At 41.4% G+C, this 124,864-nt stretch overlaps 7 protein-coding genes across 18 annotated transcripts; 1 reads left to right on the forward strand and 6 right to left on the reverse strand.

The window, feature by feature from the left end:
- The first annotated feature begins 17,684 nt into the window (after positions 1 to 17,684).
- On the forward strand, positions 17,685 to 65,927 carry fndc5a (fibronectin type III domain containing 5a). Of its 2 annotated transcripts, XM_082516165.1 has the most exons (8): positions 17,685 to 17,708; positions 19,931 to 20,220; positions 21,006 to 21,280; positions 44,607 to 44,722; positions 47,671 to 47,869; positions 60,798 to 60,887; positions 61,054 to 61,187; positions 61,639 to 65,927. In XM_082516165.1, exons 3-8 carry the CDS (start codon positions 21,223 to 21,225, stop codon positions 61,696 to 61,698), a joined length of 657 nt encoding a protein of 218 aa, XP_082372291.1. In that variant the 5' UTR covers positions 17,685 to 17,708; positions 19,931 to 20,220; positions 21,006 to 21,222; the 3' UTR covers positions 61,699 to 65,927. The 2 variants fall into 2 exon arrangements, with proteins under 2 accessions (XP_082372291.1, XP_082372292.1); XM_082516166.1 differs by lacking the exon at positions 17,685 to 17,708 and having other exon boundaries at positions 19,892 to 20,220.
- Positions 65,928 to 69,011: 3,084 nt separating this feature from the next.
- On the reverse strand, positions 69,012 to 77,392 carry LOC309695835 (uncharacterized protein). Of its 7 annotated transcripts, none has more exons than XM_082516746.1 (8): positions 77,258 to 77,392; positions 76,132 to 76,231; positions 75,958 to 76,012; positions 74,447 to 75,591; positions 72,919 to 73,010; positions 72,690 to 72,790; positions 70,666 to 70,765; positions 69,012 to 70,359 (listed from the first exon to the last, which is right to left on the reverse strand). In XM_082516746.1, the coding sequence occupies exons 3-8, from the start codon at positions 75,974 to 75,976 to the stop codon at positions 70,227 to 70,229; spliced, it is 1,590 nt and encodes a 529-aa protein (XP_082372872.1). In that variant the 5' UTR covers positions 75,977 to 76,012; positions 76,132 to 76,231; positions 77,258 to 77,392; the 3' UTR covers positions 69,012 to 70,226. The 7 variants fall into 7 exon arrangements, with proteins under 7 accessions (XP_082372872.1, XP_082372867.1, XP_082372871.1 ...); XM_082516741.1 differs by lacking the exon at positions 77,258 to 77,392 and adding an exon at positions 77,101 to 77,251; XM_082516745.1 differs by lacking the exon at positions 77,258 to 77,392 and adding an exon at positions 77,101 to 77,251 and having other exon boundaries at positions 76,120 to 76,231.
- Positions 77,393 to 82,295: 4,903 nt separating this feature from the next.
- On the reverse strand, positions 82,296 to 91,568 carry kop (askopos; the record flags this gene model as incomplete). The annotated part of the gene is made up of 8 exons (XM_082515085.1): positions 82,296 to 83,362; positions 84,627 to 84,717; positions 85,046 to 85,146; positions 85,390 to 85,511; positions 85,644 to 85,791; positions 87,000 to 87,062; positions 88,937 to 89,036; positions 91,478 to 91,568. 8 exons carry the CDS (start codon positions 91,566 to 91,568, stop codon positions 83,233 to 83,235), a joined length of 846 nt encoding a protein of 281 aa, XP_082371211.1. The 3' UTR covers positions 82,296 to 83,232.
- A 4,812-nt stretch (positions 91,569 to 96,380) lies between these two features.
- LOC309695557 (uncharacterized protein) lies at positions 96,381 to 98,989 on the reverse strand. Of its 2 annotated transcripts, XM_082516279.1 has the most exons (7): positions 98,947 to 98,989; positions 98,249 to 98,388; positions 97,951 to 98,070; positions 97,713 to 97,746; positions 97,541 to 97,582; positions 97,110 to 97,209; positions 96,381 to 97,031 (listed from the first exon to the last, which is right to left on the reverse strand). In XM_082516279.1, the coding sequence occupies exons 1-7, from the start codon at positions 98,975 to 98,977 to the stop codon at positions 96,938 to 96,940; spliced, it is 561 nt and encodes a 186-aa protein (XP_082372405.1). In that variant the 5' UTR covers positions 98,978 to 98,989; the 3' UTR covers positions 96,381 to 96,937. The 2 variants fall into 2 exon arrangements, with proteins under 2 accessions (XP_082372405.1, XP_082372406.1); XM_082516280.1 differs by lacking the exon at positions 97,951 to 98,070.
- A 5,518-nt stretch (positions 98,990 to 104,507) lies between these two features.
- LOC309695556 (uncharacterized protein) lies at positions 104,508 to 109,875 on the reverse strand. The gene is made up of 8 exons (XM_082516278.1): positions 109,691 to 109,875; positions 108,069 to 108,196; positions 107,017 to 107,162; positions 106,708 to 106,830; positions 106,335 to 106,368; positions 106,180 to 106,215; positions 105,760 to 105,859; positions 104,508 to 105,681 (listed from the first exon to the last, which is right to left on the reverse strand). The coding sequence occupies exons 1-8, from the start codon at positions 109,720 to 109,722 to the stop codon at positions 105,588 to 105,590; spliced, it is 693 nt and encodes a 230-aa protein (XP_082372404.1). The 5' UTR covers positions 109,723 to 109,875; the 3' UTR covers positions 104,508 to 105,587.
- A 483-nt stretch (positions 109,876 to 110,358) lies between these two features.
- LOC309695017 (uncharacterized protein) lies at positions 110,359 to 113,788 on the reverse strand. Of its 3 annotated transcripts, none has more exons than XM_082515381.1 (7): positions 113,617 to 113,788; positions 112,521 to 112,663; positions 112,241 to 112,360; positions 111,963 to 111,996; positions 111,846 to 111,863; positions 111,466 to 111,571; positions 110,359 to 111,384 (listed from the first exon to the last, which is right to left on the reverse strand). In XM_082515381.1, exons 1-7 carry the CDS (start codon positions 113,624 to 113,626, stop codon positions 111,288 to 111,290), a joined length of 528 nt encoding a protein of 175 aa, XP_082371507.1. In that variant the 5' UTR covers positions 113,627 to 113,788; the 3' UTR covers positions 110,359 to 111,287. The 3 variants fall into 3 exon arrangements, with proteins under 3 accessions (XP_082371507.1, XP_082371506.1, XP_082371508.1); XM_082515380.1 differs by having other exon boundaries at positions 111,828 to 111,863; XM_082515382.1 differs by lacking the exon at positions 111,466 to 111,571 and having other exon boundaries at positions 111,298 to 111,384; positions 111,828 to 111,863.
- Positions 113,789 to 115,334: 1,546 nt separating this feature from the next.
- Positions 115,335 to 118,814, reverse strand: LOC309695503 (uncharacterized protein). 2 transcript variants are annotated; one of them, XM_082516197.1, is made up of 7 exons: positions 118,708 to 118,814; positions 117,705 to 117,844; positions 117,450 to 117,569; positions 117,201 to 117,234; positions 117,074 to 117,109; positions 116,573 to 116,672; positions 115,335 to 116,483 (listed from the first exon to the last, which is right to left on the reverse strand). In XM_082516197.1, exons 1-7 carry the CDS (start codon positions 118,745 to 118,747, stop codon positions 116,408 to 116,410), a joined length of 546 nt encoding a protein of 181 aa, XP_082372323.1. In that variant the 5' UTR covers positions 118,748 to 118,814; the 3' UTR covers positions 115,335 to 116,407. The 2 variants fall into 2 exon arrangements, with proteins under 2 accessions (XP_082372323.1, XP_082372322.1); XM_082516196.1 differs by having other exon boundaries at positions 117,062 to 117,109.
- Positions 118,815 to 124,864: the final 6,050 nt, after the last annotated feature.

The raw sequence follows: 124,864 nt of genomic DNA on the forward strand, positions 1-124,864 counted from the left end.
CTAATGTGTTCTCCACACAGTTGTGAAATTTATTTTCTTTCTTTGAGTTTTTTTGTTTGTTTGTTTTTTAAATTAGTTGAGCTAATCTTTCCATGTATCCCCTGTCTGTTCCAAAGGTACCGCCTGAGGTGCCTTTACCCCTTGTTGGGAATCGCTGATGAGTACTGCAACATTGCACTGGTAAACTCTGTGCAACCCCAACAGGCCTGGCTGCAGCAAATCAAGTCAAACAAAGCAGAACTAATGTTACTGGTCCCAGAGTTGGAGTCACAGCAATGAAACAAGTAAATAAACTGACAACATCAGTGAAGACACAAAGCAACCCCACCACACATTTTTTTTCATTATTCATGAGCTGTAAAAGAATAATAATAACAATAATTCTGTTTTAATTTCAGTTTCTTCTACAAAAAGCAGTCATCCAGTCTGCTTCATTTCATATTTTCCCTCCACACCCAACCTGCTGTGACTCTTTATCCCACAGTTTTAGTACTAGTGTAGGAGCAACTACGACTGTGCTGCTTGCTAATTTGTCCTCATAATTAATTTTTTTAAAAAACCACCATTACCATCATCTATTTAAGGAGGATAGCACTGATTTTAACTTTTCTATGTGTTTGGCCGAATTTAATTCAATTAACACACAATTTAAGCTTCTACCACACTAACATAATTTGAACGCACACCACATGGTTTCCTATCTTAGCATAGACTGCACTGATAAATTGCTCTTTTAATTAATTGTTTCTGTGTATGAAGTGCTTACAAGCTTCAACAGTTTCCTTTTAGAGCTGTTGGTTTATCTGTGCGCCAGTTTAGCCTGCTGATTTTATCTCATTTAGAATTCCAGTTAAGCTAACAAACATGTCTTTGGACTCTGGGAGGAAGACTTGAAGAGAACCCTCACAAGTACAAGGCTGCACATGCAGACACACAGAAAGGCCACAGCCAGACAGCAGATGTAAAGCCAGTACCTTCACATCTCCCTACTTGTGCACAATCTTTTCTTTTTCTCAGAAAGAAGGAGTAAATTAAAGATTTTTAATAAAATACAGTAAAACGACTTTCTTTGTGTCTTCGTGCTGGTGGGTGTGCGTGAGCATGTCAGGCGAGAGTCTGTGACGTCAGGAGATGTGACAGCATCAGTGCCGTGGAGGACGCGGTGACCTCCCTCCTGTCACAAACCACCGAGACACTTTCATCACGTCTTCCTCTTTTTTGTATACACTCACAGTCTCGCTCACACACGCACACATCTTTTGATAAAAGACAGCCATGTCCGCCCAATTCTTCGTGACATGTCTGCACTGTCTAACAACCACTACCTTCATCACTCCTCCTGCTTTATTAATATTCATTAAACGGAGGAAGATGATGTCAGCCTTTTCCCCCCCCCCCCCCCCCCCCCTGTTATTCTGCAGCCACAGTCGTTTTCCTGAGTGCTTTCTTGGAGCGGTGGAACTTCAATGACATTGCACATCAAGAGTCAGAGTGGCACAAACCAGATGCAGAAGCAGCTTAGTGGATTTCTCTCAATCAATCTCGCCCGTTTCATCTCAGATGATCTGCTCTCTCTCTCTGAGCTTTTAGAAGTGGTGGATTTTGATGCAGCTTTGATGAAGACTTTTGGGGTGATTGAATTTGCAAATGCCAATTTGTGTTTGAATGTTGGACCACAAGCAGGAGTGCTGGGTGTAAGCAGAACATGGTCTGGCTGACCAAGAAGCCCAGAAAATTAAAGGTTTTTTTCACTGAGGTAGGAACCAGCTTCCCACAGAGAATTATCTAAGCTGCCCTAATTTTCTCTGCTCAACTGATCATTAAGGCCAGCATCTATAACTTTAATTTGTGTACACGACAAAGTTTTACTTCTAAGAGTTATAAAAATCAAAATGTGCATTAAAAAAGGGGGACTCAAGCCACCTGACTGTGTTTAAGACAGTACTTTAACTCATCTGGACTTATGGTGCAGTTAAAATCAATACAAAGTTGAGCACACACCACCGCACAAAGAGAAATGGCTTACTATTCTTGTTTTTCATTCTAATGCACAACAGGCAAGTCATTTCCTTGACTTCACAAAGTAAACATTAACTCGTCCTCATTAAAGATTGCAGTCTTGATGAATAGGTACAGCACTGGAGTCGGAAAGCTTTATTCCAATGAGGCCTGTAACAGCTTCTCATAAAAAATAAAAATAAAAAAAAAACAGCTCGGCAGTTGTGCTCCATGATGCAAAACGTGGCCAATTAAATTGACTTTTCCACCAAGGAAAGAAATGCTCTCTCTGCACTGTAACTATCCCACCAAATCAAATCACTCAGCCCGGGCTAAACTAAGAGCAGGCATCTGTGACACTCATTTCAACACAAACAGCTTCCACTACACTTTTAACGTCCACTCACAGGGTTAGTTAAAGGCAGAAGTGCTGACCGCAGTGCTGAATGCAATGGCTCCCTCGTTCGCCGGTTGATTCATTGCAGTCGTTATTTGAGGGGAGCACATGATCGCCACCATGAACATCCCTGACCCACAGACCTGCTCTAAATCTCACTGTCTCGTATAGGCAAACACTTAAAGGCCGGGAGATGGTATCAGACAGCCGTTTAAAAAAGATTACAAAACAAAAAATGTAGATTGACTGGAGGGGAAAAGCAGAAGCAGTGCAGAAAACCATTAAACATGACGAAAGGGAATAAAGGAGAGAGCTGAGCTGCAGCAAAAGCCAGGGAGATAAGACATCGTTGTGGTCATGTGGAGAGACTGAATGTCTTTAACGAGCCTGTAATTCCTCAGTCAAACACACAGAAAGTAGAGGTAGAGACAGGAAGGAGACAGACAGGAAGGGAGGTTGTAATTGGATCCCTTACTCGACTTCTTTTATCAGCTCCACAGAGAGCTGGATATGCTCTCTGCTCTCCTTAAGAGATGACTGAGGTCTGCCTCCTATCAGTCATTTTCAGGCTTTCACCTTGTTCAGCCGGCATCTCCCAGAGGAGCGAATCACACAGCAAGTGCATTTACACTTTCTGTATGAAATCTATGCGATAGGGAGTCTTCTTTCAACTATAGAATATTGCAAAAAAAAGGTGATGCATGAGCCAATGCTTTTCTTTGATTTGGTATTTTCACTGTCAGCCTCGCAGAAAGCATCTTCTGGTTTCAGACCTGCTGCTCAGCTGGGGCTTTTCTCTGTGCACTTTGCATTTCCTCCCTGTACCAGTTTGGGTTTCTATTCCCCAGTTCGTTAACCCACCGAGGGGTAGTCAGTAGTCAGTAGTCTTAATTCAAATGTAAAAGACCTCAAATGCCCAAATTTGACATCTAAAAGATCTAAAGACAGTTCAGTCTGTAAAACACCTTTACACACACTTCTGAATGCATCGGCACATGGTTGTTGTTGTTTTTTCTATCATCTTTAGTATGATGTTCTCCCCTCTCATGACTACCCAGCACTGAGTGACTAAACAGACTCAACTGTACCCTGTCCTCTGGTATCGTTCCTCTGATACTTTTTTCCAATTTATTAATAATTAGTTGAGTTTGGAGCTACTCCCAGTCATTTCTGCACGACTGCATGCTGCTTTACAACCCATTTCCCCTTTGAGCTCTGGGGGCCTTGTCTGCTAAACACAGTCATTTGTACTACAATCTTCTTTTGACTCTGTGGTCCTCACTGAACCATCTGTAAAACTGATTAACACTGTGGTTCCTAAAGCAGTGATTACCAATTATAACAGCAGTTTAAAAATCAGATGAAGGGGTGCTGGGGCTCATCTCAATGTGTTAAAGGATAAATACGGTTTGTTTGAATTTTCCATTCTTGGAATTATCCTTTATTATAGCCTCATGCACACATGTGGCACAAACCACAGCTGGACAGACCTGTTTCACTAGAATATGCTATGATGAGCTACACAATTGCAGATCAGTTAAAACAGATGCTAAAATGAATAGCGTGCACACAGTGGGAATGCCACAGGTCATTATACGCGCATATAATAAATTCAGCCACAGGACTTAATGACACAACCGGAAACAGAAGACAGACTGCACTGCTTCTACTTTTCTGTAAATCCGAAGCCAACGTGCATTCCCACAGCTCAACAAAGCATGTTGACTGATAAATTGGCTTTCAGTTAATAGACTCACTAAGCCAACAAACAAGTAATTTGCTTCAGGAGACACTTTATTTCTTTGCCCGTCAGATGTGGCTTTTCTTTCCTCGACCGTTGAAATTAATTTAGTTAAATTTTCGGTCACTTTAAAAGCTTCATCGGCTGCGTTCTACCATAAGAAGCTTTGAGTTGACAGTCAGCCGCTGTCAGTTCAGATTTACCTCGTTTTCAGACGGGAGCATGTCTTCACACAAAGCTACTGATGAACTGTGAATCTGCAGCAGCGTAATGGGATTATGAGCAGGAAGTCAATCAGCTACAGCTGCAGCCGCTCCACGTGGCAGCAGAACCGATGCATTCGTCTCCCCAGACAGCGCGTGCCAATCACCACTTTTCAAACTAAGACAAAAGAGGGGTCAGGAAAGGTAGAAGCTTTTTTTTAAGCCTATTCCATGTTGGAATTATTTCCCTCTTGGAGTTAAATCGTACCTTCCCCTGCTGTCACAGCTCAGTGTTTGTATCTCCTCTCCTTGGGCTAAAGTCCCAATCCTATCAGGCTGAAACAGGAACAAAGACTGCAGTCCCTCACTTCCTGCCCCCTCTTTCCCTGCTCCCACCCCACACCAATCTCTAAAAAATCCCCTCCTGGTCCTGGTCTGCACCTCTGAGCGACCTGCCAGAGCTCATAATCCAAAATCATATTGAAAGACAGGAAAGTCACGGTAAGCTCCAGTGTCGTGTCAGAAAATATTGGTGCGTGTAAAATATTCATGGCGCGGTGTCCTGCAGTTGATGTTTTATTCTGTGTTTAAGAAAAGAAATGCTAAATCAGGGTGTGGATTTTAGCAACTGTTTTGCCTTTTTTTAATAATCCTCCACGGCCGTAATGCCGGGTCAGATGGAGTTCTTACTTCATGACTTCCAGTGATAATCACTGAGTTTCATGCCTCAGCAATTTCAAATGTATGAATTGTCTCAAACATCCGTTGACTAATGCTCCTGGTGTGCAGAATACTCAGGATTGCACATTTAATATTAACTCAAAACTTAATGAATGGACAATTATAGAAGTAATGGATTAAAATAACTTGCTGACACCAAGACATCCAAGATTTTGTCAATCTCAGCCATTCGCTCCAGCTCCTCTTTCACGGTCTTGTTGGCATTCCAGGGTCGGATATCTGAAGCTGTAAAATTTCCTTCCAATCAAAAGTGTCTCAGGCGGAGACGTAAAACTAAAATCATTCAAATAGTTACATCATTGCATTTATTTTTATCTCTTTGTGTTGAAACTTTATCATTTTCTGTAAATAACATTTTAAATTGATAAATAATGATATTCTTTCTATATGTGTTAAATTGTAAGAACCCTGGGAGACGTTACATTGATGTTTACTGAGGAGTGGAAAGATTTTAAAGCTAATGATGATGCTAAATTGTAGCAGAAATGATTATGCTTATCATTCATGAAATAATGGTATTTTTTTATTCTGGTTATTTATAGTTTTTTAAAACAACAACAACCAAAAAAAACCCAAAAAATTTAATAAATATCAGCTGAAGATGACAATGGCAGCTTTCAGTTTTATATTTTTCACCAACAGTCTTGTCTCCATATGTTTTCTTCAGTCACCGTGTGAAGTTCATGTGTATCAGTCTGGGTCTCACTGCGTATTAGTTACTTCCTGTTTTATTTTGATAGTCCCTTGTCTTAATTAGATTCTTTTCAGCTATGATCCCAAGTGTGTGCACTCTGCTCTAATATGGCAGATAAGGGAACCCTTGGTTAACCCACACTCTTCAAGTTTGGCAGAAGGTAATCAACATTTGTGGGATATACAAAATGTTAAGAGTTGCTTTTGACTCAGGTTTTTTTTTTTTTTTTTGAAAATATTTTTATTGAAAAAAGAAAACAGTACTTGCAGTTACCGAAATACAATCAACCTTTCTTAATTTTCCTAAGTAAATTAACATATATATATATATATGAAAAAAACAACAAAAAAAACAAAAAAACAAAACACAACGCCCCCCCCCCCCCGTCCCCCCCCCCCCCGTCCCACACAGATCAACACAACCATCAAACATATTAGAGGAATATAACAGTAACAAAAGTAGATTTAAACAGGCAATACCTCTAGACTAGCAAAATAAGAGATAAAGGGTTGCCACTTGTGAAAAAATTTGGCTGTGCAACCTCTCAACGTATATTTAATTTTTTCAAGTTTTAAAAAAAACATGACATCTTTAAGCCACCGGGAAATAATAGGATACTTAGCAGACTTCCAATGCAACAATATTAGACGTCTCGCTAATAGGGATGTGAAGGCTATAATATCCCTTTGTGTGGAATCAAGTGTAAGTGAGCGAGCAGGAATCCCAAACACAGCAATCAGAGGACAAGGATGAAGAGTTACCCCAAGAACAGTTGACATAATAGCAAAATACCTTGTCCAGAAACCTTGTAGCTCAGGGCACAGAAAAAACATGTGGCTAAGGTGACAAGGAGAACCATGGCATTTATCACATTTATTTTCCACTTCTGGATACAATTCAGAAAGTCTAGACTTAGAGAAATGCACCCTGTGTATGACCTTAAATTGAATAAGTCCAAGACGAGCACAGGAGGTGGAAGATCGTATCCTCGTTATAGCCCGTTCCCAAGACTCCTCATGTATTCGAAATCCCAGTTCTTCTTCCCATGTACGCTTAAGCTTAACATTAGAGTGGTTACTAAAAGACAGAATAGCATCATAGAGTTTCGAAATGGTTCCTCTGTGATGAGGAACAAATGATAACGTAGTTTCCCACTGCTGTTCTGGAGGTAAAGAGGGGAAATTTGGGAAACACTTAGCAACAAAATTTCGAATTTGAAAATAGCGAAACAAATGGGTAACAGGGAGATTGTAACGAGAAGACAAGTTGGGAAAACTATCGAAAACACCATCCACATATAAATGTTTGAACTGTTTTATACCCTTGTCACACCACACTGAAAATGTCGAGTCCAAAAGTGAAGGGGGAAACAAATGGTTTTCGCTTAGAGGACCCGAGGAAGACGGCATTACAAAATTAAAGTGACGTCTAAACTGAAACCAGATTTTGAGTGTGTTAAGAACCACCTGATTATCAGTGTACAGAGAGGGTCTCACGGGTAAAGAGGAATAGAGCAAAGCCGGTAAAGAAGAGCCCTTACATGATGATAGCTCCAATTTACACCACGAGGAACCAGAAGATTTTAGCCAGTAGCAAAGTTTATGGATGTGAGCGGCCCAGTAATAGACTAAAAAATTAGGTAATGCAAGTCCTCCACTAAATCTGCATCGCTGCAGCAAAGTTTTAGAGACCCTAGGTGGCTTCCCTCCCCAAATGAAAGAACCAATAATCTTGTCCAGTGAAACAAAAAAATGTTTCGGCAAAAATAAGGGAATTGACTGAAATAAAAATAAAAATTTTGGTAAGATGTTCATTTTAACAACGTTAATCTTACCGATTAAAGAAAGGGGGAGATTACCCCATCTTTGAATATCAGATGTGACCCTAGATATAAGAGGAGACAAATTTGCTGATTTAAGGCCAGCTAGAGAGCGAGTCACGTTAATCCCTAAGTACTTAAACCCAGACGGACTGAGACGAAAGGGTAGATCGGACTGTTGAAGTTGACGTGCTGCCGTATTAACAGGAAAACACTCACTTTTCCCCAAATTCAATTTATAACCTGAAAACGAACTGAAGTTCTCCAGAATACTTAAAACAGCAGGGATGGAGCATGCGGGGTCAGTCATATATAATAACAAGTCATCCGCATACAATGATACTTTATGTGTAATTCCATTACGGATGATTCCCCTGAATACAGAAGAAGATCGCAATGTAATAGACAGAGGCTCGATGGCAATGGCAAAGAGTAAGGGAGACAAAGGGCAACCTTGACGACAACCACGACCCAGCGCAAAATAATCAGAGTAAACATCATTAGTATGAACACTGGCTTTAGGGGACGAATAAAGAAGCCGAATCCAGGAAATAAATTTATCACCAAAACCAAATTTCTCTAAAACTGCAAACAAGTACTCCCACTCCACCCTATCGAAAGCCTTTTCAGCATCTAAAGAAATCACAAGTTCAGGAAGTTCAGATAGACGCTTTGAGTAAATAACATTAAAGAGTGTACGGGTATTAAAAAACAATTGCCGTCCCTTTATAAAGCCATTCTGCTCTTCAGATATAATTCGAGGAAGCACATCCTCAAGGCGAGATGAAATTACTTTAGCCAATACCTTTGCATCGGCATTAAGCAGAGATAATGGCCTGTAGGAACCACAGGAGGTTGGGTCCTTGTCATTTTTGAGAAGGAGCGCTATGGTTGCTTGTGTGAAAGTAGGTGGTAATGAACCGGTTTCCAAGGATTCGTTAAACACAGACAAAAGCAATGGTGCCAATTTACCAATAAATGTTTTATAGAATTCAATTGGAAACCCATCCGGGCCCGGGGCTTTATTAGACTGCATAGCTGTAATAGCTTTTAATACTTCTTCAACAGATAATGGGGAGTCCAATTGCCCCGCATCATTAGCACCAATAACAGGGTTTGAAAGATTATGAAGAAATGCATTCATTTTAGCTTTATCCGTGGGAAATTCGGACCTGTACAACAAAGAGTAAAATGTTTTAAAGGTAGAATTAATTTCCAAGGGATCTGTAGTAATATTGTCATCAGAGTGTTTAATAATGGGGATCACACGCGAGGAGGCCTGACGTCGTAACTGATGTGCCAACAAGCGACTAGCCTTGTCACCATATTCGTAATATGAGCCACGACTGCATAGTAATAAGTGCTCAGCCTCTTTGGTTGACATAAGATCAAATTCTGCTTGCAAATCAAGGCGCTGCTTCAGTAATTCTGGAGAAGGGTTCAGTGTATAACTTTGATCAAGGTTACTAATTGCAGCTATAAGTTCTTTAAGCCTGGCATTAATCTTTTTATTAGCACGGACAGAGTAAGAAATAACTTGACCTCTCAGGTAGCATTTAAGAGTCTCCCATAGCAGAGAATATGAGACAGAATCATCCTGATTGAAGGACAAGAACTCCTCAATAGAGCCTGAAATAAATTCACAAAATTCTTTATCCGCCAGAAGGAGAGAGTTAAATCTCCAAAGTGGAGGGCTACGTTTATGGGTAGAAAGATGAACATCCAATAGCAGAGGAGAATGATCAGATATTACAATACCAGAATAGTCGGAAGAATTAACACATGAATTAAGAGTTCTGTCGATGAAAAAATAATCAATCCTGGAATAAGACTGGTGGACCTGAGAGAAGAATGAAAATTTTTTGATTGAAGGGTTGCGAAATCTCCATGGATCAACAAGATCATTCTGTTTCATAAAATCTGAGAATGTTTTAGACATAGATGATTGAGTCAAATTACGAGGACTAGATCGATCCAAAATTGGATCAAAAACACAATTCAGATCACCACCAAGGATAAGCAAATGTGTATTCAGAAAGGGGATGTTACTCAGCAATCTATTAGCGAATTCAGCATCATCAAAATTCGGGGCATATACATTTACCAACAAAACCTTTTTCTGCATTAGGGTACCAGCAACAATGATGTATCTACCGTTCCTATCAGCGACAACATTGGCCAAAGTGAATTGAACTTTCTTATTAATGAGAATGGCCACTCCTCTAGCCTTCGAATTAAAATTTGAGTGAAAGACCTGACCTACCCAAGGGCAATATAACCTATAATGATCCTTAATGCGAAGATGAGTCTCCTGTAAAAATGCTATGTCAGAATTTAGACGTTTCAAGTGAGTAAAAACCTTAGATCTCTTAACAGGGTTACCCATACCTCTGATATTCCAACTAATGAATCTAAGAGGCATACCTGACCCAGCAATGCTGGGGTCTATATTTCCATTAACCATTTACAAAAAGGAAGAGGAAAAAGACCAAACCAAAATGCCAGTGGCCATGAAGAGCCGAAATGGGACAGCCCCCCCCTAACCCAACCCTGAACACAAATACACCCCCAAGTCTCCACAGAACAGAACAAAGGAGACAGCAGTGTACCCCCAAAGTAGCAAAAATGATTCACCGAAGTGACTGGACTAATTGTTGTCTAAATAAAAATAAAAGCGAGAGAGGGAAAAATAACCTCTCACCAACTTCTCTACAGCATAACAGTGTGCGCGTAACAGTAAACATGTTTTTTTTAAAAAGGGAAAAAATAAAAAGGAAACCAACCAACCAAAAAAAGATCTCACAGTACAAAATATGACTTCCTCAGAAGGAGAACTTTCCAACAAATCACCGAAAGTGCATAAAATTTAAAAAAAAACAAAAAGCAAAAACAACATACATAAATAGATAAACAATTAAAACAAAAACAACCAAACAAAAAAATAAATAAATAAAAATTTAACAGAAACGAAAAACAACTCAGTCCTATGCAAATCAATGCAGCAAGCTTGGAGAAGATTGTGCCGGACTGGTCCGAAGTTCAAGAGTATATTATATGATCCAGTTTCAATAAATAACAATGAAAATAAAAGGAACCAGCACACCAACAGTACAATAACCAGCACAATGGCCTAAGAAAACAATGCACAGGTGGCGTTAAACCTAAGGAGACCGTGAACCCTTAGCAGCATTACAGTATCAAACTGAGGAGCTAACGAGGCTCACCCAGAAATCAAAGTTTTGACATAATCACTGGCCTCCTCTGCCGAAACAAAGTCCTTCTCGACACCCTTATATGTGATGCGGAGTCGCGCTGGATGAAGCAGGCCATACCAAACACCGTCAATGCCACGGAGTTGCTGCCTGACCGTGTTGAATGCAGCACGAGCCCGTGCCACCCTGGCGGTGTAGTCGGGGAAGACTGAGATGGTCCGATCTCCAACTTTAATCTGTCGGCGTTCTCTAGCACGTCGTAAAATGTCGACACAGTCAGTGTGGTAATGAAACCTGCATACAATGGCTCGTGGACGGTCGCCAGGCTTAGGTGCGGGTTGGAGGGTCCTGTGCGAACGATCCAAAAGCGGCTCCTTCCCCAGATCAAATGCTTCTTTTAGCAAGGAAGCTACGGCGGCAGTGGTGCACGTGTCAGGGCCCTCCGGTACTCCCACTATCCTAACATTGTTGCGCCGCGATCTGGACTCCAAATCTTCACACTTACTTTCCAGCTTGGCTACATGAGCTGTGAGACCCTTGATAGTGTTTTTCATCTCAGCTATATCATCAGAGCAGACAGTAAGTGCGTGCTCCATCTCCTTCACCGTACCTTTTAGCTCAGACATGGTAGCGTCATTTGCAGCTTTATCGATCGCCAGCTGCGTCTTCACCGCCTGCAGGTCGAACTTAATGGTAGACAAAGCATCACCCAGAGTATCCTGAAGTTCCTTTTTAAAGATGTCGGCGATATCTTTCCTCAGCGAAGCCAGCAACTCGACCTTGAGAGCCTCAATATCAGGATTAGCTTGACATGTGGGGGGCTTTGCAGGAGACGACGGCTCACTCGAGGGTGTGGTCGCGGTTTGCAAACTAGGCCTCAGTTGTGTCTGAATAGTACTGCGGGTTTTAAAATTTTTTGCTGCCATTTTACGCCGGCCCGAGTAAAACTTCTCAACAAGACAATCCACAAACCAAAACAGGACTGAAAATACGGCCAAAACGCGCGAATAAATAACAATTTAATCGAAATCGGCGGGAGCTCCCAGACTCGCGTCCTACTCCATCAAAGCTCAACCGGAAGTCCTTTGACTCAGGTTTGATTCCAAACAGGCATGACTCTAACTTTAAATCATGGATAACTTATGGCCTTAAAACATTCCTCTCTCTTACTCATAGAAACATTGTGCTCAGCTTTGAGACCTTGCGAGACAAACACAACCTGATACAATACAACTTTCACAGATACCTACAGCTGAGATCATATATTGATCATGAGTGCAAATTGACTGACTACAGATGCTAAATCACATTTTTCCCACATCCTGAAAAATGCTCCAACCATGACCCCTGCTAAATCCATTTCCAAACTATACAAAGCTCTCTCTAGTGCCAGTGAGGATAACACTTTATATGTTAAAGATAAATGGGAAAGGGAATCTGGGATTGGTATTTCTGTGGGGGAGTGGGGAAATATTTGGTCCACATCCAGCTCTATGAGCTGGAGAGAACATGGCTGGAAAAATATTATTAGATACTTCAAGACGCCATATCAGGAGAGATAAAAGGTGCTCATATGTCATGCTGGAGACAATGCGGCTCGACTCTTGTTAATCATTTCCATGTCTTTTGGGATCGTCCCAGGTTAAAAGATTTCTGGTCCAGGCCTTCTTAAGCGCAGTTTTTAACGCTCAAATACCTCCAGGTTTTAAGGTTCTATACATGGGTCTGGTCCCTTTTCTGGAACGTAGGAGTGAGATTAAGTTGGTTGTTACGGCCCTGGGCCAGCTGTGTACTTTTGTTGTGCTCTGTCTTTAAGACTCCACAGGTCCTTCCCGATTGGAGAGCTGGCGGCGGCTGATTGGTCCCTGATCATGTGGCTCTTTTCAAAATCCCTCACCAGCAGTTGTGCCGGGGCAGCCACTGACAGCAGCAGCAGACCTGACCCTGGTCTGCTGCTGTGACATTCGTGCTTGTGATTCTCGTGCCTTACCGAGCTTGTATATAGTGTGTAAATTAGTCTTCACTTGTAAATAGCAAATTGTAAATAGACACTGAGACAAAGGGGGTTATTTACTTTTTTTTCCTCCATGACAGCAGCACAGGCAACCCTGAGTTCATGTTTATAGTTCCATATAATGTGTTCTACCTTTATGTAATGTGAGTCCCCTTCTGGAGAACATGTGAAGTTTGTAGAACTTTATTTATCAGGCAGTTCTCCATTAGAGGATAATATGCCGATCACTGTGTTTGTCATTTGCTCTCCTGGACTCTAAAAGCCTGGAAAGACTCTGTTTTCATGTCATTCATATGTTGATGGATTTTTCCTGTCCATTCCAAATAAAGATACAATTTTCTTTTAAAACGTTTACCCTGTCACAGGTATATGTCTTTATGGAAATAACCTTTTCCCCTGACATGCACAAGTATAATTTCAAAGAATATCTGAATAGAGTAGATTTTATACTTTATATATTGTCACCACAGCGACACTATCAACTAAACAAAATGTTGTGCTGTTTAGTGTTATCATTTTTTTGTTGGTTCATACTAATCCAACTTTTTTCTCACTCTCATAACTTTCTTCTGTACCACATGAAGTACTCTGTCCTTTTTGTTGATGTATTACATTGCTGCATTTTCTCAGATCTTTTCCGTTTTCTTGCTCACCTGCACAGATCATCTGTTTTTACAACTGTTTATTTTTTGCACATATTTCTTTATTGTCGCTGTTTTAGTTTCTGTACGTCTTCCTGTTATGACTTTTCTCTCTCAGAGTTATTCTCTCGTGGATCATTGTTGCCATACTCGTATGTTTTGTTTCAAGTTTACCCGGCCTCACTGGGTTAAACTATAGGCTCAAAATATACAACAACTCAACTCAGCATTTTAAGCAACATGGACACCTGTCCATGGATGGTTAACTGAAATAAAATTTGGAAGCCCTGGTGCTTTATTGTCTGGTGTCACCCTACCACACACCAGATATCCTCCTCTGTCACACCCACTGTCTGCATAGCCTCCATCCCTACATCCATGAAACTTGTTCTCCACCCATTACAGATCCCAGTGTCATCTGCAGACATCATCATCCACAGAGACTCCAGCCTGACCTCATCTCTCAACCTGTCCATCAGGTGCTCAGAAATATCCCTGAAATAATCCCACCCTCACCCTGCCTCCCTTGCTGCTTTTGGAAAATCTCACAAGTAAGCCTGCAGTCTGAGGGCAAAGTCCATTACTGGGATATTATGGCACTGAACAGAGTCTCTAGTTACAAAAACTGCCACCTAACAGGTCCTCAGCTGACACCTTCATTAAATTGTCCCCATAAAACACCAGCCTGAAGAGTAAAGAGGCCCCTGCAGGGTAGTGGCCTTCAGGGCGGAGTTAGGGTGATGAACCTGCATGCTTGTTGGGTCACTGGTACTGATTTTGAAGTAAATAATGTTCCTCGAGCTTTGAGTGGTCGATAAAACAGGGAAAGTGCCATGTTGCAGTCCTTCGGCCCAATCATTACCCGCTGCATAATTAATGTGTCCATTGGGACGAATCACTAAACCTCTTCACACGCTTTGCAGTTACCTTTGCAGTCACATAGTTCTCACTAACTTCAGGAAAAAACACTGCTTTTAGTCCCAAGACCCCAACCGCCAGGAACCTTTGATAACTCTTGGTGAGTTTTATTCATGATTACAAACCATTTACTTCACCTGTGCCTGCTTTAAAGAGCCTCTTGCATCTGGATCTTCTATTCTATTCTTAATTATATATGTAGGTACAAAGTTTTGCTCTAATCTCTTTATCGCTTGAATCTTTGGGTCATTTGAAATACTTTACATCACTGTCAGTAAAGTCTAGCTAACTTGTTTGAGACCATTATTTTTATTCTTATATAAGCAGGAGACTCGCGTTAGGCACTGACCATCGTAAAATCAGCGTTGGGGGATGGGACACATCAAAGAGCTGGATAAGCTGTGCATAACCTCTATAACTTCATACCAGCGTTCCACTTCATGCCCCCTGCTCTCCATTTTGAAAAATGATTACAGAGACCAAGCAAATCCTTTCCCCCTGACCAAACACAAACACGCACACACAGATAAACAACGTCTCCCTCCACTGGGCTGAAGCTCACGGTAGCAAAGATGAACTACAATGTCCATAAAGACGTCAGATTTATTGCTGATTTTCTGCTTGATCTGCGTTTAATGTCGAGGCCAATTTCCAGGAGCAAATTACCCGCCTGGGCTGAGTCCTTTGTGTGTTTGCTGAGTGCTGAATATAAAGACTATTAATGGTTTGTTGGGCCAAGACTTTCAGAGATCCCTGGGAGTTCCCGGGGTTGTGGAAACTGTTGACAGTACAGTCAACGTGCTGCCTGGCCTTCAGATTCATTAAGTCAGTTTGCCTTAGCTGTGTGTGGGTTATGTGTGCTCCATTAAGCAGCACATTTTCTGTCATCAGCCAGAAAGTCATGTTTGTGTGCATTTCACATGCTTGCAGGCTTATATAACCATCCAGTATTATTACACAACGAAGTGCATCAAAGACATGACTCTGGACACCTGAGGCCTGGGGCCCGTTCTTCGTACCTCGCTAAGTAGGTTAGCTGGATTTGATTGTTGACGATTTCGCGTGATCTTGGATCGTTCGGTTCCCCGAAGCTCATCCGGGACTTGCTGTCATAGCAACAGGTTTACTTTATGTTTACTTTACATTTATGTAAACAGGATTAGATCGGGGCCACGCAGGTATGTCCGCTTCATTTATACGAAAGCAACAGCGATATTCCACCACTGTTTCACCATAAATAAATAACATCAATGTAACTAAAGACAATGCAGCACCTGATCCATTTATTGATTTCACACAGATACATACAGGTCATTTCCTAAAAAAGGGAAATGTACTATTAACATTCTATCACATGTATGTGATTATTACAGATGTAAGTCATATTTCAGAGTAGCAATTGTAAATTACTTCGTGTAATCAAGATGAGAGACCACGGCTATAAAAGCGAAGGTGGATTTGGGAAGCCTGTCGCAGCCATGTCCTGTCCGTATACGCGAGCAACCCATTGCGGAAGGTGCAAGATTGATAAGGAGAGTCCTCAGAACTCAGCGTATATTGCGGGACAGACAGGATCCTTTAGCTCAGCGCGACAGTGTGCTCATAGAGAGATATCGATTTTCCCGTGAGGGTATTATTCACTTAACCAACTTGTTGACGAGGGGGTGCAGGACCACCACCTGTCTTTTTTTGCTCTGCCCTTTTCTTGGTTGCTGTTATAAACAAACACATTATTTCAGGGTCTCTTTCCAAGAGACTAAAAGCAATATAAGTGATAAATATTACCATTGTGTAGAATATTCTTATATTTCACTTTTACCTATTCCCATGTTCTAGTGGGTCCTGTTGTGGCTCTAATGTGAAAGGGGATATAATATAACATATTATAATATAATGTAATATAATATTGGATAATATAGTGTAATATGATAAATCTACCCTACCGCCTACTGGTGTTGGCCAGAGGGGCCGATGGCGCGATATGGCAGCCTGGCTTCTGTCAGTCTGCCCCAGGGCAGCTGTGGCTACAACTGTAGCTGCCTCCACCAGTGTGTGAATGTGAGAGTGACTGAATAGTGGCATTGTAAAGCGCTTTGGGTGCCTTGAAAAGCACTATATCAATCCACTCCATTATTATTGTTATTATTAAATTACTTACTAGTTTAATTTGTCAGCAACTTCCTGCCAGCCCTCGCTCCTTGCTTTTGCAGCCTTTGCAGTGTTCCCTTGCGTTCTGATTAAACTCTGAAACTCCTGAAATCCCTCACTCAAGAGTTCTTGCTCTGCTGCCGAAAAATACCGAGCCGAGCGCACTCCTTCGACATTTTCGCCGACCAATCAAAGGGTTGCTGATCAATGTTTCTACTATCGATGCGTAGCCCCTTTTAGGACACCCAGTGATGTCACATTACTGCGTCCAGCTGTACTAATCGTCAACAGCAGGTGTGTTCGGGGAACCGGATTAGCGAGCTCACGGTTAGCGCGATGGTTTGATCTTGGATGTAGTGAGCGACGTACAAAGAACGGGCCCCTGTGCTACTACTGAGGTGTCCTATCATTATGGTATAAACAGGTGACCGGTTTTACAGTCTTAACCCTTAAAGTCTGAACCACCAAATAATTAGCAGAAAATTTACATTATTTGAAAATTTAGTTCTTATTGAACCTTCTGACGCCTTCTGGATCATTTTTGCTACAGTTGACTTTTTTTTCATTTTATTGTATTTATTTTGCAATTTATTGCTTTAAATTATATTGTGCAATTAATTGGGGTTTTCAGGGAGAAAAAGCAACAGTGATCATGTAGAAAAACATGCATCAAAGATGATGTTAAGGGATATATTAATGCTTACTGAACAATAAAACTGTTTTGGAAAAAAAAATGGTTTGCAGCCAATGTGAGGGGGAAAACTCAGGGAATAGAGTTGTGGCTCATTTGGGAAAAAAACAAAGACTTCACATGCTTCCAACAATGACTGGCTGATCCATCAACAGGTGGTGGTTTTAAACCTGTTGACCTCCAACCTGGAACATTTGCGGTCATCTACCCCAGCAAGAAGTGATCCACCTCTGTAGTACTGAAAACCCGGGATTAAACCTGGAGTTACCTGGATAAGATAAAATCCTGTTTCACAGGACAGGCCTCAAGTGAAAGCCGGCAAACTTTACTCAAACTTCAGGTAAAGCAGAGTTCAGGCCAATTTTGCAAGTAGTGGCAAAAACCAAGATTCTCAACAGAGAGAGGCTCCACCCAGCAATTGGACACAGGTGGAGCAGATTAGGACAGAGCAGGTAATCAGACGGTGGGCTGGACCTGAAAAAGGACATGGGGTGAGTAAACACAAAGAACAAACAACTACACGCAAAAAAACAACTTAAATTGGGTTAGAAATCACTTTAACACAGAAACATCCCAGAAAACATTTCAGCACCAAGTAGCAGTCAGCTGAACCTTTGTTTGTTTGAAAAATTGTTTCAAAATAAAAGTCTGTCTTTGGCATCACCTGGATGACCTTGTTAGACTTGATGGACATGTACATCCATCCATAAGTGGTTCAGTTTTTGCCTTCGTAAAGCAGGAGGTAACGTTGTTGCTTTAGCTATGTTTGCTGGGCTATAATACTTTATAAATAGTACTGTGTCCAGGTGGAAAAATTCACCTGTCATCCAATTTGTGCTTCTGGGTCATAGTGTGTCTTCCTTTCTCCGAGTCCTCTTTCAGTCAGGACATGTCTGTGCCCTGAGGGATCCTTTCACGCTTCAGTTTGACCCCAATTCAGTGGCCTGAGCATGTCTCTGTAAACCCCAAACTTACAGCCAGTGGCCTTTTTGAATCTTACCAACTTTTTCACAATTAAAACAACTGAACACATGTAACTTTGGTGATATTTTATCTTCTAGAAATGAGAAGAACAAGCACAAAACCACCTGACCTGCTTTGTTTCCCCTCTGCTGCTGCTTGCCAAATAAACCATTTCAGGTCATGTGACATATTTGCCACAACAGTGTCTTAATCTGAGTGAGTCTGATGAAAAACTGTTAGAGCAAAATGTTGCTCTGTTAATTTTGATCGATCAGAAGCTGTCAGTGCAGAGTGGTTAATTTTCTGACCTCCAAATGGGAGGACTGGAGCATGTCCAAAACTGGTTCCGGAGGTTGTGAAAAGCTGAAGCCCATTTCTGTTTGCTGCCACCTTATATCTCTGCATTAGAGGAGAAATGACAGCTTTCATTACTGCTTACTTTAGCAGAATGATTGGTATGGGAGCATCCAGATATTGATGGCAACCATAATATATGAAAAAATAAAGTGTAATTAATTCGCAAGCAAAGAGAAAAAGTTCAAGATTATTTTTCTATGCATGCATAATGGGTAGGTTACTATTTTTAGCCCTGATAATAAATGGAAATGTGATATTGTGAGAGTCATGAAACAATTAGTTCCCAGTGATGTACCTTTGCCAGAAGATGGCAACATTCATTATGACCCACAGAAGTGCTTCAGGCTCATCCAGTTGGAGGAGGTCCCAGGTCAGACGCGGTTTAGGGATGTCACAGTGTCTCCCCAGAAGAGCTGAAGGAGGTGCTGAGGAGGAGGTGGTCAGAAATAAGTGACTAAGACCATAAACTCATTAGGAAAGTGTTTACAGAGGTCAGGGCTGAGGGTCATTTTCACTAAGATTTTTAGAGGACCAGAAGTCTTTTTGCTGTCACAGGTGTCCTTTAAAAAGAATGCGGCTTTAAAACGCCGGCTTCACTTTTAGGCCCAGAAGCTACATCGGTCTTTTACACCATCTATAGTTCTGCATAATTAATATTTTTACTCTGAATATTGTCACCAGCAACAATACTGAGGGAAAGTCTCCACCAGCTTCTGAGGGGAAAAAAATCTGACTTCTAAACCGCTAAATGAGAACATGCTGTGTTCACAAGCTGTTAGCTGCATCTGTCTGCAGTTAAAGTAGATTTATACCTTTTTTTTTTCCTTAAAACGCCACTTTTGCATGAAAGCAATGCAAATGCAACACATTCAGACTGAAAAGGAAAAACATCAGGGTGTCAGGGGTGGTGCTCTGCATGGACCCACTACCAAGCTCTACATGGCACAATTAATACCACTTCTAAAACTTATGCTGTTAGCAGAGTGTCATTGTTTTCTTCAGTTCCAAACATGACGGATGCATCTGTCGTAAGGCTGTCTTTCTTTTCTGTTTTTTTGTCTTGACCTGAGGATAATTTCTTGATGTGCATGGTCAAATCTGAAAGCTTGAAGGTGATGAGAGTTAACCAAAACCAAAAGCAGAGTCGCTGCTGACAGCCAAACAGGAGGAATGATTTGATTGATACTTGTGAGCTTTCATATATTAAAGAGCAGTTTTAGTAGCACGTTTAACGCAGTACTTCTACCTGCTCTGGAGTGTTTTCGGTGTATTTGAGAAATGTGAATACCTCTTCCACCACATGCTGTGCAGATACATTATGCTGGTGAGGATGGAGCCTATATTTCCCCTGTCTCCTTACAAACTCTCTTCCTCTCCCTCACTCACATATTAGATGGAGGGGGAGAGCAGTAGCCTACAGGAGTGAAGCATGCATAAAAAGCAGCACAATAACCCCTCCACCTCCACCACCACCAGCAGCAGTGTTGCTGTGAAGCACGTCAGAGGAAGCGGGCTATGAATCGAGGTGCACAGCGGGGTAAAGAAAACATTTCTTGGGGACACAGCTAGGGGACAGTGCCGGTCTCCTGACTCGGGACTGACACTCCCCTCCCCTCCACGCACGCAAACTAACATCCCGGAAAGCTTCAAGTCCACATCGCGCTGCAGGGGAAAACATCTGAGGTAATTATGCAGACTTTTTTCCACTTCTCTGCTCGCTTTGAAACAACGTGAGCCGAATACGGGAGGGAGTGGAGGCGGTGGCGGAGGTAATGGTGGTGAGGATGTCAACTCAGTGGTAAAGTCGAGAGGCACGTGTTTGTTTTTGAAGTGGTGGGGAAAGGATTCAAAGCGGCTCCGCTGAGACTTTGTCTTTGCAACTGTTTGCGTGGGCCAGTGGATGCATATTTAATCGATGAGTGGGCAGCAGTAATTCACAGTACAGGAGTGGGCAACTGAAGCTGTGGATGAGAGAGAGGAGAGGCTTTTGGTGACAAGTCGATCAGCTGTGCTCGCTCTCGGAGGCCTGGGAGAAGTCGGTCTTTAAAGCGTGGTGTTGCTGCTGGGCTCTGAGGCGTGGAGGGTGGGTTACTAGGGGTGGAAGAAGGCGGGTGTTTATTATTTTTAATGTCATAAGGAGGAGAAGCGGTGAGTGAGTGTTACAGAAAAACATCAAAGCTGAACTGTAGTTTTTGGACATTTCTTGACTTTTTCGCTGTTATTGTCGCAGCCGGGGGGGTCCTTGGGGGGGTTTGCAGCCTCGCTCTCTCTCGCTGGAGTCAGTGTGGCGGGCAGGGACAGTCCAGGCGCTCATATACAAAGCCAGCACGTTTCACTGTGTCTGCAGCAGCTGAGCGGTGCTGAGCACCACCACCAGCAGCAGCAGCAGAAGCAGATCTGAGAGGATTTGGGAGCACAGTTGGAGGATCGACGACGCATCGATGATGAAGCTCACCTGCTGTTTGCAGGTTGCTGGTCTGAGGTTGGAGGGTGCCGAGTGAGCGGAGGTGTTGCCGAAGCGCTGTCCGAGGTGCTGAAAAGCCCGCGGACAGAGCGCCTTTGTCGCCTTTCCAGTCGAGATGACACGCACGAACTGACGTGAATGCCAAGCAGCACAACGCGGCGGTTAACACGGCTCCCCTGGCCAGAGTGCATGGGACCGCGCGTCCTCTTGGCGTTAGAAACATGGAGAGAATTTTCCTGCTCGTCCTGAGCTGTCTCGGCGTCTCTCTGGTCACAGCGGGTAAGTTTACGATTGTGTGCAATTACAAAGATGTTCCGCGAATTTGAGCGCAGCAGCACCTTCCAGAGTGGCTTTTATCTCTATTTTCTTCCAACTAAACGAACCATGGAATAATTCCTCTATCGGCATCTGTGTGAGAGAAATGCTGCTGGTGCTGGGCTTCAGATTTAATTCAGTGTTGTTGGTGGTGGTGTTGCTATTGTGAGACGCTGCGTAGTCTGGTGTGTTTGTGGGGAAACGCTGTGTTTGTAAGACAATACATGCATTTCTGTGCGGTCGTCTAATTAAACATGCTACAGTTAGTGGTGGTGAGGGATCCACATCACCAGACACAGTGGGGCTAAACTGTGTGTGTGTGTGTGTGTGTGTGTGTGTGTGGGTGTGTGTGTGTGTGTGTGTGATTGATGTGATCCAAGCTGACCTTTGAATCTCATTTCAGGTCAGTACTATAAACTGCTGCATGTCCACACACAGGCAAACTATCCCAGTGTGAAAATTAGACATATGTAGGGACGTTTGTTGACTCCACTGCTCATTACAGACACTTCCCTCTAAGTCTGGCTGTAGTCGACAGCCACTGGCCACTATAAATACATGATTGGACTGCCAGGGCTGTGGAAGTATCCAGCTCACCCTGTGTGTGTGCACATCTCTAAAACAGGCTTTTTAGATCTCAAACTACACACACTTGACCGCTCTCTGTGATGAAGTGCCACACTACACTCCTGCCATCAAAGTGCACCTTTAGTTCACTCAGCACACTCCCACTCCATAGCCTTTCCACTCACGATACATCACTATCCTGCTCCTGTCTCTGCACACACACACACACACACACACACACACACACACCCTCAGTCGTGTGTGTTTTTGTCTCCTAAACTTCCAGAAATAGATGTACAGTAAAAGTCAGTTTAGGTCCCTGCAGGCACAGACTACACAAATGTGCCTCTTAGACCTCTGTATTGTCAACAATGTGCACATTTGTAGAGTTTCTTCTTTATTTCTTGGCAACTAAAACAAACCATTTCATGCTTGCAAACCCTCCCAAGTCTTTGGTGTCCGTGTGCCTGGTGGGCTTTTACAAGTGGGTTTCCTCCTGCAGTCCAAAGACAAGTATGTCAGGTTAGTTTGCTTGCTTAAACTGACCACAGGGGGGAATGCATGATGGTTAAAGCTGTGTGAGACAAGCAGGGATCAAAGATCGTGGCTCAAGAGTTGGCAGTTCGTCTTGTAACCGGAAGGTTGCCGATTCGAGCCCCGGCTCGGACAGTCTCGGTTGTTGTGTCCTTGGGCAAGACACTTCACCTACCGCCTACTGGTGTTGGCCAGAGGGGCCGATGGCGCGATATGGCAGCCTCGCTTCTGTCAGTCTGCCCCAGGGTGGCTGTGGCTACAACTGTAGCTGCCTCCACCAGTGTATGAATGTGAGAGTGAATGAATAGTGGAATTGTAAAGCACTTTGAGGGCCCCGAAAAGCGCTATATAAATGCAATCCATTATTATTATTATTATTATTATTATAAAACCACTATCTTAATGCCTGTTTCAAAATGCATGAATAAATAAATGGATACCTTGTAAACAATATTATGCTTGAAAAACAAAAAGTGAATTTTTCTATAGTTGCATTAAAGTAGAAAATGCCACCATTGGTTTAAAACTGGTGTAGAAGGATGGAGAATAACAGCAGCACTTAAGATGGAAGCAGCAGCACCTTTAAAGGTGCAATAAGGAACTTTTTTTCCCATCAGTGTGCAGAAATGATGCTGATTGCAGCTTTAACTGCTTTGTTTTATGAGTTTGTTTCTTTGCATTTATATTGGATGAACGTCTGCATTGGCTGATATCAGTCAGTCTGGACTGATGTCAGCAGCCGGTGTTGATCTGTTGGGTTGCATCAGTTTTGTGCTAGATGCTGAACGATGATGCGACAAAGAGCCTAAACCCTTCAAACGGTTCAGTGATTATTATTAATATTATTATTATTTTAATGTAGACTTTTATTGTTTCTTTGGCAGAAATAGTGGATGAAAGGAAAATAAAATCTAAATATCAGCCAGAATCGCTCCATCCCTGTTTGTTGTTTCTCTTGTGAAACAGCTATGACTGTTGGATACAATTATTAGTCGAACATGTGCTGGACAGACATTTGATCATAGGTGTGTTTCTCTCTGTGTTAGTCCTCGAATAGACTGAGGCTCTGTAGTCTCTCATCCTGTGACATGTGAAATAGGCTCCAGTCCCTCTGTCACAACTTCACAATGGATGAGCAGTAAAGAAAATGGATGGAAGGACTTCAGCAGAACCTTACTCTGTTAAAAAGCCTTTATTAACCCTATAAATACCTCATTCAAAGAGAGACAATTATGCAATTCCAAATGTTATCAAGTGTTTGTTTATGCTTACACCTGTTGTGGGTGCTTCATCACAGCAGTTCAGAGCAGATCTGAGATTTTCATCAGCAATTTTAAACGCACCATTTATCCAACCGGGCATGCAGTGAGGTGGAGGATAGCTGACGCTGGGATGAGGCATCCACCACCGAGCTAACAGAGCTGAAATCACCTTCAGAATTCAGCCAGTAAGATTCTGCTGGATGTTCTTGACGTGCTCTAGAGACACATCGCCTTGTTCCTCTCATTAACTGCCACATACCTGAAACTAGAGATGTCAAGCTCATTTAACATGGCGGGCCACACACAGCTCACTGTGATCTCTGTCAGTGTAACAAAGTTTAACTACACTTCTAACTGAGTCGCCTTAAAATAAGAATAAAATCATTTTAACAGTGTTTTCAATTTTTCTACATGAGAAAGAAATGCTGCTGTCAAAAATAAGAGAAATGTGTCAGCATGATTTAAACATGAAACAAATAAATGTGTCAAATTAGAGAAAAACGTAATTGTTTATCTCTTACTTGATTACTGTGGTGTAGTATGAGGACTTCTTTATCACCAGGGAAAGCTGTAAAACTGAAATACAAGCAAATAAGACCAAAATTCATGCCTTCCTCATAATTTTCCAAAGCGGTCCAGTGGGCTGGACTGGAGTCTTTGCCGAGCCGATTCTGGCCCACGGGTCTTATGTTTGACACCCGTGCCTCAGATCTTTCACGCACAGTTTTTATAGTGAGTGACAAAGAGATGAAAAATACATAAACTGTCCCGTTTCAGCGGTGGTTAAAAATGGCCAGCTGAGGCAGGGTGTGATTGGCCGTATGCAGGTTCTTCCTCTTTGGATTTAATCTAATGGTTTATGCAAGATCAACATCGCCCACCGGTTTTAGACGCCACATTTTGAAGCTACTAATAAAAGAGCAGACTTTGACTCACCAAAAGTACAAATTACCTGAATGGGCCGCTCCACACAGCAAGCCATGATATTAGTCAGATAATCCATTAAAATGATTTCAAACGCAGCACCGCAGTTGAGAGCAGACAGTGATTGGCTCTAGCTCCCCGTCACCTGTCAGGGACACCTGTCTATCAATGTGGCCATGCCCCTGACTCCAGCATGCAGATGGACGTAAACAAATTCAACCAGCTCAAAGTTACCATGAAGGGGGAAACTATCCATCGAGCCCAACACTGAGTTTAATTTCAGGCTGTAAATAAAGATTTGAACACTTTGATGTTGGGTAGTTTAACACAGGGAGACTGACTCCGTTTTGCAGCCGGCCTCAAGTGGCCACTGGAGGAACTTGAGTTTTTGCCACCTCCCGCAGATTTCTGCTAGTTTTTAACATCTGTCAGCGCCCTCTCCCCTGATCTTATAAAATTGAGTTCATTTAAAATCCTTTTTCCTTTTCAACACTTCTCTGACAACAAAAATAGTTCTTTTCATTTCTGTGTCTCAAAATGTGAGGCACAAAAGCCGATTTTCTATGCAAATGCTAAAAAAATGAGGATTTTTGCATCCTTTCATGAATGAAGACAGAGGTACAAATCCAGCTTGTGCACATGCGAGAGATGGCATGTAAAACTTACATTCTTTTTATGGCCAGCAGGGGGCAACATAACGACTGTCAGTCAATTCGAGGTCAACCGTCAGCTCCCTCACTCTGTGATCTCTCTCAACACTTGTATATTAAAAGTAATGATTAAGCCCAACAAATAAATAAAGTCTTATTAAAAAGAACATGAAGTTAAATTTGTAAATTCTTGTAATTACAAGAGGAGAATAAATCAGGCCATGCTCGCTGGCTCATGAAGATTCACCTCAGATGATGCTGTTGTTGAAAATGTTTGGCTCAAATCTTCACAATGGCAGCTCTTTCCATCTTTTATATACAGTTAATGGATTGTGATTATTAAAGAGGACCTACAGCTTTATGATTGTGACTCACTGTTTTACTGCAGAGGTTTATGCCTCTGGTCCCTGGACTCAGGCCAGAGGACCACTGTTGAATCTTTCCGCGTCCTTTAAATCCTTTCATCTCCTAAATGTATCTAAAAATAAATAAATAAATAAAAATCCAACAGATCAGGATCATTCAAAATTATGACATCATCACACTCTATTTTTACTTTTTCATATTTGTTTGGCTTACTATTATAAACCTCAGTGAGTCAAAATGCTTGGTGACACTTTTGGATTCCCTCTCCAGCATGAGTCAAGCTTTTGTCTCCCACTTAGTTTAGACATAGTTAGACGCCTGCAGCAGGAAAAGCAGGCCAAACCAGTGCCGAAGCAGAGAGGTGGGTCGGCAGGAGTAAAACTGACACCGTGGTGACGTCTTTAAGGTTGTCTGTGTTTACAGGGACTCATAAACAGTCGGTTGGTCCTGTGAAAGGAAAGGTAATGTTTCCATTTAAAATGTAAATTGACTCTCTTAACACATTCATCTAAATGAGGCCATAAATCCTTGCAGGCAATTTTGCTCACTCCCTAACGGTTCTGTGTTTGAGGAACAAAAAGAAAAGTCAATGAATCAATCAAGAAAGTGAACAGAGATGGAAAAGCTGCAGGCGCTTTTCTGTCTTTGAGGGATGTTTATAATAATGAAAAAGGGAAATCTTTCAAGAGATAACAAGATTTAGATTTTTTTTTTTTTGAGCTGTAAACCAAAAAGATCCAAGAAAATTATGGCACCCACCTGCCAGGTGATGCATTCTCTGTTAGTACAGTAGATTATGTGTCAGGTGCTAAGCCATTTAGCATCCACAGAGAGGCCAAAGTTTGTAAAAGCCACCCATCTCCCGCGCTCTCTCACACTGTCAAACTCACGCTCTGAATATTTATGAGACTTCCGATCCATCACAGAAATGCATAAATACTGCAAAATCAAAACAGATGTGACTTTGGAAGAGCCTCTCTGTGCCATTTATCACACGTAGCAGTTTCTCAAATTACAAATGCTTGTTTATGCTTTAAGGGCTGCTCAGCAGACACCGGGCTGCATTATTCATTTAAAAAAGAAAAAACAACCTGCAGCGCTCCGATGTTATTGTTTCAAGACGGCACTTTTTGTCACATGCATGAAATTAGGTGAGTGATTGTACGTGAACAGAGAGGTGGTGTCAGGCTCTCGCGTTCAACAACACGTTTGTAGAAATTAAAATCAGAAGCTGTTTTCTGTAGCTTCAGTCCTGTGGATTCAACCCCTGTGCCCCAATTTTACTCAAATCTGTGTCCCATAGACGTGCTGGGTATCTGGGGCAGCAGGAACCTGATTGGAGGGTTGAATCATCACTGTTCCTTCTGAATAGGCTCATTACGGGGCTTCGGGAAGGATGGCAGGTGTGTGTTTGTGTGTGAGATTCACAGGGGATGTGGATTTTGTCTGTGATTATCTGTTTGTTCGTTAGTCCATTTTACAAGCATGATTAGCTGTTGGCAATTATTCGCTGTTTGCAGCCTTGTTTACAGTTGGAACATTTTCTCTTAAAGCTGCGTTCTTGTTTTGTTTTGTTTTTTCCATACAGTCGCTGCACTTTCTTCTTACAAACATCTTGCATCAGATTTGGGGGCTTGACAGGGATATCTCTTATTATGCTGCAAGTGCATGTAACAGTGGCGTGAATACACAGTGCCAAGCCACCCCTGTTCACCATAAACCTGCATGTGTAGGGAGGAGGCACACCCTGCATCTCACAAAGTGGCAGCTAAATTAAATCCACATTGTATTTCAATGGGGAAACCCAGTGATCACAGCCTCTTTGGAATAAATGAGTTTTTTCTCAACATTACCCGTGAGAAATGCCAGCTCAGTCTGACTGAACATGAACCCAACTTGACAGAAGTTCACGAGTTCAGCGATCGCATCATGTAACCAGATATATTTCCTGTCGTGCAAACACGACTAAAGAGGAATACTTGGGCGACTGATTTTCCCAAACATGTCTTAGGTTTTCAGATATTAGTTTGCACCAATACAACTTTAAAAGCTTGAGTAATGAGACGTCAGTGCCTCTGAAAGATGGATATAGCCATGCTGAAATCGGCAGCTGCTGAAGTCATGCTTTAGTTTGAATTATACACATCCCTTTTTTTTATATTATCTTCTTTATTTTTATTTTTTTTACAATTTCCATGGAAACCATCTTTATGTGTGATGTATGCTGCAATATTAGCACTTCATATAATTTCTTATTGGCAAATAGTTGAGGTGACTTTTCATTCTTTTGTTTCTAGAGTGTGAGTTTGTGTGAAACAGAATATAAAAGATGAAAACGGAACTAATTTATAAGCCTGGTTTGACAGAACTGGTGTATCTCTCCAGCACAGAAGTGAGATAATAGATAATACAATATTTATTTATTTATTAAGGTCCATCCTCCCCTGTTGTGTTACATTTTGTAACTGTCAATAGTCCCCTGATAATCCTTCTTAATCCTTCCTGCGCCCCGTCACATGTTGTCATCTGACAAGGCAAATGAGAGGACGCGTGATGAGAAACCAGTTTCAGAGTGGCAGCACGGCAGAGCGTTTGTATCGACTCCACAATGCTGCTGCTCTTTTCTGCAGCATGGTGTAACCTCCTTAACCCTCTTCTTCCCTTCAAAAAAGCCTGTTTGAGTTCGTCTTTGAGAGCTTGCCTGCAGCTTTGCAAGATGCAGATGAATAGAGTGATGGCCTTGTAGTTAACAGCATACACACTGAAGCTTTTAGAGGTGGCAGCATTTGGAGTGAGACCAAAGGGCAGGAGCTGGAAAACAAATGTCATTTTACTTGGAGGTTTCTCTCAGAGCACATTTGTATTTGTTCAGCACCGTCGCTTTGATCTAATTTATTGAATTACCAGCTTGTGTTTGCTTGCCTTTCAAGTCCACTCATGTCTGTCTGGACTTGTACATATTGTGAAGACTCCCGAGGACATTTAGTACTTTAGGCCGGGAGCAAATTCAGAAATATGGTGACAATCCTTCTGCTCCTGAAACACGGCGTTGAATAGTGAGCATAAAATGTTGTTGCAGTGTTTCTTAGTTTGTTTCTGTGATAATTGAGATCTGCACATGTGAAACCTTGACCCACTAAAATCAGAGCGGGTCTCCCAAGTCATTCTTGTGCCAAATCTGAAGGCTTTGAAGAAAGCTCTTGTTCATGAGAATAGGGTGGACAGTGCCTCCGGCTGTGGCTGCTGCTGGGTCTGAAGTGTAAAACTGAAATGAAACGGACATCAGAGGACAGATTGGCGCAATCATATGGACCCTGGGCCCGTGGGAGAACAAAGCAGCCGTGCCAAAAAACTGACGCGGCAGTGATAGCTCTCTGACGCAGTCAGTCATCTGCCCAGCATCACGTCTGAATGTGCGCAGGTGGAGGAGGAGGGCTGAACCTGCCATCTGGAGGGAGTTGGTGGCATGAATGTAAAGCTGTGTTACTAACATGTTCACTCGGTGAGCAACGAAGAGATTCATCAGACGTGTATCCATGAAGCTAAACAGAGTAAAAACTTCCATGTCATCTTTGCGCTTTCTTAATCTCTTACCCCATTCTGCTCTTTCTCCGGCTGGTCGCTGTAGGTTTTTTACCCCCTGTAAGTTAAGTTAAGACTCAAAAGCAGAAGAAAATACAGAAGACTTAAAGGGCCAGTTCACCCAAAATCAAACATTTATATTGTTCTGGTCTGTAATGCTGCTGCTGCAGCCACTGTAGTGACTGAATGAATAAATGAATAGAAAAAAGTGAAGAGAAATGTCAGTTTCAGAAATCATGGTTTTAATCTAGGAACTATGTTCTTTCCTACAACCTCTATTACAACAACCTAGATATTTAATATAAGATGTGCTTTGTCTGTCCAAAATATGGAAATATTTCTTAGAGCTATTAAAAATTACAACATGCACAAGTATGTACAGGGAGTGCAGAATTATTAGGCAAGTTGTATTTTTGAGGAATAATTTTATTATTGAACAACAACCATGTTCTCAATGAACCCAAAAAACTCATTAACAAAGCTGAATGTTTTTGGAAGTAGTTTTTAGTTTTAGCTATTTTAGGGGGATACCTGTGTGTGCAGGTGACTATTACTGTGCATAATTATTAGGCAACTTAACAAAAAACAAATATATACCCATTTCAATTATTTATTTTTACCAGTGAAACCAGTATAACATCTCCACATTCACAAATATAAATTTCTGACATTCAAAACAAAACAAAAACAAATCAGCGACCAATATAGCCACCTTTCTTTGCAAGGACACTCAAAAGCCTGCCATCCATGGATTCTGTCAGTGTTTTGATCTGTTCACCATCAACATTGCGTGCAGCAGCAACCACAGCCTCCCAGACACTGTTCAGAGAGGTGTACTGTTTTCCCTCCTTGTAAATCTCACATTTGATGATGGACCACAGGTTCTCAATGGGGTTCAGATCAGGTGAACAAGGTGGCCATGTCATTAGTTTTTCTTCTTTTATACCCTTTCTTGCCAGCCACGCTGTGGAGTACTTGGACGCGTGTGATGGAGCATTGTCCTGCATGAAAATCATGTTTTTCTTGAAGGATGCAGACTTCTTCCTGTACCACTGCTTGAAGAAGGTGTCTTCCAGAAACTGGCAGTAGGACTGGGAGTTGAGCTCGACTCCATCCTCAACCCGAAAAGGCCCCACAAGCTCATCTTTGATGATACCAGCCCAAACCAGTACTCCACCTCCACCTTGCTGGCGTCTGAGTCGGACTGGAGCCCTTTACCAATCCAGCCACGGGCCCATCCATCTGGCCCATCAAGACTCACTCTCATTTCATCAGTCCATAAAACCTTAGAAAAACCAGTCTTGAGATATTTCTTGGCCCAGTCTTGACGTTTCAGCTTGTGTGTCTTGTTCAGTGGTGGTCGTCTTTCAGCCTTTCTTACCTTGGCCATGTCTCTGAGTATTGCACACCTTGTGCTTTTGGGCACTCCAGTGATGTTGCAGCTCTGAAATATGGCCAAACTGGTGGCAAGTGGCATCTTGGCAGCTGCACGCTTGACTTTTCTCAGTTCATGGGCAGTTATTTTGCACCTTGGTTTTTCCACACACTTCTTGCGACCCTGTTGACTATTTTGAATGAAACGCTTGATTGGTCGATGATCACGCTTCAGAAGCTTTGCAATTTTGAGACTGCTGCATCCCTCTGCAAGATATCTCACTATTTTTGACTTTTCTGGGCCTGTCAAGTCCTTCTTTTGACCCATTTTGCCAAAGGAAAGGACGTTGCCTAATAATTATGCACACCTGATATAGGGTGTTGATGTCATTAGACCACACCCCTTCTCATTACAGAGATGCACATCACCTAATATGCTTAATTGGTAGTAGGCTTTCGAGCCTATACAGCTTGGAGTAAGACAACATGCATGAAGAGGATGATGTGGACAAAATACTCATTTGCCTAATAATTCTGCACTCCCTGTAAGAAATATCTTAAATAAGTAGAATGGTGCTTGGTTAATAAAATAGAATATGATTAAATATCTTTATCAATAGGTTTAAATAAGTTTATATTCCTTATTCCCTTTTTAGCATGTACACTATGCGCACTGTGTTACACAGTTCAACCATTTATCTTGTTAATATTTTGAAACCATATCAAAATCTAAAACTTCGTCATCACATTGTGTTGATTTTTAAAATAGTTATTTCCTTGTTCCGAATGAAGACAGACATGCATCCCTTCAGTGATTGCGATGCATAATTTATGCCTACATCCCTGACAGCACATTACGGTCTGTAATCAGTCGCTTAGTACTGTGGTTCCAAATTTCCAATTCAGAACCACAGCGGGACTCGAGCAGCAGAAATCGATCCGCCTGGTTCTGTTTAAATGATGATTTAAGCACAAAACTGCGCGTGGGCCACTTGATTTCTAATTCTCACCCAGCTCTCCTCAGCAGAGCATAAAAATACTATTTTTATTTGCTGCTGTGTTTTGTGGGGAGATTGTTTTTATGTGTGATGGGCCAGATGGTGTATTTTTTACATTTGAATAATCTGAGGCACAGGTGGAACCCACGGGAAGGTACCTGCCCTGCCGTTACCCACACACTTTTGCTCGTTTGTCTGCTGTCCCGAAAGTTTTGCCCCCAGTGTGTCTGACATAAATAAGTCAGGGGATATTTTTGTTCTTTTGCCAGAGTGGCCACAAAGTTTAAGATGCTGTAAATTTCTCAAACTTGAGCAACGAGTCTGGTTCAGGCAGAGGGGGGCCTCGATCCTCCATAAGGGGCCTCAGGGCATGTGCTACTCTTACGGGAATATTTGCGAGAGAGAGAGAAGCACGCACACACGGAGAGTGATGGATGGAAGGAAAGAAAAGGAGTGGATGCAAGAGGGAGATGGCTCTCGAGAGAGAGAAACTCAAAGAGGAACATGGAGAGCGCCAGTGGCAAAGGGAGAGGAACACGGAGGTGCATATTGTTCACGTTGTCTCCACGCCCCCCCGCCCCCTGCACCTGTCTGTGATATGAATCCTCGCAGGCACATACTGTAGCCATTACTTTCCCAGTTGCTTAAAAGGCTGGAAGAAAATCCACAGGGAGAGAGGGGGAGCTACAGTAACTGTGAAGTGAAATACAGAGAAAAGCGGAAAGTATGTTATGAAGCGCTAATATCATATTCATAACGTCGCATCAAGCTGTGAGCCCAGCGTCAGCCCCGTCCCACCGCACGGTTGTTTCACTGCCGGAGGGGTGGCTTGCTCCTGATTTGAGAGTAGATTTCATTAACAGTGGGCTTGTCAAATAATCAGCCTCACGGCACTCCTTTGCCTTTTTGAATCAGCTGCCTGGCTTTCTCTCTGAACACAATGCTGCATTGATTTTCATACGCTGCCTTTTGACATTTAATTAGAGAAATGTGCGTGTTTGCGCACTTAAAGGAAGGAGAGAGATGCAGTTTTACAGCCCACCCTCCCCACCTCCCTGTTCTTGTGGTCTGCTCGGTTGGAAAATTCATTTCCTTGGAGTAAATAACTCATTTCTCTGCAAAGGGACAGAAGGACCCTTAGGTGTGATAATTTGACAGAGCCGCTGTGTACAAATGCAGACTGCACCACGGAGAACGGAGAGGCACACGTGCAGAAAACCCACACGGCCTCGCTTATTGACTGTATATAAAAGACGGACATGGTCTGAAGCCAGTGCTGAAGTGTCTTAACGGCCAGCAAAAAAAAATTAGTCTGCCAGGGAAGATGAAAACGACCCTCAACTCCACTTCGGCTATGATCTCAGGAAACAATAACATGATGTTCATTTGCTAAATTGTGGTACCCATCAGTATCCAGTGGGACAACAGAGGAGAATACGCTTTGACAGGTTGGTAGCCTGTAATGTGTATTGTTCCTGTTACATCTGGTTTTAAAAAGGAAAGATGGTGAGAGCAAAAACAGCTCTCAGCCTCACAACGAGGCTCATCGCGGTGCTCAGCACAGGCAGAAACCCTCAGGTTAAAATGAAGCAGTGCCAAAACACAGCAGCCCCTCAAATGATCACATGAAGCTATCCCCGTAGACTCTCATATTAAAATAAATAAAAAGTATATTTACAGCAGGTTTATGACCTGATCTGAAAAGGTTTAAGTCTCTGTAGTTAACTTGTAAAGCTCTAATCTGTGCATTTTTAGGAGCACTGAATACTGAAACTATAGATTGTCACTGCTGTTCAAAACTAGACATCACGATTGTGTTTTGGAGCATTTTTAAAGCTCTTTAATTATATTAATATGCCATTCAAGATGGCTTTGCTTCAGTTTTTTTAGATTAGCAAGCCTGGTCGCAAATGCAGATTGGCGAGTGGTTGCTAGAGGTGAAAGCTGTGACTGCAGCAATCACCAATAACCAAAGCAATCACAAGTTGTTTTTCTTTGTAGTGCTTTATGCCTCTTTACAACCAGTTTCACGCCAGCAAACCTCCTAGAGCACATTCCCAAGGAACAGGTGTTTACCAGATGGTGACCAATTGGTGTCTAGGCCTGTGTGATGGGGTCTTGGCACTAATTAGCAGGTATTAAGTCACCCTGCATTGTCTCCATAACCTAATTTTGGCTCTTAACAGCCAAGATGGTAACGGCTAACATGCTCAGTTTGAGCCACACAAAGCGGTGGGTTACATCTTACAAACGGGGACGTTTTCCCATGAAGGAAAAACTATACGAGGATTATATTTCACACTGAAAGCTGCTCTTCATTTATAAGCAGCTCATCTGCCTACACAGTAAACCAGCGGATCAGCAGGCAGCGTGTGAGCAGCGTGAGGCTAATCAATAATAGAACAGTGCATGAATGAGTCACAGCAAGGTTACCGTCTCCCCTTTTCACCCACCATCTCCTCTCTGCACCCAGATTCCCACTGACGTGTTAGTAAGTAGCAGAGAGCTGTACACAGCAGACTATGGAGGAGCTGCCAAAAAGTCCCAATGTAGTAGCTATACAGAAATATGGAGAGGAGCGTTGGAGAGGCAGACAAAAGATAAAAAGAAAGAGACAAAAACACATTGCCGATGCGGGGGTGTGTGTGTGTGAGGGGGAGGCTTAGCGCCAAGTGTCCGTTACTGTCAGAAAAATAGGTGTTGAAAGCAAAAGTGAATAAAAGAAGAAATAGAGGAAATGTTTGTGGTGGATTTCCTCTGACACGGAGGTGGTGGATACAGATCCATCAGCGGTGGCAGCTGTTTGAAACAAACGATGGGACAAAGAAGCAGCAGAAAAGAGGAAATCCATAGGGTGAGCTCCTGTTTGTGGCTTACGTAAGATTTAAAGCAGACTTGTGGATGAGAGGTGGATCAGCTGGGAAGCAGCTGTCAGTTATGGAAAAGGAATTATGGCAATCAATTATGAAACGAGAGAGTGTAAAACATGCGTTAGAATAAAGCACTTTTAAATTATTTATCAGCTTCTTCAGCTTCTAAAGGAGACACAGAAACACTTTGTGTTCAGGTCCCTCCACACTCAGTCGCTCTGTTATCCTTCTATAGATGTGTGCATCTGCAAGGACAAGGCCACATGCCAAGGTCTCCTCTGACACATGCAAGGGCAAATTCAAGATCAGCACAAAATCCTGATGGCTCTATCATGGCACATTAAGGATGAATGAGGGCATCGCTGCCAGCTGACCTCTGCGAGCACAGCACGCCTGACGCGCACGCAGCTCGGAGGCCTAATAACACGTTAGCATGGAGGAGCATGCAGCAAGCCACTGCGGCTCCTCCGGTACTGCTGTCAGCTTTGCCCCTGGATAATAAACATGTGCTAATTTAAAACTGTATTATTCTCCTCGCCAAAGTGTTCCTACTGCTTGTTGCACCTTCCATACAAAGTGACTGTTTACATACTATTAGCTGGAAATGAACTAAGTGTTTTAACTTGCTAAATATGAATTAGTAGCAGCGCAGCGAAGCACAAAGTGATTCAAAGAGGAGAACAGGAAGTAAGCAGCACCTGAGGCCTGTACTTGCCTCTTAAGTGCGAGATAACAGTGAAATATGATGTAGCTAACAGGCAGTTTTCATGTTAGTTCAAAAGCATGCAGACTAACTCATTAGCATCCCAGGGAGCAGAACCAGCCCAGAGGCCTAACTCCGAGAGAGGCATTTCTGAGGATTGCAGAGCTGTAATAAGGTGGTACAAATCAATAATATCACACCACAGGGGTGGATGGGAGCTGGAGCACCACCCAGCTTTATGATCTCCCACTCGAAAAAAGCCCCTGCTGTCGGCCCAGGTATCACACTGATGGTGTAGTGCAGAAAGACGGGTTTTACTCATAGACTTCATTTTCAAAGCATGTGTAGAGTACAGGCAGGTCTCACAGCTCATGGTACAGATGTGCTGTATAAAACTAACGATAGGCCTGTGTTGTGATGTGTTGTAATCCTAAAGTCAGCAGATTTTAAACGATTCAGAGATATTAGCCGGTCATTAACCCGTCAGCTCCCTAATGCAAAGTACAAAACAGCTCAACTAACTGTTCAGCGCAAACTTCAGCAGCATCATCATCAGCAAAAGATGAGATTCAATTAAAAGCATTTTTTCTTTGAAGCAAACTAAAGTATGCAACATTACATAATCTCTACCAGGAGCAGGAGGAGGGAGGATTTTCTTTCTAAGGTCAACAGAGAGACGAGAGTGTTCATTAAGCAATGATGGACTTTATGCATGGAGACTGTGTGTGTGTGTGTGTGTGTGTGCGTGTTTACACAAGTCTGTGTTGTGAAACAGCAAATTAGCCTCCTCTCTTGACTGTGCGCTCACACATGCACACACATTCTGTCCTGATGAGTTTTCTAATGAAGGGGGGCATTAAGGAGCTGTCACCCTTTACACTGCACAGTGTGGGGTAGACAACTAGCTGTCACTCTGATCATCATCAGGCTAACAATGACACACACACACACATCCGTCATTGCTCAAAGTCACCCCCATCTCTTGGGGAGATGCAGACTGTGAGCTGCAGAGAGTTTATGAAGACATCTGTCTGGTGTTTCATTAGAGTGGACTCTAATGTCATGTGGATATTTAAGACCTGAAATCACGGCCAGCATCCCCTCTCTTTGTCCCCAAAGTGTAATGCAGTCATATGTGAAAGTGGAGCCAAAGACGGGCACAAAGTGACCAGAAGTTGTGGGATGTGAGGACACTCGAAGAGAGAGTTGAACTTCATGTAGCAGAACTACAAGGACATGTTTTTACCCTTTAATCTTTGGGACTCACGAACAAAGAAGACAGTCTTTTTTTCCCAGACTTGAAACACAATAATTCAAAAATGCAAAGCAACAGTGAGTCATCAGTGTATCCAATAGAAGAGAAAGAAACAAAGTAAGTAAGTCAAGGACATCAATGAAAATGTGCGTTTCATTATTTAAGCTCATCCAGCAGGAAAGACATTCCTGATTTCAAAGGGCTTTGCAGCAGACGGCTTCATTTTAAGGAGCAAGGAGAAAGTTGCTTCACCAAGATCCAAAGTTTAGAGGTTTTATTAAAAACTAATAAGCTCTGTGCGAAATTATATGGTTTAAAAGACATGAGACACCAGGTACAGTTATAGCTTTACAGATCAGACTTTAGTCCGTGATCACTGAGAGGAGACGCAGAGCCACACCAGCCTGATGCTCTTATCACATCTGCAATATTAAATTCTATTCTCTCTACATGATGTTTATTTCACTCCTTTCTTTCTTTTCAGTTATAGTTTTTCCTTTTTAGTAGTCTCTGTCAGCTGACGACTTGTCAGGACTGGCTTCCCCTGAGAAAACAGGAACTGAGACGTGGCTGTATATAAATCATTAACTTTCACCCAGAACACAGTTTGCATCCTGTGTACGGCCATTTTCAACTTTTGTGTCTTTTCGATTGATCTTTGGTTAGGTGTAAGAAAAAACATGACTTCAAACAGACCCTTTTTTTAAAAAAAAAAAACAGCACTATTAACCACATGTTAGAACGTACGTTTTTCCTCCATTTTTATAACTTCCCATCAGCGACGATAGCAACAGAGAAAATTTCCACCCTGCTCTTTGAAAAATCCCACGTTAAAGTGTGACGATGGGGGTCCTAAGCACATATGTGATGAGCAGCTGCTGTGTTTCTGTCATGTTTAATACTTTCCTCACCCAAGAGTGATTCACTGATGTCCTTGTTCTGATCCTGAGGCGTCATGTAACCCCGTTTTATCGCATGCACACGTGACCTTGCAGGCATTTCAAGGGATCTTTTAAAGACATTTGCCTTGATGAACCAGCCTCACCTGTATTGATTAACAAGAGATAAATGAGTTCCTTTTGCCTCTGATGGCAGGGCTGTGTGACGTCATTCCCAGCTCTTCCAGGGATCCCAGTATTAGTGAAAGAAAAGCAAAAAAACAGGCTTTGTTTTGCTGGGGTCATTCATTCACCCAGTGTAATACCTGTTTTTTGTTTTTGTGGGGGGCGTTTCTGCTTAAACACTAATGCATCTTATTTAGGGAGTCACAAATTTAAGAAGAGACGGGAGAAACACCCTCCAACCGTGTGACGAGTGGGTTGCATAGTTTATCCACTAGAGGGCACTCTGCAAAGGTCCCAAATGATGAGCTGGTCCGAGCAGTCAGGTAGACCAGCGGTCCCCAACCTTTTTTGCGCCACGGACCGGTTTATGCCCAGCAATATTTTCACGGACCGGCCTTTAAGGTGTCGCGGATAAATACAACAAAATAAAACTAGTACCGGTACCGAAAAAAAGAAGATTTATTCATAACACACGTGAAAAGACCCAGGAAAACAGAGTTGGCGATAAAAACGATAACAAAATAACGCTGAAAACCGATAAAAACCCTGAAAACCATACATTTCATACCTGAGCCTCAACTCTCGCGGCCCGGTACCAAACGACTCACGGTCCGAGGCCCAGGGGTTGGGGACCGCTGTGGTAGAGCGTAGATGAGTAAAACAGTTTCTACACATAACAAATGTTTGGAGAAAAAACCTTTCAGTTGATACATTAGATGTCAAATTTAAATCACTAAATAACATATCAGAAATATTGATCAGGCTCTTTATTTATTAAACCAGCAATGAGACATGAAAACAGTTTGTGATCATAAAAAAATTTTTTGTACATGTTTATCCTTCAAGTGTACCACCTGTGCCACTGTAATATGTTTTATCATCCATCTCAAGTATATGTATGTTTTAATAACCGTTGATTTTATTGTATTTTTCCACTTTAATCACTAAACTGTGATTTTGCAGTGAGCCGTGAGTAACAGACGTACAGTACAGATTTACTGCTGCAGAAGCCTTTGATGCTGATATTTACTGAAGCCCAAAGCGAAGATGAAACCTGCAGATGAGTCGGTTTGTGACTTGGTGCCATTTTGCAAAAAAAAAAAAAACTGAATGAAAGTAACCAAAACTAATCGACATCAGAACAAAGGAAGCAGTGCAGGAATGCAAACTGAGCCTTCAAAGTGTTTCTGTGTAACATAAATTAACCCACTCGGTTATTGTCGTTATAAAATCGGATAATATCGAGTTCTATCTTTTTATATATGATTCTAGATATTTTTGAGCATGTGCAAACAAAGCGATGGTGCACATCACTGAATAAAAGCGGTGTTTTTCTCTCCATTAGGAGCTAAACATTCGTTCACAAGCAGGAGGAGAATACGCGGAAAGATAATGACTTTGATTTGTGATTTCTTCTGTTCCATCAGCCCTCTCAGCCCGTGGCGCCTGTCCCTTAGGCAAACAGCAGACAGTAAACAAAAGCAAATCCACTTCAAACATCCAGGCCCCCCACTCGGATGAAGAGATGCAGTGGGTCTCCTTCCTGTCATCTGCTGTTAGTCGGGCTATTTATCAAAACATCGGCTGCAGGCTGAGTGGAAGCAAGTAACCTAGAGGCCTGCTTTGGCTCTGCTTCGCTCTTTCTAAACGTGCAGCGTGTCAGGGTGTAAACAAGTGCCGCAGCAGCTCATCATCCTGTGAGGTTTTCCCGTCGAAGGGCAAGCGAGCGTTAACCTATTCAATAACACGCTGACTGTGTTATTACCTGAATTAGATTTATGTCCCATTAGCCTCACTGACAGGGACCACTTCTCCTCATCCTTATTCACTGGTCCTTGTTACAAATATCAATAAACACCAAAAACGGAGAACAGAGAGGGACAGTGACACACTGCATTAGGTTGTTCACCTTAATATTCAGCAGCTTATTCTCTTATTTGCATAAACAAGAATGTAAACATCCCAAACATGTCACAAATTTAAAAATACTCCCTAATGGGACGCACGGTCGAAAATGCCCTTGTTTTCAGTTTCTGACATTTCTAATAGTTTCCACTTTATCCATTTCAGATAGCTGGACCAGATATGATGCATCATTTAGTTGGAGAATTTGTGATTTAATCTACACTCACTGGAAAATGTACAAGCTCCTTGCTTTTACCGAGTTAGACCTCTGTTTAAGTTCTTCCTGGCAGAGATTCAAGGTGCTGGAAACATTCCTCAGAGATTTTGGTCCGTGTTGATGTGATGGCATCACACCGTTGCTGCAGATTAGAGGGATGCACATCCATGATGACATCTGCTGTTCCACCACATCCCATATGTGCTCTACTGGACTGCGATCTGGTGACTATGGAGGCCATGCTCAAGTAACCGATTTGCTGGATTCTTCAACATCGTCATCCCGCTGGAAGCCGCCATAAGAACAAGGCTGGACTGGGACAAAAAATCGGCCCGGGCATTTTGACTAGAGACCGGCCCACCAGGATAAAGATTGAAAATGTGACGTCATTCAAGGGTAAAACCGCAAAGGATTCTGGGAACTTGTGGCAAGAGGTACTAGCGCACGCAGGCTTTCAATTGAAATCAGTTATACAAGCCGACGGGTAAAGAGATCGTTTTTTTTTCGGATTACGTCGTTGAAGAGAAATTTTTTAAGCCATGTTTCCGAAGTAAGAGCCGACGGATGGTCTGGATATACCAAATATAACGTCCCAGAACACTCCAGCTCACAGGTTAGTCTGCTCCAAGCATTCCCACAAAGGTCAGAGTTTTGTTGTAGTTAATACGTCATTTTTCTTAACATAACTGGTGATATAGGTTACAAGCAAGTCTGGCGCTGAACAGAAATTGTCGCGCTATGCTCCTTTGTTTATTGTGTTTATTGTGCATAAATAGTGAATTGTCCTGACACAATATTGCGTTTCACTTCTGTTATTACCATGGTACATTGACAAAAATATATACTTTTATTCACAGGATAAAACAGTTGTTTTGTATCACTAATTGTCCAGTACGATTACAGCATACAATATTATTGTCACTGCTACATTTCTGTAATGAGCCAGAAATTATTTCCACTACTAATTAATTACCGTTGAGCTCAAAGGTTATATTAATAAACGGTTAACGAATGTGTATTTATGAAGACGATTTGTGAGACTGGTAAACTTACCTTTGTTCGTACGATGGTCTTTCGTTCTACACGGTGCATTTCAAGGTCCTGCACCCATCCGTCAGTAAACTGTACCTGGGCTTGTTGCAGTGACCTGAAGTTACTAAACTTCATGAGTGTATGCACTCACTCCAAGAACCGTGTAATTATAAATCTGAGCGTGGTGAAAGTTGGGCAGCATGCTAACGTCTTTTGTCTCTCTGTGTGCTCGTAAGGGTCTGACCCTTTCACTGCTTTGATTTTTTCCTCGTATCTTTTCTTTGTCTTTTCGTCGAGTCTGTCTTTGTACGGACCGGCATTGTTCTCCTTTTGTTTTGTACATTCCTTTTTTGTGCGGCAAAGAAAAAACAAGAATTTATTGGAACCGGAGAATGAACGTTTTGCGGTGCTGCAAATGCTTGCATTTGATGCGGTACTTGGATTGTTTTGCCACGAGTTCCCGGCATGCAATGCGCGAAAATCATGTGATTGCTAAACAAGGGGGAGGGTGCATCCGGCCTCCTCGGCTGTAATTGGTCCAGCCCAGAGTCGATCATGACCAATTGGCCAATCCAACACCTTTCATTATATATACCCTTCCTAAAAAAATAAATAAAAAAATCCATCGGCCCATAGAAACAAAAAATCGCCAGCGGCCCACCGGGCAAATGCCCGGTATGCCCGATGGCCAGTCCAGCTATGCATAAGAAGATGGTATCCTGTGGTCATAAAGGGATTGACATGGTGGCATGTTTTAACAATGTTCGGTTGTTCGGAGGCTCAAAGTATGCCACAAGCAGCAGCCTGAACTGTTGATACAAGGCAGGAGGGATGCATGATACCATGTTGTGTATGCCGAATATTGACCCTACCATCTGAATGTCACCACAGAAGTCGAGACTGAACATTTTTCCAATCTTCTACTGTCCAATTTTGATGAGCCTCAGTTTCCTGTACTCAGATGACAGTACTGTGGTGCTTCAGGAAGTAGCTCTTCTGCCTGTGGGAATCCCAGCAGTTACTGAAACACTCGGACCAGACCGTCTGGTATCACCACAGCATGTTCAAAGTCACTTAAATCACTTGCTGCCATGTGATTGGGCGATTAAATTCGCAAGCAGTTATGGACAGGTTATGGTCCTGATGTGGACCAAAATAAAGAGTAAATGGTAAAACTTGGTTGTATAAGGCCTGTTTTTAGATCAACTAAAGATCTCAAGGAATATTAGATTCAGCAGTTCAAACCAGTTCATAAAGCCAACAAACTAGAATAACAGTCAGGCACTAGATGCAGGTGTAATTATAAATCACAGAGTCATAACTGATTGTACTGACATGAATTCCAGTCAGTTATGGATCTGTGGTGCATACTGATCGTGACTTTAGGGCACAGTTGAACTATGACGGTACGAATGTGTGGCGTCTCTGTTTGAGGGGAAAGAAGAATAGAAGGAGACGTGATCATAAAACAAGAAAGTGAAGAAAAATCCATTTCAGGACAAATCGAATGATGATGTTATTTAATCTCTCGCCTTGATCTTCTGATCTGCACAAACGTTCATGTAATACAGCCACCACTGGGTATGTGCTTGTTCAGAACTCGTACAGTAATTACAGTCTCATTCAGCAGCAGGCGGTGGATGCACACACACACGCACACACACACGTACAGCTCACACTTAATTATATAATGAGACAAATTATTATTCTCAAATCTTGTAGCCCGTGACCCCAATTAAACTAGAAGTGTGTTTAGAGCATGAAATATGACACTTAGATGAAAACAAGACACACACACACACACACAGACACGTTAGCTGCAGTCACAGTTTGCTGATGGGTCCAACAAGCACACAGAAGTAAAAGATGACGCCATAAACCAATCCCTCCAGACCCCAGTCTTCCCACTCAGCAGCCATGTTGGTAGCAACACCTGACTGTAATTTTGAAGTGCTTGTTTAAAGAAATGCAGTGTGAAAAAGTTTACAGGTAGATCTACGTTCCCACCCTCACTATGACCATCACCTTCGGTAACTTTGGTAACTGAATGTGACCGTAAAGAATGAAACTGAGAGTCCAAGCGGCAGAAATAAGGGCTGAAAACAAGTCGCTTGTTGCGCATTGCTTTGAAGCTGACGGCGTTTGTAGTCGAGGTTCCAGCTGCCTAGCTAACCTTCTCATATATTACTAATCTCCTCAGGTCACATCATCAGTATTCACTTCTCTCATTGGTCACGCCCAATTTGTTGCAGAATGTAATTCACATTGTATCGTCTTGGTCACAACGTCGTTCCCAGTGTGGATGCAGCTTAAGACCTCAGTCCTGCAGACCAGCTGGTTTGTGAGTGGAAAAATTCCAGTCAGTATGCGAGTAGTTGCTAGAGGTTGCCGGGTGTTGCTAGATGTAATTGGTCACAAAGAGTCTGCTGCAGTATACAAAAACTCCATGTTAACTGCTTTGGTCACTAGCATGTACTTAGAATTGTGACCAATTTCATGCAAGCAACTTGCCAACAACCTCCAGCAACCAGTTGGCCAACAGTTGCCACCCAACTCGCCCACCAATTGGAGTTAGCCAAATGGTCGCAAACCTTTAAGCCTTTATGACTGCTGACTTAGACGTTGAGGATCTTTTGGCAGATAGGAGGTGCTAAGAGCCTCTACTCCTCCACATGAAAATGAGCCAGCTGAGGTGGTGCATTCATCCGACCTCCTGGACTGTCACAGGTGAGGTGTTACCAGCCAAACTCGGAATGAACTCCAGGGCAAACACAGTTTCTCTCTTTCATTAATGAACTTTGACCTGCTTGTCAGAGGATTAAGGTCTTAGCAGGTGAGGTTTACTGATGTTAGAAAATTTAATTAAGTAGAATTCATCTGGCATTAAAGTGTATGTAATGGAGATTTTTGCAGGTGAGGTCACTTATGTCAGAAGAATGTCTGTGAAGTTTGGGAGAGTTTGGACTAGATTTCTTTGAGGTATATCAGTTTCATGTTTCATGGCAAAACATCAAAATTCACCAAGCTGCTGAGGTCACGCCCTCTTATGAAAACTCACTGTTTTGAATGTGACCTAAGACCAACTCCTTCAGGCTTCCCTGAACAAATTTGAGGTTGCTGGCATCAAGCGTCTTGAAACTGTAGCCCAAAGTGTAAAACATGACATTTCCTGTTCTCAGTAGGTGGCGCTGTAACCACTGTCAAATATTGCAGTTGAAATGTGTTCGGGGGGTGTAGCTTTATCACGTGTGAGAAGTTTGGTACAGATCGGTCAATGTATGTGGGAATAAGAGCCAATTATAATTTCAAAGCGAATGATTGAAATTCGCTGTGGCGCCACAGAAACGCCCTTAGGTGAAAACTCTAAAGTTCCACTATTTAATATGGCTCAGATCTGTAGTCTAGACTGACGAAATATGGAGCTGATCCGATAAAATCTCTAGGAGGAGTTTGCAACAGTACAACGCCTGGAAATGGCAAAATCTATGCCAAAATGTTACCTTCAATTCAAAATGGTGGTGGTGAGTTGGCACATGGGTCCAATAGACTTTTTGGTATATCTTGGGATGTTACACATGTGTACAAAATTTCATACATTTACGTAAAAGCCCAAGCAGGGGCTCATTTTTCCCCACTTTGTACGGGGCGCTACTGAGCCATTTTGCTGTGCCCAGGTCTCAAACCAGTGAGACCAGTAAATTTTCACCAGGCTTGACGCATGTGCAAAGCTTCATGAGTTTTCAAACATGTTAAAGCCCTCAAAAAGCCAATTCATTTGTCTGGATAATAACAAGAAGAACGGGAGCGATTACAATAGGGCATTCGCACTTTTAGTGCTCAGGCCTAATAATGGATTCAACTGAGCCATTTATTCACGCCACTGAATAAACTTCTGCCATTCTAGTCATTTCACAGAGCTGCTCCTTCGTACTTTAAAACATACAATAACCTTTTCTTCTCTCTCTGTCTTTATCTTTATCTCTGCAGATAGCTTGTCGCCTCCCGTCAATGTGACCATCAGAGAGGTAAAAGCAAACTCTGCTGTGGTGTCATGGGACATCCCCGAGGGAGACCCAGTCATTGGCTTTGCCATCACACAGCAGGTCGGTAACACTCTCTGTCCCCTCTATACCACTGTAACCATTAATGCTAATTACTGTGCTTATAAGCAGTAAAAAAATACATATGGAAAAGCATTTAGCAGATTCAGGCAAGTTTTGGAGGGAATAAAATCATCCAAACCTTTTATTTATTGCAACTCATATTACAATTTTACAGCTAAAGATACAACTTTACTAGATACGCCTGTTCAACTCCTCATTAATGCAAAAATCTAAAGTTCAAACTGAGCAGCAGATGGAGTACAGCAGCAGAAGACTACACCATCTGCCACTCCTGTCAGCCAAGTTCAGGATACTGAGGCTACATTTTACACCACATCACCAAAATTGGACAATAGAAGATTTCAAAAATGTTGCCTGGTCTGATGAGTCTCCTTTTCTGCTGTGACATTTGGGTGAAAGGGCCTGAATTTGGAGTAAAACAACATAAAAGTATGGCTCCATCCTGATTCGTATCAATGGTTCAGGCTCCTGGTGGTGTACCTAATAAAGTGTCCCCTGAGTGTACATGTAAATGTACTATAATGTAGGTACATTCATTAATGCATGTAAAAGATTTCTTGAAGAAACTCCCAAACTAATTCAATTAAGTTGTGGCTTGTCACAGGTTATTGTCTGCCACCTCCTTTCCTGTGTTGCTCCCTCACTCCAAGTCAGAATGCATTATGGGAATCATCAGAGGATACAGCATCCTGTCGGACAGCCTGTCCCCTCGCTGACAGACTATGACAGCTGTGTGACAGGAGAAAAGTCAACATGCAAGCTTAGACACACATCTCTCGCACAACCACGCATTTACGTGGGACAAGTTGCCATCTCGTGGTTGTACAAACACACATATGCACCCGTCCACAGGAGACTGGAGTGACATGTTTGATGGCAGCACTGGAAGCTGGGAAATGTGTGGTTTAAAGCTATAAATAAAAGTTAATAATAAGAAACAATAGCAGAGGACATTCAGCTGCTTTGCAGTTGTTATTGTTCAGGCTGTTCTCATTCACTGGTCATCAAATCCCGCCGTTTTGTCAAAGCTGCTGCAGTCACAGAGATGTATACAATATCAGATGCGGTGTTATTTTAAAGTATGACAAGTTTGAAGCATTCAAAAAGGGTGGCGGTGGTTTTAATCAGTACTGTACAACTTCATCCTCTATCATATAGCGCAAACATCCTCCAAGTCTTGGCAAGAAAGGTAAAAGCATATTCACTCTTTATTTTCTATAACACTAACATGAAATGCACCTGACAATTAAAACTTCAATTCAGAAGTCAAGCACAACTCAAGTGCTCCCAAAAGTCCTTATGGTTCTCCAACGTCTCCCTCCACACAGTTTTGTGTGGTTTTTCCAATGCTAACTGTGCTAGCTGTGGTCGTTGTGACTGTGATTTTAAAACTGTTCCAGGCATCTCTTAACCAGAAACCAAAACAGTTTGCATCCCATCTTAAATCAGCGTTTAACAATAAATGTCCAAAACACAGATGTTTAAATCCGGAGGTCAAACATAATGAGTAAGGATATCACTTCAGGCTGAAGACAGATCTGAGAAAAAACACAATTTAACAACTTAGAAATGTATTTAAATTTATTTTGTCTGTGTCCACAGGTAATGAATGATCCCCTGTCAAATTTGAATTGTGGTGTCCCTCAAGGCTCTCTCCTTGGCCCTCTTGTTTTATAAGCACACTTCCTCTCAGCGACTGTTTTGCCAACACTCTACTATCCAACAACACCAGCAGCGTTGGTAATCTACTTACCCACTTAACGGTGAAAACTAAACTCACCAAAGATAAATCTTAAAATTTACCACCTTGGCCCAAAATAAGCTTTTTTCATTCAGTCTGCTACCAACCTGGGAGCTGTTTTTGAAACCGATCTCTGTTTCAGCCCCCCTGGTTTAGCGCAACAAGAACAATTTCCAGAATTAGATCATTCTTGTCAGCTGCTGAGTTGCATTTATTTCACCCGCCTTGATTGAGGCTAAATGGACAGATACTTTACTTGGCTTTTATTTGAGCACCGAATGCGCTTTCTTACAACAAGCCTCGTTCAAGTGTGTTATTTTGTGCCTAGCTTTCACACGTACTCTCATGGATGCATTTGGATTTACAGATGCTCAGAAGCAGACTACAGTAGCCGGGGATTGCACCACCAACCTCGAGATTAGTAGACGATCCGCTCCTGAGTCATACCAGTCATCATAACTAAAGCATTTCCTTTGGGATTAATAAAGTTGTCTGATACTGATCCTGATTGTGATAAAAGGAGATAATACCTTTTATAACAGCATCAGTCAGAGCTCACATCACCGGCTCAAGCTGATCCAGAACTCTGCTGCGTGAATTTTAACTGGCACCATGAACACATCACTCCAGTTCTGGCAAATTTACACTGGCTGCCTGTTAAATGCCAAATTGATTTTAAAATCTTACTAATCACTTTTAAAGCACTAAATGGCCTTGCTCCAGAGTACATTAAAGATTTATTTACTTCTTATGTGCCTGGGTGTTAAATTGGTGAATGGTTATTCCAGCATCTTGGCTAGTAATCAAAGAGCTCCCGAGCGGCGGGACCACTGAGATCAGAGTAGCCACGTCTTGATTGTTTTGTCTTTTTTTAAGTATTCTCGGGAGGGGGGGGATTGATGTGCATATGTTTAATTTGTGTGAAAAACTTTGTAATTTTGAGAAAAGTGCTTTAAGAGTAAGTTTTTTGTAATTATAATTACCAACAAGACAGGAAAGACTGATAGAGGATGGAAAAGTAACAAAGTCGGGAGGTCAAAGGAGGTGACCAGGAATTATAAAACTGTACACGGAAATAAAAAATGAACAGGCAAACCCAGAGCCACGGTCATTAAGTTTAATTTTAGTGAAATAAAGTGTGAGTGTGAACGCCGGTTGCATGTGTCTCTCTGTCACCCTCCAACAGAAGAAAGACGTGCGCATGCTGCGATTCATCCAGGAAGTCAACACCACCACGCGATCCTGTGCATTATGGGACTTGGAGGAAGAGACAGACTACATTGTGCATGTCCAGTCCATCTCCATGTCTGGGACGAGCCCACTGAGCGAACCGCTGCGCTTCCGGACGCCGAAGGAGGCCGAGACTCAGGCCTCTAAGAGTGAAGGTGAAGCGTGACAGCGCCACGCATGCATACGCATCCACACAAATACACTCCTTCACCCAACACGTCCACACTTAAAAGAAAAAAAACCCTGAATCTGTCGGTTTTCCAGACATGACTGCAGCGGGGACTTGGCCTTTTGGCAGCATTGTGACTGATTTTGTCCAAAGACCAATAAAAATCAATAGAAACACAAACCATGAAATGAAATTTCACAAGAAAGTGCTCTTGAAGCTTGCCCCCTCTAACCACAACTCGGGAGTAGAAGAGCTGAGAGGGATGCATACTTCACTGTGTATCGACTTGCCTTCGTGGCCTCACCCAGCACACGCTCTGCACAACTGCACTGTAAACCAAAATGAGGAAAGGCATTTATCAGACGCAGGGAGGAAGCAGTGGGAGCTGTGAGGGGTGGGGAATCGATGCGCTTTTGGCTGAGGCGCTTCTCCGACTATTCTTCCTCTCATTTACACTCATGTCTCATGTGAGCTGCAGCTTCACTCCGATACTTCGCAAAATGTTGAGCCAGAAAGAGTCTGAACTTCTGTTCTGGTGTTGAGCGGGCTGGCAGAGGCATGTAGAACACAAAAACAATCATTGCAGAGCGGTGAGGCGATGCTCTCGCCACCGCCGAGGCCTAATTAGCACGGGATGTGTTGTCTGTGTGTTATTTGTGTAGCTGAGAAGAATTTACAGAAATCAATAACAGCACAGATAAACGTGTGCGCTTTCATAGCAGCCTGTTCTCTTTCTGTCCGTGCACGTGCTCGTTTCTTTGAGGTTTCAGGACGCAGTAGCGGTTTTTGATACGGGCGACCGCCCGTGTCGCCCGGGGCGGCATCGTGGTGAGGGCGGCATCACGGACATCGGCAAAAAAAAATTAATTGCTCGTACTCATGCTGCCCCGACATCAGCCAGCGCATATTGGGAATGGCACAGGCACTGATCGGTTTTCTATCGCCCATTTGCTGGGAGTAAGGGCGCCCTCCGTTTGTGAGGTGCGCCTGCTGGAGAGGGCGGGGCGGCGGGGGATTCTCTGACCGGCTGGAGCAGCGTCTAATAACCAACTCGCAAAATAAAACAAAATAAAAACAAAACAACAAACACGAAAACACCAGACATCATGATACAGACTTATAATTTGCACCAATGTTTTTTCGAAATTCTGTACGCGAAAAGTGAGCGCGAGAGCCCTCAGTGCGCCTGCTCGCTGCTGAAGTCAAAGTAAACTTTATTACAGTCCAGTATATAGAGAGACAAGACGATGATGCTCCAGTTACAACAGTGCAAGTAAACAAACAATAAATATAAGAAGAGTAAGAAAATAAATATACACTTTAGGACTAGGGGTAAAGGGATCAATAACAATTTAAGATTTATATTTTATATTTTGATGATTTAATGTCTCACACACAACCCGTGGAAAGGGGTTCATAATGATGTAAATCCAAGCCCATTATGTATTCATGATTTGAATCCTGGGTTGTGTGAAATCCCAGAAATACACGCCAGAGGAAGTGTTTGCCCGGGGCGCCAAACAGGCTAGGACCGCCACTGTCAGGACGTATCTTCTCTCCTGCTGTTTTCAAAACCCTCAAAGGCAGAACAATGACTTCAAAATAAACACAAGTGCTTCGTATCCACAAGTGCACACTCTGAGTTTCACCAGGGGCAGAAAAATGTATTAAATTATAACTAAAAATAAAGCTCGTCAAATTCTGTCAGTCCATAGCTTTTGTTGACACAGCTGCTTTTAATCCATAAACCACAAAAGCTATTAAAGAACTTGAATCACCAGTATCAATCCAGTATATATAATTTAGGTCATTTTGATTTGTTTATACAAGCTTAATGATCTAAATTATTTAGAATAGGGAAGAAACTTGATTTGGGCGACCCTTAACGTAACGTGGTGGTTGGTGTCCGACAGGCGGGTCTGAGTGTTTCAGAAACTGCTGCTGTGCTGGGATTTTCCCAGACAACCATCTCTAGGGTTTACAGAGAAACATCCCAAGGTAAAATATCTAGAGAACAGCAGTTCTGTGGACAACAGAAAACTGGGAATGTTGCCTGGTTTGATATGTCATTTCCGGATCAAAGGTTAGCATAAACAACATGAAAGCATGGATTCATCTTGCCTTGTAGCAACAGTTTAGGCTTCTGGCACACTTTGGCCCTCTGAGTACCAACCGAGCATTGTCTAAAACACCACACCCTATCAGAGTGTTGTTGCTGACCATGTTAATTCCAATCACAGTGTATCCAGCCAGCAAACTGGTAAGTTACATATGGCCTCCACAGTCACCAGATCTCAGTCCAACAGCAGACCTTTGTGATGTGCTAGAATGTGAGATTTGCATCATGGTGCAGCTGACAAATCTCCAACAAGTATTTGAGGCTGTCTGTGAGGAACGTTTTCCCCACCTTTTGAATCTGTGCCATGAAGAATTAAGGCAGTTCCAAAGGCAACAGGAGGTCAGTCCAACCTCCTGATCTGGATGAATCAGTGACATCTAACTTGAAAACGGGTGATAACAAGTGGACTTGCTTTACAATTGTTTTCCTACATGCAGCTGAAAAGCTTGCAAAAAGCATTTTAATTTTAAATGAGGACAAAAAGTGACCCAACTTAACCTCAGGATAGAGAAAGAGCTCCTGTCTTTAAGCCGAGTTAACTTTCTCCTGGTATTTCCTTCACATTAACTTTTGTTGTTGCTCAGACTAATCAGGCGTGATGTAATTAGTAAGCTTTGGAAATAGGTGGATGTGGTTAGATTTTTACACAGAACACAGATAGATGAATCTTTGTATTCGCCGTACAGACAAGAGAATATTAGTAGTGTTCTCGTGTGACTTTCAGTAAGAGAGCAAATTATTTCCCAAAAGGTCAAGAAGCACGGGTCATGTCTGTGTTTCAGAGGGCGACCCCCCGCTTTCTTAAATGAGTCGGGTGCAGGAAGTCTGCCTCATCCAAAAATCTGCAGGTTTTGCACAAACACACACACAGAGCCCCTAATTTGCTGAAAAATGTTGCTTCACACATTTGAAACTATCACAAAGCAAATATCCACAGAGAGCACGTCTGTGATTCATCATCCTTCACTTCTACTCAACAACAGCTTCACGGTTTAGCGCGACGACACACATCCGTCTCTGTCTCATTTGCGCTGCTTGCTCAAGGATGTCTGTTTAATTAGCGTAGCTGTGTTGAAACAATAAAAGCTTTGATGGCAGATGAGAAGGTGTTCTTCAGTCAACATTTTGTAATTTATTAGAAAATCGCGTGGATAGGATTTGGGATCTAGTATCTAGTATGAAGGGTAATTTTAGTTTAGAGAGATCTTCTTAAATCCACCCAGATATGTTTGGCTTTTATGATTAAACACTTTGTCTTTCTCTAACAAGACAAATGGTCGTCATTTACCACTACATCATTTTTCGCTCATAATCCTGCCAATTTCCCTTCAGAAAAAATGGCTAAGCTGTGAGTCCAGACAGTGGGACGAGAGCTGTTCGCTTATTGAGAATGACTGACGGACAAAATGTGCCATGGAGAGAGAGAAGGAGTTTGTCTTTCACTGCAGATAAGTGCACAGGGTACAGAGTGTGGAGGGAGAGCGTCTCAGTGCTTCTCTTAGTCCTTTGTCTCTGTATGACAGGCGAATGTCCCGAGAAGCAGAGAGAGGCTTTCACCATCCTCGCTCAGCTGCTCAGCCCTTCTGTTCTGCAGTATCACGTTGATCTCAGTGGAAAGAGCAAAGGATGAGCCTGAAATGCTGGATTATTCCGCATTTCTTCTCGTTTCCTCTTTCACAATGGGTTTAAGCTTCGGGAGATCAAAGGAAGTAAGAGAGAGATGAAGGGAGAGGGGGGGAACTGAACAACCTGTGCACAAAACAGCAGGAAGAGAGGAGGGGAAACAGAGTGGCTGACAGAAGCAGCCACGGCAATACAGGAGAGAGAAATCCTGAAAATTAAATTCTGCTGTCAGAAACACACTGTGTGTGTGTGCGTGTGTGTGTAGGCTTGTTTACATATCTTTGTGAGGACCAAAAATTAAAATGTTACTATACTTGTGGGGACCAGCAGTCACTTGTGAGGACAAAAGAGCCTGTCCCCACGAGTTTGAAGGCATTTTTGAGGGTTAGGGTATGGGCCTAGGGTAAGCATTATGTCAATTAGATGTCCTCACTAAGACATCAAAATGAGAATGTGTGTGTGGGGGGCACAGATGTACCTGTGTAACCTCTCAAGGAAATTTACAGACTCGCAAACATGGAGAATAAAAAGTTCTGGTGAAAAGGTTCATCGTCTCCTCAGATCTAATAAAGGTAGAAACTTCTCTCTCGAAGCCTAGGATTTAAAAAAAAAAAATTCTCTTTTGTCATGAAGAATTTTGATCTGTACGTGAAAACTGGGCTGCAGTAAAATACTGGAAGATATTTCCCTTAACAGCAACCGTCAGCTCAGCTGGAAGCCTGGAAAAACACTCCTGGGGTGTATTTGAGTCACATAAAACAGAAGAAGGATCCTGTGGCTTTGGTGCTTTATAGAAATAAGTTGATTTTGATTTGGCAAAAATCAATCAGTTGCTTTCCTCCCAATAATGAAATAAGAAATATCAATAGCAAGCGAAATTATATGCGTTAAGGAAGAAAGCTGGGATGTTTTTAGCCGACCTTAGCTTAAAACTTGAAACAGAAAGAATGATAACATATACCCAGCATGTATACATAAATATATGAGGTTGCACATGTGGTGGAATGAGACTGTGTATAAAAGTCTGGCTTGTTCTTTTATGAGGATCCATCTTGAGTGAAACATTTTCTTTATCTCCATCTCGTGTTTGGATACTGCGCAGCGGGAACCTGACAGAGAAACTGAGAGTATCGTGTAATCAGCACAACCCTGGACCTGGAAACCAGAAAGGGGGGGAAATGATTTTTTTCTTTTAAGCCAAAGCTGAGAAATCTGACTTGTTCTTCATCAAAATGACATCAATCAGAGACAAAATGAGACAAGCAATTCTTTTAATTAAATTAATTTTTAAAAGGGCAGCACGGTGGCACGGTGGTTAGCACTGTTGCCGCACAGCAAGAAGGTCCTGAGTTCAATTCCTCCATCAGGCCGGGGTCTTTCTGTGTGGAGTTTGCATGTTCTCCCCGTGTTTGCGTGGGTTCTCTCCGGGTACTCCGGCTTCCTCCCACCGTCCAAAGACATGCAGCTTGTGGGGATAGGTTAATTGATTAATCTAAATTGTCACTAGGTGTGAATGTGCGAGTGAATGTCAGCGTGAATGGTTGTCTGTCCCTATGTGTTAGCCCTGCGACAGACTGGCGACCTGTCCAGGGTGTACCCCGCCTCTCGCCCTATGACAGCTGGGATAGGCTCCAGCGCCCCCCGCGACCCTGAAAAGGATAAGCGGATGGATGGATGGATGGATGGATGGATGGATAATTTTTAAAAGACCACTTTTCCCAATTTCTGTTTTGTTTGTTTTCCCTGTTTGGAAGTGAAGAGTGAAGAAAGGCAAACAGGTGAGCAGGAGGTGAAAGTAAATATAAAAAAGCTGCTCATGAACACAGCCTTTAAGGAACAACTTATCTTTCATCAGCAGGTGTGAACAATGTTCCCTCTAAGCTGCAGGCGTGCGCAATTGCGCACTGCTGGCACGGTCTCTGCGCACAGAAAATCTGCATTGCACACAAAAAAAATCTAACCTGAATTGAAATGAAAGTAAATAGGTAAACTATTCTGTTTTGCAGTGTTAGTCAGTAAGTGACTGGCTGCTCCCATATGGGATTAGAACGATGCCACCTTATCCCATAGTCCAGCCAATGATGCGATTCACATTCGTATATACGCAGCTAATCAACGTGGTTGACAGGCTATGACAGCGTCCTTATGTGCCGACACCGGTGTTTTAGCTAGCAAAACGGCGTGGCTGCTGTGGAGTGAAGCCACGTTAATGACAATGTGTACAACCATTGGAGATGTGAGCAGGACAGACGGAACAATTGAGGGAAAAACTGTGGACTTTATACCAGTTTTTAAATTGTGTTGAGAGGACACGTAAAACCAGAGTTATGATAAAAATATATGCAATTTTTTTCCTGAATACTATCATTGTTTATATTTACTGTGAGAAGAAAAAACAGCGTTTTATAAGCAAAATGCTCAAAAGCCTGTGAGCAAAGACAAAAAAAAAACAAAAACCCACGCTTCCCTATTGGTCGAAAAATGATATGGCAACACGGCATTTAGTTGTTTAGGAAGGGGGGGAAGTTTTAGGAGTGATGGCGGTGTTTTGAGATGTGAGAGATTTGAGACGTTTAGCGCAAATCTTGTGTAGTTAGTGTGTAGTGTAGTTTTGTTGTGTGTGTCAGAACAATGAGGCGACTGCTGAATGTTACAGGTGTTACAGCAGTGATACATCTCCTGTTGTCAGGCCTGCAGGTATCAGGCTGTTGTTCTCCTTTATCTCATAGTGGACAGAAATTATTTTTTGGAGTGGCACAAATCATTTGTGTGGCATCAGATTTGATGCAAAACAGCTGATTGTTCTGTGAATAGTTTGAAATGTTTGTTTAAAAAAACGCCTTGGCTGCATTTGTAGGTAAACAGCTGCAAAAAACTTTGTTGTTTGCAAAACTCAATTACTTTTTTGAAGAAGTAACTATATAATCAATTGCCCAGCATTGGTCATTATATACTGTATTTTGCAGACAGAAAGTTACAGACTCTCTCCCAGACCACAGACTCATAATACAAGTCAGAGCTTTATTAAAAAAGAAAAGAAAGTTGTGTTTTCAAAATTGGAGTTCAAGTTATTTTTACTTCCAATAGTGTTAACATGCTACACAGATCATGAACAAGATTTTTTTTTAATTTTCATTGTAAGTGGGCTAAAGCAGTTAATTAAAAGTAGTCTAACATAAATGTAAATGCTGTAATTTGATTATTTTAATAAACCATGTGACTTGGATGGATTCGATGCTGGCGTGACCATACTGCACACGTCTGCTGTTGCTCACAGTGGTCCAAGGGACGCTCAGGGAGTTTGCTCAGACACGTGAGAAATTAGAGGGAAGATTGAGTGTGAGATGTTATTTAGTTACATAATGTGAATTGATAATCAAAGGCTGCATGTTTCCTAAGTTGTGCCAAAAAAGAGCAGCAGCAGTCCGGACATATCAACAAATAATTAATCATTGTTTGACAAAATAAGACTGGATGGTGGAGGAAGTAATTACATCCTTTAGGCTAACCACATTTTATTATTTATTAAAGCCACATGTTAAAAATGTAGCTTAAGCTGCAGTCACACAAGGCAAAAGAGTTGTTGGAGACGCTGGCACAAACAAAATTATAGCAAGCGTGTTTAATGAATCTGCAGTCTTTGGTTGCTTTGAAGACGGGAGCCAGGTTTGCAACCACTGGGACTTAACTTTGGTGTGTGGGATGGACCGAGCAACGAAGGAAACTCAGGCACAGGTTCAAGTCCAAAAAAAAGTGTTTTGTTTTTTTTTATTTAATCCCAAAACATAGTTGGTTAAATCATACAAAAAAAAAAAAAAATCTAAATCTTGGCCCATAAGAGGTCAAAATAACAGAACTCTACTCAAAGTTAACAACAAACAATACTGATAACTCAAACTTACTTACCTAAGGAGGCAAAGGGGAAACTTAAATATTTGTGAGCTGATCAGCCCACAAAAACACAAAACAGGGGTAAAACACACAAAACCTAACTGAGACTAACATAACGAACTCCAATTCCCCCCCATGATCTCAAGTTATGGAATGAGCCAATTTGCAGTTTTCCATCTAGGCTTGCTCCGCCCCTTTTCCACCTCTTGGCTCCTCAATGAAGAGACTGGAGCAGCTGCAACTAAGGTAACTCAGAAAACAAAGAGATTCAATCATAAATAACAGTGTAAACTAAAATGTGCACAATTATTTTAGAACAGTGTTATGCAAATTAATTCTAAACCAGAACCAGTTATTTATTATCCTTTAAATTAAATCTTATATCTAAAGAAAGAAAATGTGAATGCAGTGTCCTTGTTGTTGTTGGTAATATTAGGTGGATATTACCACAGTGTGGCTGTAACTGCAGCCATCACAGTGTGTTACAATGGCAATAAAACAAGTCATTCTGCTATTAGTCTTTAAATAGGGTCGAGTTGGCACTTACATGTAATCTGCTTGTGCTAACATAACAATCAAGTATAAGTCAGGGAAATTTGCAAACATGTTTTGATCAGCATAAACACAAACTCACATAAACTTTTTAGCTTCAGAGTCCAGCCAGAACCTCGAAGATGTGGAACAGAAATTAAGGAATTGCTCCACAAATAATGATGCAGTTGTTGCATGATGGCAATTTAACTGCAAAATTACACAGCGTCTTGGCAACTTTGCTTTGATATGGGAACATAACAACAATGCAATCAACTGGTAAGAAGCTGAGTCGAGTCCCAAGTGTAATCTTATGACAATCTCTCTGCATTTCTAAATTTGGCAACAATTATTTGGAAAACTTTGATAATCTTTCCGAGACTGCACTCAGTCTGAGTCAGACTGCAACTGTTTGGAGGCAAGTTGCCTCCCACGAGAACGAAAACTGGCAACTATCTTGCAATTAAAAATAATTAGCCCAAACAACTTCTATAATCAGTTGCTGGACAAATTCAGTACTATTGCCAGGAAACCACTGATTTTTTTTTTTACCACGGAGCTCGCTGTCCTATAGCGTGGTCGTCCTGCTTTCTGCCTATGTCAACAAGCCTCAGTAGACATAAAGCACCCATCCTTGGTTCTTCTACTCGTTAGTCCCTCTCACCTGACAGAGATGTGAGTGGAGAACAGTCGATGCAACAGGCACTGATCAGAATGAGACGTGCTGGCCTCAGAGCTGTTACTTTAGTGATGTGAATAAAATGTTTGACGTGTCTGCATCATAAATAGTTTTGTTACAGCTGGATTTTATGAGCTCAGGTGGAAGAGTGTTTATACTTCATGCCGCTTTTAATTAAATTCACGGCATGCCAAGATGTGACAGGATATAATGTTTTTAATCACACAGAGACAGTGAAAAGGAGAAAGTCTGATCATCTTAAATAACTAAGAAAGAAAAAGTTTTCATTTTTTTAAAACCATGATTGATCTGTCCCAGCTGTGCACTGCACCTCTTTTATGCACTGAAGGTAAAAACACTTCTGCAAAGGATGCACCTGTGTGTCCTCAATTACATCTCCTCCTACAGACTCCCCTCTCATCTGTCCTCCAGATGCATTTAAAAAACCGAGAGATCCTTCATCACAGCGTAATGAGACCGATTTCTGGGTTAGAGACATGAGGATGGACATTTAGACCTCAATAAAATAAAAAATAAATCAGTCTCCTTTTAAATGAATGCTATTCATTAGTTTCCAAAATGCTCTTTCCACGGGAGACGACTTTTAAAAGGCCAACAAGGCTAAAATATTAAAACTAAGTGGAACTTATTGATGGCTGTAACAGATAAAACCCGCCTGGTGTCTGGATCTTGGTCAGAAAGCATCAGAGGTGTTTTAGAGCAATGCAGTGAGCCCCAGTGAGGCCAGCTTGCAACAGTGTCAGGTGCCCAGGGCTGCTGGACTTTGATTATTTAATACAAGGCAACAGAGGCCGATCGATCAGCAGAAATGCTTGATGCTAAAAGCTACTGGAGCGTGGGGTTCCTGCCACACCGGGCCCTCCAAATGTCACACACTGCATCTAATAAGAGTGCTCTCCACGCTGCAGTGAACTTTATATCAAGCCTGTGACTTCCCCAGCACTCAGCATTGAGGAAGAGTTGTTTGTGCTGTTGTTTTGCTCAGTGGATGTCTGCAGGCACCCACAGGCAGACTTTTCTGTTGATGGTCATGACTTCAAAGATGGAATTTCATTAAGGCTGGTGTAATTAAAGAAGACCTATTGTGTTCATTTCCAGCTCCATATTTCTATTCTTGGATTAGAGTAGCCTTTAATGTTTCACAGTCCAGTGGGACTATGTTGAGCCTCTTAGTTTATCCTCTGTAAAACAGGCCATTTTAGTTCCTTTTCCCATCTCCTTTAGCCAACTTTCTAAAGCCAAGATCAGAGGAAAACTGTCTGAAACAGTGTTTGGTGAGAGCAGGGTCAAGTCTGACCTCAATTGTACATATTCATTATATGTAGCTGCAACTGCAGCAGCTATCCGGAAGCAGCTGGATAGCGTAGCGGTAAGACTACACACCTTTGGCGCAGGAGTCACAAGTTTGATTCCTGCTTGGGTGAGTCTGTATCCAGTGAGCAGTGAGGGTTACATTCCATTCCTGTGCAATCTTCCACAACACACATGCTACGGCAAGGGGGAGCCAGGACGCCAGGTCAGGGGGAGGCTGTGCTGACTCCCAAGCTAGGAGAGAGACCAGCTGTATATTTTTATAATACTTACTTTATATGTGTATAAGTAAGTATAAGTATTCATTTGTATCTTTATTCATCATGAATACTAATAAGATACTAGTCTTAGATATAAAGATACTAGTAGATATTAGTAGATACTAGTACTCTTAGATATTATATCTAAGAGTACTAGTATCTTTATTTAGATACTAAATAGAATAATTTTAGTGTATATATATTTATTTATTTTATCTTTATTTAGTAAAGATACTAAATAGTATTTAGTAAAATAAAGATACTATTTAGTATCTTTATTTAAAGAATAAAGTATCTTAGTATCTTAGATATTAGTATCTTTATATCTAAGTATCTTACTAGTTTATTCATTCATGATGAATAAAGATACAAATGAATGATGAAGAATGATAATACTTACTTATACACATATAAAGTAAGTATTATAAAAAATATACAAATATATAAATATATAAATTTATAATATATAAAAATTTAATTTGAGAATCTTTTTCAGTTCTAAGAGCTACTGGTGGAGAAAAGGGACATGGACCCTGAGCCAAGGTGTGAAAATGGCTACATGGCAACATTAATACAAGATGTGATATATATATATTGATGTTCATGTTGATATCAGCTGGATAGTGTAGTGGTAAGACTCTAAGCCTTTGGGGTGGGAGTCACAAGTTCAAGTCCTCTTCAAGTCCAGTGCTTATCTCTCATGGTGATGAGGTACAACACATGTGCTACGGCAAGGAGGAGTCAGGACGCCAAGACAGGGGGGATATCGTCCTCCCCGAGGTTGGCAACGTCAGGAAGAAGCAACATGAGTCTTTTCAGCTTAGAATGTTGGTTTGTTGAGAGAGAGATCAAGAATATTGAGAGCACAATGAGAGTCCAAGAGTACTGAACTGGTGGCATCCTTCAAAGGCTATGTGGTGCTAGGAGACATTACTCAAAAGCAACAGCAGGCTAAGATAATCAAATTACCTGTGTAGGATGTTAACACATGGAAGTAGAAAAAAAAGTATTTATTTAGAATCAAGAACCTATTTTTTACTCTGTCGTGTCTCAAAAAAGTAATCCAGTTACACAGGTAGTTTGATTATCTTAGCCTGCTGTTGAGCATCTTGAGTAATAGTTCTCCTAACACCACGTAGCCTTTGAGAATTATGGCCACCAGTTCAGTACTCTTAGAACTCTCATTGTGCTCTCAGTATTCTTGATCTCTCTCTCTCTCTCAACTAAACCTCACATTCTTAGCTAAAACACTCATGTTGCTTCTTCCTGACGTTGCCGACCTCAGGGAGGACGATATACCCCCTGTCTTAGCATCCTGGCTCCCCCTTGCCGTAGCATGTGTGTTGTGGACGATTGCATAGGAATGGAATCCTCACTGCTTACTGGATACAGACGCACCCAAGCAAGAATCGAACTTGTGACTCCTGTTCCAAAGACATGTAGCTTTACCGCTACGCTATCCAGCTGCTTTCGGATAGCTGCTGCAGTTGCAGCTACATATAATGAATATGTACAATTGAGGTCAGACTTGACCCTGCTCTCACCAAACACTGTTTCAGACAGTTTTCCTCTGATCTTGGCTTTAGAAAGTTGGCTAAAAGAGATGGGAAAAGGAACTAAAATGGCCTGTTTTACACAGAGGATAAACTTACCAATAGAGGATAGAGATAAAGATACCAATATCTTACCAATATCTACCAATATCTAAGATACTAGTAAGATATTACTTTATTATAGCTAACTAACTAGTATCTTAGATATTAGTATCTTTATTATAGATACTAGTATCTTTATATATTAGTATCTTTATTCATCATGAATAAAAGATTCTTGAACTTTTTTTTCTCATTTGTGTTTTTTTTTTTTAAATTACATGTGCACTTAGGTAGACATCACCAGGGTATGGAGTGACACATCAGTGTGTCTAATGTTGTGGTTTATGTGCAAGTATACCATCAACACTGACAGAAATACTTTGCAATAGCTGTCCTATGTTGTGACCACTATGCATGAAGGGCATGGTCCCTCGCTATAACGTAGTTCACTCCTGTACAGAATTCATTCAGCTTTTCAAATTTACATAAATCTTCGATCGCTAGCAGTGTGACTCTGAAGTGCTGTACTGTATGTTTGTACGTTTTCTCCCCAACAAACACAGAAATGTCAAAAAAACACCTGCAGGTGTCTTTGGTTTCATTCTATAATACTGGACTTATTTTCTACAAAGGTTTGAACTTTGAGTGTTTAAACAAGAGAGAACAGTGTGAAAATGTTCATGCCTGTCTGAGAAAAGTGTAAAAAGTGTGTAGTGAGGGGTTTTAAAGCCTTAAAACATCTATAATATAATAAAAAATAAAGTTGGCTACTTCGCAGATTTTATCTATTGCGGATAAATGAGATACCACTGTAATATATATTCTCTATAATGTTAGTTTTTTAATATAGGCTAATTTCCTGTTTCCTCTAAAATCTTTTTTAGACGAAGTAACAATGGAGGAAGTGGGACAGACGACCCAGCTGCGGGCTGGGGAGCTCATCATCATCGTGGTGGTACTCATCATGTGGGCAGGTGAGGACAAACCTGTTCAGTAAACCAGGATCAGACGGCCTTTGTGTGGATTACACTCGATTTTCCCAATTTTCTGTAAATACAACACAAAATCCAGCTTTTAATGTTTAGACGATAACAATACCCAGATTTGTCCGATCATGAATGCGAACCATCTCTCCCCCAGGTGTGATCGCCCTCTTCTGTCGCCAGTATGACATAATCAAAGACAACGAGCCGAACAACAACAAGGACAAAGCCAAAAACTCCTCAGAGTGCAGCACTCCCGAGCATCCGACGGGGGGGCTGTTGCGCAGTAAGGTATAACCCACCCCCCTCCCCTCCTCCTCTCCCCGGGTGTCTCCCCCTCAGCGGCGCCGGGCAGGTGAATGGTCCCGGCCACTTCTAGACTTTTTTCCACTGACACTTCATACGCTCCCATGGTGTCATCTGAGCGTCAGGCTAAAGCTGAACATTGCTCCAACATGGCGCCATTACGTGCATGACTACGCAGCATCAGCTCGCAGAAGCCCTCGAGTCATGGCTTCCAATAAGTTCTAATTGATCAATGCACAGAGCCCATTTCATAACCATGTATCGTGTGCTGACAGCACAAGTCCAGAACTAATCTTTATTCCTTTCACTCTCCTACAAACATCAATAAAGCATCCAAGTAGCAGCAGAGGCATCCTCATACTCATTGAATTTTATTGTGCAACTCCTAAGTCCTGCGGTCGTCTCATACCTGTCGTCTTCTTCTCTCCTCCCACAGTTCCCCAAGAACAACAACAATAACAATAGGATGCCATCTGTCAACATCATTGAGGTGTGACTGCCAGGACGTCTTCTCTTTACCTAAAAGACTTTGTGTTCTCACAAACAAGCAGGCCCCTTTTAAGCCCATCTGCTTGTCAGGATGACGCTGGGACTCTGGGCCCCTCGGCAGCGCCTTCTCTCCTTCGGGCCTGGCGCCAGAGCGAGGCCGCAGGACTCTGGGTGTCGAGCATGCTCCCTCCGCCTGCGCCGGTGTGAAAAGCAGCGGCTGCTCCGTGCTCAGTGACTACTGCACTGTGGGGCGGCAGCGATTAGAGCCGAATGGCTCTGGTGTTGGAGAGACTGCAGATAAACAGGCCCCAGGGACCAAAGCTGATAAACAGAGCCAGAGACCTTTTCATTCTCTCTGTCACCTTCTTCTCATCGTCTTGCAGTGTGTTATCAGTGACCGCAAAACCTGGGCATTTCCCTTTTCTGGGTTGAAATCGTCTCCTCTGCTTTAATCTTTTATATCCACGCATAACTTCACCATTACATGTTGCATTCTGTACTCTTAAGTGGGCTGTTAGGGTGTAGTTGTTTAAATTTTTACAAGGTGCCACCAGTACAGTTTTGTTGTTCTGGTATTTTTGTTTCATTGATCCTCTCTCGGGCAGAAGCTCTTTGCAATCTTGTGGATTCACTTGTTTTTTTTTCCGCCCCCTCAGGGAATCCAGACTCTACCACCTGGCTAATTTATGAGATGTTTCTAAAATGTGTTGTGACAACGCCAGAGCAGCTTTTGAGAGGGCTGCTACCAAAGCTGAATCACCAGGACTCGATCAACAAGATAAAAACACTTAAAAGGAACCTCTGATCTGAACAAATATTCACAATAGAGTTCATGAGAAGCCAGGTTTCATCCTACTTCTTGTCCCTCATGCTTTTATTCTGAAATGTTACATTCCATGTCCAGAATGAGCCCTTTAGTATTCCCTCGTGTCTTTCTCTCTGAGGGGGATGAATCTCAAAGCATTCTGGAGAGGAGCAGAACTGCCATAATGGAGTGCATTCATCTAATTAACGAACTCTAAAAGGGGCTGGACTCTCGGAAGAAGTGGTCTTTCCTCTTCAGAGACACACAGGAGATCTCTTATATCAGCAATAACAGCCCTCAGAGGAAGTGTAGAATCGAGGACTCAAACGCCGCAGCCTCTTTGAATAAAATCCCGACCTCTCAGCATGTTGTAATGTTCAGGCAGACAAATGAACTGCACGTCCAGTTTGGAGGGAATTAACTCCGAGCCCCAAACGTCCTTAAGCGCTGTTGTAAAAACTTTGGTTTCCAGTGGTTAGCATGGGATTTTAAAAATAAACTAAAAAAAATAAACTAAAAAAAATAAATCTTTTTTTTTGTTAAATGGGGCCCAACTTGCAACCCTACGATTTCTTTGTCACCAGACAGAAGGGCTTCTATTCAGACTTTTTCACCAGTTTAAAGTCAACATCTGTGCTGAAACATAATGGTATATGGCACATCTGGGAGCAAAATGACGCATTCGAGGGCTGATTCAAACTCAGTAGTACTGCCTTAAAAATAAATCACACCATATGATTTATCTAATAAGATGGAAGCCCCTGTATCTCACACCGTGATATTTATCTTCCACCCAGTATTTAAATGTGTGTGCAAAGAAAAAGGGAAACATTACAGATCGATGCCGTGTTGTCTGAAAAGCTGGAAGAGGTGGCTGGCCTTTAATGTGTAAATACATTTAAAATTCCACTCTTGTTTGGTAGCATCAGTCTGAAGAGCTTTTAATGAAATATGACAAGACTAAATGGAAGATATATAGTCTCGTATTGTAAGAGGGTACCGCTACTGCTAGTGAATTTTTTTTGTTTAGACACGGCTGTTAAAGTCCTGTTATTGAATGCGTTTTTCATGGCACTCCTCTACCGTTATGTGCTTCTATTATGTCATTATGCTGTTTATGTGCATTAAAAAGAAGAGTGTTTTCGATGAGGGACACAGCCCTGGATATTTCACATAATCACCCAGGCGTGGTGTTCGAGGGCCATTCAAGCTGCTGGGAATCCGTATCGACGGGCAGCTTCTCATTCTGTGATGCACCGACTCGTCTTTTACTGCGAACGCAACAGGTCCCGGCTCCTCAGCCTTGAATGCAGTGGAAAAGGGAGGCAGTTAAGAGAAAAAGCAATGAACAGAATGAGTAGACTGATAACTAATGCAATGGCAGGTTTCTATCACTCACGAGCAGCGAGCCCTGCTATTTGCTGCACACCATTTCCCCGGTCTCCTTTCCCAATTTCTTCCTCTTCACCGCAACTGTCACATGAAGGTTTAAAATGTGAGTCTGTCTAATGTAAAGGTCTCTCCTGACTAACACTTCTGTCTAGCCAGGACAAACTTTGGGAAATTTTCTGTGAAGTGATCACCACTTTACTTAAAACACTTCACTCAGCTGAAGGCTGAATCCGTTTTATCCCCCCGGAACATTTTCCCCGGTGGCAGACTCTCCGATCAATAGGCATCCGTCCACACAGTGAAGGATAATGACGAGAATCGTCTCCAATGATTTCTTTGAACATCCAACAACATATTTATCCCCTGCATTCCCCGAAACAGTGAAAGTCCTTTGCTCCTCTTTGGTATCGAGTCAGCTAGCAACGTATGAAGTTCATTTTAAAAGTTGTGATGATGGTACGCGTGTTGACACTGTAAATACTGTATTCCTTATTAAAGATTTAAATGTAGGGCTATCGTGGCAGGTTGTCAAACTTTACCAATAAATAGTTTGACATTTTGGGAATTTGCAGTTACACGAGAAGATCGACACTTCTCTTAGCAGCTGGTTAAATTACAGCCAACACATTCTCAAAGTAAGGCATCGAATGCCAGCACGTTGCTATCCTGGGGTAGAAAATAATCCTGTTTTGTCAGATGCTACAAGATGCCCTATGGTGCTGTTACCTTAATGCACCAGCCACAGCCACCACAACACAACAGTCCAGTTTTAAAGACCCGCAAAGTGAACATTAGGAAGTTGGAAGTTTGGGTCGTCTGCTGTTCCCGTTGGGAGCTTTCTGTTTAACTCTTCAGTCGCTCTTCAGCTGTGTAATGAAAGCTGGAGCTTCTTGGGTTAGAGTTCGCACTGGGTCACTCCACTTCACTTTCCTGTCTAATGTTTGATCCGCAGCTGTCCCAAAGTGAATGCAAAACCAAGGGGTCCTATGCTAGTGTCCAAATTTCATGATTACAATTAATTTCCGTCTCACTAACCTCATAAGTCCCAAAGAACAACTGTGTGCATCTGTGAGAAACCAGCAGTTTTAACAAAACAGCAGTATTTGCCCCCTGGGAATGAGAATGGGTTGCTGGCTCGAGCAACAGTACAAACGCGGAAGCGCAGTCAGTCTCTTCATCTAACTAATGGCTGAGAAAGCCATCAAGTGGATGTCTGAAAGTGCCAACCCTTTCCCTTAAGGGTTGCAGCTTCAGCAGCTGAGCACTAGATGAGCTCTCCAACTTAATACATGAAAATTATTTATTTGGTTTTACACACAAGTGTTTGACCATGTTTAACAGCTACACAGTGGCATAACATGTCTAATTAAGTGGAAGGCATCTGGGTATCTAATTAGAGTCCACTCATTACAGACAGTGGACAGTGCAGTTCGCTTAGCCCATCGCTGCTGCTACTGAAAAACTGATTACTGGGATTTAAGTTGGCTGAAGGCAACACCCAGCTGCTACCACTCTGACTGGAACAGGTTAAGCAAACGGTGGCCAGATGAAAAATCTTTCCTTAATCGCACTCGACAACCGGTGACGACAGCACGAACTCAACATTCCACGTGAGCCCTGTGGCGTCAAACCACTCATTAAAAAAGGCCCGAAACCTTTTCGCCTGCTACCGTTTGTGCTAAATCAATGCCTGAGAAAAAAAGAGGGGAGACGATGCTCTGTTGCAGTGACGGACCGTTTCGCAACAATCGCTGGATTTTAACAACACATCATGTGTTTTGTTTTAGAGTAGAAACATGCCTGGAAATACATGAAGTTTGACCGTTTCATTATGGGATTCTTGAAATTTAGGAATGAGGATGACGAAGAAGCATGGTTTAGTAAAAATTAACTGCTTTACTAGTGCTATCATGTTTATATTCATTGTATGGAGTGTACAGCAGTCATTGCTTAAAGAGGGCTAGCATGGTTTAACTATTATGCACAAGGTTACACAACTTCAATTATGAAGAATATGGTGTATGCTTACTTGTGTATGCTTAAATAAAATATCTAATATTTTCAAAATAGAGGTGTGTGTTTGCTCCTTGTTAAAAACCATGAGGACAGCTGGTAATGCACCAGAGAACAGATGCGACTGGTGATTTCTAAGCTTTAAGAAAAGAAAAATAATATATATTTCAGCAAGAAAAAAGCTTAAATTCAGCAGACTACAACTGACAGGCTTCTCCTACGTTTAAATAAAAATACAGTTTAGTTTCACGGTTGCTGTGTGTTACGTTTCGGTGTTGTCAGTGTTTTGTTTTTGCGTGACTGTCATGTGTTTCCTGTTTTACTTTGAAGGTCTGTTGTTATCTTAGTGTGTTCAGTTTACGTTTCCTTGTCTCGTCAGGTCTAATTTGCCCCAGCTGTGTTTCATTCCCTGATTGCTCCTATGTATTTAAGCCCTGTGTGTCAGTTGGTCATGGTTGCGATCTCCCCCGTGTTGTAAATAGATTTGTCGATACTTTAGTTTTGGGATTTTGGTGGAGAGCTGTAGTTTTTTTCTCGTGTGTTTTTTTTCCTTATTTTTATTTTCATACGTTGCACGCCGGTTGCCTAGGCCGGGGTGTAACACTGTGGAGGAATCAAAGTTTGACAAAGAGATGTGTCCTGCTGAAAAATGCAGCCGTCAACGTGGTTTTGGGCGAATGCATTTGCCGTCCAGTCAGCAGCTAAGAAAACGTGCATGAATTCGTAATGGCTCAGAAATCAATGAGGCTTTAGCAGCGAAACGACAAATCACTCGAAGCCTACTCGAGTCCAACATTAGACTGCATTTGCTTTCGCATGTATCAATACGAGAGCGACCGCCGGCTCGACTGTTTGGCTGAGCAGGCGAAACGAGGCGGTGGGATTTTATAGCTGACTCGTTATTTGTAGTCTGTTTTGACAATTCCCAACACAGCTGCAGGAAAACTGTGAGGCACGTCAGGTAAACACAAAGCTGTGTTACTGCCTCCGAAGGAAAGAGGAGGGGAGGGAAAGTATAACACACAAAATAAAACACAGCTGGAAGGTGTGGATCAGCGCGCCAAGTGCCCTGCAGTCTGCAGTTTCACGAGGCCTATGCTGACACACACCTACATACCTTCTGGCTGGCCGGGCGGGGACAGGCTGCCCTACTATCTGCACAGACGGGATTACTTTAACCGCATGCATTATTCGTGGAAAAGACCCCTGCTCCGTGCTTCTGGGCCGCCTGTGTTCACCTGGGCTGTCAGAATAAAACTGACAAAATGCAGCATTATTCACCAAACATTAACACGGGAAGACAACTGTACTGGGAGCTGAGCATTATTACGATGACTCTCTGACTCTAGGGAGTGGGTTCTCTGCTAAGAGCCGGTGGCACTTACACTTTTCATGCAAGGTTTAATGAGAGCACAGTGCATTGAATCCACCGAGCAGCAAAGAGTACAAAGAGGTCGCTGCTGCTTTACAATAAAAACAACAACAATTTAAACGAATATCTATAATTTAAACACCTTCCTGTTTAACCCCAAGTTGTAGTGTGTGGCCAAAGAGGTAATTTGATTAGCAGTTAAAAGAAAAGGTATGAAATCTCCACCATCAGGAAGATCCCTCAAACCTCAGGAGAGGTAAACGCTGCTCTATATGAATTAATACAGTACTGCACAAAAGTCTTGAGCCACCATCACTTCTTTGTTTTGATTCCAAGCAGTCAGACTTCCTAAGAGTTTTTTTAAGGTGGCTTTGAGGAATAGTTCTCCAGCTTTCTGCAGGTCTTTCAAAGTGTTTCTTTGGACACTGGCTGCTTTTTCAACCATTTTCAGTCCAGACCCTGTACCTGAGCATTTTCAAATGATTATTTGTTTGTTTGTTAAGCTGCTTAAAACTAAACTATGACTCACTCAAGGGAAAAAAAAGAAGGGTAACGTAAGAGACTATTTTTAATTGTATCTTTAGGCACCTTGGTAGTAGCAGTCTGTTGCAGAAACTTGTCATTTGTTCCCACCACAATACCATCTGGAAAGCATTTGATTGGCAAAGCTTCATGTTTCCAACATGATAACGATCCCAAACACTTCCAGTCCAGTAAAAGCAGACCTGGACAGAAAAATACACAATGAAACACTACCAGTCAACAACTGGCCTGCCCAGAGCCTGGACCTCAACATCACTGAAGCAGTGTGGGATCCTCGAAACACAGCCAACATCCAAAGGAGAGCTCTGAATGTCCTCAGAGAAGCCTGGAGAACCATTCCTGAAGACTACTCAATGAAATTATAAGAAAGCTGCCGAGAAGAGTTCAGACTGTGTTGAATAAAAAGGTGGTGATACCAAATAGTGACTTTCAAGCTTGTTAGAGTTGTACAGACCTGCTTTGCATGCTGCATTTCTATGTTTGCTCATCTGTCAATACATTGCTGTACCTCTTTCCCATTTTCATAGCAAATATAAAAATAGAAATACACAAATTTTGTTTTGTTTTTAAATGAGGGGTGGCTCAAGACTTTTGCACAATAGTGCATCTGATCCTAAACAGTCAATGAGACATTTTTGTCCTTTTTGCCTTTATATCAAATTTGCACAGTAGACCAAGCTTACGTTTGAATTCTATTTTTACATTATTTTCTTACTCTCACACTGTTGAACAGCCGGTGCTCCAGCTGAAGGATTGAAAATTAAAACTGTCTTACACACATCTAAACACTAATTTAATGAAACCCGACTCCGACATGCTGCGATACTGAGAGGTCCGTTACCTTACACACTGCAGGCTTTTCTCCACAGCTTCAAACTTAATAAAATTACAACTTTATCAATTCAGACGTACTTTTCCAGTCTTCCTGCTAACGCACTTTTAGGTGAATATGCTTGGAGTTGGATTAACAAACCCCAGGTTGAGCTGAAAAGCTCACCCTGATTGCTGATGTTTAAGTAAGTGAAGTCAGACATGGAAGAGATATGCTGGATATCCTGAGCTTGTGTCACAGTGCAGGAAAAAACCCCAAACATCACTTTCAGCTGATGCCTTTAAAAGAAAGCACAAAGGACATTTGTTTAGGCCACAATCCTAATAAACAGGCACGATTATGAAAAAAGAAATTGCACTGAGAACTGTTTTATTCCCAGAGAGAGTATTATAATTCAGGACACAATCAGACACATTTACACCACCGGTAATGTTGGACGAAGATGAAACAGCTGGTATGTGGGTGAACTGACCTGGCAGGTATGACATAACAGCCTGCCTCCATATCAAACTCAAAAGTGCGTCAGTAAGTGTGCCGCAAACAGCTGCTTGCAAATCCTGATGATAGCGAGCACATGTTTCAACACATTACAGAGTTTTCAACCATTTAAAAAGACATTTCACGTGCCTGAAAAGTTTTCCTGCTTCTTCCCCATATCAAAATATGACAAATCCCTGATAACCTGTGATGTACTGATCCAACTTTCTCAGTCAGATAGATACCTTGGCTGTGAGTATCTGTTAGCCATCAGCATTTCTCACTGTGACGATGAGGCTTGAACATCGTTTTCAAAATTGTAGATGACTGTGGAATTGCCATTAGCCACGCTTTTCAGACGTCAAAACAAATCAACACTTAATTAAAAATAACCAACAATCTAGAAAAAAAGAACTTGTTAGCGTATCAAGCAGGATATTATGTGACAGCTCGTAGGATAGTGAAGAATTTAGCAGGACAGATGGGCCCGATGTCACTTGGAAGGATGCAAGTACTGGATCGGCACACACCACATTGAAACATGCACCAATTTTTAAATAAAAGACAAACGTAGAATCTAAAGAAAGAAAGAAAAAGCAAAAGTGCAACAACAAAACAGACAAACCAGGCAACCAAATACAAATTCACCCAAGAAACAGAAAAAGTGCAAATATTTGACACAAGGAAAAACGAGCCCCTTCCAGACACACACCTTCCTCCTCAGTAACCCCACTGCCCGATCCACACAGCTGCACTGTACCAGAGGCCCTGCACTTGTATGAATACAGTAATTACCAATAACACGTACATATTTTCTTTTCAGTTATTAAAACATTATTTTTATCGAGAGGAGGGGTCTCTTTGTGTGTGAGGGGCGGAGTACAGCTCTCTCAGCAGCACTCTGCACCTTCTTATCGACATCAGTGGAGAGAGCTAAATATTTAAAGCGTGGCTACACTTCACTACAGCGCTTGTGCGTGCTGTGCCTCTCTCCATGACGTCTGAATGTTGCCAGCAGCGAGGTTATGCATGTCTGAAAAGGGCCGTATTACACCATAACAGTAAAGGGTTTTTTCACACAGTGTTTCTTGCTCAGACATTTTAGAGTCGAGGACAGTGGTATCTTTCAAACAGTTTAGGAACTTTTGAAAAGCGTTCGTGTGAGCCATAGTTCTTGCGTTGCCATTCTCGGAGCGTCATCTCTGGCTTTGTACCAAAGCGACTCTGGTAATTTCTGAAATTAAGCAGATTCAGATGGAGATTATTACAACTTTAAATAAAGCTAAACTAAAACTAGATATAAAACATGACATTATGTGCTGGTAAAACTAAATTTAGAGGATATTTTCATTTAATCTTTGACAAATCTGACAAAACAGTCAGGAAGCATTTGATGAACTTCACTAAGATAGTCTGAGACGACTGAACAAAGCCAGACAACTAAAACTAAACTTGATTTTTTACAAAAAGACAAATAAAACTCAGACTCGTTTATTCTGAATCCACAAAAAAAAAAAAAAAATCAAAAAAGGTGGCGTACCGGCGGGTGAAGTCGGAGGGATGCTGCCACCGTTTCCCATCCTTGCCCGCTTTCTCACCAGCAACACGGTTCAGCACACTCAGCAGCTCAGACATGACACCTGAAGGAGGCACAGATGTTAGAACATCAAAACTGAAGGTCATACGTGACTGAAGGGAAGAGTCATGACACAGAGGGGGGAAATAAAACCCCACAACACAAGCTTCCAAGTGAGAGACGTTTACACGTTAACTTACATCTATAAAATAATTACTTTTACTGTCATTACTTACAGTAAAAGTAACTGTATTACTTAGTTATTACTTTCTGTACCATTAACTGCTTATTTAATCAATTAAAAGTCACCAAAGCTCTCTGGACTCGGTAGCCGTGGAGCTCTAAAACTCCATTGCCATTAACATCAGCACTAAAACTGTGCACCACGAGCTCCATGGCATCGGTTTCCATGGCCGAGCAGCTCCTGTAGGTGTAACGTGTAGGTGGCCCAGTACTTAGTAATAATTTCACAGATTTATTTATTCTAACTAAAGCTTTGAAATAAATCATACCGGTAACACTACATGCTGGTTGGATTTAAGACAGACCCCTGCATGCAGTAGCTGACAATCGACCTGCAGCAAAGTTTACACACACACACACAAAAAAAAAAAAAAAAAAAAAAAAAAACGCCACCAAGCTTAAAGGTCAAGACAGTTTTTTTATTTCTGTGTGGAGGCGAACAGAATCACTTTCCTTCACCTTTAAGTTTGTTTATCGTGTGATCTGATAAAGCACTCTTACTGGCATTTTACCTGCAAAGGTTTGGATAGATTACAGAAACAACCGTGGCTGCTGTCAACTGTAGAAAAATGTTTTCTTTCTCTTCGGCGCGCTGTGTGTGGAGTCAGAGAGGCTCCGCCATAAACAACTACAGCGCCATCCTCGCTGCTGCTGCGTCATCAACTTTCATGTCGGCTAAAAGTGAAGCTGCTCAGGCTGAATCTCAGAATCACTTTTTACAGCCAACATACGTCTACATTTTAGTCGCAAACTCGAGGTAAATGTTAAATGCGTCCTTTACTGTGAAAACATAATCCTTACTTCAGCTAGTTTTCTTCACATGTGACTCAGTAATGGTAGAAACTTCATCTCTGGCTCGTAAGGGCTGACCAATCAGCTTGCCTGACATACGTCTTTGTTGCATTTTCATTACTAGCCATCAGTGCAACATCCTGCAATTACCAGAACCCTGCACACATATTCTTGGCCTATCAATCAAATTCCTTTCACTTCGCTATGTGGCAAACTGAAACGATTTCATGAGAGTAGCATTTAATGTTTAAATGGATCCAGCTTAAAGTTTCAGTTCTAATGTACAGCCATCAGCTGAGGAAAACAACAGCACTGAGAGCGCACTCAATAATAAAATAATTAACTAGAATTTAAAAAAAAAAAAAAAGATCATTTCCTGCTCTGTGCATCACATCACCATATTAACGATGTACTGCAGCATTCATCTCCGGTGCTTTTTACAAGAATGTTGCCTTTTACTTTTTACTTTTGAAGCCTTCGTAGATTTTTAACAACCATCTGATAACATTTCTGGAGTAGGTGGCACTCGCAGGGATCGTTTTTTTGTAGAATAAGTCATGATCTGTGAAACACCAAAGATGTGACATTCATGTCGAGTATGTAGACGGAGATTCGTAATTCGGGGCCCAGGCCAAGTCCGATCCAGGTTAAAGGTTACTTTGTCAGAAAGCGAAACAATGTTTTCAATTTGTACCTTATCCTTGAATTCATGAGCACATACTCACAGCACAGCACACGTAAAGCATCAGCTACAATCAGGCTCAGAGGACTACTGAAAAATCATTTCAGGGAGGCATTGCCATGATGTCTGCCACCATTTCACGCATGTTTCCATAAATATCATAGTAAAAAACATTAACTGTCAGTTTCCTCTGAGGTAAAACATCAAAATAAATATTTAAAATAGGAGAAGAAGAAAAGAAATATGGGAGAAAAGAACAACAGGTTCTTACCATTATGTGCTCCTTGTTTCTCTTGCATGTGTCTCATTACTGAATGGACATAGAGTCTCTTTTTCTTCTCCCAGTCTGACCTCCTGCTGAAGATCACAGGCCTGAAAAGATACAAGCACATGGCCCCACAAATCTGTAAATATGAGGCTTCTAGAGAACAGGCCGAGCGCCTCTAAAAACCAGAGCGAGGCTAGTGTGGTCCCACTGCTCCCCCTAGAGGTAACAGTACCTTTGAGTCCCGGAGCACTTGGCAGTCCGAGCACGCGACTCTTCCTCTGGTTTTGTGGTTTGCTGGCATGGAACAACAACTTTTGATTTCACCTTGAGGAAGCACAGAATATTTGTGTATGATTGCTGGGTTATCACAGTTTTTTTAGCTTTACAAATATCATTAATTTGAGAAAAACTTTTAGAGCATTTTCTTTGAACTCTTAATATGACACAAAACACAAACAAATATATTTTAGTTAATAAAAATTCAGGTAGAGCTGATGGGCTACACGGGCCACAGGAATCATGCTGACCTAAGGGAGTATTCTGCCTTGCAATGTTATCCTCACAACCAGAGGAAGGTGGGTAACAAACCCTGACACCAAACCAGGGAGAGACCCTCAGTGAGACAAAGGAGAGCTCGCCAATGTCAATCAGCTTAGAAAATATCTGTGTCGATCCACTATAGCTCAACATTTACCTCTCCAGAAATGCCCTCGAACACGACTGTGATCAAACTGATTGGTAACAATATGCTGTGTAAAGAGCTCAATCATGGCAAACACATGGATTTATGCAGAGATATTCCTCCAAGTGCACCACAATCTGCTCAGTTCAGCTAACATACCCCTGGATTAGCGAGGGTCATGATTTCCAAGTGTTACAAATGACAGACGTTACTTTTGTCTTAAAATATACGTTTTCCCTTGTTTTTAAACCGCAAAAATGGGCCTAGGTGCTATGACGTCACCATTATTTTCATCTTGGGTAACTTTATATTATGAATCACGTTGTGATGAGTGAAGGGTGGATTCTCAGTGAAACCACAGTCGATGAGCATACCCTCGATAACCTGCCTTTTATGCCTCTCAAAATGATCAAAATGTATAAAATGTACTTAATGTTTTACTCAACATGACATAAAACGATCAGCAAAGTGTTAACAGAGTTCACAGCTGAGGACTGATTTACAGTCTTTTTTTCACAGTCGCAGCTATCGCCCCCTTGACGGCAGGTTTAAGGCACTTCTGTGTAAGCTTCATCTTTCATATCCAGAAGACGCATCAATATTTTATAATTCAATACTGGCTTTTCAGACAAAGAGGTTACATGGGGTTAAGTCTGTTTAGGCTACGATACCAACTTGATTGTTTGTTAAGATTTCAATTAACACACATCTTCCAAATTGTCTGAGATGCACCACTGCACACGTCCCTAGTAAAGCATGCTGCATTAGAATGGAGTTCAAAAGCATCACGAACTCACTGAAGTAATTTGCTTCCTGTTACACCCCGGCCTGATAGAGAGATTTGGGACAATTGGGGCCAATTCTCTGCACTATTTTGGCTCTTACGGCTCAGTTATGGCACTGGGCAATGTGAGGTGGACCCGTGGCTGAGATAGGAGACAAAATTAGGCCAAACATTCATTGCTATCTGGGTCAGGACAAAACTTTGTCTGATTTATTTGGATGTTCTTGTGTGTTCTTGCAAAAAAAAAGAAAACATATACAGAGCACTGCTGTAAAGAACAGGAGCAAAGTGTACCTGTACTTGAAGAGGTAAGGTATTTTCCCAGGCGTCCTCCAGATTGGTGTCTTCTGTACTATGTCCAGATGACTCTGATGCCAGACGTCTGTCACTAGCAGTGTTTGGCCCGACTTTGCCATACGGAGAGGATTCAAGCGTGGGAGGACCGATATCCCACACCCCCTCAGTCTCACCTTCTAAACTCTCCACAACGGAGGTCATCAGCTCCATGAAAGGCCCACTGACAGCAGGACTCAAGTCATCCACTGCAACAGTAAAGCCTCCAGAGGTCACAGTTTGTTTATTATATTGTGGCTTGGGTGATCTTTGAGGATGACAGCCATTCTCAACCACCCTGAGATGGGGATTTGAGTTACCAGTGAGCTGTTTAGAGTTCAATAACCCATCTCCTTTATGGTCATTTATGGAGGAGAGAGATACATAGCCTCTATCATCACTGACTCCCAAACTCTCTCGTCCAACTCTTCTTTCCATCTCTTCTAAGTGTTGAACAGCAGGAACAGCAGGAAATTGTTTCTCTGGAAACGTGTTGCAATGTGGAGCTGTGCAGCTTTCTGCAGGATCCAAATTACCTGCTGCAGTGCAGGTATTAATGGGATTGAGGTAACATATTGTATTTACATCATAGTCAAACACAGGGGAAAATTTTAAAAGGATATTCTCAGATGTAATATGTTTTTGTACGATCTCCTCTTCACCTCCTGGATCTGTGGAGGATCCACACTGCTTGATGTGCTCCGAGTGTAGCCAAGAGTTCACAGGCTGTTTTACTGCACTCCCAACATTTTGCTTTTTAGGTAAAGGTTCAGGATAAGACAATGTTGATTGCTGTCTCACAAAAGGGCTGTAATAGTCCGTAAAACACTCGAGATCAGGGGACAAAGCCTGTGGACTAAGGGGCTTTTTTAACGGACTAACATACCCTTCATCAGGACTGGAATAGTACGGTTTCCTTTTATTTATCCAGTTATTACGGACCTCAATTTCTAAATGATTAAATGTAGAAAACCTTCTCGATTGCTGCAGATCAGCCTTTCTGTTACAGGTCATCCTTGAATACATGGAAAGAGGTTTCAAACTTTCGCATATGGGTGGTTTCAGACAGCAGACCATCACGTTATTTCTTGCTTTTTTATCCATACCTGTTGAGGGTGAAGAAAATTCAACATTATCAGTTATTTTCTTCCCAGCACACGCGATTTCTGGGCTGACCACTCAAACCTTATGCCATTTTTTTGTTCCCCCATTTTTGTTTAGAAAACAAAAACCTCCAATATAACAAAAGTTTTCCAACTTTAAACATTTAGCCAGCACAACACCAACACAAATATTAATCACAACCTCCATGAATGTCCTCCTAGTTGCTCAAACTAACCAATACACTGTCGTATCCCACAGTAAAACTTAAATAACACAAAGGTCACTTGTCTTGTTGTGTTGTTATGAGATCATGCAGTCCACACAACCCATAAGCTGTGAGTTTTAAAATCAATTTTGCACTTACTCACCCAGGACTTTATGAGCCATCTCCACCTGCTTTGTCCTTTTGGCTACCTATTGTTGCTGTCAAAGCCAAACACAAAGCACAGTGTCATCTTCAAACTTTTCTTAAAGGTTATTATGCAAAGTTTTTACCAGTGGCTCCATAGTGTAATGGTTTACACATTCACCTAACAGGATACCTGGTCTGATCCCAGGACAAGGCACCAGGCTTGTGCCCCCCGAGTTCTGGCGTAAAAAGCTGCAGATCAAACCTGCAGAGTTACCTGCTCTGACGACCACCTGTAAATAAGCAAGCAGCCAAAAGTAGCTTTGGAATTAAAAATAATAATAAAATAAATATTCACGGTAGAATAAAAGCAAAAAGGAAAATACAAAACTGCAAAGCAACTCTAACCTAACTCAAGTAATCTCCAAACTAACAAAAACTCCAAACACTAACATGCACAAACAACTCTAATATCACCCCAGGGAGGGTTTGAGCTTCCCCCAATTTTTTAAAAAGTGGATTTACATTTAAATCAACAACAACAAAAACTTTTTCTTTATGTAAATCCAGAAATTCAATCACTACATTACAAGTCACTGATTTGAACTGTGCGGTTTTGTTTTGATCTTTTTTTGTCTTTGAGTTCGATTTCGGGGGGCAGCAGCCTGCTGTTCAACGCGTGAGCCAATTAAAAAATAATTTTCCCATTTATATTGTTAGTTAACGTAACTTAAATTATGTTGAAAATTAAATATAATGCTATGGGTTTGGGGAACTTTGTACATTCTCTAAAAAAAACAAAAGCAAACTATATCACCACTAAAAACACTTGCGTGCATTTCACTTTAGTTTTTTTACGTTTCGGTTTATTAGCTTAGAGTTAGCCAAATGGTTAGCCAAACAGCCGAAATCAGTTTAGTTGAGCCCAAACGTTCCTCCGCACTTGGTTAAAGACAAACTTTTTGTTGGCCTTAGGCCTGGAGACTCTAGCCCCGCGTTATTTTTTATATTACCTAACTTACTTCGCACCTGCTCGGTCCTCAAAAACACACGTCCTTGCGCACGCTCAGGGCTAACATTAGCTTTTAGCTTGTTACCTTCATCGATATTTTGGATATGCTACAGCTATAAGACCACACAAATAACATGAAATAAAACTCACCTCTTTCTTGGAAATTAATCTGCTAGACACGCAGACGCTTTCCTCTCTCGGTAGCGCGCACAGGTGTTTAAACACACGACGCACATAAAGGTTAAATGAGCAGGCGACACCGCAAAGCTCAAACTTGAGGTGAACAAACTGACATGAAAACGCTCACATGTTGTTTACATCTGTGCTAACGCTTCTGATTGGCCAGAGGCTTAAAGTACATTTAAAAAGATTAGTCTATATAGTTATTTGTGTCTCTTCAGTTTAGGCCCACACACTGGAGTAAGGTTACGGTTTACATGTTAAATGTCACTGCCCTTTTATTGACTTTATTTTAATTGATGTGTCATCTGGCTTTATCGATAAATCCAGGGATCATCTGCAAATCAACTAATAATCTTAAATATTGATAATAAAAATGTATTATCTCCAATTTAATACTTTTTTGGATAACCTTTTCCTTTCATAAATGAAATAATTTACTTGTATTACCTAAACTTTTATGATGTGAAACAAATGACAAATATGCAAAACACAAAGTCATCAGAATGAGGGTGAATACTTCATATAATTCCCGTGTGCAACACGGTGCATTCATGCCCCAGGTTGACTTTGTTCAGGTAATAGGTCTGTAAACTGGGGAAGCCTCAAGTTCATCTAGATGTCAAATTCTTCCCAGGCCAGCTCCTCCTCCAGGGATGCATACAATATCACTTATTAGATGATTGTGTGCAATACCTTCGTTGTAATCATCCTCAGTCAAGAACTATAAGAGCTCTACTTTTCAATATAAAGCACCTTGAGATAATTGTTGTTGCAAAATAGCAAATTCACTGAAGAAATTAACTAAATTTCTCACTTTATACACAATATCCTTTTTCTTAGTATGTCACTGTCACCGTCTCTAAAAATTAAAAATTAATGTGCAGGGGCAAAACCTGCAGACTGATTTATTCTATTCAATTAGTGTTATATGAATATTTTAAGCGAGAGTGCACCATTATGGATCGATAAATCTCAACCACCCAATACAAAGCTGCATGTGAAAAAGGAAAAAGGAAAAGCAAAATTATAACCCCTAAAAAAAACTATTTTAAATGATGAACCAGTGCAAATTATCAAAAATGATGGAAGCAATTTTAACTACTATTATAATTTACATCTACTGGTACAAATCAGATTCTTTCTGCGGGGGGGGGGGGGGGGGGGGAGGATCTGAGGAAAGCTCCAACTGATGCTTAATTTTATAACTGTAAGTGTATATTCTGGATTTAAATATAATTAGAGTCCCTTTTATTGAAGCCAAATAAGCCTCCGACTGAATGCTCCTCTTATAGGGGAATTGGTCTTATGGGATGTGATACAAAGATTTTGTGTAAAGCACTCTCTGGGAGACCAGATGAATGTGTGCCTAATTTGATAATAGATGGTCAACAAGGTTTTGTTAAAACGAGACAAGGCTATAATAACATAATGTACTTTATGAGAAAAACAATAGTAAGACACTGTGCTGTTATCACTGGATCCATGCAACCATCTCTTACAGGTGCTCCACAAATATGGACTGGGTGAAACATTTCTGAAATGGATCCGGTTATTGTATACAAACCCGAAAGCACAAGTTTTAACTAATAATAAAATATCAAAACCCTTTAATCTACAGCAGTCAACCAGGTAGGGCTGCCCTCTGTCACCAATTCATTTTGTGTTCGCAATAGAACCTCTGGCCATCGCTGTGAGAGCAAATACAGGAATATCATTTATCAGGAGGAGGAGGAAGAGACCATTTAATTTCTTTATTTGCAGATAATATTATATTTTTTGACTAATCTGAAAGATAGTATCCCTAATTTAGTAACGTTGATTAAAAAAAAATGGAGAATTTTCAGGATACAAAATTAAAAATTCTAAATCAGAGTTAATGTTTCTTAATGAGGAAGAAAGAAGAAGGCCTGTTGTGGCCATTTAAAACAACTAAAGCAGGCTTTAAATATTTAGGCACCAGGATCACCTCAAGCCTCAAGGACATCCCCTTGTGGGACTAATAAAGGTATATCAAAGAACCTCAAATTATGTTCCCCTTGTAGAAAAGGTCACGGAAACGCTAAACCATTGGTTAGAGTTTCCGTGCCCAACTAACATCAGCCACCAATTATTTTTGCCCAACAACACCTCCATGCCTGGGTTGACATTGAGCAAGAATCTGTTTCAGATCTTCCCTTACACACTTTTCTACATCCTTCAGACACTAAGACGTTAAAAAAAGAATACAAAGAACCCTTTCTTGAAAAATACAATTATAATTTGGCATGCAGCACATAAACATGTGGATGATCCTCCATCGCTTTTGCAATTCACCCCTATTAGGGGAAATGAAACATTTACTCCTGGTAAAAATGGAGGATTTAAAATATGGAAAAATAAAGGAATTCAAAAAGTTAAAGACTTACAGCGGGGAAAATAAGTATTTGACACATCAGCATTTTTATCAGTAAGGGGATTTCCAAGTGGACTATTGACACAACATTTCCACCAGATGTTGCCATCAAGCCAAATATTGAAGTCATACAATCAAATCAGAACATATAAGTATACAAGTTAAACCATAATAAATAAAGTGAAATGACACAGGGAATAAGTATTGAACACACTTTATTCAATACTTTGTAGAAAAGCCTTTGTTGGTGATTACAGCTTCTAGACGCCTCTTGTATGGATAGACCAGTCGTCTGCATTGCTCAGGAGTGATTCTGGCCCATTCTTCCACACAAACGGTCTTTAAATCTTGAAGGTTCCTTGGGCCTCTTTTATGAACTTTAATCTTCAGTTCTCTCCATAGATTTTCTATGGGATTTAGGTCAGGTGATTGACTGGGCCATTCAAGCAACTTGATTTTCTTTCTTTGAAACCACTTCATTGTTTCCTTGGCCTTGTGTTTGGGATCATTGTCTTGCTGAAATGTCCACCCTCTTTTCATTTTTAGCTTCCTGGTAGATGGCAGCAGATTTTTATCCAGAATGTCCCGGTACATCTCTCCATTCATCCTGCCTTCAATAATATGAAGTCTGCCAGTACCCCTTGCTGAAAAGCAGCCCCAAACCATGATGCTTCCACCCCCAAACTTGACTGTTGGTATGGTGTTCTTGGGGTGGTGAGCAGTGCCATTTCTTCTCCAAACATGGTGTGTAGAATGACTGCCAAAAAGTTCAATTTTGCTTTCATCTGACCATACTATAGTCGTCCAATAATCCACAGGCTTCTCCAAATGCTGTTGCGCAAAGTTTAACCGAGCCTTGACATGCTTTTTGTTCAGCAATGGAGTCTTGCGTGGTGAGCGTGCATGGATGCCATGGCGGTTCAGTGCATTGCTTATAGTTTTCTTTGAAACAACAGTACCTGCTGATGCAAGGTCTTCCTGAAGTTCTGTCCGAGTGGTTCTTGGCTCTTGGAGAACCCTCCTGATTATTCTTTGGACTCCTCGGACAGGGATCTTGCGTGGAGCACCTGATCGTGGCAGGTTTATGGTGAACTGATGCACTTTCCATTTCCGGATAATGGCCCCCACAGTGCTCACAGGAACATTCAGCATTCTGGAAATGCACCTATAACCATTCCCATCAAAATGCTTTTCAACGATAAGATTACGAAGATCTTGAGAGAGTTCTTTGCTTTTACCCATCATGAAGTCTTTCCTGTGTGCCTTCTGGGTAATGAGGAGCCTTTATAGGCCATCAATTAGGACTAAAGCAGCTGATATCAATTAGTACTGATAGGGGACAGGATTTCTCTATCAATACTGACAGATTTCAGGTGATCTCCTGGCTTTCTATGTCATTTTGCCCCTTGTTATCTCCATGTATTCAATACTTATTCCCTGTGTCATTTCACTTTATTTATTGTGGTTTAACTTGTATACTTATATGTTCTGATTTGTTTGTATGACGTCAATATTTGGCTTGATGGCAACATCTGGTGGAAATGTTGTGTCAATAGTCCACTTGGAAATCCCCTTACTGATAAAAATGCTGATGTGTCAAATACTTATTTTCCCCGCTGTATATGCAGATAGCAGGTTGCTCACATTTGATCAGTTATGTAAGAAGTATTTAATAATACGCCCAAAGCACTTTTTTAAATATTTACAATTGAAAAATTATTTGTCATCAAAACTGCAAAAGATTGCTGAACTTCCACCATTAACAAAAACAGAAGAGGCATGCTTTAAGAATACAAAAGGGAAAGGTTTCCTTTCTATATATATTATCATTTATTGATAATATATATAGATAATATATATATATATCATTTATTGATGCTTTCCTCCACAGACTCAGCAGCAGATAACCTGGATGCTTGGAGACTTAAGATCCAGGAGGACGGATGAAAATGACTAGAACCAGGCTTGCTTAAAAGCACAAAAACAAACAATAAACACACACTTTAAACTCCTGCAATATAAAGGGCTCACGAGAACCTATATAACACCCGCCAAGTTCCATCATGTGTCCAATGATATTCCAGACATCTTTACTAAATGTTTAGTTGAAAAAGGAACTCTTCTCCTTTGTCTATGGGAATGTCCTAAAATCCAGGAATTTTGGAAAGATATCAAATGTCTGTCTGAAGTGTTTAAGGTAAAAATCCCTTTCAAGGGTAAACTCTGTGTACTTGGAATATATCCAAGGGAATTTAAACAACCGGAAAAAAACTGACGAAATTACTGGACTATGGACTACTTCAAGCCACAAAAGCCATTGCACTGTTGGGGGAGTATGGATGCTCCCTCCATGGGACTCTGGAAGAAGTAAATACTCTCTAGGCCTGGAAAGACTAACATATACTGCCATGGGCAAACAGTGGCACTTTGTGAATATGTGGAAGCCATATATGGATATTTTAGGGAGGTGAAGGATGTTTATGAGAAAGAAGGAAAAGAGGGGAGAACCTTGTTTACCCAAATTCCTCGTATTACTGTGAGAACTATGCTTATTTGTACATTTGAATATGATGTAGGCAGGTTTGATGTATGGATGGGTGTGTGAATGTGAGGGTGTTCAAATGTATGTTTGTATTGTAAAACACAACTTTTTAAATTAAAAATATATGGGGGAAAAATACAATTAGAGTCCTGACACTGGACTGTATTTAAATTTGTCTGATTATGATTATTATATTTTTTTTAAATAAATGCCCAAAGACGACAGTAAGAATCAGCCATGGAAAAAGAACGTTTAATGCAACAATATAACCATGTTCATAATTTTTAGTTACTGAGCAAAATCTTTAAATATTTACACCAACACTGAGTAAATATTTCAAAGAACAGTACCTAGAAAGTGCAGATGCTTCTTTGTTACTTCGTAAGTAAAACTGACATAGTAACAAATCATCGCTACTGTAAAGTAAAAGTGCAATAAAAGACGCACAAAAACAAAAGGTCCAAAAACAAAGAGCAAAGATAGAAATTGAGTCTCATTGTTATTGGATTGGAAGTCTGTTGTCTGCTGCGTTACAACCCCAGAGAGGAGACCGATTAACAGGAACACATGTAAAACACTGGCAGCCACGAGTGCCAACCCCAGCCTCCTAGTAGATCCACCAATGGTATGCTTTTGAAAATCTTAGAGGACTTCTTTCTCTATTTGAATTTTCCAAAAGATTAAGAAAACTTCACCTCTGTCCCCGAGGTCAGTGAGATTCAACGTCACCTGAGAGTTTTAGTAAATTAACCTGTGGTATAAATTTGAAAATCCGACATCACCTCGAGTTTTCACATTCACACACTCTGGTGGTCCTGGCCGCCCACCCTCAGGGTGCTCCCATCAGGCTTTTACAGCAAAGGAGTAAAAACTAACCATATGCAGAGTAAACATGAGACAAATATGAAGTAGCAAATACCTAAAATCCAAAAATCCAAGTCAGTAATTCAAGTTTAAGACATTCTTCAGTGATTCAGACTTTCACAAAACAAAATCACTGAAAACATGCATAAGTTTTTAAATTAGGAGGAACGTGCATGCATTTGAAAGAAAAGTAAATCAAAAAGCCAGAAAGAAAACCTAAATACTCAAATATATACATATACACAAATATGTCTTGAAAGTGTAGTTTTTCCTGACGCGTCTATAAACCACAAAGCTGAGTTTACGGACACGGACTCCTTTCAAAGATCTTTGGTATCTTATCGAAGCGCTTGTGCATCAGACAGTTCTTGGCCTGCCATTCATCCAGGGTCATCAGTGCTGCTGCTGGCCCAAAGTGTCTCCAGTAATTTCTGAAAATAAGGGCAGAAGACGGCGTAACTATGAAGTTCAACATCAACAAAATGGGTGTCATGGCAGTGATTATCAGCATTCTGTTGTCTGAGGCAGTCTGCTCCCGGCGCTCCACTACATGCTGGTCTTTTAACCCTGGAGTCTTTAGTAAGTTCTTATAACACAAAATAATGATAAAAATTAAATAAAAAGAATGAATAAAATCAACAGGCAAATATGCCACACATAAATCTCATAAATAACATTAATTATTAAAAACAAGACAAATGTCTCCCACAGGCGATAACTGTTGCTATAAATAAGATGAGGGTAATACTTCATGACTTAATAAAGTTACTTTAAGTGCTGCTGCTTATTTCGACAGAAATTAAACCTATGAAACTTTAAACTGAGTTAACCTGGGATAAAGTACAAAAACATGAGTTTTTTGCATCACCAACTGAACACATGCAAATTCCTGCAGCAGCAGCGCTGTGTGTTTAGGCAGAAAATAGCTTTAATTAAAAACATCCGAGTATATCACACAAGTTAAATATACAGGGTTGACACTGAGGTGCCCTCTTACTGTACTTTATTTTTCCCCTCTGCAGAGGATGTGCAGATAGTACAGGTGTACAACTACTGCAGTGTGTAGTTGCTGGAGGTTTTTAACTTTTTTTGTTCTCTGTTGTATTATTGAAGGGACTACAAAACAATACAAATTTTAATTTACAATATAAAGTGCCTTGAGATGACTGTTCTTGTGATCTGGCACTGTAAAAAATAAGTGAATTGAACTTGTGCTTTACATTGAGGGATTGTACCATGAGGCAGCCACAGGCAGGAATGATTTCCTGTGTTGTTCAGTTGTGCATTTAGGTATTCTCAGACTCTCACCAAACCTGCTCATGTGACTGGCCAGCACGTCATTGAGTGGGTTGGAGGAAGTGTCCAGCATTGTCCTCAACTTTGACTCAAAGTCTAGCTCCATCCCCACAGTTTTACTGCCCTTGCAGATCAGTTTATGGACCCTGTTGGAACCCTTCAACCTGCTGCCCCAGCATGCAAGTAAACATAACCTGCTCCTGACAAGTGTATCCATTCAGCATAATTTACTATGCTCATCCAACCAGGAAGAAAAGCCACCTTCATAACACTGAACCTGCATGAAACATCTAGTTAACCCATTAATCTTGCTTTGCATCATTCCTCAGATCTGCCAAATGATTGCTTGAAAGTGAGACTTCAACATAGTTATAAAGAACTGCAGAGAGCGCGATGTACCTGCGGGTGAGGTCAGAGGGATGCTGCCACTCGCTGCTTTTCACGCCTGCTGATACACAGCTCATCAAACTCCGGAGCTCAGTTGTGACACCTGGAGGAAACAAATGTCTTTACCCTGCATAGTTTAAGTATTTTTAGTTTGTTTCATTTGTTTGTTTTAAAATGTCTATACTACACTCCTCCACAGTACTGTAGACAGAGCTTAAAATGTAAAAAATAAGCTGTATCGTGCTGAAATTTAAAAACTGTTCTCTGGTGTTCCTTCTCAAAATCATGTTCTAATAAATCTATATAATGTGTAAATTAATGGATATTTTAAAAAGGAATGCATAACAAAACAGTAAACAGGAGAAAGGCCTGATAATTTAGATATCAGAGTGCTCCATTCTCTTTGCGCAGACACTAGGTCAGCTTCTTACCATTACTGACTCCTGGATTCTCATACATATGACTGACAACTGAATGCACATAGAGCTCCTTTTCCTGCTCCCACTGCAATTCACTGCCGAAGACCATGGATCTAAAGGAAAATAAAAACACCAAGTTCAATCTAATCATGTCAATCATGAAATTATGAAACTATAAACACAAAGCCTGCTCAGCTAAGAAAAGATACATTAAGCTGCAAGAAAAAAACAAAAAAAACAATAAGGCAGATACAGACAACCTTGACATCACAAAGCCATGAAAAAAAAAAAAAAAGAAAATGTGTGAGTTACAGTAACATAGCTCCCTCTAGTGGTGGCAGTGATTACTACAATACCTCTGAGAGGCGCTCTTGCCAGGCTGAAGGGTTCTGATGGGCTTTGTCGCCTCCGTCTTTGGGACAGAAACAACACTGCTGTCCGGGGTGCTTCTGTTTGAGTTCTGTACTTTGGATTTAACCTGAGAAAAAAAAAGTCAAAAGGGCAATTTGTGTAATGTCCAAGATTTACGTAAGTGATCCCCAATATTACAGTTGATATTTATATTTAAAAAGTAATCCAGGCAAATAAGATAAAGGCTGAGGTAACATACCTGTACTTTGAGGGGAAGAGTGGCTTCATAGCTGGTTTCCACAGCAGTGTCTTCTTTCTTCAGTGTGCTTTGGACAGGCTCAGTCACATTTTCCTGCACCTCCTCCAACACCTGACAGCTCTGCTCTGCTTTCAATTTGTCCGTTTCGCTGTGGCACATAGAGGATTCAAATATTGGAGGACCGATATCCCACACCCCCTCCAATTTACAACTTTCCAAACAATTAGTGTTCACGTGCTCCAAGAGAGGTTCGCAACTACTTGGGATCAGGTTGTCTACTGTGACGGTAAGGCATCCAGAGGTTGCAGTTTGTTCATGTACCCGTGGGTCAGATGAAGTTTGGGGATGATAGTCACCCTTGGCTGAGTTAGTTGTAAGCTGTTTGGAGTTCACCAACTCGGCCTCTTTATTTTCATTGATAAACGAAAGCGATATATAGCCTTTATCCTCTTCCACGTCTTTTACACTGAGACACATTTCCCTCTTCACCTCATCTGCTGGTTCTTCTGCCACAGTGAGTCCAGCAACGGGAAACAGCCCATCTTGAAAGATTTGGCAACTGCGACTCATGTAGCCGTCTTCATCTTCGAAAAATCTTAAAGGGCTATCGGGATTGAGACACAAGATGTCATCCACGTCACAGTCAAATGTCGGTGAAGGATTTAAAACCCTCTCATGCATCAGATCTTGTGCTTTGGTCTCTTTTTCGAGAGATCCTCCTCTTTCTGTGGAAGGCCCATATTTTGCATCTTTTGAGAGCAGCTGAGAGCTCACACTTTCTTTTATTTCACTCCCAACATCTTGCGTCTTAGCTGTCAGTTCAGGATTCAATGTGGAAAAAGGGGATGCCAATTCCTGTTTCACAGGAGTGCTGTAACATTCCACAAAACACCCCAGGTCAGGGGACAAAGCCTTTGGATCAAAGGGCTTTTTTAATGGGGTCACATAACAGTCGTCAGGACTGGATTCATGCAGTTTTCTTTTATTTGTGCTGTTGTTAATGATCTTAATCTTAAAATTAATAAATGGCTTAGAAAGCCGTCTCAACTGGTGCACATCAGCTTTTTGGTCACAACTGATGATCCCTGGACAGACAGAAAAAGGTTTCAACTGGTCAAATATGGGTGGACTGAGTCTTCTGAATATATTTGTGGGATATTTGTCATCTAGGTCTATTGGAAAAAGAACGGGAAAAGCACCATTTTCTTTTTTTTAGTCATTAAATAATTGTTCAAACAGAAGTTTATATCAGATTAACATCTTTTTTTTTCTCCTTAATGCATTAATGGGCAACACTATACAACTCTTGGAAGAATATGAACTCCTGCGTGTCAACAGCATTTCCCCAAGACTCACTGTGGATTCTTTGCGCCATGTCCTTTTCTGTGCTCGTGATGAATGTGTCCTGGATTCCTATTCCTTCAGTTTAAGGGAAGAGAAAAAATGTACGCCTCTGTGTTTACATCAAGTCAAGGGCGCATGTTGAAAAGCACAGAAAATAAAGATTACACTGTTCCATGGAAATTTCTTTCATTTTTTCCTCTTTTTTTGTAAGTTCTAGGTTTTTAGAAACTCAGCAAGTTTATTCTGTTCATCTGGATGCAGCCTTTCCAGGGGGAGAAATATTTCATCACTCATCCAAGTAACTTCCTCAGTCTCAGCTGACTGCAGGCATGTCAGTATACAGCTGTACCGTTTATAAGCTTGAGGAAACCTGCAGTCAGCTGAGACTGAAGTCGCCATTTGGATAAGTGATTAAAAGCTTTTCCCACTGAATCTGGATGATGATATTTCAGGATTTCCCAAACTGAGTTACTGAACATGCATTTAAAGTTACCAAAAAGATTCAGACTTAAGTTTTAGTTTATGAATTAGCATTTTTATTTTGTTTAAAAAAAAAAAAAAAAAAAAAAGCTTTGGCTCTATGTTAATGCAGACATCATCATACTCTGCCCTGATTCATATTTAATCCATGCTTATTGAATACTGAGCAAGACACATGAAGCTCCAGTCATCCTTTGGAGAGCTTAACAAGTCCTAGCCACAAATGCCATTAGTGAGCTCTTAGATTAGTCTGTGAATGGGTGGATGACTGGATGTGTATAGAGCTTTGGAGTCCTTAGGGACTAGTAAAGCGCTATATAAATACAGGCCATTTACCATTTAGATTATTATTGAGATCATATTTTTTAAATTTATGTGCAAACAAAAAACAAAAAAATGGAAACACTATTGGTGTGGAGCAGGGGTGGGGGAACTCCAGGCCTCAAGGTTTTCAATATCACCCTGGGTCAGCAGACCTGAAGCCAATGATTTGTTCATTACTGGGCATGTGGAGAAGGTAAGACATGTTAAGGAGGTAATTTACCCATTTGAATCAGCCGTTTCGGATCAAGAACACATCTAAAACCTGCAGGACACCAGCCATTGAGGTCTGAAGTTCCCCACCCCTGGTGTAGAGGGAAAGCTCTACCAAGGCCCACACTAAGAAATCAAAGTCACATCAAATCATCTCATTCAGTCTTTTCACATACAAGTTGGTCAAACCACAACTATGCAGATATTTTACTCCCCATTTGAATTGTATTAATAGCAATAATAAAAAAAAACTAGCTCTACCTTCATAAATATAACAATTACCAGTATTAATACAATGAAATCAAAACGATAACCTGCCAAAAAACAAACAAAAATAACAACGTGTGTACTCACTTGTGGCAAAGGACTTATTTTGACCCATTAAGGTAATAAGGCTCATTTACACTGAGTCAATCACTTTCAATTTAAAGACCAAATACCGAAAACGCTAAAATATTTCAACCTTAGAATATGACTGCATTACATAATAAAATTTCACACAGTGAATACCACCAACAAAATTAAATAAAACTAAATTATGACTTCTGTAAGTCTGAATCAATGATGTTTGTAGCTATCGCGGATGGCAGGCAAACATTTCTGACACTTCATGATTACTACACCTCGGGTGTATTTAAGGTAGTAAAGAGAACTTTTTTAATATTACTTAAAAATAGTTCCCATAAATAATAGTAGCTGATTCATAAAAGCTTAGTTTATTACATGGCTTAAAGCTAACATTAGCTATTAACACACTTAGCTGCCAAGTCCGCTACCCGTTCGAGCAACACCGAGACCCCCGAGCGGACGCCGAGAACCAGAGGAGCGGATGAGAGCGGTACGCTGCCCGTCTGAGAGACTCAGTAACGGGTTTTTTTATTTTATTTTTTTTAAAACAACTAAATTTAACGGCTTTAATATCAAACCAAACTCACCCGCTGAAGCTCTCACCTCCCGCCCTACTTCCTTCCTCCACTCCCGCGTGCAGGTGTTTAACAGGCGACAGGGAACAGTCGACCTTAATGGGTTGGCGGACTGTTCAGTTCAAACTTCCGGTTGCAAGAATTTAAACTTTCTTCAAATAACTTTAACTTTATTTATGTTTTTAAAATGTGTTAATTACTTATATTTATTTTTTGATTTAAAAACTTTAATAATGAATTAATTAATATTTTAATTACAATTATAATAATAATTAGACCTTTATTCTGTGACATTGCCGGGGGAAATTTGGGACATGTCCTTATTTAGGTTCTAGCTTGCATTTATTTTGGGGTTTGGGATTACAAAGCTTATGATACTGGAATTAATTTAGATGTACCTCTATCTACATAGTGCCCATGTACATTATGTGTACAGTTTCTTTCTAATATGACTGTTTTGCAGGTTCTGCAGCTGTGCTCCTGGTTGGACTATGTTTGACTCTCGCTGTTTAATTTTCTACCACCAAACAAAAGTATCTCACAAAACATAATGAAATGCTAAATGGATGCTAAAAGAGTCAGTCAAGCATAATTTCATCAAACAAAAGCCAAGGCCCCAAATGCAGGCCTAGAAAGCAGTCTGCAACCATCTGTCAACCACTAAGGAATAATCTGTAGTCCCTGTTAAACTGCTGGTGAGTGGTTGCTGATGGTTGATGGCAGTTGCTGTAGAAATGATTCCTAAATCAATGGTTAGTGAATGGCTGCCAGTCAATTAGTGGAAAGTCAAAGAAGTATATGAGGTGAAGATGTGAAAAGTGTTACACAATTTGGAAACTTTCCCAGCCCCCACAGAAGGACCAGGATTTTCAAACCTCAGGACAAATTCTCCGAGTCCAGAGTGTGATTTCACAGAACAGTATTGGCTGCTCTTGGAGGGAATCGTGAGCAGAAAATATAAGCGATCACTATCATCAAAATTATACTAAAAAGCAAAAAGCTTTACTTCTATTGTACTGCTGATTTACCTGCAGACAAGAAGAAAATCCATCTTTACCCATGAATAAACATTTTTCCTTTGGAAAAACTTCAAGCAGTTCAATCAGTGAATGCAGTGACATTCATCATGTCTGGTCCTCGAATCCAGCATTTTTGTGTTAACCTTCTTTAACAAAAATAAAAATCTTTTGTTTTCATACTTGTCTGCTTACTATGAGAAACTTGATATTCCTTGTGATATTCAAAGTTAAACAGCATGAATCATTTTGAGTCACTGGATTAACATCACATTACATTTTTACAGTTTGCTTTTCAGTCAGGTGTTGAGTCTGTGTTGGTGCGTGGCAGATTCAGACGTTTGATGAACAAACAGAGAGAAAGCAGCATGACCTGTGGCTGTATACTACCCACACAACATAATTGTGTGAATATAAAACACCCGACAGAGCATCAGTGTGCATGAAAAGTGTTTCAAACCTGGAAAGTACTGATCTGCTCATGTGCGACAGACGATTACTTCCTGTTTATGCCCCACTGGTTGAGACACATCACACCCTCTTCACCTTACTTAAAACAGATTTTATGCAATCACCCAATCATCACCCAGACTGATGTCTGACGTCTACACTGGGGTTACTCTATAGTTCAGTCACATTGACTCACTGTGCGAGTTAAAGAAATAAAACAAAAAACAAAACATTAAATGGCAGAATTTGTTTTTTAATTGTTAGTAACAGAAAACATTTGGTCACTATTTACTGTTTTAAAATTACAGGATCAAATTGCCAGTGAGTTTTCTGTAATTTTATGAATCTATACATTAAAGTTTAAGCCAAGAGAGTCATACATGTGGTACAGTGCAAGTACAAAGAGTTCTCCTTTGGCTTTTGTTTTTGATTAGGGTGTAAGTATGGCAGCAACATGTGAGCAAAAACTCACATGACTGACTTCGATGTAAGTGGTGCCCCATCTGGGAAATCAGACTGTTTCATGTGATACAAGCTGCTACTGTGCAGCACACAACTGCTGTGCATATGATGCCTGACAGGATCTATGCTAATGCACAAATCTATGGTGTGCCCTACACAGAGAGCTTCACCTCTGAGCTGTTGTGTTTGATTATGTGTGATGAGCAGTGTGCTCGGAGCCATTGTTTACTATCAGGCTGAGAGTGCTCTAATGTAATGTAATTGCATCACCAAGGCTCCTTCTGTTTGTCATTACTTCCTCTTTGTTTTCTGGGAAACCAGTCACGCCACAAATGTTTATACACTCTCTCTGTTATTCATAGTATTAGTAACTTTTTGTGCAGCTTAATCTCATGACTTAAACTCCTCCTGACTTAGTGAAAAATGTGAGTGAATAATTTCATAGCAGTGCAACTTTCTGCTGGGTGGATGTTATGGATGTTATTTTAAGCTGTTCATCAAGCCCTCGACCCCTTGAATTTCAAAAGTCCAAATGATTCTTAAACTGAAATGAAAGCAACTCAGGAGGGTTCAAAGAAAACAACAAAGAGGTGAAGGTGCTAAGAACGGTTCCCAGAAGCCTTACCTTTCAACCAGCTTGTGGTCTGAATGGTTTTGTGGTCTGACCTATACTGAATCTTACTGGAAATTTTACACATGCATTGTTTGCCATACATGGACACATCAACTCACAAGGCTCGACTTCTGAGAAACCCTTTGGTGGTAAATCACGCTGTGGTGACTGAAGATGATGCAGATGAGGTTAATTCAACTTGGAAGGATTAAATAGGGCTAAATACTAAAATTCAGATCCCGTGTGTGAGAGAGAGCTGGTTGATGAGCTAATTAATTCTTGTGGTGGCGGAAGAAACCAGAGCTCTGGGAGAAAGGACAGGAAGAGCAAAATAATCAAGTCAATCAAATCAAGTCAAGTAAGCAAATAATCACGCCGTAATGTTCTTCTGAGAAATCTCAGATCTTGTGTTCAGGTGGATGCTACACATCTAGACCCTCCTTCCATCCCTGAATTGCCACAGTGCAAACCAGTGAGAGTGGACACCATGCAGGACAGAAAGAGTCCAGGAGCGCTGGAGAAGAAGCGCAAAGCACCTAAAGTGCCAGCTCTCCAAAATCCCCCCCACTGGAACCTATTCTTCCACAAACTACACCTAAAACATCCATCCATCTATCCACTTAACTGCTTGTCCAGCTCAGGTTTGCAGGGTAAGCTGCAGCTTATTCCAGCGATAGGCCCTCAAATTGGGGTGTCAAACTTAATTTGCTTCCTTTTATATTCCCAAATGGGCCAGTAAAACCACTACATACGGTAATGACATATACTGAAGAAAGATTATTCCCCTTTTTAGTGTATATTAAAGTGGATTAAAAAAAATCTTCCATTTAATAAACCTTTTATCAAACAGATAAAACAGACTTCTTAAGAAAAGTCAGTCAGTGTCTCAACAAACATGCATAAAATATGGATGAATGGTTAATAAAAACACTGGCTTTTGTCTTTCTGTAAGAAATAAACATTTAAGGACTCAGAAGAAAAGTCCTCCACCCTTTAGACTCATAACTTTTATCTTGTCTGGATGTCTGGAGGCATCATATTGTATTGTCAGGTATGGCTTGTGCATGAACTCTGATAGGCTGAGAGCCCAAACATCTCTGCATTAGCTGCATATTCATCCCAGAAGGAGAAGGAAGGAGGCCCACTTCCCCCCACTGACAACGCCCCGTAGCACCACCGAGCCCGAGGCAGCACCCACATTTCCCCTCACTAAAACACTTTTTTGTACAGTGATGCATGAAGAGCAGAACTTCCAGACAGCACAGCTGCCGTTTCCTAAACAGAGCAAAAGCTAAACAATACTGACAACAGTTGACGTGGTGAAAGTGAGATGGTGAGATCAACGATGCTGGAAACAATGTGAAAGGGAAAGAAGGAAGTTCTGGAAGTTCAGAGGAAATTTCACCTGCTATGTTTTTTGTTTATAGAACAAATCCACAGGAAACCTTAGGCTTACATACAAAGAAAACACAAGGCTCTGTTTTTTCCTCCATTTTGATGTAGCTGATCTGAGGTGACTCTGGGCCTGGAGGTTGGAGACCCCTGTGTTAACCTAACAAACACGGCTTTGGATGCTATACAAAAAAACCAAACACGGCCAGCATGTGTTCAACTGCTTATTAATGCAAATAAAGATGCTAATGTGTGTAGACATGGTCAACACAACCTGTATATATCTATACCTATTAAAGTGGCCAGTGAGTTTATATACACACTATAAATGTGTATATACACCCAGTGATGTATCAGCAAAAAAGCAATGATGTGATGTCACAGGGCTTTACTTCCTGTACATGACCCATTGGCAGAAACACATAGTTTACAAACATGTAGATGATTATCAGACAAGGATCCTATATCATCACAAGTTTATAAACATTCATGGCAGTAAATGTAAAGCAATGACAACAAAAATGATCAAATAAGAGTATTATTGTTGTTATTATTGGCATCATCATCCTCAATAATAATAATAACAACTAGAAAGAAAGCTTTCAAGTGCATCACAAAAACAAGATGTTATCAGAAAACTGAATGTACTTGCTGACAGATGTTTAGTTCAGATACTTTTGCCAGCAATTGTGATTTGGACAGACCCCTCCTGTCATTTCACAGTTACTGGGATCTTTCTATTCTTAGAAGCGTCACCAATTCCCGTAATAAGCTTTAAAAGGTTAAAAGAGTTCATTTGCGGTACCCTGTGCAACAACAGTCGATACATAGTCACCCAATCACCACCTAGACTCAGCTCAGCTCATGAAACCATATATGGCTTAAGATTGGCTCTGGCGTTTCTATTGTTCTGTCAGGAAAAAAAAAAGAGTGTGTGAGTAGCACACGAGAGCTGGCTGCGACACAAACACAAAAACACAACACTGTAAATCACCCTGGGTGAGAACGAGCCAGGCAGTGGGTCCAACGTGTAAAACCGCAAAACAGGAGGGCAACTGCAATAAGAGGGAACAGAGAGTTTAAAGAGTCTGAAAGAATAGAGTCGTCTTACTGAAAAGCAATTTCTGATTTTGAGTTGGTGTACAGGGGTGTAGCTCTGCTGCCATTTACGGGAAATTCCCAGCTAATGTAATATCTGGCAAGAAGCATTAAAACATGACTTTGCAGGTGCACCATCTGAAAGTTTTGAGCCAATACTTTGACGTTTGCAACCACCCAGACTCTTATTAAGAATAGGATCCATGCTGACATCTTGGCAGCATAGTTTATACTGCGCTGCAAAGCTTCACAGTTAAATCACCATATTACTCAGATTACTCAGATTGCGCCGGGCTATTTGCTTTTCATTGTGTGAAACAGATTACACCACATGTTTCACTTGTATTCTTAGATATAACCTGCTGGCTCAGATTCAGAACAGCTACAATAACAACAGCAGGGCTTGTTGTGGGTAGTTGGTACGCCTTAATTGTAGCAGTGTTTCCTAGAGCCCGAGACACTAAGAGAATTTCCCCAGAGGCTTCCACCTTTCAATCAGCCACACCTCAAAGGTGCACTGCTACAACCCCCATGCCCAATCAGTCTGCACAGTATGAGCACAGCTCCCCAAACAGCCTTAAAAGATTAACAGTTTCACTTCTTGCAGATCACCAAATAATCATACGTCACATTACTTCAGAGGTGTCCTAGAGAAGCCTTAACAGTGGAATTCAGTGGGGAAATTAATGAGGAGAAACTGTTGGTCTAAATACATAAAGGAGTCTGCAAACAAGTACATTTTCCAGTCTAGTTATCACAATAACATATCTCACTGGGATTTCCCCACATGCATTATTTGCTTTATCACACACGGACACAAGAAAGTGCACTTATTATGAAATCATAAACCTCAGACTGGACTTCTCAGAACTCATGTATATTTTGATAAATCACATGACCCTTGTTGTGATACCAACCATAGATACAGTTTCCAGGAAGAGCATAAACACAGAATAGTCATGTCTGGTTTCAGAAACCATTTTCATGTTGTGGTGAATATTAATATGTCAACATGGCAAAAGTTTTAAACCAGACACTGCTCAGGTGCTGTTGAGCGACAGTTCTCCAGGATATCTGAAGCTTATCTTTGGCTGTGGGCTGCTTTTTCACCCATTTTCAGTCCGTGAAGGAATGTTTTTCTGCTTATTAAGCATCTTGACACTGACCTAGCGATGCGTCTATACATAACAAACATTTGAGCAAAGAACCCAATTTAAACTTGGACTGGTGTAAAATTACATTTTTGCACCAACAGGTTGCTTCCCAAAGAGATGTTAGCTGCAAAATGTAAAGGAAGTGAACACATGGGGAAGTGGAAAAGAAGTGGAAAAATAAAAACACTGTGAAAGTCATGATGATTTTTGAGCCTCTGGGGCAGATAAAAAGAAGCACAACCCCTTTGATGTTTCACACAATGTGAATCCAGAGTTTGTCCTTTATCCTGTCAGTGCTGATGGCAGACTTCACATGACACTTCCAGAGGTAATAATCTGGTAACTATATTGATTTTAATGTTGTGACTGACTAGTTTAAATAATGCTTGAGCCCCGGGATAATTTGTAAATCTGTAAAGCATGCAGTATGGATTACCTAAGTACAGTTTATTTACCTTTTTTACACCCAGTCAGTAACAAATAAAGTCAGAGAACAAGACTCAACCTTTGTATTTGAATGTCTGCAGAGGCACAAGAGCAGTGTCGGGTTACAGTGGAGTTAGTGCCTGAGCTCCTCCAGACTGCTATAACACAAAGGACCTGCTGCTCACGCCACCTCAGCTGCCCACCTCCGCCAGCCTTCACTGGATGCTAAGGTGTCACCAGATATGATGTGTAAAAAAAAAAAAAAAAGAAACAAAGCAAAGAAACAAAATCAACTCAGGTTTTTAATCAGCAGTTTTTAATCCATTTTCAGCATAATAGGGGAACATAAAGCAAAAAAACAGAGCAAGAAGGATAATCTGGGACAAAAACACTCACAGTGACTGGCCATGCAGGTACAGAGTACACATTACAGGAGGAATCCTTTAAATTAATGACATATACGTTATATAATAAGAAAACAGTACAAATAAGTAAGTAAAAATAAAGAAACATCCACATTAGAAAAATATTTGCAGCATTTAGATAATAAGCTATTTATAGTGTTGTATGCATATGTACTATGTGCTGTAATGCTATAGGACACTGAAAGTGCACGCCCTGGTGCTACATTACGAGTCTCCGAGCTTCCACAGCTGGTTTACATCATTAACCCTAACATGGGGGATCTGGCTGGAAGTAGGGGGGATCATTGTTATTATATTATATTATATTATATTGTATTATATTATATTATATTATATTATATTATATTATATTATATTATATTATATTATATTATATTATATTATATTATATTATATTATATTATTAGCATTATTGCAGCAAAGAGTCTGAGAGCTTCCACAGCTCATAGCGCTTTGAGTACTCCAGGAGAGTAGAAAGGCGCTATATAAGAATCAGTCCATTAACAATTTCCCAGAGAACTTTTCACCTGTGCACCAATCGCTCACAGCTAGTGGAATTACAATCAACACTGGGATCAACGCTGTAACAGGATACAGTTTCTAACACTGAGCTGAGGTTTGTCTGTGTGGGAAGAAATCAATGACCTTTCATCAGTCACAGCGTTTTTTTTAGCATTGATGAGGCCACAGAAGAGCCTCAAACTACTGTTGCCATTTTGCTTTCATACAAATAAAATTGAATTGAACAGTGTGGAAGGAGGAACTCTTATGTTAGAGTTTGGCACATCAAGCCTCTAATATCCTGTAACATGGATTTCATTCTGTAACTGTCTTGTCCCAAAAAGCCGCCCGGCAAAATACAGAAAAGCAAACCCGCAGAGATGATATATTAATGCAAGCATACTGCTACTTAAGTAATGCAGGGGAAAGGACGGAGAAAGCATGGCTATAGATTTATCGTGCACCGAGAAGCTGCTCTATCCTCCTCCTGTCTCCACATCAGCTTTTGCTTGCGGAGCCTTCTTAAACATCACACGAGGGTAGATGCCTCCAGTCTGGCCACAGCATTTACTATCAAAGACAGAGCATTAGTTAGACCATATTGGATGAGCATGTCATTAAATACAGCTGTTACAGTCAGATAAATACCTCCAAAGTCTATATTTGTAGCACAGGAAGCACACGAGGCCGAGCACCAGCAGGACAATGAAAGCTACTACAATGACACCGATCTGGGAAGGAGGCACTCCTGAAAAGACAAACAGCCAACAACATCTAACATCATCTCAAAGGTCAAGTAGTTTGTTCAAAGGTACAAAAACAGGCATTTTCTCAGAGCTTAATACCAGTCTTGAGAAATCTGCATGCAGTTGCACTACAGTCATAATAACGCCACAAATAAATGCTGTAACGCTCCACAGCGAGGCCATTTCTTGTAAATATCCATGATGCTAGGATTTCCATGTAAACATCAAGTATCAAAATTACCAAACATTCTTCTAACTTAACCCCGCTGTATTGTCTCTAATAGAGATCCAGAGACTTTGGACTATATAAAAAAAATGATATTTTTATTTCACCTTTGTCTCCTATTGTTTCTTCTTTTTCTGGCAGGCAGGTGACTGTAAAAGAATATTAGATGTTCACATTAGACTTAAAAGATGGAAGAAAAACATGACAGAATGCAAATAAGAGAAGGAGATATTCAGAATAATGCTCGTCAAACGTGTTCAGTCTGTTAGTGATACTCACCAGTGCAGCTGGCCATATAGTCCTTTGGTGTCCCCTATGAAGAAAAAAAATAAAGACACCGGGATAATGATTAAATGTTTTCTGGGGGTTGGCAGAACAGCGTGTTCAAATTAATACTTTTATTGTTGTATTCTAAGTATTTCAGCATGTTTATATTTCTGCTGTTAACTAAACCTCCCCCATCAAAACTAGAGTTTCTAATTATGCTGACCACTGTTGGCCATGGAAACAGTGATACCTCAGTCACGCAGGTTCCACTGAAGATCATGTTGCCGATGCATTTGGAAGAGACAAGTTTGCCAAATCTGCTCATCGTCACCGGCTCCATTTTATTAACGTGAGTTGCAACCACGGTTTGCTGAAACACAAACCCTCCACATTCTATCACAACAAGCCAGGCTGCACGTAAATGAAGTACAACCCCATGTAACCTGCATTTTCATACATATTGATGGAAGCGCTAATGTGAAGTTAAGACTTGGTAGTAACTGTTACACATCAGAATACGTGAAGCTGCTCTGGTACGGTTTACTTACAGATGCGTTGGACCAGGTGAATGTGCAGCTGGAATCACTTGGACCCTGAGCATAAGACAGATCTGGGATGTTATATGTTGTCTCATGATCACGCTGAGTGACGTTGCACTTGTGTGCACCACCAAGATGAAGTAAAATACCTGACAACAAAAAGTGTTTTAAAGTTAAAATAAAAATATAATTGTGCACGTGAATATGGGTTATTTTCTTTTTCATGAATCTCTGGAGGTTCGATGTTTACAGACAATACCTGAAGTTTAGACACAACGAACTTCAGAACTAACAGAATAACTTTGCAGATTACAACATTGACATTAATCAGATTAACACACTATGCTCTGCGCTCCTTTCCGGGTGTGGGTGAGTGGTTGGGTGTTAAAGATCCCTCGCGTGCCATGACTTTAAACTCCTCACGTGTCTCGGAGACTTTGTGAGATTTTAGCCATGGAAATGAAAACCACAAAGAAACAACTAAAACTTCAGGAAGGGCTCGCATGAATATTTACTGCCGATTACTCGAACGCGTTTACAGGCTAAAAGTTTTGACGTGCCGGTGACACAAACCGGAATAAAACAGCTGAGTAGGTGCGCGGATTACTGATAAACACATAAACACAATTTCCTCTCTGCCCTACAGGTTACAGTGTTTGTTTGTTTCCAGTCAACCCTTTAACAAATAATCTGATGAAGTTACTCACTTATCCCCATGGCTGCCGACACCATCCCCATCTTGAACGTGTTCTGCTTTGCCAGCTGACTGCAGGTGTATTTCCCGTTTATGCGTGAGGGAGCAGGAGGGGTAGGTGGCGTGTAATTCCAGAATAACCAAACCAGCTTGTACACCCCTCCCACATCTCATATCTCATAGCGCCTTTTCTTTTCTTTGAATAGCCAAAGCAAGAAAGTAAAGCCTGAGCAACAGGCTACTGTCTATGGAAAATAACTTTCCAGGTCAATCCTGGGGACACCACCTGTTGTCTCACATGTCAAAAAAGTTGTTACTACAAAACTGACCCGGGTATAATCGAGTCCGACTGAGGGCGTAATTGACCTGTAATTAAATGGAATTTGAAATTACAATGTAATTATATTTACTTACACATCCTTAAAGGTATAGGCATACTAAGGGGGGTAACAAGTCAGATTTTTAAAGGAAACAAAGACATAATTATACTGTGTAAGTACAATGTCATGGTAACTTTGGTAAGTATTATATGGTAATATATTATATTATATGGTACCTATTCCCCCATCTTACATAATAAGTCCATATCCAGTGCATGACAGTGTACTATTATTTCGTTGTACATTCTTGTATAATGATGATAAAGTATCTTATCTTTCTTAAGTACGTGGTCCTTTTTGTTATGCGGCACTTTTTTTCTTTTTTTTTTCACATGGCCTTCATGCATTCCTGTTTCCATCTGGGGCCTCTGTCTTCCAGTGCTTAGCTAGCTTCCTTTTAAGAGGTCTTTAGACAGCTGATAGGCCACCTGTGGACACACCCATGCCTCAGCAGGTGATCACTGTCAGCTAATTGTCCCATGCCCAGCCATTCCACAGTGGATTAAAACAATGTCAAATAACACACTAAAAACATGCAATACAAACAGAATAGAATCATGCAAATAAAAACTACACTTATAAATAAGCATTAAAAATCAGAATAAAACCAATATAAAAGATAAATAGAAATTTCCACTGTGTGACATTTATATATGTGTATATATGCTATATTTATTCTTATATTTGTACTCCGTCATTCCCCTTTATTTGGTGTTCCAACTCTGTAACATGCAACTTCTGTTTGTGCTGTGCTACTGGAAACTGAATTTCCCAGAGGAACCCACCTGAGGGATTAATAAAGTTTTATCTAACCTAATCTAATCTTCTGGAAGAAGATGGACTCAGTGGGCTCGGATCCCATTAAACGCGTTCTGTCTATGTGAACTTTGCAGGAGGCCCAGTTAAACCGTGATGAGCAAATTCTGCCCCATGTTTCCAGAGAACAGGCCTCCACTGTGCAACAAATTTGTGCATTAAAAGATATGTTGGATCCCTCAGAAATGAGAAGTCTCTAATCAGCCATCTTTTCCCTCTTTATCTACAAGTGCTTCTTTGATCTGTGCTGTCCACGCACCTCCTCCACCTCCCGAGTATCCGGAGCGCCCGCTTCCTTCGCCCAAAACGTTTACGGGTAAATCAGATGTGCCTTGATTTTCCACCAACAAAGTATAACTTATTAGACAGACAATGCTAAGACTGCTTTCATGGTTCTGCTCTCACGGAGGAGAGCTTTAAAGTGGGCACATTCTGTCCCTTCCTTCCCTCCCCATCTCCAGCTGCCTCCCTCTTCCCGCTCCACCACAACCACCCACACATGCAGGACCTTGGAGTAGGGGTATGTCACCAGGGTGCAGAGGAGGCTACCCCCCCCTCTGTCCCCTTCTGGCTGCCTCTGCCTCAATTTTATCCCACAACTTAGACATTCACATTACTCACACTCTCATTATGCATACATATAGGATCTTGGGGGTGGGCACAATACACAGAGTCCAAATTACCATCATGGTGTACACTTCACCCCTGGCGTCGTTGCCCACCTCTCAATTTTGAATACACGTAGACATTGAGGGCTAACAGGAGGGACTATGCGCTTACCTGCTGCTCTCTGGCAGGTAGCTCCAAGCCCTCCTGGGTTTTAATTGCACCTTAGAACACACATGCATCAACACTACAATGAGCAGGTGGAGGGAGGTTTGGAGTCTTCTCTCACCCCCATTCTCTGCGGCCTGCTGGAGCGGGGGGGCTAGGAGGAGTTGGCCGTCCGACTGCGGTCTGGAGTGTGGGGCCTCCCTGCTGCTGCGGAGTCGGGGCGGTCTGCCTCTCCCCACCGCAGGGAAAAGGGTAACACCACCTGGGTCTGGGTGCAGTTCCCCCCTCCAGGGGCAAGGGTACCTAGACCCGGTTTGTAGAGTACGCTTGGGGAGTGTGATCGTGTGTACAGCGTCTCTTTATGTCTGTCTCCATGTTGGTTGAATGTGGAGTAAGCGCATATGAGAGCATGAGGGTGGGAATGGATGTTTGTATCTGTGTCTATATGTCAGGTTGGGTATCAGACGCCACCTCTCTGGGGACATCTCAGGCCCTCCAAGGTTTGGAGGCCTATCTCCACCCACCACTTCCCCTGCCAGTGGCGGACTCCCTCAGGTGTCGGTGCGTTGGTGGTTCTTTGTGTCTGGGGGTGGGCGTCCGGGTACACACCGGCTCACTCCTTGGCGGCCGCTTATCGGGGCCTGGAGCCTGGGGCTCGCTCGGGCCACTTCGGAGGTGGGGTGCCCCCGGCCTCTTGGCCGGGGGCTCGGTCACTCAGGCACAGCTGGCTGCCGGCGGAGCTCATGGGCGCGTCACTGCAACTCCCCCTGGCTTCTGCTCCGCGGCTGCTGAGTGAGCCCTCATCTGGGACTCTCCTCAGCTCTTACTGGAACAGTGGCGCGGCTGCCCCTCTGTTGGTCTTCCTTGGTCTCTTGTGTTCTGGGGGCCTCTGGATGTCTGGAGTTTTGATCTCCTCCATACCTGCTTCATACCCTGGAGGACGGGGCTGTGGCTCCCCACACCCTCTAGCAGATCGTTACATGGAGAAACCTTTGGAATGCAAGCGCGCTGATCCACACAGGTGTACACACGGGTATTCACAGACACGGACTACAGCTTTCTTGGCTGCTGCCTCAAAGCACATTGTGCGCTGTCTATCTTGCGTGCTGCACAATATCGTTTATTATTTAGTATCTACTGATATCTACTGCTAGCTAGTTTATTGTGATGGTGCCGTTTTTTTATTATGTTGCTCTTTGTTGTTTGCTTTCTCTTCTGTTTTTTTTTCTCCATACAGGTGACCCAGGTGTTTTGTTTTTTTTTGTTTGTTTTTCTTTCTTTCTTCTCCCCCTTCTCACCGTCTCTTCTCCCCTTTGGTTTTCTTTCTCTCCCTCTCTTTCTTTCATTCTCTCTCCCTGTCCTGTCCCCCAGTCATGTCTGTCCCGTTTGTAGCAACTGAAAATAAAATAAATTCATAATTATAATAAAGGTCAATCAAATGGACAATATGGCAAGGCCATGATGATCCACTTGGTAAAATAAATCCGCTTGGCATCTTTCTTGGCCTTAAGACAACAATTCTGATGGCTAAAGATCCAAACGGGACACACAAAAAATAAAATAAAATAAAATAAAATAAAATAAAATAAAATAAAATAAAATAAAATAAAATAAAATAAAATAAAATAAAATAAAATAAAATAAAATAAAGTGGGCACAGGTGGTTTCAAAACTAACCTGAATCTGTTTTGAGGGGTTTATCCGCAAATTCAAGAATCTTTTTGACAAAGGATCCAACTGTGACGTGGCGGTGTATAAGATGTTTCACCTGAAGCAAGGTAGGAGGAGTGTGGCCAATTTTTCTATAGACTTTGGGATTTTGTTTGACAAAGCCGGACCGAAGAAGAAGAAAACTTAAGATAGGAGCTGGCTGCCAAGGATCTCCGTAATTCACTTTATGCTCTTGTTTCCATGTGTATCTGGTCGGATAACCATGTGGGTGAATATGCATATAAGAAGTGTCTTGATGCATGCTGATGCAAGATGGAAATCTTCTTCTTGAGGTTGTGTTTTCAGTGGAAGAAATTTGTTCAGAGAAACAAAGTATCCTGGCTGAGTGACAAAAGGTTTCTCCCAGTGAACAACTACAACTCCCTCACCCCTTTGGAGGGCTCTCCTCCATGTGGTGAGGAGCCTAGCCGGGGGAGAGGTGGGTCTGAATACAACGAGAAACAGCCTGTGCACCTCTCACCTTCTGAAGAAGGGACGTTTTGTTGGCACCTGCCCTGTGCGAACAAAAGATCGGGTGTAAGTGTGGGGAGACTAGCAGGCAAGATGAATGATAACTCCTCCCCACCAAGACTCATGGTTTCAGCCACATTCATCATTAATGCTCTCACTCACTGTTTGAAAACCTTAAGAGACTCCTAGGCTGAACAGAGCTTTATTGATCAAGTGCTAGCAAAAGAGCTTAACATCCCACTTGTCACCCTTCCTGAACAGGGACAAGTTTCTGCTTTGAATGGTCCCCATTTCCTGGATATCACACATCACACTCAGTCCATGTCATTGTCCCTGTCTGGTGAAAATGTGGAAAGATTAGTTAGTTCATGTTTGATGCACGAAGCACCCTGGTTGAGCACACACAATCCAAATATAGACTGGGCAAAACTGTGTAAGAACCACAGATCTCTCTGTTCCAGTTTAACCCGGTCATTTCTGGTCGAGTTACCTGATCTGTCCTCAGTCCCTTTTCTGTATCACGAACTTGCAGAAGTGTTTAGAGTTCGCTCTTTCTCTCCCTCCTCATCGCCCTGACGATTGGGGAATAGACCTGCTCCTTGGTGTTCCATCACCTAAGAGTCGCCTTTACGGCCTTTCCAAACATGAAAGGGAGGCAATGGAAAAATATTTTTGACCCTGACGGAGCTTTTGTAAGGGAGAAGGACCGTAGAAGAAGAACCACTGTCACCAGCAGCTAATATATCACAGATTGATTAGCATTTGGAACAATCCGCCCCTCGACTTCCTGTCTTCATCTATGATCCACCCTGTGTCTGTCTGTCTCATCCTGCCCCACAATATGAAGATCCATAACATTTTTCATGTTTCCCAGCTCAAGCCTGTCTGGAATGACTGTTGAATGACTGCATTCAGTGAAACCTGGCTCTAGTGATTGAGGTTCTTTTTGTTACCTGCAACGAAACTCACCTGTGTGTGGTGAGCAATTATAAATACTGAGTGAGCTGAAGTGGAGTGGAAGAAGTACCACTGGCACCTGGGATTGGGATGTATCACTACTGTAGAATTGTTTTTGCTATCATTGCAAATAAATTCCCTATTTTGAAGGAGCTTCTCACTTGACTCAAGCCTGACAATAATATGGCAAGTCCCCTAAAAAGTACAGCATACTTATAGTGTAAGATGGGGAAATTACTAAGAGACTATGTGGTACTTAAAATTACTTAATTCATTGATATTATGGACTATTTAAATTTACTTACAGAAGTTTGTGGGACTCCTTTCCTGTAAAATACCTGAAGTTAAGCAGTACTTATTCATGTACTACCTAGTTAAAATTATATACAGTTACTTGTAGACTACTTGCAGCAGACAAAGAGCTATAATATAAAACCTGGAACAACAAATTTGCATAATGCATGACTTGTGCTTTTAGACAAAGTGATTTTATTCTTTGCAGGTGCATTAGCTGTAAAATTAACATGAAACTGTGACAACAGCAAAAACAAATACAAGAAACGTGATACAGAAAAATGATTTGGTGAGCCTGATCACACACACACACACACACGTTTGATAAGGCAGGATTCATGATGCATTATTTAGGACTAAAACATTCATAATAACTGGTCATAATCACAAGCAATCCAGTACTACAATACAAGTACACTGTACTTTATTATTGCATCTCAACCCCAGGTAGTGTATTTATAATTATTATAAACATATATATCTTATATAATAGAAATAATAATAAACATATTATAAAAATATTAGCAACATTTGGATAATAAGTTATTTATAATATTCTTTATAGTGTTGTATGCATATATACTATGTGCTGTAATGCTATAGGACACTGAAAGTGCACGCCCTGGTGCTGCATTACGAGTCTCCGAGCTTCCACAGCTGGTTTACATCATTAACACTAACATGGGGGTCCTGGCTGGAAGTAGGGGGGTCATTGTTAATTTATTCATGCTACTGGGTCCTCAAAGTGCACTCACTGGTGCAGCAAAGAGTCTGAGAGCTTCCACAGCCCAGAGAACTTTTCACCTGTGCACCAATCCCTCACAGCTAGTGGAATTACAATCAACACTGGGATCAACGCTGTAACAGGATACAGTTTCTAACACTGAGCTGAGGTTTGTCTGTGTGGGAAGAAATCAATGACCTTTCATCAGTCACAGCGTTTTTTAGCATTGATGAGGCCACAGAAGAGCCTCAAACCGTTGTTGTCATTTTGCTTTCATACAAATAAAATTGAATTGAACAGTGTGGAAGGAGGAACTCTTATGTTAGAGTTTGGCACATCAAGCCTCTAATATCCTGTAACATGGATTTCATTCTGTAACTGTCTTGTCCCAAAAAGCCGCCCGGCAAAATACAGAAAAGCAAACCCGCAGAGATGAAATATTAATGCAAGCATACTGCTACTTAAGTAATGCAGGGGAAAGGACGGAGAAAGCATGGCTATAGATTTATCGTGCACCGAGAAGCTGCTCTATCTTCCTCCTGTCTCCACATCAGCTTTTGCTTGCGGAGCCTTCTTAAACATCACACGAGGGTAGATGCCTCCAGTCTGGCCACAGCATTTACTATCAAAGACAGAGCATTAGTTAGACCATATTGGATGAGCATGTCATTAAATACAGCTGTTACAGTCAGATAAATACCTCCAAAGTCTATATTTGTAGCACAGGAAGCACACGAGGCCGAGCACCAGCAGGACAATGAAAGCTACTACAATGACACCGATCTGGGAAGGAGGCATTCCTGAAAAGACAAACAGCCAACAACATCTAACATCATCTCAAAGGTCAAGTAGTTTGTTCAAAGGTACAAAAACAGGCATTTTCTCAGAGCTTAATACCAGTCTTGAGAAATCTGCATGCAGTTGCACTACAGTCATAATAATGCCACAAATAAATGCTCTAATTTATCTGTGAAGTCATAAATAAACAGAGTGGGTTTAGCACTAGTTTATCAAAGTTTGATCTCCTCACTAACTGGTGCTGAAGATCAGTTCTCTGCTAACATGAGCCACAGCGAGGCACCTGAGGCCTGAGCACGCTACCTGTGTATCAAATGCCTACCTGTGTCATCAATCAGAGCTTGTGGAGGGCAGACGGCTGTAAAACAACATCAGAAAATCACATTAGACTTATAAATGAACACAGAAACTCTAACACGGGCTGAACAAATAAAGACAAAAATTTTATTTAATTAAATTTAGCACGGTGATACTCACGGGTGCAGCTGGCTGTGTAATCATATGCTCTTTGCTATGAAGAACAAAGACACAGTGATTGTGATTAAAGGTTGTTTTCACAGCATAGAAAGCGAGTGGACGTCTTTAAGTTCTTTAAACTTAAAGACGTCCACTCGCTTTCTTTCTGAGCTCCACAGACAACCATGACCTGGATGACTGAGAACCCACACAGACATTTTCACAGTATATTCATCTCATCATTTCCAGATTAAACCCCTCCTATGAACACACTGTTCACCCCACAATGCTTAACATAACTCAGAAAATCTCCTCCCTCACATGTTTGCATTTTTAAACGTTTTTTTTTATGACTTAATTAGTTCATAACAAGGTATTTTTTAAAGAGTCATACCTTTATCACGCAAGCGGCTGTGAAGCTAACGTTGCCGATGCATTTGGAGGTGATCAGTGTGCCAAAGCTGCTGCTCATCACGGGCTGCAGGAACAGGCCCCCGTGGTGTGCGATCACAAAATCCTAAAGTCATCGAATTTAAATAAATAATTAAGAAAACAATTCAACCACATTATATTAAAACAAGCCAGACTATCACACTGTAAGTAAGTCATAATAGATCCGAATGCCTTCTCACTGCACACATGTTGATATGTCATAGCTGCTTATGTTGGACAGATCAAACTGCTCTGGTTTAATCACACTTACGGTTGCATTGGACCACGTAAATGTGCAGCGGGAAGCCTCGTTTCGTATATCAGGGGACAGGTCTGAGATGTTGTATGTAGTCTTTTTGCCAGCGTGAGTGACGGTGCACATCATGTCACGCGCACTGCAAAGCTGAACAAACACCACTGGGAACAAAATGCAGTTTGAAGTTAAGTCATGTTACAGTTATGCACATGAATATTTTATCAGCACTTAGTGCACGAGACAATGAAGGTAAAGCTCATGCTGTGAGGTCAAGGACTACGTAGGTCAAAGTAGGTCACGGTTTCATTTTCTGTGTCAGATGTTAAAGTTGAGTTTAACAGTCATGTTTTGGTTCAGTAGGAAGAGATGAATAGATCAGGATGTGTGAGCTTACTACAAGCTGCCCGTTAGAAACTCAAACTACTTTCAGTATGCTGTGTCGTCCCATAAATACTGGGTCACGTGGTTAGTGGCACTACTCACACACATACACAAACAGCACCGACACGAGTGACAGCGAGGAAACCTACTCCACACCCCCTGGCCCGCCCCGTCCCGCCTCCCGGGAATTCCCTCAGTAATGCTGAAATTTTAATACTCGTGACTGGTGACCCCATGTGTGAGTGTGATATGTGAGTTACGCCGCAGATGTAAACCGTGTTTACACGCAAAACAAAATCGATGAAACCAAACCATCTGTGGCGAACACAGAACTATTAATTCTGCAATAAATACAGAATACATGCAGAATACTACAGAAATTACTACGAATACTAGTAACCGCATATATAACAAAATCTAATAGTGTAGGAGTACAAATACTACCGGTGCAGCAGCTTTAATATAAAGCGGTAAAAATCACAGCGAAGAATAATTATATTATAACATATTCAAATGTCCTTAAAGAAAGCCGATAGTGCTACTTCACAGAGTGACGCAACAGTCAGAACATGTATTCGCTCCAAATCTTTGCCTCTCTGTCATGCAGCTTTCACGCTTTGTTTCCAAGCAACAAAATAATAATAGTAATCATATTAATTATTGTTATTAATTAACAGGTCACTCACATAAGAGCGCGACAGCAGGAAACATCTTTCCTCGCGCGTGATCTCCACTTCTTTCATGAGCCTGCAGCCAGCTCCTGGAGACTTCTGTCTTGTGCTCGCATTTTTTCACATCGTTGCAGGAAGTGAGGCTTTCAAAATAAAGTTAGAAAGAAGAAGCTTAGATTTCACTATTTCCCAGACGTGGGTGAAGATTAATATTGGTCTTTAAATCAAATTATTTTTTTCAATTGAAGTTTCACTTTATTCCAGGTGTAGTTTTTAATCCAGTGTAGGGGATTTCCTGTTAGTGTGTGAGTGTGTTTGAGATGAACCAAAAATAACAAACCATAAAGTAATATGTTATTTATCTATAATAATGCAATAAACACGACCAGTTATTAAAACCGCTGCTGAAAAAGCAATGAGTGATGCATTCAATCCAAATGGAGCAGCTCCTGCAAGCTTGTTTGGCACCGATTAAGAGTAGTCTCAACTACTGTGCGCGCGCGCGCGCACACACACACACACACACACACACACACACACACACAGCTTCAGGCTAGTTTATTATTTCTCATATTTGAATATTGTGCTTTATGGTTTCAGATTGCTGCATTGAAGTTAGGCTTGTGCTTTTATTGTTAAAAATCCTAAGCGGAACTTCGTACTTTTGATGATGCAAGCGGGAGTAATGTAAATGTAAAGTAACAATACCATGAAAATGAGGGAGTCGGTGCAGCAGGACGGGAGCGGGTTTCGTCCTGATGATGTGATCCAAGAGGAATGGCTATGCACTGGGCTGCTGGGATTAAACCTAATTGAATGTGATACACGCGCTTCTGCGAGTACAAGCATGTACTCCTGTCCCTCAGAAACTAATCTCTAATCCTAAATGTAGTCAGTTTCAACAGATGCTGACATAAAATTCCCTAAAAAATCAGAGTGAAAGAAAATTAAAAGCATTCGTGACCTGATGTAGCTGAAAAAAAAGTTAAGACCGCACCAAGGTTGAGGATCAGAAAAAACACGTTAAAGTAGACATCAAATAGAGCGCTGCCTTGCCCACATTGTTTCAAGCTTCCAAGAAGCTCATCAGCAGAAATACAGAGAAAACAGAGAAAGCAAAAAATCCCCTTCATTGTTTCACTGTATTGTCAGACTAGCTCCTTGGAACTGACATGAGGGTTACTACAGTTCAGGTAGCTTTTCTAGAAAGAGACATAAGGACTCACTCTGAATGCAAGAAAAGAGTAAAGAGAAGGCACACAGCAGCTTGTGGTACAGTCACAAATACTGGTTTCCACAAATTTTGCTGCTTCAGTTTTTATGATAGCAATTTCCATGTACTCTAGAATGTTATGAAGAGTGATCAGATGAATTGCAAAATCCTTCTTTGCCATGAAAATGAACTTAATCTCAAAATTTCAATTTCCACTGCATTTCATCATTCAGCATTTCATGCCATAAAAGGACCTGCTGAGATCATTTCAGTAATGTCCTCATCAACTCAGGTGAAAATGTTGACGAGCACAAGGCTGGAGATCATTATGTTATGCTCACTGAGTTAGAATAGTAGACTGGATGCATTAAAAGGAGGGTGATGCTTGAAATCGTTGTTCTTCCAATTAAACATGGTTACCTACAAGGAAACACGTGTAGCCATCATTGCATGCATCCTCCTGGCAACTGTGGTGGAATTTGTAGCAGAGCCGAATTGAGCTCCAAATGGCTCCAAAGATAAAATATATCCGTGTGCACGCTCCTACATGCTGCAGCTTAAGGGAAGTGGGCTGACGTTTAAGGTCCTGCGTACATTTCTGCAGACACACGTACGCTGCTGGGGGACTTCCATGATGCACCGAGCGTTTCACTTTCTCTGACCATGTGTTTATATAACACTCTGCATTTAATCATCAGTTATCTGGCTCTCTTCCACAGCATGTCTTTTGTCCTGTCTCCCTCCCTTCTGCAGGAGGATTCTTCCTGTTAGATTGGCAGTGGGAAGGAAAATCTTCCCAAAGCAGTGCTTGCGCATAGGGAGTGGTCAGATTGTTGGGGGTTTCCCTGAATTACTGTACAATACGCTGTATGATCTTTACCTTCCAATATTAAGGGCCTGGAGATGACTGTTGTTGTGATTTTCACTAAATAAATAAAATAAAATTGAACCAAATTTTCCCTCTCATCTGAAAAGCTTCTGTCCCTGAAAGATGTGGAAAAAAGAAAGAAGTTGCACCCACAACACACGATAAAGACAAAATCATGATCACAAACAGAAGATTTTATTGATTTTAAACAAAAGGAAATCACACTGCGATACAGCTGGGTTAAATATATATTTCATCTACAAAGCAAACCAGCTTAAAATTGACCCTCACTAGTGAGGAGTCTCTTCTTACAAACTTTTCCACGGAGGCCCTGAGAGGTCAAACGCACTGCAACTTTGGAAAACAAGGAAGTGAGACAATAATGTGACGGAGCAGCTGTGGAAGTGACAAACGGAGAGCAAACAGCTAATAGCACACATGTATCTACAATCTCACATCAATTATGTGATGATTGTGTTTCTACTTGTGGATGTTTCTCCAAGTTCCAGTGGATTTGATCTCTCTGGGCCATCGTAAATTTCACATTAAAACCCGAATAAAAGCCCTTCATCAAACCGTCTGCATGCATAGTTTAAAAGTGAAGAAAAGCCATGTCTTCAGCTGCTCCCATTGGGATCCAAGTGCATCTACAGATAAAGTGCTGCAACTTTAAATTTGTCAGGGTTTTCTTGTAAACTGCTGCATGCTCCTTCTTTCTAGTACCTGCAGCAGGCGGAGGTCAGTCTAAAGAGGCACACAGCATTCACTCAATCCACTGATTTTAAAGCTTAAGTTGCTGATTTGTTTCTCATAAAAATTTAAATCCTCTAATAAATTATGACATACTCTTACTTGGTAACCCTGTAGTAGCAGAATAGCCCATGAAGTCATGAAAGTGGCCTTTGTCAGGGCCATTACAGCTCTGATCTACTGACCCGGTGGACACATTTTACACATTAATGCACTAAAACAATGACTTTATTATTCAAGCGTATTTATTATACTGGGGGTCCTGAGTGGAAACTCTGCTGTGTTTCTGTAACTGCCTGACAAAAACACAGAAAAACAAAGATATATAACGGACGAATATCATTAATAAAATACTGCAGAGGCATCAACACAAAGTTTGAATCCAGCATGTGCAGAGAAACTTTTACACGCTGCTCTCCGGATTTCCCGTCTCCACATCAGCTGGTATTCGGACTTTCCTCTGCAGTGCCGAGTCTTGCATCACGGGCGCACCATTGTTTCTTCAGTGACAAGAGAATAACTATTTAAAACACGTCAGGTAACTGTGATGCATTTATATGCTGACACAATTAAAAGAATACCTTCTAGAGCGCACGAGGCACACCATGAGGCCTGCCAGCAGTAGGACTGTCAGGATAACCATGACAGCAATCATGAAAGGAGGGATTACAGTCAAGCAGGACTCCCCTAGTACCAAATCACAAAAACAGTTTCCTCAAACCACTTTTTCCTTTTTAGGAATTCTAGTTCTGTGATGCATGACTTTTGTTGTGCTGTAAGAATTAAAGTGAAAGACAGCTGTCTGTGGTTTTGCAGCTGCAGCAATTTTACTCCAAGTAACAGAAGATGCGTGTGGTTGAAAATTTCCAGCATCTTAATCACCAATTCCTTTTAACTTTGATCTAAAAATCATACGTTATGCAGATTAAGACTTTTGTCCCACCTTTTCCATCAAACAGACCTTTTGCAGGGCAGGTAGCTGTGAAAGAAAGAGAGAAAAGTCATAAAAAGCTCAAATGATATGAAAAGGAGAAGAAAATATTCAGAACATTGCTCATGTGGGAGGACGGTGACTAACTTGTGCAATTGGCTGTGTAATCTCGAACCGTCCCCTATGGAAAATAAACAGACAATTAGATGTCTCAGTTTATCTGAGAATTTAACTGAGAGTTTATCAGTTTACTATGTGGTTGCGATACTTCTGAGCATGTTTATCAGATTTCCACAGCGAGCGAACCCACTCCTAAACTAAGCCTCTGCGCCCTTACTGTTCTTCGAAAACACTTTGCCCACAAACCATGCAAGCACAGAAACTTCACCCTCACATCTTAGATTGTCTTTTATGCTCTAATATACCTCTAAGACGACATGTCCTTCATAGACAACGTTTGGGTAGCAGCTTGAGGTGACGAGAGTGTCGCAGCTGCTACTTATCACCTGCTTCGCGTGGTCCAGGTGGTTTGCGAGGACACTTTTCTGAAGTCAGAAAATAAAAAGAAATTTTAAAAAACAGTTCATCACACAACAAAATCACATGTTCTTACAGATATATTTGAATAAAGCTTGACCTTAAATGTATGATAATAGTGTTAACCACATCTTAAAATGGGAAGCTGCTCTGAGTCGTCCTACTCACGTCTGCAGTGATCCAGGAGAACTCGAGCTTGGATCTGTTTGCATCCATGAAATCAACAAACTTCTGGATGTTGTATTTGGCTGTGCCACCACCGTGGGACACATTGCACATCAAGTCCTGTATGCTGGAGAGCTGAAGTCTACCTGTGGACAAAAATGTGCTTTTATTGGTATTTAATCTTTATATTTATGGTAAACACAAACAAGCTAATAAGACTCAAAACCGCCATTAATGTCTTTATGCTTGTATGAAAAACAGACATTGTCCTAATCCGTGCATACAGCTGTACTGGAGTGACGAGCTCAGGTATACTGATATACCAAACTTGAAAAATAAACACACTCTGCAGATTAGAGGTAAGATAAAGCTTAAAAGCGGTGTTTTGGGTTCTTTAAGTATAGGAAAAGCTCTCATGTGACAGTCTTTGTGCCGCCTTCTTTTTTCTTCTCCAATAACTGTTAAAGTTTCAGTCGGGGCATTTTTGATACATTCTCACTTCCCTTGAAGAAATACGGGATTGTCTGGACAGGTTTCATATTAGGTCTGACAGCTGGTGATTCTAGACCAATAATCACTCACTCAGATCTGAGTGGAGCCTACAGTAATTAGTCACAGCAATCAACTCCACTGACTTCATTACACACTGTAGCAGACGTCTCCTCGGCCTCTGACTTGATTATCGATCAGGTAAACAGGAAGGAACACCACTAACGCTCACACCGCTCAAGTTCAAACAGTGAGAACGATGCTTATCTTTGTGCCTGACTTCTGTCATGACACATGCTTGGTCAGCTTTAAATGAGCTGCAACGTCACATTTATAGCATAAATGTGCCACTTTGCTTTCTTCTTTTTCAACAAAAAAAAGTGAAGCAAAGACCCAAAAACAAAGCAACAGTGAAGCTGGGAGTGAAGGTGAGCTTTAAGTGCTTGAAGGAAAACTGAACTCATTCTAACATGAAAAACAAATAAAAGGCACAAATAAAACGATGAATGCAAAATACTCAGGAAACACATTTTAAATGAGTGCAGAAACAACGCAATGCAGCAGACTCACTCAGGTTATTCACACTGAAAGTCTTTTGTTCTTTACTCACTTGAAAGCATCGCTGCCGGTGTCTCACAGTCTTCACAGTCCTTCTGTCTTGAAACGAACTGCAGATTTCTTTTGAAAGCTCCACACAGAGACCACACCTTTAATTCATCGCAGGGCCCCGCATCTTGCCCTTCACTCCTCCACCTACTTCCTCCAACTCTTTGGGGGAAGACCGAGGCATTTCTCAGCCACAGGTTACAAATCATAACACATCAGAAAAAGGATTTTGCAGGGAGTCACGTAGCAAAATTCAGCCGCCAAAACAATAAAAAGAAATGAGAAAAAAATAGGAAGAACGTTTTTGGGTAGCTTAAAAAATGAAGGATGAGCAGTGCTCCTTTCTTCAAAGTCACGCTCCAACCTCCGGTTTGTGGAGAAGTTCATAATGAACCAAAGCACACCTCAAAGACCAAAAATGACTTTAAAGTCATCTCACATCAGCCACGCAGAGAGAATCAAGAAGTCCTTTGGAGAAAAATAATCATAAACCACATGGTTTATGCTATACACACACTGTTGTGATTCGGTTGACCTTTGACCCAAACACAAGGAAAGAGGAAACCAAAGAAACAGACTCAGAGCCAAAATTATGGTTTCAGATTTTAAATATAAACATTTTGCAATGTCATTCTGCAAATAATAAAAAACAGAAGTGTTTATTGCAACACGGTTACTTAACTTGACCTCATTCTTCTTCTTTATTTTCTTTGTTTTTATTAACCACTACATATATCTATAACATTTTTTTAACATCTATCCACCTCGAGCTGTTTCATTATATGGCTATGAGGATTAAAACCACTTTGATTACAGCAGCTGACAGACTGTTTTGGTTTGGTTTGTTCTGAGACTGCAAATTCTTTGAACGCTCCAGGAAATCTCTAAATTCTTCTTCCACCGCAATGCACACCAGTCACGTAAGGTCACACGGTTGTGGCCTAGTTACCTCAACGTGAGGATGACTGTATACTATGGCATGCTCTGCCAGACGGCTTCATCCCTATTGGCTGACACTACTCACACCACATCCATGCGTGTTCTGTATACTTGTAATGTTACATAAGCTGCTGTCTGACCTGCAGTAACCTCACAGAAAGGGAAACACGGTGACATCACCATGTTATGGAGTAGCATGTGTGAAAGTCAATGTTTTGGGTCAAACAGTTTGTGTCTGTGGCTGAATATAAGCTAAAGATACATACTGTATATAAACAAGCAACGAGTTTGGAGTGTCGCTGCAGGTTCATGTGCAGGGAAACTCCCACCAGTGATTTTTCTTGCAGTGAATTAGAAAAGCCCCTCTGCCCTCTTCCTTCCTGTTATGTACACACACAGTAAATGCTGTTGGAGTTACACGGCCACCCGCAGCACCAGCATGCATTCTGGATTTTATAACTACATTTTTAAATTTTACATCAGCAAAAAAAAATGAAGAACGTTTAAGGACTCCTCTGTAGCTTCATCAAAAAGCCCCCACCCCAGAACAAGACTCGTGACTGTCATTGCTTAAATGTGCAGAGGCATCGTGTTCTGAAGTGGCAGCAGCACAAACATGACCAATCATTTCCTTGTGCATGTGTCAACCCACCTGCTCAGCTTCAATTGGCTCAGAACATATCACCAGATAGAAGACCCAAAAAAAGCCCCTGTAGGAAAAACAGGAAGAAAGAAAAAACAAACTAAAACCAAGCATGAGCTGCAAAAAACACAATGAGCTCATGAGTCTGAGCAGAAGCTTTTAATGAGTGAAAAAGAAACAGTAATACAACAGATAGAGAAACAAATGTTTGATTGACAGCTTAAAATATACACTTCATAAGGACAGCGTAAAGAGGACACATGACGAGTAGTTTAAGATCGCAATGTTCATCTTTATAAGTTATATAATAATAAAAATAATATATTTATATATAAATAATATAGTTTCATATTATAAAATATCAGTAGCATATAGATAGTAAGTCATCTATATTCATCTTTATATTACTATATGTTATATATACTATGTGCTGTAATGCTATAGGACACTGAAAGTGCACGCCCTGGTGCTGCATTATGAGTCTCTGAGCTTCCACAGCTGGTTTACAGGGGGGGGGTTTGTATTAATGTATTAATGCTTTTTGGCTCCTCAAAGTGCACTCGCTGGTGCAGCAAAGAGTCTGAGAGCTTCCACAGCCCAGAGAACTTTTCACCTGTGCACCAATCCCTCACAGCTAACCGGCAAGTGGAATAAAATCAACAACGGGATCGAGGCCGTAGCCAGATACAGTTACAGTAACACTAATCAGTGAGCTGGGGTTCAGCTTTGGCAAGTATAATGCAAAACAGGAGGGTTCGAATCCACTAAACAGCTACCCTGAGGTACCCCTGAGCAAGGTACCGTCCCTACACGCTGCTCCCCGGGCGCCCAGTGGCTGCCCACTGCTTCAGAGACGAATTATTATTATTATTATTATTATTATTATTATCATCATTAAGTAATGCTTAAAATAAAAGGTCACACATGACTTAGAGTTTAGCACCTCAAGTCTCCAGCATCCAGTCACATAAGTGTCATTCTGTCACTCATTACCACCACTGTGCTGTCATTAACTGTGCCAAAGTACGAACAAAGAGAAACTGAAGATGAGTCCAGAGGAAGTGTCCACACTCCCACTGCATCTACACTTACTGTGTAGATGCAGTGGGAAACTACAGAAAGCATCCACTCACAGGTGGAGATTAACCTTTTCATGCACACTCTACTTCAAAGTGAAAAAAGGGGAAAGATCATCGTTTCAGATCTGTTCTTTCTACACAATTTCTGGCTTTGCTGCTTCTTTCTTCCCGACGATGTAAAGTCCTCTGGTTTGCCCACAGCGGCATCTCCTGCCAATGAAAACAGAGCAGCAGTTATGAACACACCAGATGAGGACACAGCATGTCATTGTATGATTTATATACGGGGAGAAGATTACCTGAGATTTTCATTTCTGCAGCACAGGATGATGCATGCAAGCGCTATCACTATCACTATGACAATGACAATGACAGGGATGATCCAGTGATGAGAGTTCCCTGAGAAGGAAAACAGATTTAATAATATTTAATATTGCATTAAAGGCCAAATAAATTATTCACAGCTAATAAAAACAGTCACGTTCTCAGAGTTTATTACCTCTCTTAAATAGCCTGAATGGGACGTCACACAGCATGCAACACTGTTATTTAAAGATGATGTCATAAATAAATAGAGCGGGTAAAAAGTACTAGTGTAACAAAGTTTGATCTCTCCACTGTAACTGGTGTTACAGATATGTGTTATCTAATAATGAGGCCCTTTCCTGTATTTGTTCATCACGTGTGAAAACATGCAGACGCTGCCAAACATTCCTGTGATTTAATCACGTTTCATTTCAGTTTCGTCTCTTTTAGTGACACACAGACACAGTGACATAAATACTGACTGTTTTTTTCACCTTGGTCTCCGGGCAAAGCTACGGGAGGGCAGACGGCTGCAAAAGAACACGAGAAATTCATATTTTACTTCAAAATTGATGAAAACAAAAACCAGACACAATGTGAGGACGGGGCAGCGATACTCACTGGTGCAGTTGGCCGTGTAGTCGAGAGGTTTCCCCTACGGAAAACAAAAAGAGACAGTTATTAGGATGAAGTACTGCTGACAGGATTGTTTTCCCTGCATATTTATTTTGTGATTAGCAGATTTGCAGAGTAAACTCAACCTCTCTTGAGCAAACAGCACTATTCACACTACAACACGTCCGATAACACAGGCAAGTTTTTTCCCTCCAGTGTGGAATAAAGTTTTTTCTCATATTTGGAGGGTTGTACCTTGGAGTTGACGTGTCCTTCACAGAAAAGGTTTTCGATGCAAGCTCTGACAGTGAGAGCGTTGAAGCTGCGACTTATCACCACAGCAATTTGATCGAGGTGGTTGGCGAGGACGTATTTCTAAAGTCAGCAAATGAAAACAAATAAAAATGATCAGCCTGTCATGCGACAAAATCCCGAATAAATACAAATTACATGGAACCCTTTAAAGTTTATGATATATATAAGAGAACATTTATGTGAGAGGTCACTCACGGAGATGTTAAACCACGAGAACTCAGGCTTCTGCACATCCTTGTCAGAAAACTCGGTCTGGAGGGCGTACGTGGTCGTGCCACCATCATGGGAGACGGTGCACTTCACTGGCTGCCCGCTCAAAGCCTGCACGAACACACCTAGGAACAGAAAGATGAGGTTTCTTTATTCTGACCAATTACAGTGAGCTTTGTGAGTCGCATAAAAAAAGGTCACTTGGTCACTATAGCAGTAATAACTCAGAGTGTTTGGGGAAACCTGCACTCTGTACAAAGCTCAATTTCTTTAAAATCTTTTTTTTAAATCACTGACAAAGTCAAATATCCGGATGTTCAAGTTTTGGAACAGAAAGGTGGGCCCGCAGGGGAGTGTCATGTCTAGGAAATAATGTAATATGGCCTGATCTTGTGACTCGTCTGGCTCGTGACTCGTGTTGGTTTTCTGTTGTCAAACAAGCACACACACACACATACACACGTGAGTGAGTGAGAGTGTGTGTGTGTGTGTGTGTGTGTGTGTGTGTGTGTGTGTGTGTGTGTGTGTGTGTGTGTGTGTGTGTGTGTGTGTGAGTGAGTGTGTGTGTGTAGACCTTTAGACCAACCTGAACCAAACTGTAAAAATCTGAACGAAACCTCTGCTACACTAAACTAAACTTCCTCTAAAGAAAAACAGATAATCGTCAGTTTAGGACGCGGCGATGAATCCAGCCACAGACACGTGGAAATAACTGCAGTGCAGATTACACAACAGGAAACATGTTAGTGTTACCTTCCCGAGGTTGTTAGTAAAACAAGATCGGATCACTGCTCGAGTAAATTTAAGTAAAGACAGTGAAAGCTGTCGAAGGCTGACTGGATACCGAGTGACGCAATCTCACCCTCGGCGTGCTCCTCTCACAATCACACGGACATTCACCACATAAAAATACTTTCCCCTTCGTCATAAAGAGCACACACGCTCTGCTTCCAGGAAGCTTTTTTAAAAGTTCTTTAACAAAACTCACTCAGCAGCAGCGCAGCGCTCAGCCTCCACCCTCCAGCCATCGCTCTGGTGACTAAATGCTCAACTTCCTGAGCTCCTGTCTTTGTTCTCACACGGTCTTCTCTACCAAAACTCCCCCTCAAAAAAACGCTCAATGCCACGCCTTCAAAATAAAATGTGCTGAGAGTTATATGATTTAAAACACATGAAAGGGAAGACTCACTGCAAACTAACACATACTGATCTCTGATCAGCTTCATCCTCTACTCAGATGGGGATGCACTCATTCACAGCTCAAAGGGAGTCACTGAAAGGTTAGACGAGCATAAAAATGATGTGAATCACATGGAAACACATTCACTTAAATCTTTTAATAAGTTCTGCTGAAGGTCGACTCAACGAGCCCAAGGCCTGTTACCTTTAGTGATCATGATTGATTAGATCTTTGCCAGCATAATAAGGATTGTTTGGCAGCTCTCACTGGAACCACTGATACTCAGACCAATGAGTATTGGTCAATGTGTGGAGTCATCGGTCTTCCACACTGGAGAGTTTCACATGATCATGGATTGCGAGGGTCGCGACCATAAAAAGCACCTGCTTCAAAAATGTGCAGCAGCCCACATGGACGAGCCAAATGCAGTCTCAGGAAGAGTTTTAAAGATTGAGCTCTTTGGCATCAATGACGCGTGGTATGTTTGGACGAGTTAAGATTCGGTTTTCAAAACTAAGAACACTGAACCAGCTGTCGAGCATCAGAAGCTGTTCTTCTGCAGTGGTGCTGGCACACTACACAAAGTGGACGCAATAAAGAAAGAGGAGCAGGACTACCTTCGAGGGGCGATCGTGGCTCAAGAGTTGGGAGTTCGCCTTGTAATCGCAAGGTTGCCGGTTCGAGCCCCGGCTCGGACAGTCTCGGTCGTTGTGTCCTTGGGCAAGACACTTCACCCGTTGCCTACTGGTGGTGGTCAGAGGGCCCGGTGGCGCCAGTGTCCGGCAGCCTCGCCTCTGTCAGTGCGCCCCAGGGTGGCTGTGGCTACAATGTAGCTTGCCATCACCAGTGTGTGAATGTGTGTGTGAATGGGTGGATGACTGGATATGTAAAGCGCTTTGGGGTCCTTAGGGACTAGTAAAGCGTTATATAAATACAGACCATTTACCTTCAAATTGTCTGAGACAGTTGAAACTTGGACATGATGGGGTTTTCCAACAGGACACATTAAACCTGGTTTTGGAATAAATAAAAAAGGCTAACGCTAAAGCCACGACCTTATTTAAAATCTGAAGTCGGGTCCGTGCCAGGAAACTAACCAATTTTAATTTAGACTCCACCTTTTCTGCGGAGACTAGTGGTTAAATATCCAACCAGAATTATGCCAGAAGCACCAGTTTAGCTCACCGGGATGAGCAGGCCTTTGTTGCATGTCTTCCCCTCACCCTCCCTCCACTTTCCTGTCAGACTTCACTGTTACTATCTAATAAACCAGAAAAAAGCCCCCCCCCCCCAAAAAAAGCACTTTGCCAGAAGCATGTTGATGGATACTAAAAAGCATCTGGTCAAGATACAACTTGTTAAGTTACATTTAACCATATATTAAAGGTGTGTATGTCTACACTTGAGTCTATTGAAACCTAATGTTGTTAAAGGCTGTACAATCATTTCACCAATCAGTTCAAAGAAATTATTAAAACTCACAAATTATCATGACATTCATTGACATTACATCCATGCTGAATGTAAACTCTTGACCGTCTCCATTACCATCACCAAAACACCCAATCAAGGATTTTTCCTTTGGAGATGGCACACTGACCGTGCACTCAGCCACAGTTTTTTCTGATGTCACCTGTCATCAGTAAAGTCTTTAAATCTTAGTATATTTCTAATTATTCAAAAATATATGTGACTTGATTCAGATGTGCTGGACTGAGTTAAAGATGAGCTTTAAGGTTTGTAAACAGTCAAAACTTTGAAGTGGGAGTTTGATTATTGATGTTGCTGCTAAACCTGTTGAGCAACCACTCATACTGAGCCAGCAAAAAGTGCCTGCTTTATCATTCCCCCCAGTAGCCTTTTAATAACATATTTTACAGTTAATGTCTTTAATGTGTGATTTTATTTTGAAAAAAACAAAACAGGAAGGATTCTGAAAAAAAAAGTCATATTAATGACCTGATGCAACCGCTGCGTAGGGTGGCGAAATCATTCGCTCGTGATGACGAAACGTGACGACTTCACCCAGACTGCTTTATTTTGAAAGTATGTAAACAAATGAAAGCACCATTAAACAAGTTTTATCAGCAGCTGATATTTACAGACCCTGTGTAACCATCAGTTTCACTGCATGGCAATAAATTATGTTTAGTTATGTTTAATCTCCAGTAATCTTTCTACATTAACCACACAGGTGCACAGTGCTGATAGGGAGTAGGTGAGGATAGTTTTGTTTGTTTGTTTATTTTTAACACTGTATGTTTAAATAAAATAAATGTCATTACAATATATAAAGCATTCAAAGTCAGCTTTTTTAATTCATGAAAAGGGTGATGTAATGTGAACACACTGACCCATTTTCAGCCTTTTCAGCCATGTTCACTTAAATCATTCCTGAATAAAGTCAAGTCAAGTTTTCAGGGAGGAAGCTGGTGAAGCAGGAAGAGAACAGTGAAGTGTTTGTGAACTGTTTGGTACAGAAGAAGGGTCTTCCGTGAGAAATATGTGTGTCAAGTATAAAAGGAGTCAACATAATAGAGCAAAACAAGACTAACTGGTTGTGCGCACCTTGGGAGTAATAACTGCAATCAAATATTTACTGATAACTGTCAGTGAGTCTTTCACACCACTGTGGAGGAAATTTGGTTCCCTGTTCTTTGCAGGATTGTTTTAACTCAGGTCCACTGGAGGGGTTTCCAGCATGAACGACCTTTTTAAGGTCATAAACAGGCCTTAAACTTACTGTGAGACCTGTGTCCTTAAAAATGTCTACATTGGATTTTTTTTTTTTTAAAGTGTGAGGTTGAAATTTGGAAAAAGGTCAACTGGACGTCTCCCAGATGGCCACAGCTCACCCCACAGTACTAGGCTGAACGCATGACCGAAGCACATTGGTGAGTCGGGCTGTGGAGAGCACCTGAGCAGAGATGTTTAAAGGATGTTGGATTATACAGTGCAGGTCTAATTGGACTGTTCAGAAATGCCAGGAGAGACTCCTGTCTACAGGAGAGCTGCTGGATCCACAGCCAGGCTGCTGTTGTGCTCATTTCTAATCTCGTCCATCCCGGTTTCTCCCAAAGAAAATCATCTTCAGCTCGGCCTCCTGTCTCCAAACCAAACACCACAGCAGGTCTCACTGCCATCTTGTAAACTCTCCTTTTCACACCTGCTGCTATCCTTCTGTCACGCATTACCTCTGACAATCGTCTCCACCTGCTCCACCCATCCTGCACTGTCTGTTGCTTTGGATGGTTGACACCAGATACTGAAACTATTCTACTTTCAATACTTCAGCTTAGGGCTGGGCGATATATTGAGTTTTTTAAAAATATCGATATATTTTCATACGAGATATAAGATGTGACAATATCGTTTATATCGATATAGTCTTTGTTACGTTATAATTATACTTGTGGAGCCGCAGGTTTGCCTCTCTTTCGTCCACTTTTGTCTCTACGCAACTTTACTCGGCCTCCCCTCCCCCATAGCTTTACCTGCAGGCAATGACAAGATGAAAGAGGAAAATCTCCGTTAGCGAGTTACCTCGGATCGCCCCGTGCGTGGGGCTGGACGGTGTCAACGTGTTAGCGAGCTAACCGCGCTAACGAGCTAACCGCGCTAACGACATGCAGCCAGGAGGGCTGCACGGCCTAAAATCCTTTCATTTTCTCAAAAATCGACAGTGCGCCTTATGTATGAATTCTGGTTGTGCTTACTGACCGCGAACCGATTTTATGTGGTACACAGCGCTCAGCAATCTGTCAAAAAATGTTTTAATATGACTTTGCTAAGCTACGGAGCTGCACCACTTGATGGAGCCGCCTCGCGGAGTGATACGTACTGTGCTTCAACATAATATTACCGTACTGTGTGTGTATAAGGACCACAAATGGCACCTGTTCAGAGACGTGGTGCAGCTGTGAAATCTGTCTCTTTGTTATTACGCTCAGCGTCTATTAGTTTACATTTTGACCATAGCTGGACGATTTTATGTTTTTATGGGCCTAAGGATTTTTTTTTTTTTTTTTTTTTTTTTTTTAGGAAGGGTGTATATAATGACAGGTGTTGGATTGGCCAATTGGTCATGATCGACTCTGGCCTGGACCAATTACAGCCGAGGAGGCCGAATGCACCCGCCCCCTTGTTTAGCAATCACGTGATTTTCGCGCATTGCATGCCGGGAACTCGTGGCAAAACAATCCAAGTACCGCATCAAATGCAAGCATTTGCAGCACCGCAAAACGTTCATTCTCCGGTTACAATGCCTTCTTGTTTTTTCTTTGCCGCACAAAAAAGGAATGTACAAAACAAAAGGAGAACAATGCCGGTCCGTACAAAGACAGACTCGACGAAAAGACAAAGAAAAGATACGAGGAAAAAATCAAAGGTGTGAAAGGGTCAGACCCTTACGAGCACACAGAGTGGACAAAGGACGTTAGCATGCTGCCCAACTTTCACCACGCTCAGATTTATAATTACACGGTTCTTGGAGTGAGTGCATACACTCATGAAGTTTAGTAACTTCAGGTCACTGCAACAAGCCCAGGTACAGTTTACCGACGGATGGGTACAGGACCTTGAAATGCACCGAGTAGAACGAAAGACCATCGTACGAACAAAGGTAAGTTTACCAGTCTCACAAATTGTCGTCATAAATACAGATTCGTTAACCGTTTATTAATATAACCTTTGAGCTCAACGGTAATTAATTAGTAGTGGAAATAATTTCTGGTTCATTACAGAAATGTAGCAGTGACAATAATATTGTATGCTGTAATCGCACTGGACAATTAGTGATACAAAACAACTGTTTTATCCTGTGAATAAAAGTATATGTTTTTGTCAATGTACCATGGTAATAACAGAAGCGAAACACAATATTGTGTCAGGACAATTCACTATTTATGCACAATAAACAAAGGAGCATAGCGCGACAATTTCTGTTCAGCGCCAGACTTGCTTGTAACCTATATCACCAGTTATGTTAAGAAAAATGACGTATTAACTACTACAAAACTCTGACCTTTGTGGGAATGCTTGGAGCAGACTAACATGTGAGCTGGAGTGTTCTGGGACGTTATATTTGGTATATCCAGACCATCCTTCAGCTCTTACTTCAGAAACATAGCTTAAAACATTTATCTTCAACGACGTAATCCGATTGAAAAAAAAACGATCGGCTTCCCGTGGCTGTCATGCGACCGGCTGTTGCAGTTAATAATACAACAGCTTCTTGCCATTTTTTGTGTTTCTTTTTATCGCTGTGTAACTGAGTTCAATTGAAAGCCTGCACGCGCTAGTACCTCTTGCCACAAGTTCCCAGAATCCTTTGCGGTTTTACCCCTGAATGATGTCACATTTTCAATCTTTATCCTGGTGGGCAGGTCTCTAGTCAAAATGCCCGGGCCGATTTTTTGTCCCAGTCCAGCCTTGATTTTGACTGCACAATTGTGAGCTTTTCGTTATGCACAAAAACAACATTGTTTTCTTTTATTTATGGACCATGATTATTTAATAAATGCTGATAATTTATTTTTGAGTAATTTCTTCATATACATCTACGCTGTATGTAAAGAAAAGTGCCCGTGTGACATCTGGGACACAGTGTGACTAAGAACTCTTTTTGTTCTTAACTTATGGCTTTAAAAAAAAAAAAATCGAGATATATATCTTATATCGCCATCCAGCTAAAAAATATCGAGATATGAATTTTGGGTAATATCGCCCAGCCCTACTTCAGCTCAATGTGTCTTCTCCTTTCTGCCTGCCGTCCACTCTCAGCAGAGATCAATGTTTTCTGTGAACATGAGAGCCCACGGTGACTCATACCTGGCCTCATCTCTCAGGCCGTCCATTGTTAATAATAATTACTGTTATTATTATTATTATCACAGTAGAAAAAGCAGTATTACACCCACTTTAACAAAACAATTTCCAAAATATGGGATATTTGATGCATGACGTA

Source organism: Aulonocara stuartgranti, assembly GCF_965226115.1.
Source record: "Aulonocara stuartgranti genome assembly, chromosome: 19".
Classification (NCBI taxonomy): domain Eukaryota; kingdom Metazoa; phylum Chordata; class Actinopteri; order Cichliformes; family Cichlidae; genus Aulonocara; species Aulonocara stuartgranti.

Coding starts and splice junctions, on each gene's coding strand:
- LOC309695503 (XM_082516196.1), bottom strand. CDS start 118,747: ATGGCTGGAGGGTGGAGGCTGAGCGCTGCGCTGCTGCTGA. Junction 117,570..117,704: donor TCTCGTGGTTTAACATCTCC/GTGAGTGACCTC, acceptor TGCTGACTTTAG/AAATACGTCCTCGCCAACCA. Junction 116,484..116,572: donor TGCAGAAATGAAAATCTCAG/GTAATCTTCTCC, acceptor TTTCATTGGCAG/GAGATGCCGCTGTGGGCAAA.
- LOC309695835 (XM_082516746.1), bottom strand. Junction 73,011..74,446: donor CCTTACCTCTTCAAGTACAG/GTACACTTTGCT, acceptor TGCTTCCTCAAG/GTGAAATCAAAAGTTGTTGT. Junction 70,360..70,665: donor CCCTCCGACTTCACCCGCCG/GTACGCCACCTT, acceptor GCTTAATTTCAG/AAATTACCAGAGTCGCTTTG.
- LOC309695557 (XM_082516279.1), bottom strand. CDS start 98,977: ATGGGGATGGTGTCGGCAGCCATGGGGATAA. Junction 98,071..98,248: donor TCACCTGGTCCAACGCATCT/GTAAGTAAACCG, acceptor TTTGTGTTTCAG/CAAACCGTGGTTGCAACTCA. Junction 97,032..97,109: donor TACAAATATAGACTTTGGAG/GTATTTATCTGA, acceptor TGTCTTTGATAG/TAAATGCTGTGGCCAGACTG.
- fndc5a (XM_082516165.1), top strand. CDS start 21,223: ATGGAGAGAATTTTCCTGCTCGTCCTGAGCTGTCTCGGCGTCTCTCTG. Junction 21,281..44,606: donor CGTCTCTCTGGTCACAGCGG/GTAAGTTTACGA, acceptor TTATCTCTGCAG/ATAGCTTGTCGCCTCCCGTC. Junction 47,870..60,797: donor TCAGGCCTCTAAGAGTGAAG/GTGAAGCGTGAC, acceptor AATCTTTTTTAG/ACGAAGTAACAATGGAGGAA.
- LOC309695556 (XM_082516278.1), bottom strand. CDS start 109,722: ATGCATGCAATGATGGCTACACGTGTTTCCTT. Junction 106,831..107,016: donor TTACGTGGTCCAATGCAACC/GTAAGTGTGATT, acceptor CGATGACTTTAG/GATTTTGTGATCGCACACCA. Junction 106,369..106,707: donor CAGCCGCTTGCGTGATAAAG/GTATGACTCTTT, acceptor TGTTCTTCATAG/CAAAGAGCATATGATTACAC.
- LOC309695017 (XM_082515380.1), bottom strand. Junction 111,997..112,240: donor AAGGACATGTCGTCTTAGAG/GTATATTAGAGC, acceptor TATTTTCCATAG/GGGACGGTTCGAGATTACAC. Junction 111,385..111,465: donor TGCCTCGTGCGCTCTAGAAG/GTATTCTTTTAA, acceptor TTGTCACTGAAG/AAACAATGGTGCGCCCGTGA.